The 144,179-nt window shown below is 39.4% G+C and overlaps 1 protein-coding gene and 1 pseudogene across 1 annotated transcript; both read left to right on the forward strand.

Annotated features, from left to right (window-relative positions):
- Positions 1 to 32,222: 32,222 nt before the first annotated feature.
- Positions 32,223 to 116,313, forward strand: LOC131248348 (ABC transporter A family member 8-like; annotated as a pseudogene).
- A 7,026-nt stretch (positions 116,314 to 123,339) lies between these two features.
- LOC131253746 (uncharacterized) lies at positions 123,340 to 133,460 on the forward strand. The gene is made up of 3 exons (XM_058254887.1): positions 123,340 to 123,732; positions 132,572 to 132,780; positions 133,036 to 133,460. Exons 1-3 carry the CDS (start codon positions 123,355 to 123,357, stop codon positions 133,037 to 133,039), a joined length of 591 nt encoding a protein of 196 aa, XP_058110870.1. The 5' UTR covers positions 123,340 to 123,354; the 3' UTR covers positions 133,040 to 133,460.
- Positions 133,461 to 144,179: the final 10,719 nt, after the last annotated feature.

A 144,179-nucleotide genomic window follows, 5' to 3' on the forward strand; every position in this document is an offset into this window, starting at 1 on the left:
TAGTGGTGACTTGTTCATGGAAAAAGTGGCTTTGAGATATGGATATCTAGACCATCCAAATAATGGGTCTTGTTGTAGATTGTTTATATTTATAATTTTCTTATGTAATAGTATCTTAACCATCAAGTAACTTGAACCCTTAATTGTACGGCTCTGAAGACAGTTTATTTTATAAATTATGGAAAACACACATTTTTCATATTTGAATCTTTTATCACATTTCAGAAGAGGAATTTCCAAATCCCTCTTTCGACCGCCGTTTTCTTCCTCTCCATTCCCTCTTTCGAGCACCCTCTTCATCGCCGATCGAGATTGAGCTATGAGCCTTTCGAGCGCCCTCTTCCTCACCAGTCACCGTGCAGAACCATCTCAAATAGGTGAGCATTCTCATGACTACACTCTACATTTCTGTTTCTTCGATCATCAGTTTTTTTGCATAGAAGATGGTGCACGTTTCATTTTAAGGCAACGTTTCATCAACACCTGGCCCATCTAATGAGGTCCCTAGTTTCTTCGATCTTATCAGTTTTGTTGCATAGAAGATGGTGCACGCCATTTATTTGATGTCTAGTGTAACGCCCTGAAAATCGGGGGTCGAGTAAAAGTCTAACTCCCGAGTTTCAACGCATCACTTATGCAACATATTTAATGATGATTAAATGTTGTCTGTATTAGTGTATAAACATGAATAAGATTAAGCCAAAACTGCAAAACATAATCCAGGGACAGTTGTAATACGTGAGCGGAAGACTGAAACAAATATATATAAGTTTACAAATCAGTATAAGTCCCCAAAATATGTGTGCGTTGCTAGGTCAATATTTACATGTATTGTTTCAAAATGTAAAATATCAGAATGTAACAGTCCACTACAAGTATAACCCTGAAGCCCCCGTCGATCAGAGCGGTCTATGTAAACCCGCCTGAATACTGCATATATGAGAATGCCTCCTCATCATCCTCAAAGTCCGGCTCCGCATCGCATGTTACGCCATCATCTGAACCTGCAATAGGGTCCGGTTGGTGTTCAAGACATCGTTCCGTAACGTGGGAGTGAGTGATCAACTCAGTGGAACAATAAAGCAAAGGTTAACATGTTATCAATTCAGTCAAGCAGTAATGATAAAGCAATACAATCGAACATCCCTACATACTCTGATTAATGCACGATGGTATGAATCAATGATGTATGCCCTCGCCTGCACTCCCTCAGCGATCTTCATCTAACGGTCACACATGTCAGTCACTTTCTCGTGCTCTCTACACATCGCCAAACAGCACATGCAATGTGGTGCATGAATGTGATTACCAAGTTCTTATTAGTCCTTTTTATACAGTAGGATTGGGAAGCTAAGGTACCTCCCTTATATCATTTCCCAAACAATGATCCATTCTAGGGTCGTCAATCCTAGTAATTCTCATACGATGTTGTGGTTCTAGGTCACTGTAAAGGGCTCATCACCTTATCAGTGCAGGCCTAGTGTACTCCTGTTGCTACATAAGGGCTCGTTGCCTCTACGCAGTCTTAGCGTACGCTCGAGGTCACTACAAAGGGCTCGTCACCTTATCAGTGTAGGCCGACAGCTCGAATACAGTGTCCCATATCACCGTATTCGGCTCACGAGTCTGGGTTGCTCACTGGTCACTACGGGGAGGCTTGTCACCCCAGCGTAGGCCGACAGCTCGACCACGGTGTCCCATACCACCATGCCCGGCTCATGAGTCTTAGCGGATCGAGGTACCAAGGTTTAAAGGGTTTTCACTGGTGAGTTTGGTACCTTAGATTCAAGCAGTAGCGTCCATACATGGTGAACATACATTGGGTTACTTGACGAGCTCGAATAGTACGAGCGCACGTTGAATTGACCGACATGAAGTGCGTAAGCACTCTGGGTGGCCTAACCACTGCTGACAACCAAGGTACGACTCGGGTTCATCGAACACGTCCTATGTGGCGAGACAACCTCAGCCACCTATTCAGTGCCTGTTACCGATTGCCTGGACTATTCCGTAGTCCCAGACACATTCAATTATAACAGATAATTATACAGGCTAATCAAAACAGTAATGGATCAACAATTTCAATCATACAAGCATGTGAGCATTTGATGGATTTCAACTTAAACATGAATTTACACATATGCAGTGTCTAAGTAAAACAGACAAAGAATGTAAGTTGCATGGAGGAAATCATACACATCGTTAAGATAGTTGAGAATCTCTTCTCAACGCCCATATAAAGTACAATATATCACACACTTGTTCATTTAGACATTTCTACAAACACTTAGACTACATATTCCAACATACATGACGTATGTTGGTTATAGTATGTATTAGGGCAAATCCTTTCATCAAGGAGTTGTTACACATACAACTAGTATAAACATATGACAATTTATCATAGCAAACATACGTTCAAATTCCATACGTATACAATACTTTCTACATATACGTGAAATACACTAAACTCAATATAGTTCATATATATCAGAAACAGGAAATAAACATCGCATTTAGCATGTGAAATAACACCCACATCAGTAATAAACCATTAACCGGCATTGAAAGCCTTGAAAACCATAACCTATATGTTTATAGTTCGCACCTTTCGCCGGTAGACTCGTAACGAACTCAGTTTTAAAGTCAAGTCTTTGTCTACGGCAGATTGGCAACCTATAGCATAAATTAGGTTAGCTATTTCATAACTTACACTATCTGAAACCCTAAAATAAATTAGGGTTAGGCTTTCTTACCCAAGTACGGAGTCGGAATCGCCTGATTTGCGATACAAAGGGGGTGGCTAAATGCGTGGAGTAACGGGATCGAATCCCAGGAAGAACTTCCAACTCACTCTCTCACTTCCTGTCTTTTCCTTTCTCTTTTCTCTTCTCTCTCTCCTAGGGTTTTCTCAAATTCGTATGGGGTGAGAGAGAGAGGGTTTAAGGTCCTTATATAGGCTTAGGTTTGATGGAAATGACCCTAGGGCCAAGGTATACTTAGGTTATATCCAAATAGTGATTGTTCCGGTCCAACGGAGCACTTATAGTGGCCCCTTTTCTACGTGCAGTCGGACTTAAGCTCCCTGACCATGGATCTAGGTCAGGCTGAGTTTTCGTTCCGATCGGATTTACAGATCAACCGTGGCAGACCAGTTTCAGTTTAACGGTCACGGTCACTTGATCAAGGTCACAAGTACACCGACGTGTGTGGGACATTTCTCCTGATCCAAGGGTATATTTGGGTCAGATTCTGATGGTCTGAATCCTTATATTTGGCCCGCAAGCGACACGACTCAAATTACTTAAATTCAAATTTTTATTTCTAAATATTTTCACATTTTTCACACTCTTCGCTCCAGGCTCAAGTTGTGCATTTCTAGACACAGTTAAGACTTGATTTTCAAAGTGGTTGTCAAGTTTAGTAATGCGGTCATATCCGTATAGTTTCAAGGTAATCGGACTTTCGACGTGCGGTCCAGGTCCGATACGAAGTTTCAAGATGCTCCCGAGAGCAACTGGGTTTAAAGACGGATTCTAGATTTCAGGGTAATGTAGCGTCAATGATTCTGCACGTTTTGGGTCTTGCAGATCATATTTAAAGTGATTAGTGTTAATTTCACAAGCACTCTAGTTCAGCACTTGCTAACTTTAACCTACTTTCCTAAAGGGTCCTGGGTGATTTCTGCCTGAGGTGGTACTCAGGTCATTGTACGGATTTTTTCGAGACGTTACATCTGGCCTCAACAAGATTTGTGTTTAATCCCTATGAATGATATTATCAAAATTTTATTTTTTGGAGAGATATTTTTTGAAATGCTTCCTTCAGATTTAAAAATGGTGTAGGATTCAAGTTCTTCTTTCAAATGAGCTCTTGAAATGATTAGATTCAAAAGTGGAGTTTTTTTCCCTGCAAAGTTTGAGAGATTTCATATGTACGTTGCAAAGTTCCTTTGAATCACTTTCTAGAACTGAAAATGGCGTACAATCCCTTGAATTGATCTTGGAGGTTCTGTTTTGCAGGAATCTGAGAGAATTGCATCTTTTATGTTGGAAATCTCTTTGAACTGATTATTCCTGAGTGGAAAATGGTGCAGAATTCAACATCTTCCATCAAGAGAGCTCCTGAATTGATTAGCTCTAGAGAAGGGCAGATTTTACCTTTTTGTTCTTACCAGTAATCTAAGAGATTCTCATGTCCCTGACAAATATTGCCGAGTTTTTTTAAAATCTTGCAATTTTTGTGAAATATTAATTAAAAAAATTGTTATCATGTCATTATCATGAGAAACCAAAATCTCAGCAGTTTTTAATTATCTGTTAATTTATACTGAATTTATTATGATATTAAATGGAATTATTTGAATTTTTTTTTTCAAATAATCATTACATACATACATATAAATAAAATGATATGTTAATTTATCATAAATATTTTAAAATTTTATGTTTTAAGTGAGATTTTCCCAATAAATACATTGAGAAAAACTTCAAAAATCTGAAAATCCCTTAAGAAATTCCTAACCGAAAAATAGGTGAGAATGAGATTTGTCACTGTGTTTTACATATGTGATGTTAAAAATTCTTTTGAATTGTTCCTAATGGTTTAAATGGTGAAGAATTTGTGTTCTTTTAAAAGAGTGCTTGAATGATTAGCTTTCAAGATGGAATCTGAGAGATTTCTGGTGATGCTACAAATTTCTTGAAATAGCTTCGTTTGGAGCTGAAAATGATGTAGAGTTTGACTCCTCTTTCAAGTGCTCTAAGAACGATACATCCAAACTACGACATCTTTGCCTCACTGAATTCGAAGAACTTTCATTGTAAAATTAGATTATTTTTTTTTGAATCACTTCTTCGGGAAGTGAAAATGGTCTATAATTCAACATATGCTTCCCTCTAGAGTCTCGCATATATCTGAAATTAGTTTGTTGTGGTGTCTGAAATTATTTTATTGTGGAGTCTCACATTTTTATTTTTATTTTTAGTTATGGAAGGATTTTTAACAGGATTTGATTTTATTTTGGAAGAGCTGCAATGAGGTAGATAGCTTGATTTATTTGGGGTTCTTTCTTTTTGTTTTCAATAGAGGTAGAAGCTGAAGTTGTCAGGGCTTTTGAGGGTTAAGGATAAGTAATAACCAAGGCTAGCATTTAGTTTGGGGCTTTGTTGCTTTCGAGGATTTTACATGATCATAGCATTTTTTATTTTTTATTTTTTTTCCATAGAATACCTTTTCACCAAATTTTATACGAACTGCTATTCTACTTTTATTAAGTAGTTTTTGTTGCCTTTCAATTCTAGATATGATTTCTTGTTGAAGTTTATTATATATGTCATTTTAGTTGATTCTTTTCACCTAGTTTTGTCATTGCTTGAGGAATTTCTATTTTGTCTAAAAGAAACTACTAATGTCCATCTTCTCGGCACCATGTCCATCTTCCAAAGCTGCCAGTCTTCCTTCTTCACATGGGTATTTACACTACCTTTTTTGTCAGGCATAATTCCAGCTGAGACATCGACCACCTTCCCTAGGAAATCAGGCAGCTCTACCACCTCTCCATGCATGTCAATTTCATCAGAGGATCTGTAGAAAACACTGTAAAAATGTCATTCATCAAGCTAGAGACTGCATTGTAGTTGGCATGTCCTACACCTAATCCTAATCTCAACTCCCTAACCTAAACCTAAACTTAAACTTGAAAACCCAAACCTAAACCCGATCCCGAACCCGAACCCGATTTCCTAAACCTAAACATTAACCTATTCTCAATTCCCTAAACCTATAGCTTATAACCTAAACCTAAACCTAAACCTAAACCTTAACCTAAACCTATAACCTATAACCTAAACCTAAACCTAAAACCTAAATGTATTCTCAAATCCCTAAACCTAAACCTACACCTAATCCTAATCTCAACTCCCTAACCTAAACCAAAAACTAAACTTGAAAACCCAAACCTAAACTCGATCTCGAACCCAAACCCGATTTCCTAAACCTAAACCTTAACCTATTCTCAATTCCCTAAACCTTAACCTATAACCTAACCTAAACCTAAACCTATAACCTACGCTTATAACATAAACCTATAACCTAAACCTAAGCCTAAAACCTAAACCTAAACCTAAAACCGAAATGTATTCTCAAATCCTTAAACCTAAACCTACACCTAATCCTAATCTCAACTCCCTAACCTAAACTCAAACCTAAACTTGAAAACCCAAACCTAAACCCGATCTCGAACCTGAACCCGATTTTCTAAACCTAAACCTTAACCTATTCTCAATTCCCTAAACCTATAGCTTATAACCTAAACTTAAACTTAAACCTAAACATATACCCTATAACCAAAACCTAAACCTAAAACCTAATGTATTCTTAAATCCCTAAACCTAAAACTACACCTAATCCTAATCTCAACTCCCTAACCTAAACCTAACCCTAAACTTGAAAACCCAAACCTAAACCTGATCCCGAATCCGAACCCGATTTCCTAAACCTAAACCTTAACTTATTCTCAATTTCCTAAACCTATAGCTTATAACCTAAACCTAAACTTTAACCTAAACTTAAACCTAAACCTATAACCTATAACCTAAACCTAAACCTAAAACCTAAATGTATTCTCAAATCCCTAAACCTGAACTTACACCTAATCCTAATATCAACTCCCTAACCTAAACCTAAACCTAAACTTGAAAACCGAAACCTAAACCTGATCCCGAACCCGAACCCGATTTCCTAAACCTAAACCTTAACCTATTCTCAATTTCCTAAACTTATAGCTTATAACCTAAACCTAACCCTAAACCTAAACCTAAACCTAAACCTATAACCTATAACCTAAACCTAAACCTAAAACCTAATGTATTCTCAAATCCCTAAACCTAAACCTATACCTAATCCTAATCTCAACTCCCTAACCTAAACCTAAACCTAAACTTGAAAACCCAAACCTAAACCCGAACCCGATTTCCTAAACCTAAACCTTAACCTATTCTCAATTCCCTAAACCTAAACCTAAACCTAAACCTAAAACCTAAACCTAACCCTATAACCTATAAACTAAACCTACACTTAATCCTAAATGTATTCTCAAATCCCTAAACCTAAACCTACACCTAATCCTAATCTCAACTCCCTAACCTAAATCTAAACTTGAAAACCCAAACCTAAACCCGATCCCGAACCCAAACCCGATTTCCTAAACCTAAACCTTAACCTATTCTCAATTCCCTAAACCTATAGCTTATAACCTAAACCTAAACCTAAACCTAAACCTAAACCTATAACCTATAACCTAAACCTAAACCTAAACCTAATGTATTCTCAAATCCCTAAACCTAAACCTACACCTAATCCTAATCTCAACTCCTTAACCTAAACCTAAACCTAAACTTGAAAACCCAAACCTAAACCCGATCCCGAACCCAAACCCGATTTCCTAAACTAAACCTTAACCTATTCTCAATTCCCTAAACCTTACTATAACCTTAACCTAAACCTTAAACCTAAACCTATTCTTATATTCTGGCACGATCATAAACCTAAAACTGAAATGTATTCTCAAATCCCTAAACCTAAACCTATACCTAATCCTAATCTCAACTCCCTAACCTAAACCTAAACCTAAACTTGAAAACCCAAACCTAAACCCGAACCCGATTTCCTAAACCTAAACTTTAACCTATTCTCAATTCCCTAAACCTAAACCTAAACCTAAACCTATAACCTATAACCTAAACCTAAACATAAACCTAAATGTATTCTCAAATCCCTAAACCTAAACCTGAACCTAATACTAATCTCAACTCCCTAACCTAAATCTAAACTTGAAAACCCAAACCTAAACCCGATCTCGAAACCGAACCCGACTTCCTAAACCTAAACCTTAACCTATTCTCAATTCTCTAAACCTATAGCTTATAACCTAAACCTAAACCTAAACCTATAACCTATAACCTAAACCTAAACCTAAACCTAATGTATTCTTAAATCCCTAAACCTAAACCTACACCTAATCCTAATCTCAACTCCCTAACCTAAACCTAAACCTAAACTTGAAAACCCAAACCTAAACCCGATCCCGAACCCGAACCCGGTTTCCTAAACCTAAACCTTAACCTATTCTCAATTCCCTAAACCTATAGCTTATAACCTAAACCTAAACCTTAACCTAAACCTAAACCTATAACCTATAACCTAAACCTAAACCTATAACCTAAATGTATTCTCAAATCCCTAAACCTAAACCTACACCTACACCTATTCCTAATCTCAACTCCCTAACCTAAACCTAAACCTAAACTTGAAAACCTAAACCTAAACCCGATTCCGAATCCGAACCCGATTTCCTAAACCTAAACATTAACCTATTCTCAATTCCCTAAACCTATAGCTTATAACCTAAACCTAAACTTAAACGTAAACCTGAATCTAAACCTATAACCTATAACCTAAACCTAAACCTAAAACCTAAATGTATTCTCAAATCTCTAAACCTAAACCTACACCTAATCCTAATCTCAACTCCCTAACCTAAACCTAAACCTAAACTTGAAAACCCAAACTTAAACCCGATCCCGAACCCGAACCCGATTGCTGTAATAATGTAACCCAATCACATGGCAAGAAATAAAAATATATCCCTTTTAACACATGACCCTTTTTACAAAGCTTTAATTTTTATTATTTTTTCTATTAACTTGAATTGAAACACTTTTTTGCATTATTTGCTTGCATTATTTTTATTTTAATGATCAGTTTTATTTTAAAAAAGTGCCCACTTTTTTGAAAAAAGTTTATGCAATTCTTCATGATTCTGAATTATAATGTTTTGTTGGTTTAATATTTTTTTAGATGAAAGACAGAAAATTGTTGCTGATTTATTTATTTATTTATTTATGATGTTAAACTTATATGTATTTATGCATGGATGAATGTAATGTGGATAAGATTGTTTGTGTTTGGATAGATGTAGTTTATGTTTGGATGAATGTAGTTTATGTTGGATTTACGTAGTTTGGGTTTAGATGGATGTGAATGTGAATATGATGAAATATATTATATAATAGGTGTATATCAGGAAGAATACGATGAAATATATTGTAACAGGTGTATATTAACCCTCTCAAATTTGAAAATGTGCTTTGAAGGCTCATAAGGGACGGTCCATGACAGTTCTTTTTAAGGACGGTCCATGGCCGTCCTTTGAAGTCTCATGAGAGACGGTCCATGACAGTCCTTTTTAAGGACGATCCATGGCAGTCCTTTGAATGCTCATAAGAGACGGTCCATGACAGTCCTGTTAAAGGACGGTCCATGGCCGTCCTTTGAAGGCTCATAAGAGAAGGTCTATGATGGTCCTTAAGGACGGTCCATGGCCGTCCTTTGAAGGCTCATCAGAGATGGTCCATGACCGTCCTTTTTTCGTCAATAAGAATGATAGTTTTCGACTATCCTTTAAGTAATACGACACATCAAAATTTGACGGCCCATGCGACAGTCCATGACCATCCTTTTTGGTCATTTGAGATGGTTTTGGATCGTCCTTTTTTCGCTGTTTTGGCATAGTGTTGGAGGAGTCCATAATTGTTATTTCAGAGGACATAGCAGATGAACTTATACCTGTGCGAGACATTCACGCATTGACTCTACCAAACATTCATCACGATCAAATGAGTCCTGGGGAAGAAGTGGATTTGGAAAGACAAGTAGATGAGCCTAGGACCCCTATAGATTGCATACCCATGTCAGTGTTCCATAGGCTTTCTGAGTCTACACATGCATCTACACAATGTATACATGACTTGCATGTGGAGATTAGAAAAAGAATCAATATAAGTATTGGAACATACAAAATGATTGCTGACTCACACCATAGGTTTAAAAAGTTTGTTTTGGATGATGAAGTCGTGATTAGAATACGTTTAAAAAGGTTTCCACAGAGAACCAAAAAAAAATTAGAAGCCCATAATGCTAGACCATATAAAACCTTGAAAAGACTGGGTTCGAATGCTTACTTGATAGTTCTTATACCTAACATTGGTATCAGTTTCAAATTTAATGTGGAAGATCTTATACCATTTCATGGACTTTGCCTTAACCCTTACATGAACTTTGATGCTGATGCCTTTGACCTATCCTATTACCCATGAACATTACCTGACCATTCTTCTCAACATTTACCACCCGTACCATCCATACCTACGAGAAGAAAGGAGAAAGATGATACCTTAGATGAAGAAGTGGTTTCCACACAATATGGAAGTTACCAGGAGTACCTTGTCAAGTGGAAGGGCAAACCAAAGTCATACAATATATGGATTACAGAGGAAAAGCTTCAACGACGAGACCCGGATCTCCTTGAGCATCACCGCAGCATTATTTCATTAGAGGCGAAATATCATCAACCGAGGGAAATTGATGAGGACATCTGAGCACTATACCAGAAGAGGAGGGCTGAGCCAATCTCCTTATAGTTAGACGGCCATTACATGGGGCCCACTTGCCCAATTCCTAGCTACGTTGAAGACTCCATGTACATGTTCATGCATCTTTGAAGACCCTACACCAGGAAGATGCACGCGGGCTTCATATAGGAGCTTGATAAACACATCGGACCATTGGATTAGGTAGACACAATGATCAGACCATTAGATCATCATCATCGGACATTTTGATCGTAAACTCGTATGGGTCACGAAATAGTTTAGTTGTTTAGATTATTTACATGTTTTATTATTTTTGGTATACCTTATATTTGTGTTGAGATTAGGGTCTTAGGAACAACTTTTAATTTATTAAATGTCTTTATGTTGAGAATCTTATCTGAGAGCATCGTTTTGTAAAAAGTCTTTTCTGAGACTATAAAAGAGAAAGATGGGTGTGTGAATCCCTAATGCCATTATTTTGAAAAAAAAAAAAGCTTTGTGTTTTCTTTTCTTCATGTGTTTTGAAAAATACTTGATGCAGGACAATTAACCACTTATTCCAAAATTTCAAACTGATAGAGTATGATGAATTAATCTATTTATCTCATATCTTAGGCCCAACATCTCATGGGTTAGGACCTCAGCTGAACCCCCTTATAAGCCCCAAATCACATGGGTACCACCTCACTTGAGCTACCCGTGTAACACCCCGAACATTTCAATACTCAAGTATTGGAAGTTCTTGAGTGTTACAATGAAATTTAACTTATTATGTACATGTGTACGATACCAATCTAATTATCATAAACTTACATCCATTCTCCAACACGAATCTGACCGTTGGGAATAATCTCCATTCATAGATCAAGCCATCTAACCGTTGATTTTGAGATAGGATCATTATATACCCAAGTATTTTCAATTGTCCATCATAACCAACCGTTCAATCAACTATTCACCATTAGATAAAGATATTTGACCGTCCACTCTGAGTTTGGAACACCTGATCATAGTAAACTATCTACTCGATCTCAACATCCACTTGTGCACATATCAACTTGAGATTCTGATCCGTTTATCTTGTTCATCACCTATGAATATGCTTAACACACCATCAAAACTACAATCTGAGAAACTTACACATGTGAACAAGTTACTTGAATCTAACGGTTTACATGTTCTACCTCTTGATCATTCTAAAAATCCACTTGTGATCATCCAGTTACAAAACTGACCATACACTCACTTACATACATGATCAAAGTACTAACTATCAAGTTTTTCTATTTTTAATGTGTTATCTGATCATCCATTATGTTGGTTGATATATGTACATTCTCTTAATTAATTTGGTGAATAATTCTTTATTCATAATAATTTTGATATAAGTTCTTTTGTAAAAATTACTTAGAAACGTGACTATAAGCATGTAGAACCATTATATTTCCCAAAACTCTCATATCAACAATAATTACGAAAATGCCATTAACCTAGACCCCTGAATTTTAGATTACATGGTTCCCATGATCCATTTGATGTAAAATTTTATACCATGCATATGTATCATAAATTAACCATATATGTTAAATTTTGGCCCTTAGATCATTGTAAAAGTGACCCGATTGACAAATCAGCCTCTTAACTATTAATTTTTGTGTCCATCGAGTGAAGAAACCTTATGGGTCATCGTAGTAGGATATTTTCGTTCATATGAACGACTTGGATTGCCCATAATATGGACCAAGTATGAAATATGAAGACCTCACTTTGGTAGGTTTTTCCTTAGACACGAAGTTATCCTTTCGAGGCCTACCAACTCCTTATAAATCTGAGTGAAGGATACCTCATTTTAACACTAAGGTCTTGGTATCGATTCCCTAGTGGGGGTGGCTAATAGTGAAGTGTGAACTGACAGTGGGGTGTACTAACAAGCTACAAAAAAAAAACTCCTTATAAATCTGGATCTTCCGATTCAACTACTTCCTTCTATTCATCGCAACTCAAATTTAGACTACACTTTGGTCTCATATGACTACGAGATTATACAAAATTTAGGCCTTAATCTATGATCCTACACTGTTGAAGGTTGAAGTCAGTTCCTTCCTTTTGGTACAAAAGATGAAATTTTAGATTTAAGTTTCTTCTACCATCGATCAACCACCAAATTTTATCCGACTATTTGCCTATCCTGACTACACATTTTCCCCCAAACTAGGTCCTAATTATTAAGTGTGGACCTTTAATTAAGATCAAGTTCCTTTTACCACCCGTTAGGAGAATTTTCAAGATAGACCAATCTAATTTCAGATCACCAAGAAAATCATATACCCCGGCTCTATTCAATGACCTTAATACAATGGATGAATTAGATTTAAAGAAAAATTGTCAAAAAAGGAAAAATTAGAGAAACCCAATCCAAGTGGGATGTGAAACACACCCCTCTCACACGCCCACTCCTTTTAAAAAGGGGTGTGCGTTCCCCTCTCCTCTCACACGCCCAATCTCCTAATGCCCAAGGAGAGAGAGAGAGAGAGAGAGAGAGAGAGAAGAAAAAAAAGAAAGGGAGAGAGAAAGAAAGAGAAGGAGAAGCCTAGATGCCCTCTTACATCTCCACATATATGGTGTCTCCTTCTTGCTCAAGTGATGTCGTGATTTATGTGGAAGCTTTTCATGTAGAAGCTTTCCTACATGGATATCTATCTAGGATTTGGATATAAGGCTAAGGTGAGGGATTCTTTTAACCTTACCTTGATTTAAGATGATATAATTTATCCAGCCTCTTACGTGCTTTCATGTTACTATGATTCTCTCCTTGCAATTGTTTAATTTGCCACATACAATTATTTACCCATTAGGAATTATGATATGATATTAATACGAGTGATCTTTATTATTTTATGTGAGGCGATGGATACAAGCCTTGCCCTTGCCTTTACCAATTTTGTTGAGTTAACCATTGCTACTCTGCTCCTTGTTGAGTTACCCATTGTTACTCTCCTCCTTGTTGAGTTAACCATTGCTACTCTCCTCTTTGTTGAGTTAGCCATCGTTACTCTCCTCTTTGTTGAGTTAGATATCGCTACTCTCCTCCTTATTTGTTAGCTTGGCGCTATCTACCTTTATGACTTGGGCATGTGTCTTAAAATTCTAAAACTCTCATGATTCAATTTATATTTCTTTGATGCAAGTGATGTGTTATAGGTATCATAACTAGTGATTTAAATATGTATCGTGGATATAATGCGCTCTAGGTAGAGACCCTCTTGGTTGGCGCATAATTCTTTGGGTTTGGGTAGTGGTGCACAAATCGATGTAAGTAATTCATAATGCATGTTACATCACTTTCGGGATTGGATGTCGCAAAAAGTCACTCCATGAAAAAATTGTTTCATGTAATTCATTTGACTCATGTGTTGTGCCCCCTTGAGGTGTTCACGTAAATCTACGGTGGCGTTGACACACTAGCAAATCTCCGTAGTTATGGGATGTAGGGCAAGTCGGGTTTTCTATGAATTATATTCCACATTGTGATGATCACTATGTATGATGAGCCGCACATACTTTCTTAAGCATACATTTATACATACATACATATATAAATGTATATTGATTGCGTATATTGATACCTCTCGTAGTGGAGTACGAGACGTATCAAAACTCTTACATTACTTTTATGAATCTTTTGAATTATTATTAATCTTAAAGGATAACCATCATTATGAGTAGGGCATTGACCCTTTCCAACTGTACAAATAATGCAGGTGATGTACAAATTGAAGACTTAGAGGATCATCTCCCTTTGGAAGATTATACCGAATGAATAAAAAGATAGTTTTATGATTTTGTTTATATTTCCGCTGCAAACTCGATAATGTAAAAAGCTCCCATTCTGAGAGCATTAGACGTTTTGAATTTACACTTTACTTTTATGGAATAATAAATAAGGTTGATTTCACTTTCGTGAATGGTTACCTTCGTGAATGTAACTGAATGTGATATAGCTTTTTCTAAATGAAAAAAAAGGTGCGATTTTTAAAGCATATAATTCATTCAATTATTAACACTCAGTTTTCTCAGGCATGAGTATAAACTCTGGCCGTGAAAATTCAGGATGTTACAATCCGCCTCACATGAGTGGGGCTCGCCTCATACGAGCCACTTGCCTCACACGGGCCACCCACGCCGAGTGTGCCCCTGCATTCCACAAGCAACCTCACTCGAGCCCGGTGTGAAAATGCCCCTGCATTACCTTGTTTCTCGGCGGTCGAGCATTAATCACAACCTAAGCCTTGTTTTGATCAACTTCAATCCCTCTTTGGTGTATGAGGAATCCTAAGAAATTACCAGCCGAGATCCCCAAAAGTACATTTCAAGGTGTTCATCTTCAATTTATGGAGCTTCATTCACTCAAAGGACTTGCGCAAGTGGGCTCGATGGTCCATTGCATCGGTCGATTTGACTACTATATCGTCCACATAGACTTCCATGAAATGGTTGATCACATCAGGGAAAATAGCATTCATTGCCCTTTAGTATGTGGCCCCCTGCATCCTTTAATCCAAAAGGCATCACTACCCAGCAATAAGTTCCTAATGGTCATCGACACCTAAATGCCGTCTTCTGCACATTGTCTAATGCAATGTAGATTTGGTTATATCTGGAATACCCCATCCATAAAGGATACAATCTTATGTCTAGCGGCCCGATCAATGAGTTAATCGGCCATCGACATGGGATATTCATCCTTTGGTGTAGCCAGGTTTAAATTTCTAAAGTCAATACATACCCTTAACACTCTTTTTCATCACCGGGACCACATTTGACATTCATTGCGCATATTTGATCGGTCTGATGAAACCGACCTTCAGGAATCGCTCGATCTCTTCTTTGATCTTAAGGGTAACCTCAAATGTCATCCTCCTAGGCGGATGTTTGTACAACTGATAACCTTCTTTTATGGGTAATCTGTACTCAACCAAGGATCAATCAAGCCCTGACATTTCATGGTAATCCCACGTGAAGTACTCGACGAACTCCAAGAGTAATTTCACTATTTGCTCATTCTCAGAAGGTTGTAACAAATCACTTATGAACGTTGATTTTGGATACTATTCCGTACCCAGATTTATCTCGACTAGTGGATCTTAGACTTGTGGTTAAGAATCTTCCCTTCCTTTTGACACTTCTTCAAATTCAATATAGTCTCCCTCGACCGATTCTTCCAACTCGGCCAAATTCACGAAACAGCCTTCATCAGCTTTCCCTAAACTTTCTTCAAACCTTTTTATTCTGTCTATGAAGTCGGCCCAATTTTCTTCATTCTTTGGTATCCTGATTATGGGAACTCTTTAATGGTGCAGTGGGCGGCCGCCCGATATAGGACGATGTCCTATGGCAAGACATCATTGGTTCGGGTGATGTCCGGAATAGCCTGCACAATACTATCTAGATTCTTTTTCACTGTAATCCCAGTAGGGCAGCCGAACTTATTTCTCCTGATGAATCTGATAGGTCACACTTTTTCACTATAGTAATAAGCCTCATTGGCATTCAATGTAGTAAAAAAGGGGTTTATTGTCGGCTAGGACTAGCTTGACTTTGTTTTGGTTCCAAAAAATCACAAATTGGTGAAGAGAAGATGGGATGCATGCAAATGAGTGGAGCCAATCTCTCCCTAATAGTGAATTATAGCTTTACGAGGTGTCCACCATGAAAAATAGTGTCAGGACTGTTTTGGTGCCCACGGTTAGATCGATCGACAAGATGTCGTGCGTGTTCTTAGCATGGCTAACAAAATTGCTAATAGTCACGTCTGATTAGATCAGATCAGCTGTGGTCTTTCCTAACTTGGCCATCATTCTCCATAACAACAAGCTCATTAGAGCCCCATTATCCACCAGAATTCTGGTGACAGGGCATCCATCGAGATGAGCAAATATGTACAAGGGCTTGTGGTGTTGTGTCATGTCTTGGGTGGGCTTATCAATAATACCCTTTCAGATCCATCCCCAACCGTTGCGGTAACCGTGTTGACATGTGGTGATTTGTTAACCTTAGGTACACTTTTATCACTCTCTTTAAATGGGAAAGAGGCGTGTTGTATGATTACTGGAGGAGCATATTCTTCCATGTCATTGGCCATCCCGTTCGGCTGAGTGGGCCTAGCCTGAAAGTTAGATGGCAACGTAAATACCATATTGCAATGAAATGCTACTGGTGGCAACGACTTGAACACAATTTCATTACATGAATTTTGCCCCCCTAGTGTTTCAAATCCAATCCTCTCGATCTGATTAGAATATTCATCAAGCGCGAGTCCAGCTGACAGATCAACGGACGAGGAGATCTTCAGTGTGTCGGTGGTCGATGAGAGTTCATTGGTTATCCATTCCCTTGTTGGGAAATAGTCTTCACTAAGGTAATCTGACAAATTACCGTAGCTATCTTCCTCTTTAAGATCCCCCGACCGACCCATGTCTTCAAGAGCATCTAAACCCTCCTATACTGTAGTTGGTAGCACTGTTTCAATCGTGTTTACTGCTAATTGTTCATCGGGAACAAGGATCTTCTAAAAAGGACGGGGCATTTTAGCTTCTAGTCGGGGAAGTGTCCTTTCCCCTTCTGTTTTCCTTTTAGCGGTAACTCGCTATCTTTGCCAATGGCACTTCTAGGTCCTTGTCAAAGCTTCCAATATTGTTGAAAACTTTGGGTGAGTGACTCATCTTTGTATCCCTTCATATGTATTAAGGAGTTTTGTAACAACCCTAAATTTTGCTGCATTAAAAAAATTAGACTAAATATTTAAAGATTTTATTTTTAAATAAAAAATAAAAACAAGTCAATAGTTGAGTTAGTAGAAACAGTCTTAATAGAGAGAGATTTAAGGATCGATTCTTGAAGTAGTAATAATAAATTTTTTTTTATCAAATGTCATAAAAAAATTCAAATTCAAGATAAGGGAGGATATGCTCATTATATCTTATCAAGAGAAGTTTCGTTAAAAAGAGATACGGAGAGGTTTCTGTTTAATAGAAGGAAAAAAAAAAGGATGCCCTATAGAAAAATGAAGAGGAGATTATAAGAAGGCTTGATCAGGTAAGTGTCAATTTTTAGATTTTTTTTTTAATTTTTTACTATGTTGTTAATTTCTTCCTGATCTACACAATGGATGGTGTGGATCATTCGCACGAATATTGTATAGGTGTGTGGCGAAAATTTTAATAAAATGATGCTTTTATGATTTCAGATCTGGTTAGTAGTATTTTATGAATAAATTGAATGGATGGAATTTGATTTTGTTAAGATAGATCTGAATGGGTCATTTTATCCTAAGCACCAAAAGATAACAGTGCCTTGAATTTCAGATCGATCTGACCGTCAAATGGGCCACACTTTGTACTTGAATTTCGAGGCGTAATAGAATGGTATCAGAGAGAGGTCTTTTCTAAAACCAATATTGACCTGTAAGTTATGTACCCCACTAAATTTCATAAATTGTAGACCATTGAAATTAGAAACATTTCATTACGATTTCCCTTTTGATTGATGTATGGATTGATGAACATAGAGACTCATTTAAGTTCTTAGTAATTTTTGTTGAATGTAGAAATAAGAATTTAGATTCCTTATACTCTTATTTGAATATAATTTAGATTAAGATAGATTAATATAACAAGAATGAATTTTAAAGATATTTAATCCTCAAAATTCTGCTAGATAACAATGGACAGCAAGAATTACCCAACTTATAAATTTCATAACTATAAAAGTACTACTCCGATTGAGGCGATTCAAAAGCCTGATTGAAGATAGAAAAGTCTAAATTAAGATAAAAATAATAAAAAAAAAATTGAATCTCATATTCACTATATTGATCCGGTGAGTTAGTATAGTTGGTCATAAATCATCAAATTCTGGACAGGTCTGACTGCAGGAATTAAAAAATAAATTGTAGTAGGAATTTTTAACTAATATTTCACAGAGACATAGTAAACTTATAATAAGATATCTAGAAAAATTTTGAACACAATTTGAAATTTTAAAATATAATAAACTTTGATAGAAACAATAGTCATCAAACCGAAAATCAATCTGCCCATACTGGCTTTCTATAGATTTAACTAACAGAATTTTTCATTTTAATCATTGCCTTTGGTTTAATAAATATTTTATTTGAAGTAATTTATTTAAAGAAAAAAATATATTAAGTATAAAATAAAATAAAATAAAATAAACTATAATCTCTACTAAATTTTAAAATTTCTTCTTATAAGATCATAAGTTCATACTTGGTGAAAAAATAAAATAAAATTTGCCCCATATATTTTGTTAAATAATGGAAATCACTTGATTTGAGAAACTTATAACTCATTAAGTATGAGTCCAATTAAGGTGATTCAAAGGCCACATCGTAGATTGATAAATCGAGTTCAAAAGAAAATAATTAAGAAACTAGAAATTTAAAATTTTTTAAAATTAAATTTAATTTTTAACTGAAAAAAAAGTCATTTATTTTTAAACAACCCTCACTGTCTGAATTTTTAAATCTTCTATAAACCTTAGTTTTTGATAAAATTTTACATACTTATAAATTCACTACCAAAAAAAAAAAAATAACAACTAAAAGACCAATCTAGTGTCTAAAACCATCAATAACATAAGCGTGACCAACGCTATTAAAACCAGAAAATTTTGAGATGTTAGTTTCTAAATCTCGAGGATGTGATTTTATTTTAAGGGGGGTAGAATGTAACAACCCTAAATTTTGGTGCATTAAAAAAATTAAAATAAATATTTAAAATTTTTATTTTTAAATAAAAAATAAAAACAAGTCAATAGTTGAGTTGGTAGAGATATTCTTAAGTGAGAGCGATGTTTATGGATCAATTCTTGAAGTACTAATAATAAATTTTTTTTTATCAAATGTCATAAAAAAATTCAAATTCAAGATAAGGGAGGATGTGCTCATCCTATCTTATTAAGAGAAGTTTCTTTAAAAAGGGATATGAGGTTTCTATTTAATAGAAAAAAATAGGAAGCCCTACCGAAAAATGGAGAAGAGATTCTAAGAAGGCTTGATCAGGTAAGTGTCAAACTTTAGATCTTTTTAATTTTTTACTATGTTGTTAATTTCTTTCCAATCTATACAATGGATGGTGTGAATCATCCACACGATCATTGTATAGGTGTGTAGAGAAAATTTTAATAAAGTGATGCTTTTATGATTTTAGATCTGGTTAGTAATATTTTAGGAATAAATTGAATGGATGGAATCTGATTGTATTAAGATAGATCTGAATGGGTCATTTGATCCTAAGTACTAAAAGATAACAATGCCTTGAATTTCAGATCGATTTGACCGTCAGATGGGCCACACTCTGTACTCAAATTTCAGGGCGTGACAAGTTTGACCATCCTTGGCAAAGGTGGACCCCACCGTGAACGACTATTGGAGGCCGAGTGCGGCAGCTAGTGGCGGTCGGGATCGTTATTGTGATCTTCCCTTCCTTTCTTGGGAGTCTCCTGATCGGAACGCAATCTCCCGAACGCACAGTTTTCCGATTGGAGGACCTTGGTGTCTTCTTCTGATAGCGATTAACTGATCATCTTGAGGACGAGGAACCCACTGGCGTCCTTGCGCAAGTCGGCCAGGCATTCTTCGTTAACCATCAATGTTGAGATTAATCTTTGGTTGTGGCTGGTTCCTGAGATTGGTGGTGACCATGTTCACCTCAATATTGGTTGGGAATGGGTCAGTGTCGATCAACATCGCTTGTTCACCCTTTTTAGAGAATCAATAGCCCACGGTCGATGTGGTCCTGAATGACTTTCCTAAACATAACACACTTGTTAGTTGAGTGGGATCGAGTTCTATGCCGCTTATAGTATTCGAACTTTTATAATTCGTCGGCCTAAGGTATCTTATGATTTATATGAAATTTAATAAATTTTTTGTTCAACAAAATATCAAATATCTCCTTGGCTCAGGTTATATCAAAGGTGTACACCTTCTAAGCTTTTGTGCAGTCGCGGCAGTCAACTTCGCTTTAACCAATGCTGAACATACCAATGGCTTCTTGGCTACTACTTCCGGAATTACAATTTCACAGTTAGGGTCGTTGTAATACGTCCCCAACGACGAGTTCTTTTACCGAGCCCCTTCTTGCAGGAACTCCTTGTAACAAGAGACCTTTTTAGTTAGGTCATATAAAACAATATACTTCGTACCTATGAATTTCTTACGGAGATTATACTCCAGTTCTTCTTTTGCCAGTTGCACAAATTTGGCCTTGGTCATGACCACTTAATAGTGGCTTTTCGCTTACTTAAACTTTGTAATATAACTTTCGCATGATTCGCCAGGCAACTGTCGGAATCGCGCAAGATAGACCATGGTGATTTCTATGTTTCTAGAAAGGAACTAAGTATGGAATTTCTCTTCCAATTCTTACTAAGTATGTACTAAGTCTGGCAACAAGTTTGAATACCAAGTGAAGGCCATTGCGATCAATGAGTGACCGAAAAACTATAACTTATAGTGATCGTTGTTGGCTAGCTCAACACACTGCATTGTGAATTGGTTGACGTGTTCAATAGTCGAATGACCGAGCTTAGCTAAGAACAAGGCAAAATCTGGTCGATAATTTCTCAGCAATGGATGTTTTCGATCTACCCACTCGGGTATAGTTTGTGATACACGGGGATAGCATTGTGGCCAAGCACTTGGCAAGTAAATTCTTAAACAATTTGTACTATCTGGCCAAGGTCCACCCACTGAGGCTCTAAGGTCGGTGGGTGATCTAGACCAAACCAGTTAAGATTATCTTAGAATTTAAGGCCCTATTGTGGATTGAACCCGCTTGGCGGTCCATGATTCCTATTTTCAGGTACAAAATTGTAATGCCCCGAATTTTCATGGCCCGAATATATATTCGTGCTCGAGAATTTCGGGTGTTAATAATGTAAAAATTAGATGCTTCAAAATCGCACCTTGTTTTTTTTAATTATTTATATCACATCCAATTACATTTACGAAGGTAAACATTCATGAGAGTAAAATCAACTATATTTATTATTAGAGTAAAAAAGCGTTCGACTAACCTTCAAACACCCTCTCAATGGATGCTTATTACATCATATTAAAGTAAACAGTGAAAAACATATAAATAACTAAATTTCAGAGCAATTCTTCTTCTTTATTCAAATGTATCTTCCATAGAATGATTATCGTCCGTATCGTCAACCTGTAATTCACATGCAACATCTGTATGTTTGGAGAGGGTCAATGCCCCTACTCATAGTGATGGTTATTTATTAAGTTTAATAATAATTTAAGATATTCATAAGAATAATACAAGGTTTCTGATACGTCTCGTATTCCACCACTATGAGTGGTAACAGTACGTGCAATCAATATATATATGAATGCATGCCTAACAAAGTGTGTGTGGTCCATCATATGTAGTGATCATCACAATGTGGAATATAATTTATAAAAAACCTAAATCGCCCCGTATTCTCACACTACGGATATTCACCGGTATATCCAACACTACCATGGATTTATGTGAACACCTCAAGATGGCACAACTCACGGATTGGACGTAGTGATCATCACAATGTGAAATATAATTTATAAAAAACTCGGCTCACCCCGTATTCTCACACTACGGAGATTTATCGGTATGTCTAACACTACCGTGGATTTACTTGAACACCTCAAGATAGCACAACACACAGATCGGATGAATTACGTGACATGGTTTGTTCATAAAGTGACTATTCGTGACATCCAATCCCGGAAGTAATGTAACATGCATTGTGGATTACTTACATCGATTTGTGCATCACTACCAAAATTTATGGAATTACGCGTCAACCAAGTGGGTCACTATCCAAAGCACATTATGTTCATGATAAAATATATGAATCACTAGATGTGAGACCTCTAATACATCACTTGTATTAATGGAAAAATAAATCGAATCATGAGAGTTTTGAAATTCCAAGACACATGCCCAAGCCATAAAGGGATGTAGCACAAGGCTAACCTAATAAAGGAGAAAAGTAGCATTAAGTTATCTCAATAAAGGAAAAGAGTAGCAAATAAGTTAATTCAATAAGATTAAGGGGAGTGGAGCAAAAGCCCAACTCAATATATAGTGGAAGCACGCATCACTCTCAAAATTGGCAAAGGGCAAGGCTTGTATCCATCACCCCACATAAATTCATAAAAATCACTCATAATTAAAATCAAACCTTAACCATAATTCTCAAAAGGATAAATAATTGATCATGGTAAATCAATCAATTGCATGAAAAATCACAGTAATTTGAAAGTATGCAAAAATAAGATAAATCATATCAACTTAAATTAGTGTAAGCTTTAAAGAAATATCTCACCTTAGCCTTAAATCTAAACCCTAAATCTCAATATAGGAAAGCTTTTATATGAACTACAACATCGCTTAAGCACACATGTGGAGAAGGAATAGCATGATAGGCACATGTCTACGCTTCTTCTTCTCCTTCTCCTTCTCTTTCTCTTTCTCTTTCTCTTTCTATTTCTATTTCTCTCTCTCTCTCTCTCTCTCTCTCCTCCTTGGACGTTGGGAGTATTAGTATGTGAGTGAAGAAGGGCACGCACACCCCTTTTATAAAAGGAGTGGGAGTGTGAGAGGGGGTGTGTCACATCCCATTTGGATTGGGTTTCTCCAATTTGATGTTTTCAAGCGATCTTTCTTTAAATCTAATTCATCTAGTGTGTTGAGGTCATCAAATAGAGTCAAGGTATATAATTCTCTTCGTGATTCAAAATTTATATTGGCCTATCTTAAAAATTTTCCTAACGGGTGCCAAAACGAACTTGATCTCAATTAACGGTCCACACTTAATGATCAGGGCCTAATTTTGGAAGAAATGTGTAGTCAGGATAGACAAATGGTTAGACAAAAGTCGGTGGTTGATCAACGGTAAAGCCTAAATATGAAATTTCATCTTTTGCACCAAAAGGAAGGAATTGGAGTCACGGTGGTCATCATTCATCGGTGTAGGATCATAAATTGGGGTCTAAATTTTGTATGAGTTATATGAGACTAAAATGTGGTTCAAATTTGAGTTGCGATTGATGGTGCAAAGTAGGTCAATGGGAGGCTCCAAATTTAGAAAGAGTTGGTAAGCGTAAAATGGATAACTTCGCGGGTAAGGAAAAGCATACCAAGGTGGGGTTCTCATATTTCAAACTTGGTATATATGATGAAAAATCTAAGTCATTCATACGAAGAAAAATATCCTACTATAACTACCCACGGGCTTTCTTCACTCGATGGACACCAAAATCAACAGTTAAGGGGCCAATTTGTCAATTGGGCCATTTTTACAGTGATCTAAGGGCTAAAATTTGATGTGTGTAGTTAATTTATGATAAATAGGCATAGTATAAAATTTCACATGAAACAAATCATGAGAACCATGTGATCTAGAATTCAAGGGTATAGGTTAATGACATTAAGTATTTACAATTTTTTCATCTTTTATTTCTCCAACTTTCACTGTCCATAATGTCTCCAAATGCATTGAAATTTAACAAAAAAAATTTATTTTTTATTCTCTTTCCATCGCCTCATTTTGGGCCTTGATTGCTTGCAGATAGGGGTGTACACGAACCAAGCTAGCTCGGTTGGCTCGCTCGACTTGACTCGAAAAAGCTCGAATCGACTCGACTCGAACCTAAGTTTGAACCCAGTCAAGCTGATTTTTGGAGCTCGAAAACAAGTTCGAGCTTGCCCCAGCTTGAACTTAGCTCAACTCGGTTTGACTCGACTCGACTTGGTGAAGGGGTATATATACCTTGTTTTTTTAAAAACACCCTACTATTCTAACCCATTTCCCTTGCCCACACGACCGGTGCCCTTAAACCCTAACCCATTTCCATTGCTACCCGACGTCCCTAATTTCTACTACTTCTCCTTTTCCTCCCTCTCTCTCTCTCTCTCTCTGGTCTCTCCCTCCTCTCTGGCTCGCCCTGTCTGGCTTGCCCCTAATCTTCTTTTTGAGTTTTGATTTCCTAGACAATGGATGGAGAGAGAGAGAGAGAGAGAGAGAGAGACCTGCTGGAAACGAAGGGGATTTCTCCCAGTGAGATTTACAGATGGAAGTGTCATATCCGAGAGGTAAAAGACCGTTGGTGACGATCCTTCTGCAATCGTCTTTCCGCTTACAGATCTTATTCTTCTCAATGATCTTCGCAGCATCAGCTAGAAGATTCCGCTCTAAAACGCTCATGCAATGAACCAAGCTTTGCAAGATCAAGAGGGAAATTTAAAAAAGTTTTCAATTTCTTGTTATAACAGAAATCGATGGATACTAGGATTCGAGGATTTCAACAATCTTGATCGAACTCAACTTGAAAGCTTGAAGCTGGCTCGAACTGGTCCGATTATTGACCAGGCCGGGCCGAGCTGGAGATATTGGATCGGTCACTGAGTCGAGCCGAGTTCGAGCTGGGTGTTCCTGGTGACCGAGCTGAGCTGAGCTAAGGCCAGCTTGACTCGGTTCGACTTGATGTACACCCCTACTTATAGATGACCAAGATGCCTTTTTAATGGGCTATACCGCCCCAAGGTCTAAATCAACGCTTTCATATATCTAATAGAGAAGTTAGTCAGTAATTATGGCATATACCTTATGATCTTTGAACTGAGCTATTCATTCTAATATTTAAGTGGCCTGTTTGGCTGATCCAAATATGATGGATGGTCAGATGATATGTTAAAAATAGGAAAACTTGATGGTTAGTACTCTGATCATGTATATAGGTGGTTGTATGGTTGGTTTTGTAAACGGATGAACAGAAGTGGGTTTTTTGAGCAATCAAGAGGTAGAACATGTATATTGTTAGATTCAAGTAACTTGTTCACGTGTGTAAGTTTCTCAGATTGTAGTTCTGATGATGGGTTAAGCGAATTTATAGGTGGTGAACAAGATAAACGAATCAGAATCTCAATTTGATATGTTTACAAGCATATGCAGATATTAAGTAGTGAGTTTACTATGAGCGGGTGGTTCAAACTCAAAGTGGACAGTCAAATATCTTTACCTATCAATGGATAGTTGATTGAACGGTTGGTTATGATGGACAAGTGGGAATACTTGGACATATGATGATCTTGTCTTAAAATCAACAGTCGGATGACTTGATCTATGGATGAAGATCATTCTCAACGATCAGATTCATATTGGAGAATAGATGTAAAGTTAGGATAGCTAAATTGGTATCGTACACATGTACATACTAAGTTCAACATCACGGTAACACTCGAGAATTTTCAATACTCGGGTATTAAAAAGTTCAAGGTGTTACAAAAATTTCTGACTTCCCGCTCAGGCCACCTAACTTTCATAAGAGGTGGCGCATTCCTTACTTTCGGGGCAGGAACTGAAGATGGGTTATGTTGTAGAGACGACATAGGTGGTAATGGAACCTCGTTGCCGACCAAACTTCCATCGACATTATGTTCTGTTGCCAATGGTGTTCGTTCCATTATTAAAGCCATTAATTGTTGCATGGGCTTCAGTCTGGCAAGCCATGTAGCGATTAGTGCTCTCGACTTGAATACAGAATTGTTCCTGTTGGGCCTTTTCATATTCTTACACCATCTGAATGTTCATCTGAACATCTCGGAGTACAATGGATACCTCGTCCGAGAGCATGGTTCGAGATGTGGATGGTCCTTCTGGGTCTCCGGTCGGGTTATTATTCAGATTTAATGCCTCAAGGGGTGCAAGAACCGACACATCCTCTCCTAAAGGTGGTGCAGTCTGTGTTGAGGGCTTAACCTGACAATACGAGCACTCATTCTATGCATTTTTGACAATATCACACCGGTAATCTAGAAATAGTGTCCCATTGGGCATGCCAGAAAATTGTTCAATGTTGTTTCTACCTTGATGCACCGACATGCCAGGATTGGAATTGTGGCTCCAATTCGAACCGAACAATAATGACCCCGAGGACCAAGGTAGGCAGACACGTAGTGTATGACCGAGATCTGAAGAGATCGGTTGCCTATTTAGCCACTCGCTCAATGTGTAAATTGGATCAGGCGATATTCAAAGGGTGGGGTTCATCCTATAATGATGGGTTGCACCTTTACCTTCGATACGAAAGGACTTTTCAATATGGATAAAATGAAAATAAGAAGGAGATCCTTACAGTCGATCGCGAAAAACAATTGAAAGATGCTTCTCAGATGGATGAGTTGAGTCTAGCGTACGAGCATTGTAAGACCCGTGTCCTAATCCGTACCGTTCTGTTGGCTTCCGCGGTTCTTCCGGTCAAATTTCGGCAACCTTCACACCATATCCGACGTTTGCACGCGATCTTAAGCCAGGTCCCTCACACCGACATCGGCTCGATCCGAAACCTATGTCTTGGCGACTGCGTCGTCGCCGCGGTTCTAACGCCGCGACTCGCGCACCGAACCGATACCCTGGCAAGAAGATGTCGATCTGCGTTTCTTCCGAAGAAACACCGCGTGTTACGGATTTCGAGAAAATCTCTACACAATTAGTCCCATCAATCAACCATAAATGCAATCATACTTCAAGTACTTCAACCCATTCCCTCCTTTTTCAAAAGTCTACCCTCTTTCCACCTCACCACTCCTCTTTTTCCAAATTTCAACCTCAACCATACTACTTTTACAAATTTTCAACCCAACCCATCACCCATCACACCTCACCCATCCATATCACCTCTCTCTCTCTCTCTCTCTCTCTCTCTCTCTCTCATTTCTCAAATCTCCAAGCAACCCAAGCCTCACACGTCCAAGCTTCCCTCTCCCTCCCAAGTGTGGTCCACCTTCTCATCTCCCATCTACACCCTCTCATCTCTCATCCACACCATTAATCCCCCATCATCCACCATCCAAGGCATAGGCAAGGAGCATTTGAGGCCAAGGGAGCAAGGAGGAGGCTTAAAGGTGGGTGATCCACCGTTGAATCTTGATCTTTAGGGCCCACTTGTTGTGGGACCCATTTTGATGTATGTGTTGTATCAATGGAGGGCCCATAGTGGCGGGGTCCCTCCTCTCTATCTCACCGTATGTTTCTCTCTCTCTTTCGTTGTGATGGTGTGGATCCCACCAATATGTGTTACATCTACCCCGTCCATCTACATCAGATGGTGTGGCCCACTCTATTACAGGTGATGATCCACACCATCCACTGTTTGGATGGGCCCAATGCTTTATATATATATATGTTATATTTTATATAATATAATATGTATAATATATATAATATAATATATGTATTATATGTATATATTTGGTGAGCCACGTCCATGTGGGACCCACCACAATGTACGTGTTTATCCACACCGTCCAGCGTCACTGGACGCTGGACGGGCGTGGCCAACTTGGAGTGTGTATACTAACAGTGGTGTATACTCACAAGCAAACAAAAACGTTAAAAAGGGGGCCTTTTGGAGTAGGCTGCCCATGCAGGCCCCACCTTGATGTATGGGACTTATCCACACCGTCTATTCCGTTACCCAGTTCATTTCATCCGTTGAACCAAAAATTTAGACTAATCTGATAATCAAGCGGGCCATACCAAAGGAAATAGCGGTATTGCCATTAAAATACCTCCCTGATGCTCCTGTATATCAAAAACCACCCAATATTGGACTCGATGGGATTATATCGAGCCACAGGGACCAATGGCTGGGATGGATTCGTCTGTAGTGGGCCTCATCTATCAAAAACCATCAAAACATTGGTTTTAAAAAAATAATTTGGAATCACATCTGCTGCTGCCGCTGTCAGAGGACAGGCGGATGGACCGAGCAGGCCCTCACAGCCCAACTGTGGGCCCCACCTTGATGCTTTTCGACCATCAACGCCATGCATTTGATGGGTCCCCTCGGACCAGCCGTCCACCCCAAAAATCAGCCATAAACGGAACTCAGGCGGGCCATACCATCTAAAATCATGTGAAGACATGCCTAAAACATATAAAATCATTTGGTGGGGCCTACCTGAGTTTTGGATGTCACTGAAACTTGGTATGGACCGTCAGTCAGGTGGGACTCACACAATGAATGGGCTGGATTTATGAACCACATTTCGGTGGGCCCCACATCCACCCCAGGTCCTGGTGACCTTATAAACAGGTTGGACGTCAAATGAACATCACGGTGGGCTCCCTGCCCACGTAGGTTACATGACAAATAAACATTACGGTGGACCCCTCCCTGACTGCATGGCCCTGTGAACGGGTTGGGTGCACCTAAACATCCCAGTGGGCCCTTGGTCCACACACACCCTATCAACAGGATGTATGGAAAATAAATAGCAGTGGGCCCATTTTGGACGGAAAATAAATATTACAGTGGGCCCTATCCAGGCTCACATGACCTTATGAAGAGATTGGATGATAAATAAATATTTTAGTGGGCCCTACCCTGGTCCACATGACCTTATGAACAGTTGGTTGGAAAATAAACATTATGTTAGGCCCTAGGTTGCTTGGAAAATAAACACTACTGTGGGCCCCGGTCTGAATGACCTTAACAATGGGTTGGATGGGAAATAAACATTATGGTAGGCCCCTCATGGGACCCACTTATGTATGTGTTGTAAACCATACCCTCCATTAGAGTGGGCTCCATCATGATGCATGTGTTTCATCCAACTGTCCAACTATTTTGGAGATAATTTAAGGCCCATTTTATGAGGCCCATTGTGATGTATGTAAGGCCCATGTGACTAGGCCCATGTGGATGCATTTGTGGCCCGTCATTGAGGCCTACCTTAACATATGTATACAAGACCCATGTATGAGGCCCATTTGATGTATTAGAGGCCCAATGGGATGTACATGAGGCCCATTCCATGATTTATGTGTTGACCCTTATAGCGGCAGTGCCTTGGGAGCAATGATGGTTTGATGTCCACATTGTAAGGTTAATATTGGTTAAATGTCCGCATTACGACTCTCCCTAAGGCCCATTAATAGGCCCATGTCTGTAGTATATAGGCCGTCTAGGCCCATCTTCATGTTGATCAGAGCCCATCACCACATAACATGTATAGCATAGATCCATGATTCATGATCATACACATCATATGTATGCCTGATATAAGAAGTGACTGATCATAACATATGCCTTCGGGCAGATCGTTATGGGCTCCCTGATAGGCGGAGTCGCCCCACATGAGTGCTCGGTACGCGCGGGATTGTTGCATGTTTGGTAGTGTGATTCATGCACTTGCATCTGTGTGATCATGATTATTGTATGCCCTAGCAACATCAGGGCCATAGCTTCCACAGACACATCGTGGGAGGTTGAGTTAGATACCGAAAATGTTTGGTTCTAGCATACGGGCGCCATAGATGTCCTTGGGTGAAAATTTCTAAACCCGATGGTACCAGAGGATGACTCCAATGTCGAGACCGAGTGGATATATGAGCGCACGAGGGCCAAATACTAGGAGGCCGCATCTCCCACTGTGTCGTGATCGGTTGGAAAGGAGTGTGGCCTTACTCGCCCGAGGGTAGGGGGCAATACTAGGCTGAGTTTGACCAGCTCGTGAATGGGTCCACTATCGACGTGCCGGATAGGTATTGGCAGACTATTGGCCAGGCGGATAGTGAGGTTTCTTACGCTCACTTGGATTGTGCGGCTAGGAGAGCGATAGTGCCATTTGGAGTGTATTGAACCCCGGTGATTATCCAGAATGAGAACTGTATTGATACATGATGAGGATTGACATGCTTGAGTTGCATCTCGCATCGCATGGCTGTGTTATGGCCGATATCATTCATATCTTGCACCGTATAGCCTTGGTACGGCTGATTGCATTCATGTGCTCATCACCATGATTTCGCATTACTCTTACCTTGCATTTTGAATATGCTTATATTGGGCACATACTTACACCACCCTTTAAGCTTTCTATAAGCTTATGCACGATTGATGCGTGCAGGTGACGCCAGGACGCAGTCGCAGCCATAGTCTCACCGTAGTTGGACCGTGCAGAATAGCTTTAGAGCTTCTATCTTTTGCACTACATTATATTTTCCCTTTCTGTCGCATTGTACTAAAAAGTTTTTGATCATAGTGAATTTTGTGGTGTTCTTGTGGTTATTGTTTGTGGGTTATGCTTTTGTTATGCTCATTATGAATCAGACTGATGATTTGAAACCCTCCTTGTAGTATCCCAGGATCGGAACCTGGTGAATGGGTGCCGGGATCCGAGAATGGGGTTCTACGGAGGCTGTCGGCGCCGGATTCGGCGATCGGAAATTTTGTGAGCCCGGTTTTCGAGTTCGGGGCGTGACAAGCATAGACTCGAATTATAGCTAAAATTATCGTTTAATTTGGTTACCACTACGAATTACACTAAGGAATTTATATCGGTAAGCTCAAAAATTAAAGATTACTCTAAGGAAATGTAATTTACTTAATAAAGAAAGTAAACAATTACACTAAGGAATGTAAATTGACAAGATAATTTGAAAGATAGATTTAGTTTATTTGGGTTGGTGTGAGACGTCTTTTCTTGTTGAATTCCTCTTCTATTTATAGCTTTGATCTAGCAATTCTGGATCCTTCCCACATTCTGTTGGTTACTATAACTGCTCCCCACTACTTAGCTTCTAGATACTTCCCATGTTCTGCTTCCTTTGCTTCTTCTTTCGCCACCTATCTTGTAATCACTCGAGCTCGACCGCCTTTCTCTCGGCCGCTCTAGTAACACACGGCAATGCCTAATATGTCCTAGCTCCACTTATTGAGAAATCTCCTCCGTATATATCTGCAAATCTCTGGGCACTCCATACTCATCCGTACAAATCACACGTAATCCCCTCTAATTGGTTATGGTAAGGTACCACCGTAATGGGGACGAACATGGACCTCATGTGAAAATCACCTTAATTGGAAAATACGTGTCCAATTAACACACCATTCCTGGTTGAAATTGTTGCCAAGATCTACAGCAAGTTCAAGCTCAATTCTAACAATAAAGAGAACAAAAATAGAGTTTTGATTACACATGAACATCACGGGTAGGCCCCACCTATAGGAGATGAGTTATTTGGTTGGGTGTGACTATCTACACGTGCACACAGAAACTATACGCATGGCGTTTGTCTGTCAAATTAAACAATCAAATAATGGACCCCACTAAAACCATGATCCCAAGTGGCATCTAACCAACTGTTGAAATAGAAGATATTGTGTAGTCCATATTCAACAATAACATTTAAATCAGGGAATACAATCAAATAATCATTCTAAGTTTGATCTTATCTTTCATCTAAACTCAGACACTCTACTTGAACTATTTAATTAGAGGTAAATGCATGCCACGCTTGGTATTCACTATGGTTCACTTTTGGACAGTTAAATGGTGTCCAAATAATATGATTCTAAAGTCATTTAAAAGTTCATCAAATTACCTTTTCAATGAGTACAAGATCACTAAAATTAGACATGTAATGAGGGAGTTATGGTCATTTTCATCAGATCGATGGCTTGCATTGAATATCAGTGATCCATAGAGATCTTGATGAACTTTGTGTTGTTGATGTCTTAAAGATGTCAATAACAGGGGTCTTTCAATGGCATCAATGGACCTCTCGATGCTAACGATGCCATTGACATATGCTCAATCCCATCGAGAAAATCTAGAAAATCCATGTTGGTTGTTAGAATGTTTTGGTGTTGCTACTCGATGGGCGAAATTAGAAAACATCTATGCGAAGAAGTCTCTTTAAAAAATGTTTGTATCTGAAGCTAAGTTATTCAATCTGAAGATGACAGAGGCGGCTGATGTTGTGGCCCATATAAATAACTTCAATAGGCTTATTTTCAAGCTATTAGATGTGGAGGAAACGATGAAAGATGAAGATGAAACATATATACTATTGAACTCTCTTCCAGCATCATATGAGTCATTCAAAGACTCTTTGTGCACCAGTAGAACGACCATTAGCATTGATACCGCTATCTCATCCCTACAGTCGAAGGTGATGAGAAAGAAAAACAATGACATGGGTGCTTCTATAGATACACTAGTTACAAGGGGGAGAAATTCTGAGCCGGACAGTGGATCTTCACGATCAAGGTCCAAATCTAAGGGCAAGGGCAAAAGAAAGTTGAAGTCCTGGAATTGTGGCATGATCGGGCATATGAAGAAGGATTGTAAGAATCTTAAGTCGAGAAAGGAGAATTCAGAGAGTTCTTCCATGGAGGACAATACTACAGAATCCAGTGAGGAGATGAATGGTAGTGACGTGCTGACTGCATTACAATTCTGGTATTCTGATGGAGAATGGATTTTGGATACGAGGGCTTCGTACCACATGACCCCTTATAGGAGTTGGTTCACCAGTTACAATGAGAGAGATGGTACCTAGGTGTTTATGGGCAATGACATTGCCTGTAACGTGTTTAGTGTTGGATCAGTATGCATCAAGATATTTGATGGCATGGAGCATATCTTGACCAAAGTAAGATATGTTCCTAAGTTGAGAAAGAGCCTGATATCTCTAGGTGCACTCGAGGCACTACGGTGCAAATTCATTGGGTTTGATCGTATCCTTAAAGTTTCAACGAGAGCGCTCATGGTCATGAAGGCGCAGAGGAATGAAAACATTTATAAGTTGATTGGGAGTACTTCTGGTGAAGCTGCAATGTTTGTAGTGGATTCCATGTTTGCACGTATGTGGCATGCGCGCTTGGGCCACATAAGCGAGTGGGTGATGGAGGTACTTTCTGACCGTTGTTTAATATCAGCTTTTAAAAGTTTTAATTTTAGTATATTCGAGCATTGTATATATGGTAAACATTTGAGGTTGTCTTTTAAATATGGAAAACATGTTTGTAAGGGGGTTATAGATTATGTGCATTCTGATGTATGGGGGTCATCGCTCGTGGTTTTTAGTAGAAGGTTGTCAGGGTTTATCACATTCATTGACAACTATTCCAGAAAAGTGTGGGTTTATTTTATGAAAAATAAATCCAACGTTTTCACTAACTTCAAACAGTGGAAGGCGATGGTGGAAAAATAGTTAGGGTGAAAGGTGAAAGTGTTGAATATAGATAACGGTAGAGAATTCACTTCTGAGAAATTCAATCGGTATTGTAAAGATGAAGGGATCGTGAGGCACAATACAATGCGTCACACACCAGAGCAGAATGGTGTAGCTGAGCGGATGAATTAAACTCTTTTAGAGAGGGCCCCATGTATGATCAGTAATATTGAGTTTTGTGATGCCCCGTCACTATTGCACATGTGGGTAGGCACATGTGGGCGGACACTGATGTGGGCGGGGCCTAAGAGCCTGAGCGATCTACCAGTGGTTGGCAGGCTACTGTGTAGGCAGTAGGAGGTTGAACTTGTCTCACATCGAAAGCGCTGTCCAAAGTAATGGTGGTTATATGAGTGGTTCGAACCTTCCTTATACGAGGCCTTTTTGGAGAAATCCTGAGAACAAAACCATGCGGGTTGTGCCCAGAGCGGACAATATTGTACAATATTGGTCGGGCCGTTATAAATGGTATTAGAGCCGAGGACGGCTCTGCCCTCGATGAGGGATATTGTGACACCCCGTCACTGTTGCATATATGGGCGGGGCATAAGGGCTTGGTGAGCTACTAGTGGTTGGCCAGCTACTGTGCTGGCAGGTTACTATATATGCAGTGGAAGGTTGAACTTCTCCCACATCGGAAGCGCTGTCCAAAGTAATGGTGGTTATATGTGTGGTTCGGACCTTCCTTGTACAAGGCATTTTGGGGGAAACCCTGAGAACAAAACTGTGCGGGCTGTGCCTAGAGTGGACAATATCGTACAATGTCGGTCGGGCCGTTACAGGTTTGGCAAGTAAATGTGGACTAAGGCCATTAACATAACTTGTTACTTGCTGAATCGGTCCCCTTCTACGGCTATTGATTGTAAAATTTCATAAGAAATGTAGAGTGTAGACACCCCACCCCAGGCTGATAAGCTGATTGAGTTTGAACTGATGAGGGTCAATCAAATCCCCAATCTTAAACCTTAACCCTAGAATCCTAAACCCCAGGAACCCCAATCTTAAACCCTAAACTCAACCCATTCAACCCAGTAAACCTAGTCAGCCTAACCCTAAACCCCAGGAACCTGAAACCCTAGAGGCTTAAGTCAGCTCAGCTAGTCAACTCACCTAATTAACTCACTAAGTCAACTCACTCGGTCAGCCTAACCCAATCAAACGACCCAGTCAACTCACCTAGTTAAGCCCCAAATCAAGCCCAATTGGAGAAATATGTAAAACCTCGAAGCAACAACCTTCACAGTAGAGCCTCCACATGCTTGGAGGAGGTTGCCTACCAAAGTAGTGAGTCCAAGTGGGGATTGATGGCAACCAGTTTATACCTCCCATGGCTCTCCTCCTCTTTGGGGTGGCATCCCTCAAGTATGTGAAAATTTTCTTTTTCAGACCCTAAGTGTGCGGTTGAGGTGTATTTACTCTAATACCCATCTTCTTACCCAAAATTACCATTTTACTACCTCATCCAACCCATTAGATGATGCCATGTGAAAATCTCAAATCCTAACCCTTAATCACCTTTTACCCTTAGGATCACTAGGAATTATAAGAAAAACTAGGTTTGGAGGCTATAAATAGCCCCCTCCCTTTCTCATTTCAAGGACTCATCCACTCCCATTTTCAACCATCCCCCCTCACCCAAGGAATCCCCTTCCATTCCTCCACTAAGGAGAGTCAGAGTGAGAATGAAGAGAGTCAATCCCTGGTTTAGCCTAGCCTAACCAAAGTCCAAGCCTCCTAAGCCACATAAGTTCAAATCTGAGCCACTCGATCTTGCCTTGCGACACTATCATTCATCCAACCATTTAACTTCAACTAATTTCATTAAATCAGAGCATTAACATCATGTAATATTCATTTCCTTCTCAACTCCCTTGCTCCACATATACATCGATATTACATTGCATTTCATTATTTTCCCGTATTTAACTGGTGGGCTTATGCTCTATGGCTTACCGATATAATCAGAGCAGGTTCGCCAAAAACCTTAACCAGTTAGCCATCATTTTGTCATTGCATTCCATCATTTTCCCATATTTGATTGGCGGGCATATGCTTTGCGGCTTACCGATATAATCGGAGCAGGTCAACCAGAAACCTTAGCCAGTTAGCCGTTGTTTTATCATAAGCATCAATATATCATCAAGCATCCCATACATATATACTTTGCACCCTGCATTCGATCGTTTCGAACGTATGCTTTATGGCCTGCAAATATAATTGGATCCTACCCATCAGAAATTTAGATCGATCAATTACCATTGATACTGCATCGCATTACATTTTCTACACATGAGAACAAGTCCTATTCCTCAGAAATTAGACCGTAGACCTGTACGGACAGAGTGGGTGCCTAACACCCTCTCTATAACCGCGGTCCCTTACTCGAAATCTCTGGAACAAAAACTCATGAGCCATCTTAGGGTCAAGGATCTTTGGATTCACAATCTTAAGCATTTTTACATCGTTTAACCAACTGTAGGATCGTAATAATTGGTTAGTGGTGACTTTGGTCAAATATAATACCCTTTTACCCCAAACGAAAGCCCTCGAGCAAGGCAACCATTAGAAAGAAAAGTCAATCTCCCGTCCCCTCGGGAAATTCGCCCTTCAGCATTCATAGAATGGTGATTCTACTGGGGATAAATTAGCCACACTAGTTACAACCCGACTTGAAAAACAAAACCTTACAAATTCCTGAGGAATACCAGTTCTCGCACATTTGCATTTGCATATGCATCTGCATCAACATTCATACTAAAAAGAACATAAAAAATTTACGCCACCACGAGTCAGGCATCCTCGAAAAAGTCTCCCTTATCGTAGTATAATCTGCACCAGATCACAAACATCAATAGATCACCATGAGGAAGCCATTCAACCCTTCCATGCTCTCAATCTCGCAGAAGCTCAGCCTGCACAGTTACAGTAGGCAGAAGTCACACCAATGGCTTACATCCAAGAATTGGCACAAGGTGTAAAAGCAATGCAAGACATGTTCTGGCAATTCATACAGGCACAAGCCGCCGCAACCAACAACCAAGTTTGTCTAGTTCAAAAACAAAAACAATCATCTCATGGGTTTCTTCCAGCCTCCAATTCAAATCAAGCACAACTGTCAGACTACGCACAAGACCATCGACACCAGCCAACGCAACCCTCGACCATGGGGCACTTCTTTCAATACCCTCATGTAGCTAGGAGTTAATTTTAAATCGATCCTGCAAACAGGATCTCCAGTTAATTTTAAGACAATTTCATAGATGGGGCTTCCAATCTATTTCGAACACATCCCATAGCCAGGATTTTCAATCAGTTTCAAATTGATCCTGCAAACAAGATCCCCAATCAATTTCAGGACAGCTTCGCAGTTAAGGCTTCCAATCAATTTGCAACTCAATTTCAAACCGATCCTGCAAACAAGGCTCCAGTTAATTTTCAGTTCAGTTTCAAAACTGATCCTGCAAATAGGGTCTCCAATCAATTTCCAACACAGTTTCAAACTGATCATGCAAATAGGGTCTTCAATCAATTTCCAGCATAATTTCAAACCAATCCTACAAACAAGGTCTCCATTCAATTCTAGTTCAGTTTCAAACCAATCCTACAAACATGGTCTTTAGTCAATTTCTAGCACATCTTGCAACAGGGATTTCAAATTAATTTCAAGCAGCAGCTTCCCCGACAGGAAGCCTAGAGCAGCACTGGCGAATACCCATAAAGGGGATTAGTGTCAAGCCCAGCTCAACCAGCGGAATGTGGCGAATACCCAACGTGGGGTGTCACTTCCCATCATCTCAGCCTCCCCCGACTGGGAGTGCTTTTCAATTTTAATTTCCCACAATGGGAACACGACTACATTTCAATAAGATCCCCCTCACGGGAGCCATAGGATCAAGGAAATTGATCATTATTCCGAAGAAGCAGAATAGGCCTTGTAGCGAGAGACATCGGCCCCTCAAACGAGTTGTACAAAAATAGAGGAGTTGTGAGAGCAACTTTGTAACACCCCGATTTTCGTAACCCAAATATACTAGTCATTTTTCAAAATCCCGAGTGTTAACCTTAAGATTTAAAGTCTAAATTTAAACAATCTTGTCAATATTCAAAATTAGCAACATTTACTAGCGGAGTAAACTATGTATTGAGTAAAAATTTTCCATTCATAATAAAAATTCAAATGTAGTGCCTATACAGAACTTAAACAACCCAAATACTAGAAGTATGCTAAATGGAAATCTACCAACTAATGATGAAGCTCAACATGCTCCACTGGAATCTCATCTAGTTTCCCAACTACTCGACCCTTTCTAACAACCAGGTAAACAATGACGGCTTGCTCTACACCTGCATCAACTGATATGTTTTAATAGAGTCAATGACTAATGCAGTGAGGAATACCCTCTAAGATTACAAATCCAATATTCATAATCAGTATAGTTTGCAAGACATAGAAAGAGATATACTCAGCAATGAAATTCTAACTCATGATCATATACACAAGAATATAGCGAACCGCCATAATTCCATTATTAATAAAATGTACAAGGAACGATAATACAAATGAACACATCAAAATAATCAGATAATCAACACATGAACTTCTACTTCACCCATAAATCACGTTGTATATGAACTCCGCAAGTTGACTAAAAAAATCAACAAGTGAACTTCCGCTTCACCTAAAAATTATATGGAACTCTGCAAGGTAACTAGAAAATCAATAAATGAACTTCAACTTCACCTAAAAATCATATGGAACTATGCACGGTAGCTAGAAAATCAACAAATGAACTTCAGCTTCACTCAAAAATCACAATACAAGTGAAATCCACAAGATGAATAGAAAATCGACACGCGAACTTTGGCGTCACTCGAAAATCATAAAGAACTCCGCATAATAACCTAAAAATCAACAAGTTTACAACAAATAAACCATCAAAGTTGTAAAAGGGCAAATATTCCATCAAAGCCGCATAGGTCAAATAATCCATTAAAGGATGCGATAAAATGGATTATCCCCAAAAGCCACATAGGAGCAAATGATCCATAAGATGGTAAGTCCACAACAAATTTCATTTAATCCATCAGACAGAAATGTCCACTAGTTTGAGGACCTCAAAAATATCATCAAGTAATCACAAGTGGCAAACATCTAATTGATTAATCAATCTTCAACTTGAAATAACGTGTAGCAATCAAATCGTTCATGCTTACTATAATTAAAGAGGCATGTCAATCATTCAATTCACGAGTTAATTTCACAGAGTACTAGCATATTCGAGTAGTGAAACTAAGAGATTAATTAAGAAGCTTAAGAGGTTCCAAATACAAAATAATATATGTCATTTATAGTAAGATTAACGAACTTAAGTGGAAAGCTTAAAGGGAGAAACCTCACATTGGGTGTGGATTTTCTTCTTGCTTAACTTGAGATCACTGCAGAATCAAAGCACCCAATTTTACTACTTTGAATAGCTTAAATGTGCTCCCAATCTTGATCCAATTGAACACCATTATATAGACATGAATGTTTCTCTTCAGGGAAAGATCAAACCCTATGTTAACCAATCAAATATGAAATTCGAAAACTCTATATTAACTATTGCTTAAGCTCAAATTAGCATTCCAAATTGAGAAGTAAAGGCTAGTTCACCTTGAATTCGACTTAACTCGATAGGACTCAGTTTGACTTAACGTGATTCCAACCAGATCTTGAGCACAGTGGTGAATCGATGAGAACTTGAATGTCATGGACCAATAACTATAAAGATGGGCTAAATCGAGTAAACTCAGATCAACCATGACCTTGGACACAATGGACTCAATTAAGTCAACTTGGTAACGACCCAATAACACCCACTTTCTCTTATTCGATCTTCCACCTTCTATTCTTCTCCTTTCCTTTCTTCCTCTTCTCGAATTTAGGTCCAAGATTCAGATTAACTCAACTGAACTATTGAACTAGACAAAATGAGGCCTTGTACAACCAGCTTGTGACAAGTTGCTAACAAGCTACCTTAGTGAGTTTCGTTGACCTACTCTCATTTTGAAATATGATGATATTCAATCTATCCCAACAATTAACGGTTAGTCCCAAGCTACTTACTCGCCGAGTCATAGTCGAGTGAAGAGTAACCTAGGTGTCGTCCGTCGAATTCGAACCTAGCAAACCACTTGCCAGAGTGAGTCAATCTCTATTATCATGAATGTTAAACAAATAGTTAAGTTAAGATTAATTAGGTTCGAATCCTTATTTGAGATGTGAGAAATTTAAGAGATGTGAGAAATTTAAAACATCCAGGTGCATATATATCCTTTGGGTTACAGCAAGTCTAAACTTAGATTTAGATACCATGTTTGCACGACTCAAATATTAAGGTGAGTTAATTTTTTGGGCTCTTATCTAAAGATGGAAGTAGAACTAATCTATTCTTATTAATTTTAGTATTGATAGGGAATTGGTATCCCTAAATCTCCCTAGATGAGTTTACATTTAATTAACTTGTGTCCCAATTTTAGTAGAACTTGGTTCTGAACTAAAAGTCATCCTTAAATAGGGTCACAATCAAGAAGAACAAGTTTCCCTTATGAGAATAGAGACTCTCTAATTTATTCCAAGATTTTTGAATATTTCAACGAAATTCTGACATACTGTGAAATCTCCACTAGTTGCATAAAGAAGACAAATCAGAAAATTTTGAAAAATTTTCAATAGATCACTTAAATCTTCATAAACCTACATCTAAAATTTCATCTCAATTAGGTTTGTATAAATTTCTATAAAAATCTAATAGTAGAAAAAATCAGTGGAAATTGCTGCTGAACAGCAATATTTTATTCATCTCACAAGGGTGAAACATCCCCCAAACCTTGGAATCTTGCCTTGTGAATTTTTATGGAGTGTCAAGAATAATTTAGGGGCTTAAGTTCCAAATTTTGAATAAAATGAACATATGGATCAGAAATTAAAATTCTGGAATTGACGGGCTGTCAATATAAAATAATTTTTGGAATTTAAAACCTTTCATCTAAAGGATGACACCAAAACTTAGGTTCAATGGGGAATGGATAATTTGGCCTATCCTTTATGAAACCTAGGATACTTTTATTGTGAAAATGAAAATTTTTATCATATTCCCCAAGGATTTAGAATGATCGGTGAAATTGCGATAATGACCGCTTTAGTTGAAGTAGGAATAGGTCAAGATGTCCTAGAGGGGGGGTGAATAGGACTTTTATAAAATTTTACGACAATTGAAAATCCTATTACCGTTATCTTGATCTAATATGTAAATGTCAAGATATCATCAATTTAACTCTAATAGTTTCCAAACCAATTAGAGGATCCAATCACAAGACTAAGTAGAACCTAAACAGTGTGTGTGTGTGTGTGTGTGTGTGTGTATCCTTAGTCTGAGATGGCTTAAATGAGTGACTGTGTGTGGAAAGTGATACTTATCAGTTCTAAACAATCATGTAATCATGCATCATGTGAACATCCAAAGTAAACACAAAAAAGTAAAATGCAAATAACAATCCCAAACATAGTCGTTTATACTAGTTCGGCTACTTCCCTACTCTACTCCCGGCAGATGCACTCAACCCTTGAGTGTACCGGATTTCACTAACAAAGGTTTTAAATCAGGTTCATCTCTAATCGTCACAACCCACACAAGGTCGACTCTAGGACCTACACAAGGAACCTAGACATGCCTTCACGAGACACAAGTTTATGCTCCACATAGGAGCAACGGTCAACACCCAGCACCCAGGTTTTATGCCCTACATAAGAACAAAGGATCCACACAAGGAACCTAGGGTTTTAGGACACATAGGCTAAGGATCCACATAAAGAACCTAGAGTTTATGTCCTACACAAGAGCAAAGGTCAACATACAGCACCTAAGTTTTAGGTCACACAGGCCAAGGACCTACACTAAGGACCTAAGTTTATGTTCACTAAGAGCAAGGGTCAACACACAGCACCCACATGTATTCTCCTGTTGAAGGCCTCTTATGAGGACTTAAAAGGGGTGAGAATCACCTGTGACTCAATCTTACACAAAGGAATGATCAGCAAGATCTCTGAACTCTAATTACTTACAGATAAGTAGACGAGCCCCATTAAGTACGTTGATGAAGATCTCCTCCTTGATAATGAAAGATCTTCAACTCCCTTGATCCGCAACACTTATGATGCTTCAATGTAAGGCAACAGGTTGGGTCAAGGTTATGTTGGAATCCTACTCTATTAAATATTTTTCTATTTTAGAGACAGAGTTATTCTAAGTATTTAAGCATTCAAGATATCCCAGCTCAATGATTTGCCATTAAGGTGGTAGCTAGATGATCCTTGAATGCGAAAGTTCATTCCCCAATCCACTCTATTGAATATTAATGATGAGGGTGGGTTGGAGGATGAACTCCTATGAGAAAAAGTGCTTAGGGTAAATAGTATGCAGGACTCTCTCAAGGCTCTTTATTTTTCTCATTACAGCAACCAATAACAGGCTTTCCTTAAATAGGCAAAGAGATCCAATGGTAATAAAATAGTCAGATTTTTTATAGAGTTCGATATTATCGAGCTATCTTCGATATCATCGAACGTATACTTTCGAAGACATCGAGGGATGGATCGATGATATGAACTCTTCTGACAATCACTGATGAATCTCTTATACACAGGTCGATCATATCGAACATGCTTTGATGTCATTATATTTCGAACTCCTATTTCATCGACCCATGATTCAATTCCTCAACAATGAAAAACAAGAGAGCAGGCTAAGAATTGGGACAGCAGGCTTCGATATTATCGATCTTCCCACGATGTCATCAGATTTCAAATGTTGATGATATCGATACTTGTTTCGATTCATCGATCTTTTATAGAAGATTTTCCTATAAGCTCGCTGGACACTCCATTGTCCAAATTTGATGATAATGACCAAGATTCGATATGATCGATATTTGAATATCGATATTATCGAAGGAACCTCGATTCCTCGAATCATTTAAAGAGAATTTTCCTAAAAAGCTTGCTAGACAGTTTGGTCCGAAATCGATAACATCGAAGGTCCATCGATATCACTGGAGTTTGAATTCCGAGGATATCGAGGCTTCCTTCGAGTCATCGATAAATGTATGATTTGCCTTAGAAGCGTGTTAGACACAAACAGACCAGAATTCGATTATATCGAGTCGTCTCGATGATCTCGAAATTGAATGCCGATGATATCGATTGTTCCATCGATTCATCGATAATTTTATCCAAAGATCAAGTTGGTTGCTGGACACAAGTAGTCCTCAATTCGATGATATCGATTGTATTCCGAGGACATCGATAATTGGTGTTCGATCTCATCGAGGTGGGCTTGATATATTGATAAAATCTGAAAACTTAGAGATTTTTCTGATTTTCAAAACACTTTAAACCTTATGTTATTCTATCCATTTTTAAGGATTTTATGTACCTGGGGGTTTTGGGACATGGGATGTGAGGCTAAGTTTACCTTTGAAAAGTTTGGAGCACACATCCAGTTGAGGCAAACGCTCAAATGATCTTCTTATAGGGCTACTGACTCAACACTCACGCTAATTAACAAACCAATGCACTTTCAATTGGGACCATGTGTAAGCCCCATATCCTAGACCGTACCGTTCCATAGGCTTTCGCGGTCTTCCCGGTCGAATTCCGGCAACCTTCGACCCTTAATCAGTATTTGCGCGCGACCTGGATTCTCATGCCGTCAACCCGAGTCGACTCAACCCAGGACTTATACCTTAGCGACCGCGTCGTCGCCGCGGTTCCGATGCCGCGACTTGCGCGCCGAGGCGATACCCTGGTTGGGAGTTGTGGGCCAGCGTTCGGTGTAAGAAAACGCCGCGCGTGCGAATACTGAGAGAATCTCTACGAGGTGTCACATCAATCCCATCATGTCAAGTACACATCAACTTTCACCCTTTCCCAAGCAACCCCCAAAGTCAAAAAGCTCTTACACAACCCATGCTTTTCTTACACCATTAGCCAAAAAAGTCAAAAAAATTCTTACACCCCCATCCCTCTCTCCCATCCATCACTCCATCACCCATCATTCCCTCTCTCTCTCTCTCCCTTACAAGTCTCTCTCTCTTTTCAACTCTCCCTTAAGCAAAAAAAAAATCCCATACGTAAGACCTCTCCAAGCCCTCCCATGGTGAGAAAATGCATGTGTGGCCCACCTTTCTATCCCTAGATCTCTCATCTCAACCATCCATTTTTCATCTTCCTCCATCAAAGAGGAGCACAGGGAGCTAAGGAAGCCAAGGGAGCAAGAAGATCAAGTGGTGGGTGTTTTGATAGGATAGTTTTTTATGCTTTTAAGATGGGCCAAGTAAGGCCAACCGATCAATGGTTTGGATCTCACTTTGGACCCTAAGATGTGGCCGATGGCCCACTTGGATCATCATGATCATTCCATGATGGGGCCATTCTCCATGGACCCCATCATGATGTTTATTTCTTGCATACTTAGGGTCATCTAGACCGTCTATCTTAGTGGAGAAGGGATCTCCACCGTTGGATTTCAATTCCATGGACCCACATGTAAAGGGGACCCACTTGATGTATGATTTAGTGCAAGGGAGGGCCCATAGTGCCGGGGTCCCTCCATCACGCGGATCTCACCCTCTATCTCTCTCTATCCCTCTCTCTTTTAATTTATTTTATTTTTCAGTTTATTTTTTTTCTTGTGATGATTATGAGGTTATGTGGCCCACTTGAATGGACCCCACCATGAGGTAGGAATTTTATCCAAACCATTTAAAAGTGGGGCCCACTTTATATGTGTAGTACCCTGCCATCCATCCCTTGGTGGCCCACCTAAGCAGGGCCCACCTCCAAGGAGTATGGAACGTCCAGCGTCCCTGGACGTTACTGGAAAGAAAACACAAATATTAGCTTTTCCCAAGCCTTGGGGTGGTCCACTCATGTAGGCCCCACCTTGATGCATGTTTTCAATCCATACCATCCATTCCCTTCCCAACCACTTTTTAAGCGTTGAGCCGAAATATGGGACCAATCAGACCTTCGGGCGGGCCATACCGTAGCAAATGGTGGTCTTCACCATTAAAACCTTCCCTATTGCTTTTATGCGTCGAAACAGGTCCAATATTGGGCTTGTTTTGCTTGCTTAGGGCCATGGAAGGCCATTGGATGGAGTGGATTGCTTGGACATGGACCCCACCAGTAGAATCCTCAAGAAAACAAAAAAATAAAAATAAATATAAATATAACACAGCAGCTACTGCTGCTGTGTCAGAAGGCAGCAGCGCTGCCTGCGCGCCAGCGCCCAGCGGACGGGCTGGCGGACGTATAGCCACCACGGCTGTAGCCGTGGACCCCACCTTGATGTTCATTTGCCATCTAATCTGTTCATAGGGTGGGCCAACCCCTGACGTGGGCCCACCCCAAAAATCAGACTGATCCAAGACTCGGGTGGCCCACATCAAAGGAAACAGTGTGAATTGGACTCTACCGTTGGAACCCTTTCTGGGCCCACAGAAGTTTGGGATCAAGGTGAAATTTGTTTTCACCCTTCATTTGGGCCCGTGTGACCTTATCAACGGTCTGGATGGATTATAAACATTATGGTGGGCCCCACATGGAGCCCACAGTGATGTAAGTGTTTTATCCCCATCGTCCGCCTGGACGGTGGAGCCCACTGTGATGCGTGCTGGGTGCGTGCGTGCTGGGTGTGTGCATGCTCTGTGTGTGTGTGTATATATATATATATATATATATTTATATGTATATAAAATATTATATTATATATAATATTATATGTGCTACATATATATTATATATTATATCATATTTAACATAATGATGGAGGGAGGCCCATCTCAATTATTTTTGGCCCTTGATTAGGGCCCACTTTGATTTACATGTAAGGCCCATGGGTCGAGGTTTATTTGATGTGTTATGGGCCCATGGGTCGAGGCCCATTTGATGTGTTAGGGGCCCATGGGTTAAGGCCCGTTAAGATGTATTAGGACCCATGGGTCGAGGCCCATTAAGATGTAATGGGGCCAACTGGCGAGGCCCATTTGATACATATAAGGCCCATGTGAGTAGGCCCATTTGATGCACGTATGGGGCCCAACTGTCGAGGCCCATTTGACACATGTAAGGCCCATAAGATTAGGCCCGTTTGATACATTCTAAGGCCCACAGGTTATAGCCCATTGCAATGTACATAAGGCCCATTGGTGGGGCCCATTGATGTGGCCCACTTAATGAATATAGGCCCATATGATACGGCCCATTTGATGTATTGAAGGCCTAATGGGATATACCAAAGGTCCATTGCAATGTGCAACCCCAACATGATTTATGACAGTCGTGCCTTGGGAGCAATGTTGGTTTGACGTCCACATTGCAAGTATAATGTTGGTTAAATGTCCGCATTATGCCTTTCCCTAGGGCCCATTGTTGGGCCCATGCATGTGATGTGTAGGCCGTCTAGGCCCATCTTCGTTATGAATATCATCTATCCCATATAACATGTTTAGTTCCATGATTCATGATCATATGCATCATACGTATGCTTGATATGAGAATTGACTGATCATAGCATATGCCTTTGGGCAGATTGTTTAGGGGCTCCCGTACAGGGGGTGTTGCCCTACATGAGCGCACGATACGCGCAGGATTGCTGTATGACTGGATAGTATGATTCATGCATTTGCATTGTGTGATATGGTTACTGTACGCCCTAGCGACATCAGGGCCGTAGCCTCCACAGACGCATCGTGGTTGGCAGGATTGGATACCAGAAATACTGTTCTACATGGGGTGCGATAGATATCCCTAGGTGAAAGTCCCTAAACCCTTATGGTACCAGGAGGTTGCTCCAACGTCTAGACCGAGTGGATGCATGAGCGCTGAGTACCGATTACCAGACGGTTGCGCTTTCCACTGTGTCGTGGTCGGTTGGAAGGGGGTGCGGCCTTACCCGCCCGAGAGTAGGAGGCAATGCTAGGCTGAGTCTGACCAGCTCGAGGAATGGGTCCGCTATTGACAAGCCGAGCCCGATATTGGCAGGCGGATAGTGAGGTCTTTTCCACTCACCTTATTGCGCGCGATGGGGCGGCAATCTGGCTTGGAGTGTACTAGACCCCGGTGATATTCCAGATTTTGAGCTGTATTGATATGTGGACTTAGATGAAGATTTGTATGCTTGAGTTGCATTTCGCATTGCATGGCCTTGGTATGGCCGACATCATTCTTGCATCGCATGGCCTTGGTACGGCCAATGGTATTCCTGACATTCATCAGCATGTTTCGCATTACTCTGATACTGCATAACTGCATTACCACCTTAAGCATACACTTTCACCACCCTCTAAGCTTTCTATAAGCTTATGCACGACCGTTGCGTGCAGGTGACGTTGGTTCACAGCAGCGTTGAGGCTTGGGCGCGTAGCTGATCTTCTTTTGGAGCTTTTAGTCTATCTTCATTGTATTTCCCTTATGCTCATTGTACTTGTAAAGTTTTTTATTATAGTGGAAGTGTGATGGAGTTTTTGGTTGTTGTTTGTGGGTTATGCCTTTGGTTATGCTTATTACTAATTGAACTGATGTTAAAAATCCTCTTTGTAACATCCCAGGATCGGAATCTGGCGAATGGGCGCTGGGAGCCGAGAATGGAGGTTCTACGGAGGCTGTCGGCGCCGGATTCGGCGATCGCGAATTTTGTGAGCCCGGTTTCCGAGTTTGGGGCGTGACACCATGTATTTACGAACCATATTCAAATAAGGAATAAACGGTTTAATCCAAATACCAAATCTCGGGTTGAGATTTTCATTTAAGGGGGGTAGATTGTAGCATCTCGATTTCCATATTGCCAATTATATGCACACCTAGACATATATATCTACCTCACAAGCAAGTGCACGGCAGCGAGCACAAGAGAAAGCTTCACCCTTCCTTTAACGGTAGTTCGAGAAAGTCTCTCACCCTCAAACCCATCTACACGACCCATCATCACATCCCAGCCGTCCGAACTCCTTACAAAATAATTCCACGTCGATAGAAAGAAGGTAGAAAAGTTACAGAATGTGAAACCCATGCACCGTTTTCACGAAAGCAAGAACCATAACCTACGGAAACTGCTGTCTCAAGAACCCACCCAAGATCAGGATCTGGACTGTTAAAATCTACCCTTTCAAGATCCAAAGCATCCAGATAATAAACCACCGGATCTAAATTGATCTGAGGAAGAAAGAAGAAGAAAATCCAAACAGCAATGCACTTGTTTTCTGTTTACGCAAACAGAGATTACATAAGGGAACACTTCTGGTTTCCTTGCTGCGCAAGCAGATCTGCACAAGGGAATTCGTAAAAGAGTCTAGAAACTCTAATACCTATAAAACCCCCTCATTCAATAATGGGAGAGGAGAAAGAGAGAAACAAGTAGGGAGGAAGAGAGGAAGAAACGAGAGGAGGAAAGAGAAAGAGAAAAAGAAGGGAAGAGAAATTCGTAGCAGAAAAAAAAAGAAGAAGAGGACGACTGCTCGAATCAAACAACTCGCTGAGTAGCAAGTTGAGATACCAGGTATGCCATGGCCAATCTCTCCCTCTTATACTTCTTTTCTCCTTCCTGTCCTAATGCTTCGATTTAGAAATCGAGCCAAGAACAGTTAGTTTAAATCGAATCTAACCATCCAAATTCTTAAATACTAGATTAAAGGCCTAATCCTTCAACGCATACCCATATTCAAGGAAGGAACAACACTAGAGGTGAAGACTCCTTAAACTTGCATTAATTTAAGTTCATGTGAATTATCTTACATTTTACATGTTTTAATGATATTATGACTCTCTCCCTACAGTAGTTAATTTACTACCAATAATTATTTATCCTTGGGAATAATGGTATGATGTTACTTATGAGTGATCTTCATTATCTTTGTGGGGCAATGGATACAAATCTTGCCATTGCCTTTACCAATCTTGTTGAGTTAGCCCTTGCTACTCTCCTTTTTGTTGAGTTAGCTATTGTCACTCTCCTCTTTGTTGAGTTAGCCATTGCTACTCTCCTATTTGTTGAGTTGGCAGTTGTCACTTTCCTCTTTGTTGAGTTAGTCATTGCTATTCTCCTCCTTATTTTGTTAGCCTTGTGCTATCTACTTTTAAGGCTTGGACATATGTCTTGGAATTCCAAAACTCCTATGATTCAGTTTACATTTTCTTTGATGCAAGTGATGTGTTAAAGGTATTGCAACTAGTGATTCAATTTCTAATCACCGACGTAATGCACTCTGGGTAAAGACCCTCTTGGTCAACACATAATTCCATGGGTTTGGGTAGTGATGCATAAATTGATGTAAGTAATTCGCAATGCGTGTTACATCACTTCAGGGATTGGATATCGCAAATAGTCGCTCCATGAACAAATTATATCACGTAATTCATCTGACTCATATGTTGTGCCACCTTTAGGTGTTCACGTAAATCCATGATAGCATTGGACATGAGCCAAGAATGGTAGTATGGGACACTATGCACGAGCTGTCAGCTTGTGCTGGGTGACAAGCCCCCCATAGTGACTTTTAAGTTTTTAAAAATTGGCTGTTTAAAATTGGAATAATAACAGTTGTGCTGATCATGCATTCATAGCATATGGGCGATGACAGGTAGCTAATTCTGAATGATGTATCACGTGTCCTTTATCGTGATATCATTTTGCTGGCTCTAAGACCACTGACAATTGAGCCAATTTTAGTGAGCTAGTCACTACGCACGTACTTGATATATTTTCCCTGTTGACTTGCTACATGCATATAATTTTCCCAAAAGCCAACTGGATGAGCATCCCCAGTTGATGTGCATTCACGCATTTATGCATTTAAATAAGATTGCATCGTGGATTATTTTATATGCTTTATTGTTTAAACTATACTTAACTAATGCGGTGGTGTGTAATCGTAAGAAAAATTTACATTGAGTTGGTCACTCATCATTTGAATATACAACCATACAGATAATGCAGGCATAGATCTGGATGATGGTGCTTATAAAGTAGACCCCGATGTTGACCCCACTAGGGTGGGAGAGGAGCTCTTTGAGGAGGAGCCTTATCAAGATGTGGCTGAACTCTATGGGCTCAACTAGTAGATCGCAGTTTATATTTCTGTTAGTTGTTTAATTAAACATTTTATGAACTTGGATTTTATACTAAGTCCCCAACTAAGTAGATGAGATTTTGATGATATTTGAAATATTATGGCATACCATGCATGGTTTTCTCTCCCCCTCACTCTGATTTTCCTAGGGTTTGCATCATACATATAGTTGCTCTCCAGATAAACACCCGGGTTTTTGAAAAGGAGTACTATACTCAGGTTTCGAAACTCAAGGCGTTACAAAGCCGCGGGCCGTAAGAAAAGAAAATAGGATATAAGGCCACCTTCCCCGTGGGAGGATCGCTTGGGAGCTCCCCTACTCGAGGAAGCCATGGCCCCACCAAGCTCGAGATCTCGAACTCCAACCAAATAGACTACAAGTCTTCCAAACACAGTAAGAAAATAAAAATCTTGGCCGAAAAGGCCACACCCTGAGAAGATGAGGAAACTGGCTTTGCCTAAGGCGAAGGGGCCTCCCTAACGCGAGGGGCCATCATCGACGATGGTCCCTCTAGAGACGAAGCTAACCGAGAGTTTGTGGTGTCATGTACAGACTCCCCTTAAAAGGCCCCCAAATTGGAGCCCCCCTTAGACTTTTTCCTAGAAGATATTTAAAAAAAGAAAGGAAAAAAAAAACCGAACTAACTTGCTATATAAGACATGCAACCAACCAACTGAACTAACTAAGAGTTACCCAAGCGAACTTCTTAAGTTATCAATACATCAATTGTAAGCAGTGCTGGTCATGAGTCGAGCTAGCTCGAAAAACTCGCTCGACTCAGCTCGAGTCAGCTCCGATTGACTAAGCTTGAATGGCCGATTCGAGCTAAGCCAAGCTAATTATTTGAAGCTCGAGTTGAGTTCAAGCCCAGTTCGACCAAAGGGCGTTTCAACTTGACTCGAACTCGAACTTGACTCGACTCGAATCTCGAACTCGGCTCAATTAATAAATATATTAAATATTAAATATTAATATATATATATATATATATATATATATTATAAGTTTTAACTTTTAAATTAAAAAAAAAAAAAAAAAAAAAACCTAGAGTCACTACGCAACTGCACATACCCCCTTTCCCTTTCCCTTTCTTCTCTTTCTCTACCCACTGCCAGCCGCACGTTCACCCGGACCACCACCACCAGTTTTCATTTTAGCTCCACAATAGTATGATTTAAATCTCTTGAGATCTACTTCTTGAGCAAGAAACCCAAGAAATCTGAGATGGGTTTTTCTCAGATTTGCTAGAGCTTTAAGGAAATCCAATAATCTTATTGGCTAGAGCTCTTTACTTGGATTTTTGATCTATGTTCTGCTCTTTTTCTTTCTAGTACTTAGAATTCTGTTGGTGGAAGAAGATCAAGAACAGATCGATTCTTACAGGTTTCTTCATCCGATTCGAAGCTTTGTTTAGTTTTTTCATCAGGTTTTGCTTTGATTCTCCTAAGATTTTTGAATTTTTCATCAATGGAGGAGGATCATGAACAAAATACATTACTCTCTCACCAAACAAGCTCAAGCTCGAGCTTGACTCAAGGTAAACTCGACTCTACTCGAACCACTAGCTCAACTCGAACTCAACTTGACAGCTTTGGCAAACAAGCCAAGCTTCAATGTTGAGCTCGAGGCTAAGTTCGAGCTCGAGCTCAAACTCGAGTACATCATGGACAAGCCGAGTCGAGCTTGGCCCACCTCGACTCAAGTTGGCTCGATGCCCACCTCTAATTGTAAGATGAGCTAACTTCGAAGGATCTGAGCTAAGGCCCAGATGCAGAGCTAGATGCATGACTCATTTGCCGAGCTGACTTAATCAACATCGGCCTAAGAAGCAGGATTTCCAGAGAGAATCCCAACCTGTGCTAAGAAAGGAAAGATTTTGCAAGGCTATATCTGAAGATTCCTGCTAGCCGAGGTTATCTCAGCTATATATTCGGAAGCATATACCCATTTAAATACGCCCCCCTTAGCATATATAGTGCATCCTACCCCCTTTCATTTGAGGGGGCCACCCCACCGCAGGACATCTCGCTGATTCAATGGTGCCATCCCTTGCCTCCCACATTCAGTAAGATAAATGGATCCGGTGTCTTTCAACAAGATACATTATCTCAGAATTCACCCTAACATCACGTAAATACACCTTTTTTTTTTTATCTTTTTATTCTTTTGTTTTTTAATGTTTTAATGTTAGCTTGTAAGTACACCCACTGTCAATTCACACGACACTGTTAGTCACTCCCACTAGAGAATCGATATCAAGACTTCAGTTTTGAAACGAAGTATCTTTCACTCAATCTACCACCCAAGTTATGGATCTGGGTGTATGTAAATACACCCATTGCTACTTAAGAAATCTACCACTTGAGCTATGGATTACATGCACCCATTGCTACTTAAGAAATCTACCACTTGAGCTCTGGATCTGGGTGTATGTAAATGCACCCATTGCTACTTAAGAAAGTGAGCACAAAAAAAATCTAACTAAAGCTTTGCTTCTACTATAAGCGCGTTCTCCTTAGGTTTCGAAGGGTCCCTGGCCATAACGGAAGGCACGCCCATATGCCTGGCCAGCTTATCCAGATTCGAGCAACAACAACCATGATTACAAATATACAATTATGGATTGAAGTAAAAATGACATTACTGTTCATTTTGTGAGTCATTATTTGAACGATTGTGATTATCCTATCACAATGATATTGGGTCCATTTACAATCCACGGTGATTCCTTCTTGGCCAATCGTCCACTTTCATCATAGGGGGAACCACTTGGTCCATGATCGGGACCATTAGATAAACAGTACCTGATCCCGACTTATCTGCCCCATTTGTGAAGTCCGAAGGTCCAAGGTACTACATGTCCTCGGCCCAGGATTATTATTATCATCATCAGGTCCCGCTCACTGTAGTCGGCAATAGGATCCTCGATCGAGGACATGTATAGAATCCTCGGGTGAAACACATGAATTCAAGTTGACCTAGGTTGAGAGATCCAGACCATCAATTTGATGACTGCACACAGATGCACCATGGCCCCATCATCTCCTGGACTGGAAGATCCTAGCCATCCAATCTTTGGGTTTGTTCAGTTGAATATGTGTTCAAGGGTTAAGATCATCCCATCAGAGAGACTTTTAGGGCACGATCCAGGTATTATGTTCGTGCCCCAGAAAAAATAAAAATAAAAAACTGATCACCTACAAGCAGCATTACCCCAACTTGTGGGATCGTACCATATATTACGCCACCACGTCCCTTGTATAGGACATCAGTACGATGAAATCAATAGGCCTCAATACTAGGATCTCTATTCTCAAAATTCAAAATGATCCGATCACAAGGTGGGCCATACATTTATATTGAGTCAGATCATCAGTCGTCCAATGATTCCAACCTTTTGGTCCATATGATAATAGAACTATCCTGATTTTTACATCATGCGATCTTCATGGTGAGGACTACTGTTTCGATGGTGCTGATGTCCTACAAAAATCCATATTATGTGAAAAATTGGTGCGGTACCAATAGTTGTGGTACCTTGACCTTAGCTGATCACATCTCAATTCTTACTCAGAAGGATCCCAGTTTAAGACTTGTAAGTTTGTTTTGCACAACTTAAAAAATGATGGAGACTCATTGACCGTACACATGCCGTACTTGAACGTCAATCCAGACCGTCTAAATCTCTGACACAACTGTGAATGGAGCATATGTAAGCTAAAGATTTCACTGAAAAGGTAACAATAACTATCTGATTTTTTCCTTCGAATTTGGACAGTTTATCACTAACATCTCTATTATAAAAATTAATTAAATGGTTAGAGTTACTTGATCCGTTTTATTTTAGAGATACACACCATCCACAACAGGACCCATAAATTGGATGGACGGTAGGGCCACATGTAAGGAGGATGAGTCATCATCATTTTTTTTAAGTTGTGAAAAACTAACATGGGAAGCTGGAAGTTTCGGTCTTTTTTCTAGATTGACCTACATCCATGTATAAATAGTAAGCTTATACAGCTCCACACTACTCATTTTCAAGTCTTTTTTCCTTCATTTGGATGGCTTCCAACAGCAGCAGTGAGCGTAGTGGGCCACCATCTTTTCTCACTCAAGCTGATGCATTGCTTAGGAAAAATCTCAGCTTTCAGGTATGCCCTTTTTTCATCTAAGTTAGATATTAGATCTCCACCGTACAAAATACAAGGTCTAATTCAAGTTGTGTTTTGTGTTTGTTACACGTCTGCATTCTCTTCTGTAATTAAAACCAATTTGATATTCTGTTGGTTATTAAGCATAAAGTGGGCCACCCATGATCAACAAAGACCAATGGATAGGTGGGGTCCACTGTAGATTGCATAACTAAAAGAACTATGTTGGTTAATGATGGCTGTGCGAATAGGGGCATGCAAAATGGGTGGTAAATTCTCAACGGTCCACATTGTGATAACAGGTGGGCCCACTTGGGCCTGGATATAAATTCTCACCATCTTAAGGCACGAAGAATTCGTACTTCATCGTGTCCCTCCGAAAGTAGGGTCGACCAGAGTTGTACGTAAAAACTGCAGTGCAAATGTAAGATTGACCTATTTCAGTCAGTCGCAGACATACTAAACATGCTCAATGATAATAGTCGGATACCATAGTGGGTGTTAACCTTACCACGTGGAGCCTACCTTGATGAATGTAGTGTATATCGATGCTGCCCATATGTTTTATTAGCTCATTTCATTACGTTATTCAAAAACTTTAAGTAGATACAAATCTCTGTCAGACCACACCACTGTAAAAATCAGTGAATGAAAATTAAATGCTATTTGTAGGCTTGATCAAGATGAAATTTCTATTTTCCCTTCATCCAGGTCTGTTTGACCTTATCAACGGGTTGGATGGCAGATAAAAATTACATATTTGCTTACAGTGGAGATTGAGAAGCTTTTAATGGCGACCATTCAATTACCGCTGTTTCCTGTGATGTGGTCCACGTGAGATTTTGATCTGCATAAATTTTGGCACCATGTCCGAAAATGGGCTGGCAAAACAGATGGACTGTGTTGATAAATAACACATTATCAAGGTGGGCCCCACGGTAAGGGTAACACCTAATCCCCTCCCCTAATCAGATGTGAGATGTCAATTCATGTTAAGTACGTCGCGAGTTAGAGTCACCACCATGCATCACCCATTTTGCGGCACACATGAAACATGGTCACTTAAGTAGAACCGTCAATGTCACGATGCTAACCTATAGAGCTCATGCTAGAAACTTAACGGATAATTCTGATCGTTCATATGCATTGTTAAAAGTGGACTGTTGAAAAGAGACTTTTCAATGGGCCACATCCAACTCCATAAATCAAGGATCAGGGTCATCCTTTAGATATGATTATTGGATCATAGGCCACTCAAATCAGCATCTATAAGATGAACGAATAGTTACGATCCATCTCCACATCTGGGTCATACAGGGCAGGGTCATACAGGGCAACCATACTAAGTAAACTCTGTGGGCCCCACAGAGATGTATGTGTCTTATCCATGCCATATATATAATTTTCCAACTCATTTCGGGGCATGATACAATTTTCAAAGCATATCCAAAGCTCAAGTGGAACACACCACAAGAAATAGTGGAAATTGAACAGATTGATCGATGCCTCAGTCATCCTAGGAACATGTTAGATGACAAATAACCATCACCGTAGGCTCTAGAAAGTCTTCAATGGTAGAAATAAATATCACCGTGGGGCATCCTAAGAAGGTTCCAATGGTGGAAATCATTATTCCTACTGTTTTTTGGGGTTTGGCCTACTTACAACTTTAGATATGCTTCAATTGTGAGCTCAACCCTAAAATAAGTTGAAAAAATTGGATGGACGGTGTGGATAAACCACATACACTCACGGTGGGACCAACAGATCGAGGTTAATCGTAATGAGCAATCCGATTTCAATGATCTGATTCTCAGGCACATTGGCCCACCTCATGCAAATATTGGATTTTTAACATGTGCGTGATTGGCACGTATGTTTGCGCGTAGATGGAAAGGGTTCTATACATCACGACGACTGGCGTCCTATTTACCTTCATGCATTTCCCGAGGTATTTTGGTCAACCAAGAGGGTGATAAGTCTACTATAATTAAAGGGCGCGGATCCCAAGGTCATTTGGTCAACTAAGAGGGTGAAAAGTCTACTATTATTAAAGGGCGTGGATCGGGTACTGCCTCACCCGGACAGGCGGGGATTGGGGACTACCCCACCGGGACCTAGCTAGATACAGGTCTTGTCAGGGCCTCTGTGGGGGCCACCATGATTTAAGTGTTTTATCCACGCCATTCATCCATTTTGAAAATTTATTTTAGATAATAGGCCAAAAAATGGAGCAGATTGAATGATTAAGTGGACCACACCACAAGAAACAGTCAGGATTGAATTTCTAGCGTTGAAAACTTCTTGATGGCCATGGACAGGTTATGTGTTTTGGATCAAGTTGATATTTATATTTTCCCTTCATCTAGGTCTACGTGATCTTATGAACAGTTTAGATGGCAATTAAACATCACGGTGGAACCAGGAAGGTCTCAACTAAAGGTAATTGTCACCACTACTTACTGTGGTGTGGTCGACTCGAGTTTTCCTCCTGCTTCCTTTTCGGATTTACATGCTAAAATGATCTTTCAAAATTAATGAATGGCTGGGATAAAACAAATAAATCACAGTGGCCCCACAGAGTTCCTGACAGGTGGTGGTGAGGGCAGTACCCAATCACCGCCGCACCGGGGGAAGCGGATAGCGTCCTACCTGCAGTCTCTAGCAAGGAACCAGATTTGTTTATCCACGCCATAATGTTTCTCTTTATCCAGCCTGTCCATCTCTTTTCTTGGATCATTTTAATATATGAGCCTAATTTGCTCAAGTGAACCACAAAACATGTTGCTCTAACATTTAATGCAATTCAAGATTCATTTAATAATGTAACGCAAGATAACTTATATTTAATCATTGTGCATTAAAGCAACCCGAGTTTACTATTTGTGGGGTCCACTTGAGCGTTGGATCTGCTTATTTTTGAGCTCATATCTTAAAATATCTGAGAAAAAAATAAAAATTCAGGAGTAGATAAATAGATACATCACGGTGGGCTCCCCACAGATCTGCCCGTTCCCGGGCGGGGGTTCGACGCAATCCGCTTCCCCTATCAGACCTAGCTGGAGACGCACGGTGCTGTCAGGAGATATGTGGGGGCCTTATGATGTATATGTCGTATCCACGCTGTCCATCCATTTTGATGGATCATTTTAGGTAATGATCCAAAAGAGTGTCAGATTGAAGGCTCAAGTGGAACATACCACACGAAGTAGTGGGGATTGAATTCGAATTCCTACCGTTGAAAACTTCCTGAGGCCCACCGTAGTGTTCGTTTACCATCCAACCTGCTCGTAAGGTCACTTAGACATATATGACGTGAAAACATAAATATCACCTTATCCAAAAGCCCTGTGCCCCTGAGAAGTTTTCTAGAGTAAGCTTTCAATCGCCACTACTTCCTGTGGTGTGGTCCACTTAAACCTTGAATCTAATTTATTTTTGGCTCATGCCCTAAAATGATATGTAAAAATATGGACGGATGGTGTGGATAAGACATGCTCATTAGGGTGGGCCCTAAAGAACTCCTGACAGAACCTTCCGTCTCTAGCCAGGTCCTGGTCGGAAACGGATTGACTACTCCCCCTGACACCAGCCCCGGAGCTGGTGGTCGGTGCTCTGTGGGCCCCACCATGATGTATGTGTTTCATCCATTCCGTTCATCCATTTTTAAATATCAATTTATGTCTTCCATCCAAAAATGATAGGGATATAAATCTCAAGTGGATCACACCACAGGAAAAAAATAGTGATTGGATATCCATCATTTAAATCCTCCTAAGGCCTGATGTACTGTTTATTTGACATCCAATCCGTTGATTAGGTCATAAAGACCCAGATAAAGAGAGAAAACAATGATCAACTTGATCCAATACTTTTATGGCCCCCAAAAAGTTTTTAACGGTCAAAGTTCATTCAACACTGTTTCCTGTAATGTGGTCTACTTGAGATTGTGATATATCTCATTTTTTGTATGTTAACATAAATTGATCTAGAAAAATATATGGACGGAATGGATGAAACACATACATCATGGTGGGGCCCACAGAGCACCGACCACCAGCTCCGGGGCTGGTGTCAGGGGGAGTAGCCAATCCGTTTCCGTCCTGGTCGGGGCTACCCAATCCGCGTCCATTAGTCTTGTAGTGGATTGCCTGTGATCCCGGGCATAGTGATATCCGTGCTCGAGGCCGTGTGGGGCCGTAGCGATGTCCGTGACAAATACACTCCGTCCATCTATTTTAAAATACCACAGTTGGGCACTATTCTAAAAATCAGGCAGATCCAAAACTCGCGTGGGCTATACCACACGAATCAGTGGGGATTGAACGTCTGGTGGTGACAGAAGTTTTGTATTAGGTTGATATTTGTTTATGCAGTTTATCGGAGTGATAATAATTTATTGAACATTTTGGATGGCATATAAACATCATAGTCAGCACCACGGAGGTTTCAACGGTGGATGTTGTTGTTCCCATTATTTATTGGTGTGGTCTAGCTGAGTTTTGGATCTGCCTGATTTTTAGCATTATGTCCTATTGTGGTCTTTCAAAACAAATGGACGGAGTGGATTTGTCACGGACATCTCTGTGGACCCCACACAGCTTCGTGCACAGGGATATCTCTCCTATCACTATAAGTTATATACTCCTAGTTGCATCGATTCACCTGGACATTCCAATCGATCGATCCGAACTGTCCATTAAGTTTATAAAACATTTTCTGGGCTACCATCCGAAAATCACACAGATGGAATGATCAATTCCATCCTTCATTTGGTTATAATTTTTTATGGCCATCCTTTTTCTTAGCCATGGATTGGATGGTTAAGACTACTTAATAAAAGTGATACTTTAGAAACATAAGCAATCCATTATAATTCCTAACAAATAGATGGATTAATATTAGACCTATTTTTGTAAAAAATGATCTTGACCGTCCACGTTTAAAGCAATTGATCGAATGGTTCATATTTTTTAGATCAATGTGATTTTTCAATGCTACCCATGAAATGTGTGTTTAGATGTGATGAACAGTCTAGATCAATATATTGAAAGTCTCACCCTTAACAGTCTGTTATGCCCCTTGTAAAGGATGTAACAACCTTGTAATAATATGTTAGAGAGTAGTTTTCATATATATTATTTTCAATGTCACGGGGCACATAAATTTTTTGAGTTTTTTTTTTCAATGATTAAAAAAAAAGAAAAAAAGATATCTAAATGGCTGGTATAAGAGCCGTAATAGCTGTTACAACCCGTATTGTAAAGGCCTGTTTGATTTTCCGACGCTCAAGTGTAATTACCATGTAAATGGGTAATAATTATTTACCTAGGTAATTACCGCATCTTTCCCAATGCAAATGTGACAACTTACTTTCTTAATACTTTAATCGAGAAATTTACAACATTAATGTGGGGCCCATCATAATGTATGTTACTTATCCACACCGCTTATTTGTTATGATAGCTGAATTTATAGCATGAGCAAAAAATTGAGGTAGATCCAAAGGTCAAGTGGACCACACCACAGGAAGCAACGGGAATCGAACGTCTATCATTAGAATCTTCTTGTGGCCCTTAGAAGTTTCGGATCAAGCTGATATTTGTGTTTTCCCCTTATCCATGCTTGTGTGACCCTATGAATGGGTTAAATGATGAAAAAACCTCGATGTGAGCCCAGTGAAGAAAATAACTTTCAATGGTAGGTGAATTAAGGCCATCGTTTCCTTTAGTGTGGGCCATTTGAGTGTTGGATCTGCCTCATTTTTTGAATCATGTTCCAAAATGTTCTAATAAAATAGATGGACGGTGTGGATATATCATATACATTATAGTGGGGTCCACATATTTAAGTCAACACTTTTGTTTTGATTTTCGAGGTGGAATTACTCTCATATTTTCAAACATGGTGAAAAAGTAATAATTACTTGTTTACCATGATTTACATGTATCATGGGGCCTATTTGGATTCGCGTATTACGGTGTATTGTATTGCATCCGTGTACTGTTCATGTATACCTTAGATGGTTTTCAGAATACATCCAAATCAACATGCCATTAATCAACATTTGGATAGGAGGTATTGTTCAGATAAGTATACAAAATCTTTCACAGATCATTATTTGGATACGACGTATTAGGCCTGCTATTGTACAATCGTATAACATACAATAGCATTTGTACGGATTGGTTATTTTTAAGTTCTCATCCATTTCATAACAGGTAGTGCCCATCGTCATGTGATATGATTAATCCTACCCGTCCAACATGTTCGTGATTGAGTAATCCTACCCCTCCATCCATAGGATTCACGTTATTAACGGTATGGAGGGCATCTAACATGGCAATATGTCCTAAAATGAAATCACAGAACAGATGGAGGAGGTTGATCTACGAAGCAACTTGATAATGGGGCCCACCTGGGTTACCAGCGCGGGAACGTCCTGTGAGAAACGTCCGAAGGAAAATATAGCGTGATTACAATCAGAAGACGCACATTCATTCCACACCAACTGTGGACCCACGATGAGGTCAATGCTCATCCACGCTGTCCATCTATTTGAGTTCCCTAACCCACCATGATCTAGGCCACCTTTGTGCCGTATAATATCATCAAAAGAAATTAATTAGAATACAAGGGGGATAAAACTTTGAAAAAATGTTAAAAAACAATAGAAATTTTTCAAATGACTTAAAATGCATATCTGATCAGAATTTCCACCCAATTTGAAAGTCACTCGAAAAGTCTATGATATGTTCCCAAAAAAAAAAAAAAAAGAATTTTTAATTATTTCCTATCTACTTTCAAACAGTCTTCCACAACTTAAAAAGAAAACGATTCAAACGGGAATCATTTTCTCTGGACAGTCACGTAAACAATGATAAAATAAACTCCCCACCAGCTGCATATAATATGAACAGACCAAGCAGCAAACCAAAAAGCGAACAATCGATGACTGGTTCATTTCCTACACCATCAGCTACCACTCTTTCACGCCTGCCATCTTCTGAACCAATGTCGCTGATTACAGTTCGCTCTATGGGTGCAACTACACACGTCCCAGTGTCCATCGTCGCAGGACGATTTGACGCACGAATAGGCCCACCTTGAGGTGTTTCATCGGCCGCTCTATCGATGACGGTGGCCTAAATGATATAGTAAACAAGTCATAATCTCTGTTAATCCCAGTACTAGTAAGATGTAATACTCAGTGCTTTAAACATGAAATCTAAAAACGTACGATAATAACAATATCAACCAACCTTGTGTTGATTTCATGAAATCATGGCATCTTCATAACTCGTGAAAGACTTGTGTTTGCACCCACTGAATCGGTGAACTTATGTATTGCAATCTTCCCATGTCTCATATATTCCGAGTTTTCTTCCCACAAACACCACGTAAAACTTCTTTTTCATCTTCCCTACAATTGGTAAACATACAGTTTTTTAGTGCAAAATATCCATGATGTCTAGCAAATATCTTGACAAATTTGAATAAGAAGCGGGCAAAATCAAAGTGCTGGTATGTTAGATTAACGAGGTCAAAAGTATATCAGTATAAAATTGATTCAAATAACTCAGATTCAGTGATATCATGTCAATATTACCTATCGAAAAATTCAATACAGGAGTGTATCAGTAATCCGGGGAATCAGAAATAGTATTTCAATAATAACCTGCCAATATTATGCAAACCAACGATTAGTATTAGTAGACAACTAAATCAATTTTACAAATCTGATAACCAAAACTTCCTGAATAGCAGAACTATATCAGTAAAAATCTGAATATAAAACAGTAAGCCAATGTTATCCATGTTGATTCAGCAGGACAAAAGTGCATCAGTACAAAATTGAATCCTGTGAAAATTATCTATCAAAAATGGTCTCAGAAGCAGAAATTCAATGTTGTTCCTATGAAGATTATCTGTCAATAAATCCCAAAACCAAAACTACATCATTCAAAAACTGAAGCAGAAACTGTAATTCAATGTCATGCTGTCAGGATTATCCAGGCCAAAAGTGTAGCATCAAGAATCTAAAACCTATAACATTATAAGCGGACATTGTAATAGTTCATTAGCCACACATAACTGCCATAAATCTATGAGCTCACATGAAACATGCATGATTTGCATGATCAATTTCTTGTATGAATTGGAACCTAGGGGACACTGTCCACCAGTTCAAGTCAAGTATGAACCAATCGACCTGTAAAAAACCTGCATCATTCTCATTAATAGCATAATCAATATATGCAGGTCAAGATTGTCATAATAGAATTGTTGATGCAATAGCAATTTAAATACCCACAGTATTAAAGTTAAATCCCCCAACCGATCCAAGTAGGGCCCGGGTAAAACAGTAACCACACCCATCTAGTAATAAAAAGTAAAGTACAAAACATCATTGTCAACATATATAATAGGTGGCCCAATTTCACTCTGCAAGGAAGGATAACTTTTTCTATCCATTCCTTTCTCCTTTCATGTCTCATCTTCATAAAATATCAAGCACTGACTAAATCGGACTGCAACACCCTTGCAACCCGAATCTGGTCCTCATCGCTAAGACCATCCACGTCTTCTAGTATCCCCAGCAGCCGCTGCACATGTGTCATGCTCTTGCCCTGCGCCATAGTTATGGTCAGGGTCTTCACAGCTTCTACCACTTCCCCCATCCTGTAACGACCTTGGAATTTTTGTGCTAATCTTTCCTTAAGTAGTTGTTTTGGGGTAATTAGTGCTTTGCTTGATTGCTTGTGAATTTCGCATCAATCACTTTAAATTGTATCTGCATGGCTCTAAACGTGCAGATTAGTGAGCGCTACGTTACTCTGAAATCTGGGATCCATCGCTAAATCCAGTTGTTCTGGGAAATTTTTGGAAGATCTGGATCGGACCTAAACCGCGCGTCGAAAGTCCGATGGCGATGATCTTAGGCTGTTGCGGTCACTGAGTTGGGCTTGGTCTTCACCTTAAAAATCAAGTCGATCTGATGTTCTGGGTCGATTTGGTTGAGTTCGGAGTGAAGAGTGTGAGAACGGTTGGAATTTAATAAGCTTTTTATGAAATCTGAGTCGTGTCGCTTGCGCGACGATTTTAAGTTATCTGACCGTTGGTTTCTGACCCAATTTCACCCTCTGATCAGGATGGTTGGCCCAGGCATATCCTAGTGCTTGTGGACCTGATCGAGATTCCGTGACCGTTGAATTGAGTGTGGTCCGCCACGGCTGATCTGAAGAGCCGGTCGGTACGAAAACTCTGCTTGACCTAGATCCATGGTCAGTGAGCTTAAGTCCGACCTTTCGTGGTTATAGGCCCACCAGAAGTGCTTCGTTGGATCGAGAAAGGCGTGCTTTGGTTATTACCTAAGTATACCTTGACCCTGGGGTTATTTCCATCATTTTAAGGCCTATATATAGTCCTTAAACCCTAGCTCTCATTTCCATACGAATTTTCTCTAACCCTAGCTTGGAGAGAGAGTGGAAAAGAGAGAGTTAGTGAGAGAGATTGGTTGGTGATTCATCTTGATTCTTCCTTGTTCTTCTTCACCTTTGAATCTTCACTTTGAATCGTTCCTCTGACGATTCTGAGTTCTTTTGGGGTAAGTTAACCTAACCCTAACCTGTGTTAGAGCTTAGATTAGACTTGGTGTTGTTGTATCTCATTTCTATCCTTATTTTAGGGTATTCTAGCGCCGTTGACGAAGACAACTCGTCTAAATCAGTTAGGCGGTTCTTTCTTCGCTTAAGGTGCGGACTTTAAGTGTATAGGTTATGGTTTTCAAGGCTTTCAATCCCAGTTAGTGATTTATTCTTGTTATGGATGAGATTTCACATGTCAAATGTTATGTTTGCATTGCTTTCCTGATATGCAGGTGCTATATTGAGATTTGTGTATTCTAAGTGTATTTATAAAGCACCGTATACGTATAAAATACGCACTTGTGCTTGCCATGATTATTGGTCATGTATGTATGCTAGATGCATGTATGACAACTCCTTGATAAAAGGAATTGTCTAAGTGCACGTATTTCAACATGCGTCATGTATGTTGTTCCATGTATGCTAAGTGTTTGTAGAAATGCATGAATGACCTAAGTGTAACTGATTACACTAGTAATGGGCGTTGAGAAGTGATTCTCAATACTCCTATTGATGCGCATGATTTTCCTTTATGCAGTTACATTCCAAGTTATTTAAATTCAAGCATCTCCTATGCTTACATTTATGTTAAGTTGATATTATTCAGATGTGTATGTAACATGATTTGAGTTATTGTTCCATTACTGTTTTACATTCCATATGAATATCTGTAGTAGTGTAGGATATTTGGGACTATGCCTTAGTCCAGGAAATCGGTAATTGACCCTATATTCGTGGTTGAGATTGCTTTCGCCACGTAGGACGTATTAGACGAACCCGAGCAGTATTAGAGTTGGCGGCAGTGGTTTGGCCACGCGGAGTGTTTGCGCACTCTATGTCGTTCAATTCAATGTGCGCTCGTGCTAGTCGAGTTCGTCAAGTAACCCGATTGTCCGATGTATGTTAACCATGTATGGACGCTACTGCTTGAATCTAGGGTACCGAACTTACCAGTGAAATCCTAATAACCATGGTACCTGATCCGCTAAGACTCGTGAGCCGGACATGGTGGTATGGGACACCGTGGTCGAGCTGTCGGCCTACGCTGGGGTGACGAGCCTCCCCGTAGTGACCAGTGAGCAACTTAACTCGTGAGCGGATTATGGTGGTATGGGACACTATATTCGTGCTGTCGGCCTACATTGATTGGTGACGAGCCCTTTGTAGTGACCTCGAGCATACCTGGATACCGCAAGGAGGTGACGAGCCGATCTGTGGTAGTAAGGGCATGGAAGGCGTGCATTGATTGGTGACGAGCCCTTTGCTATGACCTCAACTATATGATCGTATGAGATGTCTAGGATTGACGACCCTAGTATGGATCACTGTTTGGATGGTGATATGAGGAAGGTATCTTAGCTTCCCAATACTGCTGTATGTATTGGACTAATAACAACTTGGTAATCATATCCATGCACCGCATTTGCATGTGCTTTGTAGATGTGGCGCACTTTGAGGCGATGTCATGCGTAACGTAAGATGAAGACGCTGAGGGTGTACGCGTGAGGGCACGCATCATACCGCATTCATACTTGCATTAATAAGAGTTGGCCCTGGCATCTTCGTCACACTATTAAATTTGGCCAAAGAATCCTTTGTATTTTGCCTTTTTCGTGGTATAAAATTAAAAACTATCAAAGTATCTTTTAAAATCCAATAGTTTTTATTTTACCAATTAATAACCTATCCCTAAGAACTAATATTTTTTTAAGGAAATTTTTTTTTTATAAAAAAAAAAGAATCCTAGGCCTTTTTCAATCAAGGAATTTCGATCTTCCAATTTTATTAGAATTATAGGGCCATTCCTTTTTATTAAAATGCAAGAGCCGAAGGAATATTGCCTATTGATTTTTCCTCTCCAGGTAAAAAACCCAAAGATCAAAGAACCAAAGCAAAGTAAACATTCCAATAAAAGGGTGGGCTTATATTTTTTTTTGGATTTTAAGAAAAAATTTTCTTGGGCTTGTTATTTGGTTTGGTTTACAAACTAATTGGGTTTGGAAAATTAAATTGTGCTAAATTGTGTTTTTATCTTAGCCTACCCCCATTACCCCCCGTTTAGGGGAGACAAAACAGGGTAAGCCCGTGACAAAGAAATAATTCCAGCCGACCTTTCACCCGCCTTCAAAAAAAAGGGGAAATTAAAAATAAAAAAAATTTTAATAAAATTCCCATTAAAAATCAAAAAATCTTCTTATCATAAAAAATAAGATTTAAAAAAAAAACTCACAACAAAAACAAGAGCCACTCTTTCATGCCTGCCATCTTCTAAACCAATGTCGCCGATTACGGTTCGCTCTATAGGTGCAACTACACATGTCCCAGTGTCCATCGTCGCAGGACAATTTAATGCACGAATAGGCCCACCTCGAGGTGTTTCTTCAGTCGCTCTATCGATGACGATGGCCTAAATGATATAGTAAACCAGTCATAATCTCTGTTAATCCCAGTACTAGTAAGATGTAATACTCAGTGCTTTAAACATGAAATCTAAAAATGTACGATAATAACAGTATCAACCAACTTTGTGTTGATTCCATGCAATCATGGCATCTTCATAACTCGTGAAAGACTTGTGTTTGCACCCACTGAATCGGTGAACCTATGCACTGTAATCTTCCCATGTCTCATATATTCCGGGTTTTCTTTCCACAAACACCACGTAAAACTTCTTTTTCATCTTTCCTACAATTGGTAAACATACAGTTTTTCAGTGTAAAAAATCCATGATGTATAGCAAATATCTTGACAAAATTGAATAAGAAGCAGGCAAAATCAAAGTGCTAGTATGTTAGATTAACGAGGGCAAAAGTATATTAGTATAAAACTGATTCAAATAGCTCAGATTCAGTGATATCATGCCAATATTACCTATCGAAAAATTCAATACAGGAGTGTATCAGTAATCCGAGGAATCAGAAACAGTATTTCAATAATAACCTGCCAATATTATGCAAACTAACTATTAGTATTAGTAGACAACTGAATCAATTTTACAAATCTGATAACCAAAACTTCCTGAATAGCAGAATTGTATCAGTAAAAATCTGAATATAAAACAGTAAGCCAATGTTATCCATGTTGATTCAGTAGGACAAAAGTGCATCAGTACAAAATTGAATCCTGTGAAGATTATCTATTAAAAATGGTCTCAGAAGCAGAAATTCAATGTTGTTCCTGTGAAGATTATCTGTCAATAAATCCCAAAAGCAAAATTACATCATTCAAAAATTGAAGCAGAAACTGTAATTCAATGTCATGCTGTCAGGATTATCCAGGCCAGAAGTGTAGCATCAAGAATCTGAAACCTACAACATTATAAGCAGACATTGGAATAGTTCAATGGCCACACATAACTACCATAAATCTATGAGCCCACATGAAACATGCGCGATTTGCATAATCAATTTCCTGTATGAATTAGAACCTGGGGGACACTGTCCACCAATTCAAGTCAAGCATGAACCAATTGACCTGCAAAAAACCTGCATCATTCTCATTAATATCATAATCAATATATGCAGGTCAAGATTGTCATAATAGAATTGCTGATCCAACAGCAATTTAAACACCCACCGTATTAAAGCTAAATCCCCAACTGATCCAAGCAGGGCCCGGGTAAAACAGTAACCATACCCATCCAGCAAAAAAAAAGTAAAGTGCAAAACATCATTGTCAACATACGGGATTACTATTTTGGGAAGTGAAATGATGTAACTTGTACTTATAATTTTGATAAATAACACTTTTACACGATCGGGTTGTATATGTAATTCAGGGACTTACACTTGTACACATATTTCTCCTTTCATGTCCCATCTTCATAAAATATCAAGCACTAACTAAATTGGACTATAATACCCTTGCAGGCCGAATCTGGTCCTCATTGCTAAGACCATCCACATCCTCTAGTATCCCCAGCAGCCGTTGTGCCATAGTTATAGTCAGGATCTTCACAGCTTCTGCCACTTCCCCCATCCCGTCCCCTATCTGTTCGTTCGGCTTACCCTTCCTTTGACGGCTTATGTCACTCGCATCTGCGCGACTGTGACGAGATCCTGACGTCACCTCCATTGGGCTTTTATTATCTCACTTAGCCCGATTTGTTAATCCATCGCCACCGCGAGTGCGAGGAGCAGGCCTCTGATCATCCTCATCATCGGATGAGAATCGTATAGCATCAGAAGTCTCCTCATCAGAGCCGTCATCAGAATTCATTTCGTTACGGCCGCGCTGCTTCCCTAAAATTGGAGAAGAGTAAGCCGTGCTTGCAAGTGAACCGTGTGCACAGTCATTGCCGAATATAAACGCCAAGTCGTCCCATCTGTCAATGTTCTTTCCTCGCACTCGTTCAGCATAGGGGTGTGACTGTACACACAAAGATAATATATTTAACATCATATACTGAAGCAAAAAAAATTTATTAGAACTGTAAAAAATTTTACAAATCCTACCGAGATATATCCATCCCAGACATCGTCGGTAACGATAACCATCTTTTTGTTTTCATCCCACCCAAAACTAGAGGCATTGAGCAAGTCCTTGATTGCCCAATACAACCTCTTCAGGGTCCACAGGCGATTAGATATATGACGATTTTCAAGTAAAATGCCACAACTATTATGGATTTTCTTGATCATTGCCTTGTATGCCTCGGGTTTAAACCCGATATCACTCTTAAGCCCAAGATTGACTTGTTTCATCAAGGCATCTACCAACGAATTATCCATACTATTGGACCATTGTACTCTACTAATTTTACTAATACTGGATATCCTACGTCTCAGGTTAGATATATTCTTTGGTGAGGGCCCTTTCCTTGAGGGCGTAGCATTTTATTTTTTTTTTGAGTTGAGAGGGGTTGTGTTGGCGAACTTGGACTTAGGGCTAAATGACCACCCCTATTTGAAGGTGACGATTTGACGTTTTTATTCCTTAGGTCATTTGTTGTGCTTCTCAAGAAATTCATTTAACCTACAATCATAAGATATTAATAGAAATATGACAGGAGCATACAGTTGATGCATGAAAGTAATGATTCATAACAAAACATGATAAGATTACACACTATCTAATCATAGTCTCCACAAAACAATTAAATATGTGTTAAAATATTCCTGCTATAAACTTAGCAAATCAGTACATAAATAATGAATACTAAATACGTTGTCTGGTGCATGGAAGACTGTCATTTCACATTCTCTTAGCTATCTCGTCTCTCTTCCTCGTCCACTCTTCCCGACTGCAATCCGTCACCCGAGATAAAGCTCGTCCTTCCTCCATGGTAGTTATCTCTACAGGGGATGACAAAACATCCTCTGTACTGTCTCTACTGTTCTCTACTACCTCATCCAGTCTATCATCACCACTAACACAGATGAAATTATGAATGACACAATAAGTTATAACAATTTTCACATGAGTTTTAAATTTGAACTGAGGAGGAGTACATAGAATAGGAAAGCAACCTTTTAAAAGCCCAAAAGACCACTCTATGACATTTCGCAATTGGGTGTGACAATAATTGAAAAGTTCTTTTTTTATTGGCAGACTTCCTTCCAGTACGAAACTCATTCAAATGATATCGCACCCTCGATAGGGGGCCATAAACCAGAGCGAACGTACATATCCAGTATCAACGACATAATATTTTTCTACACATTGTAAGATATGTTTCAGTTATGTTTCATACATAAACTCCTATAATGTAAACAAACACCTCCTATATATAATTACCATGAGGAATAAGAAAACAGCCAGGGCGACGGGTTAATACATTTTGTAATACACAAGCATCGGATGCAAAGTCATCCCAACCAGTAAGCATGGACACAAATTTCATATCAAAAGTACATACAGCAAGAACATTTTGTGACAAAAATCCTTTCCTATTTCTGAAAGTTGAGCTTAATTCTTTTGACAAATAAGCCGGGATATGGGTGCCATTTAGGGCCCCGATGCAGTCCTACAATCAAATGTGTGCCACATGATCAGTTCATTCCTTTTACCAAAGTAAATTTTTACCAATGACATCCAACACTTGTATAATATTACCTAAAAGTATGGACTCCACAGAGAATTGTCGGATATTTCTTTGGGTGTGTGTAATCCAGAAAACTTCATATATTCTTGATATAAACCGATAATAGCATTCAACACCCTATTAAAGTGTCTTCTTACAGTCTCACCAAATCTTGTAAATCGATGACCAATCACACAATTACGTACATTATGTCCGACAGTATGTAAGAACATTACAACATTCTCTTCCATACTATACCTGTATCGGATAGGAGTTTCCGATCTCTCAACAATGAATATAATTCGAAGAAATTGTCCCTGCCCATTCTCAGCTGCGCAAGACAATCAACATCGCTTTTTCTTATTATGTCATTGACAAATCTACCCCTCTTAATGTGACAATCTTTGGGCTTTGTATTAATACAATAACGGCGATAATATTCATCAACACCCATTACACATGCAGAGGCTATAATGGCTATTAATGCAGCAGCTACTTCACTCTCAGTCCATTCATTAACAGAGGACCTTTCATCGCTATATTCGGTACTATTGGAAGCCATAAGATTATTGGAGATGAAATTTATCTGAATGGAAATTATAATCAATGATATAATTTATATTCATGTATGGAAATGATATATAACAATCATTACAGAAAAGAAGTTAAAGTATGTCATGCATCTATTTTTACAAATCCATCATAATCGACATATTTAAACTAAGAATCTCTTATTATAGTTTAATGAAGCATGAATCTCAGTTTATAGTTATTTATTCAATCATGAATATCTGTTTACAGTAATTTAAGCATACATAAATATCTGTTTACAGTTATTTATCCATACATGAATTTCGGTTTTCAGGGTCTTTAAGTATGAATCTCTGTTTACAGTTTATTCAAGTATGAATATTTGTTTACAGTTATTTAAGCTATCATGTTAATATCTGTTTATAGTTATTTAAGCATACATAAATATCTATTTATAGTTATTTAAGCATATATGAATATCTATTTACAATTATTTATTCAATTATGAATATCTGTTTATAGTAATTTAAACATACATGAATATCTATTTACAGTTATTTATCCATACATGAATTTCGATTTTCAGGGTCTTTAAGTATGAATTTCTGTTTATAGTTTATTCAAGCATGAATATTTGTTTACAGTTATTTAAGATATCATGTCAATATCTGTTTACAGTTATTTAAGCATACATGAATATATGTTTACAGTTATTTAAGCATATATGAATATTTGTTTACAGTTATTTAAACATATATGGATATCTATTTACAGTTATTTAAGTATAACATCATATTTATTTATAGTTATTTATCCATACATGAATATGTGTTTACAGTTATTTAAACATGAATCTCTATGTACAGTTTATTCAAGTATGACTATTTGTTTACAGTTATTTATGACTGCATGAATAACATGTTACTTTGTTACTATCAGCTGATCGTCATCAATTACTTGAAGCAAAGATCTACTGTCTACATGTATCTTTTAAAGTTTCTGATATACATATACTTATTTTGTTTTAGTGAAAAACTGTCAATGAACATCATACATTCTGATAAGCATGGGAATATCAAAATCAGGAATCACACACCTGTTATCTGAAAGGGAGATTGTAGAGAGATGAAAATTTATACAGATAGCTGCAAGACGTCTATTGTCTGCATTGGCGCATGATGAGTTTTAGGGGGTTAGGATTTGATTCAAAGATTAAAACATTTGATTAAGGAAATGTTAGTTAAAAATGAAGCTCTCATAGTACGCGTGCCTTGATATACAAATGTACACAATGGAGAATAAGGAAAACATATTCTCAAAGGTTGGTGATCTTAACAATCGCCCTTCCAAATCGAGTGCGACACAAAAACATAGATTGACAAATTAAGAAACAAGTGAGAGATGAGTAATACCTCTACCACTGAGCAACCTGCATGATGCACACCCTTATGATAACACGCAACTTTCCGAGGGTAAATGATATAGAAGAAGAAGAAGAACATGCCAAAGCCCTTAAATCTTCTGAGAATCTCAACCACCCAGACCCTATAGCCTACCTTCAAATAGGCGCATGCAACAGTCATATCCAATCTTCCACACTGACAGGGAGAGATTGAAAGAACACCGTGATTTGATTTACTAAGATTTACCTGATGGTGGCGTTAGTCGGCGGAATAGGGAAACCTAGAAAGAGAATAAGGATTTCCAGGATGGGGGCGTATAAACCGACCGTAAACACCCCAGCGTCATGGGACTATACAGCACTCCGGACATTGAATCTTCTGATACTTAATGGGTTCAGCATGGTTGCGATTCGAAGTTTGATATTGAGGGCAGAAATACATACCTAGATGATTAGCACACCATCGTTCGATCTGACTCACCGAACCCCAACGCCGTTCCTTCCAAGAGTTGGAGGAGAGATTCACCTATAATACGAAGGTCAGCGCTCATCCGATGAGATTTGGAGAAGGTTAATGCCTACATGCAATGGAATGGAGATGATGCAGGGCGTTGCTGGTGTAAGTTATCTCCATTCTCCTTAGATATTAAACGTTCGAAGAGATAGGCATGATGTCTAGTGAAAATACAACGCATTGAAAACACTGCACTGCACGATGCAGTGCCGTCTGAATTTACTATACCACCATTTGAAAATTTTGAGATTCTCTTGTATTCGCGCACGTGCGTACGATCGGACCCAGGTCCTAATCAAACATTGTATATTGTAAAAACTGCCCGTTAATACGAAACTATACACCCTAATACCCAAATCCAAACAAGCCCTAAAGGTAAAAGTGGTGGCTATTACAGCCACCATTACCGTTACAGAATACCTTGGTAGTTATACATGCATATATGCAATTTGGCCAAGCCGTAATGCACAATGAGTCACGATTAAGATAAAGAGAACTATTCATGTCAGGGAAGCAATGGGTCGTTGAACTTTGGCCAAGCAATCATCATAGTATTGAACCCAAATAGTAGGGACAAGCTTATAATGATGAATAGGAAGGGATCAAGCTTACCTTGGCCAACTTTATGAAGTTATTGTGTCCAATGATCTTTAAGTTATTGAAAATTAGATGCCTCAGATTTGTGCTAAAATATGAGGTTTTGATCGGTCTACAGTTTAGTTGATCGATCGAAGGATATCGAGTTAAATCAATTTTTTGGCAAAATTCTCTGGATAGTTTTTGGAGTTTTCGTTAGGTAAAAAAATGTTGGTCGATCGATTGACTCGATAGGTCGACGTGTTGCGCAGTTTACAAATTTTTGTACGAATTATTTCTATTTTCATTTTTTACTTATATAAGAGGGTGTAAACGGGATTAGGGTTAAAGCAAGTGGTGCTAAAACATTTGAGAGGGTTTTGGAGAGAGGAAAAGAGCTTAGCTTCCCAATCCTGCTGTATGAATTGGACTAATAACAACTTGGTAATCATATCCATGCACCGCATTTGCATGTGCTTTGTAGATGTGGCGCACTTTGAGGCGATGTCATGCGTAACGTAAGATGAAGACGCTGAGGGTGTACGCGTGAGGGCACGCATCATACCGCATTCATACTTGCATTAATAAGAGTACTTAGGATTTATTTAATTGTCCTGCTTTATCATTACTGTTTGATTGAACTGATAACATGTTAACCAGTGCCTTATTGTTCCACTGAGTTGATCACTCACTCCCACGTTTCTGGGGCGGTGTTGCACACCCACCAGACTCTGTCTTAGGCCCTGATGTTGCAGATGTGGATGTGACGTCTGAGGCAGAGCGGGAGCTGGATGACGACGAGGCTGCCTTCTCCTATATGCAGTTTTCAGACGGGTTCTAGTGAGCCTCGGTCTGTTGCGCGGGATCTACGGGATTACTATTTTGGGAACTGAAATGATGTAACTTGTACTTATAATTTTGATAAATAACACTTTTACACGATCTGGTTGTATATGTAATTCAGGGACTTATACTTGTACACATATTTTACTATAAGTCTTCCGCTTGCTTTATTTACTTATCCCTGAATCATATCTGCGTTTTGGCTTAATCTATCCCATGTTTATGTGCTCATACAGTCAACATACATCATTCATTAATTATGTTGCATAAGTGATGTTTTGGAACTCGGGAGCTGAGTTATGCTCGACCCCCGAATTTCAGGGCGTTACACATCCTATCCCCTATCTGTTCGCTCGGCTTACGCTTCCTTTGACGGCTTATGTCACTCGCATCTGTGCGACTGTGACGAGATCCTGACGTCGCCTCCATTAGGCTTTTGTTATATCGCTTAGCCCGATTTGTAGATCCATCGCCACTGCGAGTGCGAGGAGCAGGCCTCTGATCATCCTCATCATCAGATAAGAGTCGTACAGTATCAGAAGTCTCCTCATCAGAGCCGTCATTAGCATTCATTTTGTTACGGCCGCGCTGCTTCCCTAAAATTAGAGAAGAGTAAGCTGTGCTTGCAAATGAACCGTGTGCACAATCATTGCTGAATATAAACGCCAAGTCGTCCCATCTGTCAATGTGCTTTCCTCGCAATCGTTCAGCATAGGGGTGTGACTGTACACAAAAAGATAATATATTTAACATCATATACTGAAGCAAAAAAATTGATTAGAAGTGCAAAAAATTTCACAAATCCCACCCCGATATATCCATCCCAGACATTGTCGGTAGCGATAACCATCTTTTTGTCTTCGTCCCACCTAAAACCAGAGGCATTAAGCAGGTCCTTGATTGCCCAATACAACCTCTTTAGGGTCCACAGGTGATTAGATATATGACAATTTTCAAGTAAAATGCCACAACTATCATGGATTTCCTTTCGTTGCCTTGTATGCCTCGGGTTTAAACCCGATATCACTCTTAAGCCCAAGATTGACTTGTTCCACCAAGGCATCTACCAACGAATTATCCATACTATCAGACCATTGTACTCTACTAATTTTACTAGTACCGGCTATCCTACACCTCGGGTTAGATATACTCTTTAGTGAGGGCCCTTTCCTTGAGGGCGTAGCCTTTTTTCTTTTTTTTAGAGTTTAAGGGGTTGTGTTGGCAAACTTGGATTAGGGCTAGATGACCACCCCTATTTGAAGGTGACGATTAGACGTTTTTATTCCTTAGTTCCTTTGTTGTGCTCCTCAGGAAATTCATTTGACCTATAATCATAAGATATTAATAGAAATATGACAGGAGCATACAGTTGATGCACGAAAGTAATGATTCATAACAGAACATGATAAGATTACACGCTATTTAATCATAGTCTCCACAAAAAGACTAATTATGTGTTAAAATATTCCTGCTATAAACTTAGCAGATCAGTACATAAACAATGAATACTAAATACGTTGTCTGGTGCATGGAAGACTATCATTCCACATTCTCTCAGCTATCTCGTCTCTCTTCCTCATCCATTCTTCCCGAACGCGGTCCATCACCCGAGATAAAGCTCGTCCCTTCTCCATGGTAGTTATCTCTACAGGGGATGGCGAATCATCCTCTGTACTGTCTCCACTGTCCTCTACTACCTCATCCAGTCCGTCATCACCACTAACATGGATGAAATTATGAAGGACACAACAAGCTATAATAAATTTCACTTGAGTTTTAAACTTGAACTGAGAAGGAGTATATAGAATAGGAAAGCGGCCCTTTAAAAGCCCAAAAGACCGCTCTTTGACATTTTACAATTGGGCGTGACGATAATTGAAAAGTTCTTTTTTATTGACGGGCTTCCTTCTAGTACGAAACTCATTCAAATGATATCGCACACCTCAATAGGGGGCCATAAACCCGGGTAAATGTACATATCTAGCATTAACGACATAATATTTTCCTACATATTGCAAGATATGTTTCAGTTATGTTTCATACATAAACTTGTATAATGTAAACAAACACCCCCTATATATGATTACCATAAGGAATAAGAAAACAGCCAAGGCGACTGGTTAATGCATTTTGTAATACACGAGCATCGGATGCGGAGCCATCGCAACCAGCAAGCACGTACATAAATTTCATATCAAAAGTACATGCAACAAGAACATTTTGTGACAGAAATTCTTTCTTATTTCTGAAAGTTGAACTTGATTCTTTTGGCAAATAAGCCAGGATATGGGTGCCATCTAGGGCCCCGATGCAGTCCTACAATCAAATGTGTGACACATGATCAGTTCATTCCTTTTACCGAAGCAACATTCTTACCAATGACATCCAACACTTGTATAATATTACCTGAAAGTATAGACTCTACAAAGGATTATCGGATATTTCTTTGAGTGTGTGTAATCCAGAAAACTTCACATATTCTGGATATAGACCGATAATAGCATTCAACACCCTACTAAAGTGTTTGCTTATAATCTCACTAGATCTTGTAAATCGATGACTAATCACACGATTACGTACATTGTGTCTGACAGTATGTAAAAATATTACAACCTGCTCTTTCATACTATACCTGGTATCGGATAGGAGTTTTCGATCTCTCAACAATGAACATAATTCAAAGAAATTATCCCTGCCCATTTTCAGTTGCGCAAGACAATCAACATCGCTTTTTCTTATTATGTCAATGACAAATCTACCCCTCTCAATGTGATAATCCTTAGGCTTTGTATTAATACAGTAACGGTGATAATTTCAGCAAGCAGAGGCTGCAATGACTGTTAATGCAACAGCTACTTCACTCTCAGTCCATTCATTAACAGAGGACCTTTCATCGCTATTTTCGGCACTATCGGAAGCCATAAGATTATTGGAGATGAAATTTATCTGAATGGGAATTACAATCAATGATATAATTTATATTCATGTATAGAAATGATATGTAACAGTCATTATAGAAAAGAAGTCAAAGTATGTCATCCGTCTGCTTTTACAAATCCATCATAATCGGCATATTTAAACCAAGAATATCTGATTACAATTGAATGAAGCATGAATATTTGTTTATAGTTATTTATTCAATCATAAATATTTGTTTACAGTAATTTAAGCATACATGAATATCTGTTTATAGTTATTTATCCATACATGAATTTCAGTTTTCAGGGTCTTTAAGCATGAATCTCTATTTACAGTTTATTCAAGTATGAATATTTGTTTACAGTTATTTAAGCTTTCATGTGACTATCTGTTTACAGTTATGTAAGCATACATGAATATCTGTTTACAGTTATTTAAGCATATATGAATATCTGTTTACAGTTATTTATTCAATCATGAATATCTGTTTAGGTAATTTAAGCATACATGAATATCTGTTTACTATTATTTATCCATACATGAATTTCGGTTTTCAGGGTCTTTAAACATGAATCTCTGTTTACAGTTTATTCAAGTATGAATATTTGTTTACAGTTATTTAAGCTATCATGTCAATATCTGTTTACAGTTATTTAAGCATACATGAATATATGTTTATAATTATTTAAGCATATATGAATATTTGTTTACAGTTATTTAAGCATATATGGATATCTATTTACAGTTATTTAAGCATAACATCATATCTATTTACAGTTATTTATCCATACATGAATATGTGTTTACAGTTATTTAAACATGAATCTCTGTGTATAGTTTATTCAAGCATGACTATTTGTTTACAGTTATTTATGACGGCATGAATAACATGTTACTCTGTTACCACCAGCTGATCGTCATCGATTACTTAAAGCAAAGATCTACTGTCTACATGTATCTTTTAAAGTTTCTGATATACATATACTTATTTTGTTTTAATGAAAAGCTGTCAATGAACATCATACATTCTGATAAGCATGGGAATATCAAAATCAGGAATCACACACCTATTATCTGAAAGGAAGATTGTAGAGAGATGAAAATTTTGCACAGAGAGCTGCAAGACGTCTATTGTTTGCATCGGTGCATGATGAGTTTTAGGGGTTAGGATTTGATTCAGGGATTAAAATATTTGATTAAGGAAATGGCAGTTAAAAACGGAGCTCTTATAATATACGTGCCTTGATATACAAATGTACACAATGGTGAATAAGGAAGCATATTCTCAGAGGTTGGTGATTTTAACAATCGCCCTTCTGAATCGAGTGCGACATAAAAACATAGATTGACAAATTAAGAAACAAGTGAGAGATGAGTAATACCTCTACCACTGAGCAACCTGGATGATGCACACCTTTATGATAACACGCAACTTCCGAAGGGCAAATGATATAGAAGAAGAAGAAGAACATGCGTATTGTAAACATGCAAAGCCCTTAAATCGTCTGAGAATCTTAACCACCCAGACCCTATAGCCTACCTTTAAACAGCCGCATGCAATAGTCATATCCAATCTTCCACACTGACAGGGAGAGATTGAAAGAACACTGTGATTCGATTTACTGAGATTTACCTTATGGTGGCATTAGTCGGCGGAATAGGAAAACCTAAAAAGAGGATAAGGATTTTCAGGATGGGGGCGTATAAACCAACCGTAAACACCCTAGCGCCATAGGACTACACAGCACTCCGGACATTGAATCTTCTGATACTTAATGGGTTTAGCGTGGTTGCAATTCGAAGTTTGATATTGAGGGCAGAAATACATACCTGGACGATTGACACACCATCGTCCGATCTGACTCATCAAACCCTAACGTCATCCCTTCCAAGAGCTCGAGGAGAGATTCACTTGTAATACGAAGGTCAGCGCTCATCCGATGAGATTTGGAGAAGGTTAACGCCCACATGCAATGGAATGGAGATGAAGCAGGGTGACGCTGGTGTAGGTTATCTCCATTCTCCTTAGATATCAAACGTTCGAAGAAATAGGCATGATGTCTGGCAAAAATACAGCGCATTGAAAACACTACACTACATGATACAGTGCCATCTGAATTTACTATACCACCATTTAAAAATTTTGTGATTCTCTTGTATTCGCGCACGTGCGTACGATCGGACCCAGGTCCTAATCAAACATTGTATATTGTAAAAACTGCCCGTTAATACGATATTATACACCCTAATACGCGAATCCAAACAGGCCCTAAAGGTAAAAGTGGTGGCTATTACAGCCACCGTTACTGTTACAGAATACCTTGGTAGTTATACATGCATATATGCAATTTGGCCGAGCTGTAATGCACAATTAGTCACGATTAAGATAAAGAGAACTACTTATGTCAGGGAAGCAATGGGTCGTTAAACTTTGGCCAAGCAATCATCATAGTATTGAACCCAAATAGTAGGGACAAGATTATAATGATGAATAGGAAGGCATCAAGCTTACCTTGGCCAACTTTATGAAGTTATTGTGTCCAATGATCTTTAAGGTGTTGAAAATTGGATGCCTCAGATTTGTGCTAAAATATGAACTTTTGACCGGTCGATAGTCTAGCTGATCGATCGAAGGATATCGAGTTAAATCAATTTTTTGGCAAAATTCTCTAGATAGTTTTTGGAGTTTCCGTTAGGTCAAAAATGTTGGTCGATCGATCGACTCAACAGGTCGACGTGTTGCGCAGTTTACGCATTTTTGTACGAATTGTTTCTATTTTCATTTTTTTACTTAAATAAGAGGGTGTAAACGGGATTAGGGTTAAAGCAAGTGGTGCTAAAACATTTGAAGGGTTTTGGAGAGAGGAAAAGTTTGGAGCTTTCTCTTGGGGCTTTGATTGGTAAGATTCCATCTCTTGTAACTTAGTTTTCATAGTGCATTCTCGTTTTGTGCCATGGTTTTTTACTCAAGGATTTTTTTCACATAAATTCGGATTGTTCTCTGTTGGATTTGTTTGTGCAATTACGATTACCTTGCTTGATTCTGATCTGTGTGCTTTCGCAAGTCCCAACAAGTGGTATTAGAGATAATGTTGGGAAGCAGATCGAATATGAAAGCAAGGTATCTACGGCATCTAACATGAAGTTCGACGTAGAGAAGTATTCCGAAAAAACTAATTTTAGACTATAGAAGGTGGAGATGAAGGACATCCTAGTTCAGCAAGGATTAGAAGATGCACCATTTAGAAAGCGACTGAAAACTATGAAAGAAAAAGAATGGAACAAGTTAGATCAAAAGGCCAGTAATTTAATCCAGTTGTGTCTAATCGATGACATCCTCTACAATGTTATGAGAGAGAAGACTGCAGCAGATACATGGACAAAGTTAGAGAACATCTATACAAAGAAATCTCTTGAAAACTGTTTATATCTGAAAATACAGTCGTTCAATCTGAAGATGACTAAGAGGGCTGACGTTGAGGCCCACATCAGTAACTTCAATAGGCTCGTTTGTAAATTACTAGATGTGGATGAGACGATGAAGGATGAAGATCAAACATGTATTCTATTGAATTCTCTTCCAGAATTGTATGAGTTATTCAAAGACTCGTTATACTCCGGTAAGACAACCATTAGCATTGAGACTGTTATCTTAGCACATTGATTGAAGGTGATGAGAAAGAAAAACGGTGATGTAGGTGCTTTTATAGATGCACTGGTTACGAGGTGGAGAAATTTTGTGCAGGATAGTGGATCTTCACAATCAAGATCCAAATCCAAGGGCAAGGGTAAGGGCAAAGGAAAGTCAAAGTGGTGGAATTATGACATGTTAGGGCACATGAAGAAGGATTGCTAGAAGCCTAGTCTATGAAGGAGAAATCAGAGAATTCTTCCTAAGAGGCCAACACCGCGAAATCCAATGAGGAGGCAAGTGGTAGTGACATGCTGAACACGTCAAAATATGGGTACTTTAATGGTGAATTGATTTTGGATACGGGGGTTTCAAATCACATGACCCCCATAGGAGTTGGTTCCTCGGTTATAGTGAGTGCGATGGTGACCAGGTGTTTATGGGCAATGATAATATCTATAACGTGGTTGGTGTTGGATCAATGCGTATCAAGATGTTTCATGGCATGGAGCGTATCTTGACCGATGTGAGACATGTTCCTGAGTTGAGGAAGAGTCTGATATCTCTAGGTGCACTCGAGGCACTAGGGTGCAAATTCACTACGTTCGATCATGTCATTAAGGTTTCAAATAGGGGCACTCGTAGTCATGAAAGCATAGAGGAATGGTAACATTTACAAGTTGATAATTAAGGATTACTTTATCGGGTGGACGTCTGTAGCGGATACTATGTCTGCACGTATGTGGCGAGTGAGGTATGAAGGTACTTTCTGGCCGTTGTTTGATTCCTTTTTTTAAAAGCATTGATTTTAGTACATGCAAGCATTGTATATGTGGTAAACAGTCAATGTTATCTTTTAAGTCTAGTAAACATGCTTATAAGGGGATTCTAAATTTTGCGCATTCTGATATATGGGGTCGTTGCCTATAGTTTTTGGTGGAGGGTCGTCATGGTTCATTATGTTCATTGATAACAATTCCATAAAGGTGTGAGTTTATTTTTTGAAAAGTAAATCTAAAGTTTTCACCAATTTCAAATACGGGAAGACGATGGTGGAAAAATAAAAAGGGTGAAAGGTGAAAGTGTCGAGGACAGATAACGGTAAAGATTTCACTTCTGGGGATTTCAAATGGTTCTTTAAGGATGAAGAGATCATGAGGCACAATACGGTGTGCCACACACCAGAGCAGAATGGTGTGGCTAAGCGGATGAATCGAACTCTCTTAGAGAGGGCCCAATGCATGATAAGTAATGTTATGTTGGGTAAGGAAATGTGAACTGAGGTCATTAACACAGCTTATTACTTGGTGAATCGGTCTCCTTCTACGACTATTGATTGTAAAATTCTAGAGGAAGTGTGGAGTGGTAAGCAAGTAGACTACTCAAGGCTGCGAGTATTTGGTTACGATGCTCTCTCATGTACCATCAATTGAGAGAGATAAGTTGGATCAAAGGGCTAAAAAGTACACCTTTGTCGGGGTATGGTAATGGTGTGAAGGGCTACAGGCTATATAACCGGGTCACATGGAAAATCATCCTTAGTCGTGACATCGGATTCGACAAAGGATCCTTGTTTTGTAAGGATGAGCACAGAGTAGCAGAAAAATCAGTTACGGACATTCAGATAGACAAAGATGAGATGCAGGCTAATACTGAGACGCAAACAGAGGTACATGAGCAGGTAGAGCAGCCACCTGTGAGAAGGAATCCGCCAAGGGATTGTAAGTTACAAGTAAGATACAGGGATGACTCGAATATTGTATTTGCCTTCATTACAGATGAGAGGTATCCATCTACTTTTCAAGAGGCTCTTAATGATATAGATGCCGAAAAGTGAAAAGCGGCGATGCATAACGAGATGGACTCATTATACGAGAACAAGACATGGGAGCTGGTGGAGCTTCCCGTCGATGGTAAAATGATTAGGTGCAAGTGGATCTTCAAGAAGAAACAAGATAGTTACAAGGCAAAGTTAGTAGCGAAGGGATATACTTAGAGAAAATGTGTCGACTTCACCGAGATCTTCACACCCGTGGTGAAGCAAGTATCCATCCGATTTGTATTGGCGTTGGTTGCCCAATACAATCTCGTATTATAACATATGAATGTGAAGATTGCTTTCTTGCATGGAGAATTAGAAGAGCAAATTTACATGTACTAACCAAAAGGTTTCAAAATACAAGAGGCAGAGATCGTGAGGATTTCACTTCTAAAGATTTAAAACGGTTTTGTAAGGATGAAGGGATCGTGAGGCACAATACATTGCGCTACACACCAGAGCAGAATGGTGTAGTAGAGCGAATGAATTAAACTCTCTTAGAGAGGGCCCAATGCATGATAAGTAATGATAGGTTGGGCAAGGAAATGTGAACTGAGATCGTTAACACATCTTGTTACTTGGTGAATTAGTCCCCTTCTACAGCTATTGATTGTTTAATTCTAGAGGAAGTGTGGAGTGGTAAGCAGGTAGACTACTCGAGACTGCGAGTATTTGGTTGCGATGCTCTCTCATGTACCATCAGTTGAAAGAGAGAAGTTGGATCAAATGGCTAAAAGGTACATCTTTGTCAAGGTATGGTAATGATGTGAAGGGCTACAGGCTATATAACCGGGTCGAATGGAAAATCATCCTTAGTCATGACATCGAATTCAACGAAGGATCCTTATTCCATAAGGATGAGCACAAGGTAGCGAAAAAGTGAGTTGTGGACATTCAGAGAGACAAAGATGAAATGCAGGCTGATACTACGACGCAGACAGAGGTAAATGAGTAGGTGGAGCATCCACCTATGAGAAGGAATCCGCCAAGGGATCGTAAGTTACCAGTGAGATATAGGGATGACTCGAATGTTGTATTTTCCCTCATTATGGATGAGGGATATCCATCTACTTTTCAAGAGGCTCTTGATTAGATGCCGAAGAGTGAAAAGTGGTGATGTATGACAAGATCGACTCCTTGTACAAGAACAAGACGTGGGAGCTAGTGGAGCTTCCCTTCGGTCGTAAAGCAATGGGGTGCAAGTGGATCTTCAAGAAGAAAAAGGATAGGTACAAGGCAAGGTTGGTAGTGAAGGGATATACTTAGAGAAAGGGTGTCAACTTCACCGAGATCTTCACACCTATGGTGAAGCAAGTATCCGTCAGATTTGTATTGGCGTTAGTTGACCAATACAATCTCAGATTATAACATATGAATGTGAAGACTGTTTTCTTACATGGGAAATTAGAAGAGCAAATTTACATGAAGTAACTAGAATGTTTCAAAATACAAGAGGAAGAGAACAAGGTTTGCAGGTTGAAGAGGTCATATTGTACGGCCTGAAACAGTTGCCAAGGAAGTGGTATGAGAAATTTAATTCTTTCATGATAAGTTAGAGGTTTACCAGGAGTGAGTATGATCATTGTGTCTATTACAAAATATTGAGTGATGGGAAGTTTATTATCTTGGTCTTGTATGTTGATGGCATGCTTATCTCCAGTCATAGCATGCCTGAGATCGACATACTAAGAGCTCAGCTATCAAGGATATTTGAGATGAAAGATCTGAGAGCTGCAAAGAGGATTCCCGACATTGACATACACAGAGACAGGAAGAGGAATAGGCTATGGTTATCTTAGCCAGAATACCTTGAGATGATATTAGTGAAGAATTGGATGGACAAGGCAAAGCTGGTTAGCGTTCCCCACATAACTCATTTTAGGGTTTCTTTTGAGCAGTGTCCTAAACATATGAAGAAAAGCAAGTCATGTCTCATGTGGCTTATTCGAGCACAGTTGGCAGCTTGATATATGCCATGGTCTATACGAGACCAAATATTTTACATGCGGTGGGTTTTGTTAGCAGATACGCAAGCAACACCAGGAGGCAGTGAAATGGCTACCTCAATATATTCAAGGTACATGGGACTACGTTTTGACATTCGAAAAATCAGGAGACAAGTTAGTAGGCCATGTGGATTCAGATTGCACGAGCAGTGTAGATAATAGAAGGTTAACATATGGTTAATCATTTATATTAGTGGGTGGAGCGATCTATTGGATGTTAAAGCTTTAGTCTGTGGTGGCTCTTTCCACAACCGAAGCTGGGTATATGGCAGTGACGAAAGAATTCAAGAAAGCAGTTTAGTTGAAAGGAATGATAAATTAATTGGGGCTTCACTAAGAGGCTGTGCCGGTTAATTATGACAACGAAAGCGCGATCAATTTAGTGAAGAACTCAGTTTACCATTCTAGAACTAAACATATGTGCGTCATCATTTTATCCGACAAGTACTAGAGAAAGGTGGCACGAACTTTGAGAAGATAGACACAAGCGTGAATCTGATGGATCTGCTTACGAATGTAGTTTTTACAGAGAAGTTCAAGTTCTGTGTGACTTCTCTGAGTCTGGCAAAGATTGAGTGAGGACGAAGTGTGCACGAGAAGCGATGATTGTAAAGCTATGGTGAAGACGAAGTAGAGATGGAGGTTTGAGCGTGGCATGTTGCAATATGAAGATTAGAGTCATGGTGGAGATTGTTGAAAATCGGATGCCTCAAATATGTGCTGAAAGAGGGGCTTGCGACCAGTCGACAGTTTGGTCGACCGATCGAAGGATATCAAATTAAATCGATTTTTTGGCAAAATTCTCTGGATAGTTTTTGGTGTTTTTGACAAGTCAAAAATGTTGGTCGATAGGTCAACCAGACCAGTCAAAATCCTTCGACCAGTCAACTTGACAGGTCAACTCAATAGGTCGACGTATTGCACAGTTTGAGTGTTTTTGTGCGAATTGTTTCTATTTCTATTTTTTGCTTAAATAAGATGGTGTAAACGGGATTAGGGTTAAGGCAAGTGGTGATAAAACATTTGAGAGGGTTTTGGAGAGAGGAAAAGCTTGGGGCTTTCTCTTGGGACTTTGATCGGTAAGATTCCACCTCTTACAACTTGGTTTTTCATAGTGCATTCTGGCTTTGTGTCATGGTTTTTCCCCGGAAGGGTTTTTTCACATAAATTCAAATTGTTCTCTATTGGATTTGTTTGTGCGATTGCGATTACCTTGCTTGATTCCACTGTGTGCTTCCGCGAGTCCCAACACAAGGTGGGGCCTACATTTTCAATAGTTGGGATGTTGTATAAGCTACCTAGTGTTGATGTGAACATTCCTCACATAAACATGACAATTAATGCTTCTATTACATTTGTATATACACTAGTTTTAAGTGCTCGTTTTTAGTTCTGTTGATATGATAATTCCATATTGGTGTTTGGAAAATTTTCCAAATCCATGACAAACATTTGAATTCATGAAGTTAAATATGATCTGTTTGGCGTGTGTTTGCAGAAACGGAATGTTAAATCGACAGCCAGCCTAATCATGTTCCCTGTTCTCACCTGCATGCTGATTATCGCCTTCCAAACGGTGGTGAATTCTCAACTAAAAAACTCCGAGTACCAATGTGGATGCCAATGTGTTGATACAAATGGAAGCAGTATATCCCAGAAAACATGTGGCTTGGAGTTTTCAACTCCCACGCAAGCAATGGCCTGCCCCATATCAAGGCCGATAGAATGGCCTGCTCTATTGCAAATACCGGGCCATCAATATCGAGCCGTTCAAACGGATACCCACTTATTCACAGGCTTACCCGACAAGCATTGCTTGGAGACGCGTTCTTGCCCTGTGACATCACTCTTCACCGGACAAAACAAATCAACTGCTGAGAGTATGTTTTAAGTTCTAGTTTAACATCCCTTTACTTCTTTAGAGGATGGAAACTATCGTGCGGTTCAGGCCATACTTCTTTAAACGAGACCCATTAGCCAAGTGGGTCAGGCTTGAACTAACCCAACTCACTCATAAGAAACTTATAAATTGTAATAGAAGTGTTTATTACAATTGATAAACTGTCCCATGGTTCTGTAATCCAGACCAGTGGTCTGATGGGGCCCAACTGCCAATGGCCCACTTCCTAACACCTTGATCTTTGGTCTTTTTTTCCATTGAATGCAGATCATGGTTGTATTCTTTCTTATTTATTATCCATTTTGTAGGCCATCAACCAAAGGCTTAGGGCACCTCCATCAACCATGGCACCCATAATGTCAATGGTCTGGATCCCTAGACAGTGGGCCACACATGTAAATAAATTTGGAGATGAGGACATTACAATTTCTAATGTCTACTCATTGTTGCTTATCCATAATCTGTACTATTTGAAATGACAATTCATAAATTCAAATGTATGCAGGTTTGGTTCAAAAGGTGGTTGTCGATGAGTTTCTAGAGTATGTAGCAGATCCTTTGGACATTGCTTCGCTATCTTATATTGTATTTATCATATCCATAATTTGATTTTACTTACATGCCTTTTATTTGAATATTTCAGCTAACATGTGCAATGGCAACTAATGTTCTTCCTTCCAATTAATGTTTTTAGGGATCAAGCAGCAATCCTGGTCCAACTTTGTAGAACAAGCTTTCTTGTCGAAATCTCCACTACATGTTCTCTTACCACAATGTGTAGCCAATTTCAGCTTTATGGTTTCTCGAACTGTGGGCAGTGCTACATTTCAGCATGGTACCCATCTATATATCTTTGCTTGGGGACCATTAAAGTCCCCACCTTCGACGTTGACAATGTCCCAAAAGCTTTTAAATGATGTGTGGAACAACCCATCATTGACCCAGATTGTCTTACTTGTATAGGCCATGTTGCAAGAATCATGCTGATTGGATGATTCTAACCATATGATCAGCATTATCTGATCAATATCATGAAAAACAATAAAGATGAGGAAGAGAAAAAACAGGTTGAATCATAATGTTGAAAGTTGAAGCATCTACTCAATAGGCCCCACCATGGGTTGTTATGATTCCAACCAATGACACTAACCATCCAATCTATGGCCCATAAAAACAGATGGCCATAGCAAAATAATGGACATTCAAAGATTGGGATCATCTTGTTAGCATGAACTTTGCATCATTGCATTCCAATAGTGGTGTGGAATGAATAGACAGTCCAGATCAATGGTTGGCTGGCCCACATGTGATCTAAAAGCTTGGCGGACATTGTTATTGTTCCTATGAAGGTGGGACATGGTACCATTTCTCATCTATAAAAGAGATATATTTTAGTCAACAGTTATACAATAACATTGACATTTTCCCTTGTTTTTTGGACATAGAAATTGATTGTGTTGAAAGTTTATACATATGGCGCGACAACTCATCAAGTATTAATAAAGAACTACATCAAGGTTACCGGAGTGGAAATCCTGCTAATGAGATCCATGAAATTCTTGGTGGTATGTTTGGGGTCAATTAATCTTATGATTTTCTTTCGTTTTAGAAGCTCATGTATGGAATTCTGAGCCTTAATTTGTTGTCACAGCTTATGATTTCTTGAATTCGAATGAGAGTAATTACAATGTGAGCTTCTGGTACAACTCATATTGCGATGTTTCTACTAGCCCATGATTGTTGCGAATACCACGTTCATTAAATATGGTATGTTTCTTGTACATATTTTTAAGCAATTCATTTTCTCTTTTTATTCACGTCATATGCTTCTAACATGAAAACCACAAAATTACTGACAGTAGAGTAGTAACAAGAGAATTATATAATATAATTAGATAATTTCATCTATTTTTTTAGCTATATATAACTAATGAAACGGCTTGTGTGTTTGGTTGGAACTTTCATTTGAAAATTGAAAAAGCAAGGTTGGCCATTAATAGGAATTTTTACTTGTTCGCATCCAAAGTATAGGGTTGTGATGTAGTAATAATCTCGGTGAGAGCGAGGTCAAATCCACAAGGATTGAACCTTGTACGTAATCTAAAAGTAACTCGAACTAGAACTAGACGAAGATGTAAACTAAATCAGGAAAAATTAAGAAAATAATTGTAAATTTAATTAACTAAAATTTAAAATTTTCAAAGGCGGGAAGCTAGGGTGCCAAAGATCCACTTGTAGAGATCAGAGAGATCTATACTTGATTCACGAACACAATTAGAATCGGAGTCCTATCTTCATCCAGTTGGAAGATATTTCATTGAAAACCAATCTGAACATCCTTTGATCCAATTTTCAAGAGATGAGAGGTATGAGAATTAGAATTGATTCCATCACAAATCATGCCCAGGAGACAAAGCAAACAATAGAACTCTAACCAATCCACATCCAATCTAAGAAATTTATGAACATTAGGAAGGGTTCTGTCATCCAACCATGCCCATGAGACGATAGCAAACAATAGGGCTCCCATGTTCACAATCCCTATAATGTAAAGAACATACTCGAAGCTATCGCAGATCCATTATAATTTAAGGCACAATAAACTATTAAGAACTACGAATATTCATCATAATCAAACTATAATTAAAATCAGTTCAGTAAAGCATGAATCAAAGATATAGAACCAAACCCATCACACTACAAGCTTTACCTCTTAGCTCTAGCTAAGAGGTTTAGCTAATCAGGACCATGATTAAGCTAGATCTCTTAAAAAAACAAAAAAAAAAATAACTAAGAAGGGAAGGAAAGAAAAAACTCTAAACGCCGGCCGATCTCTATGTGATTTCTCTCTCTCTCTCTCTCTCTCTCTCTCTCTCTCTCTCTCTCTCTCTCCTTTGCCCATCTTGCCTCCACGGCTGCACCACACGTCCAAGCTTAGATAACTTCAGAGCATTAAATCCATGCTTTTAGTACCCTTTTTCAGTCCAAGCTCCTAAATACACCTTACATCACAAACACGATTAAAATAGGGCATTAAACATTATCATGTATGTAAAATAAGATAATAACTGGGGTCTAATATGTAATATTTGACCCTCAACACAATCCCCAACTAGCATTTTGCTAGTCCCGAGCAAAGTATGCAAAAACTAAGTTGAGAACTACAGGATAATTTCTATAAACTCGAATGATTTTTGAACAACAATCCAGTCAATAGAATTCTAGGATTCATGAATGTTGGGCATTACTTTCTCCTAGACTCAAGCACATGATAAACTTCATAGTCAAGTTCAAAGTATTAATCCATCGATTAGAAGAATTCTAAACATTCAGTTCCATGGGTGTATAGTGAAACCTAAACTTGTCATAATTAAAGGTTCTTTATTTTTATGATAACATTGATAATCATAAGAGCATTCAGGATAACCATAACCTAAACCAAAACTTGCCTTACAGTTCAACTTTTTATTCTTCCAGCTTTTGATTTTTCCATCGATGACTTTCATGTTATGTCAATCTTTTAAAGGTAAAGCCAAGAAGGGGAAACGAACCCTCACCGATAGGGAGCAAACCCATGGTAAAGACCATTCGCCCAACCTTTTCCGAAGACAATTGTTTTTTAGCTGGGTATTCATTCTTTTTTCTTCTTTTTTTCAATTCTTTTTATTGAACATGATGGACAAATTCCCCAAGTCAATTCCTTCCATACTTAATGATTGTCAAGTTAACAATTTAATATCAAATTAAAATCTTAATATGTAAGTGAGATGTGACATGTGAAATCATAACTCTATCAATGTTAAAAACTTCGAATCATGGAATACTAATTCGAACTTATCTGTGAAATCTAACAGGTAACTGAATCCAAGAGTCATAATTCACCAACATTAAGTATCTTATAATTCTAAATCAAGGATATCCGTCAAAATTACTTCGAATTCACAAGAATTTTCAGAAATTTTATAAAAAAATTTCACAATTTTTGCTCAAAACCAAGAAAATATTAATTAGGTGACCTAATCTCCCATCCCCAACCTAAAATTTACATTGTCCTTAATGTAAAAGAAATAAGCATGCAATGCACATGGGACAATGAAAGTAAAAGAGAAGTGATAGAAAGATAGTACCTGACGATGAAATTGAACGGCCTTTCCAAAGAGATATATCAGTGTAATAGCGGGTCAGCACAAAAGTAAAACCAACGAAAGCAACCTATCATAAAATAACTTAGAAAGCATACTAACCTAACGGCATAAAGCCGACTATCCTAGAACGGCATAAAGCAAACTACCCTAGTCCTATGAAAGCAGGGGAAAAGCTACTCAGTCATGCCGTAAGGTTCCTCGTCCGGCCAACATCGGGATAAATTTCTCAGTAGGTTTCTCAACAGGATCATCCAAAAGCCCTTTTTTGCAATAGGCTTGGATACCCTGGAGCATGAATGTCCAGAGAAATTTATGAACCTCATCAAAAATTTGTTATTGATTTGCCTGAGGTATCCAAAGTATATATGATTCACCTGTGAAAGAAAAAGTTTCAAAGTTAGTATCTCATGGTGAATCAGAGACTATAAGTAGATAAAATTCAGAAAAATTTTCCGGAAGTGATGTAATCTTAACACACTCAGAAGTTTCAGACTTCGGTTCAACTTCCAGCTCTCCCTCTTGTGATAGTAAACATTCAGAATCTATGCAGGGAAGGGTTTCAAAATAGGGGTTTTCTCAGTCAATAACAACTACCGAGGTGTTGTCATGCAGGGCATTCACTATGTCTTTTATCATGGGATCGTTTAAATTTGAAAAGTGTGCCAAGCAATCATCCAAAGAGTTGAGAAATTCAACTGAGAGTGACTCATTCTCCACATTAAAGTCTGTGATGATCTGCATAAAGATTCCATCATCTTTGAAAGTGGATGGATGCATGCTCTCTTGCTTTTGTCCTGCCAGACAGATTGAAAATCAATAGGGAAAGCATTGATGTGAACACTCTGTTCATTGAAACTACTCAGTAGAGGCATTGGATCGTCAAAAGTGTACAACTCAGATGGTGGCCTCAACTGGGTGGTTTTAAATTTCAGAGTCATATCGAGTAACTTGTCACTCTCCTGAATCATATCATCATTCAATTCAAGGAAGTGATCCAAACATGTCTTACAAGAGTTAGAAGGGTCGGTTGTAAGGGACTTATCCTCCACATTTAATTCAGGTATATCAGATGAGTGGAGTAGATCCTTATGACCGATCACTTTGTGTACTTCTTGATCATTGATCTGGACCAAACTTGAGATTGATTCCAGGAGAATTTGGGTTGTACATTCATAATCGTCATCTCAATACTCATCATCATCTAATTCCGTGCAGTGCACACTTGGGATGGGATCGCTTTCCTCACACACTATTCCTAAATTAAGTTGAGGTTCAAATAAACTAACCTCTACCTCATCATTAAAATCATGTGTGTAATGTGAGTGAAGTGTGTCACTATCATTATATTTGAAAGACACCCATGTCTCTTGATCGTTCCTTTGGACAGTCATCGAGATCAACTCATTGAGAAATTGAACCATATGCTCATTAATGGAATCCAACCCTCATTCGTAATTTCAGTTTCTTCCACAAGTGAGTTATGATCACTTTCTTCACATTGTGCTTCTAGATTGGGTTGAGGCTGGGATAACTTAGCCTCTTCCTCCTCCATAAGGTGTGACTGAATTCTTTGAATTGAGGATTTGAGCAATTCACATGATTGTATGACAATTTGATTGAACTACTCTTGTGCATTCATGAGTTTCTGAAGTGAATCCTATTTCTGATTGGGTTTCAAAGGTAAAGGATCAAAGAGAATTATCACTAGGATATGCTGCTAGTTCATCTTCCCAACATTGATGTTTCCACTGATTATAGTCATACGGATCATAGGTGGGAGAATCTGATGGTTGGTAATACATATTATCACTCATAATATAATCATGCATTGTTTTCTTTTTATCAAATGGGTGATAATAATTCTCACTCCCATAGTTATGATAACCTCAACACTCACGTACTGTCCGTGGGGTGTAATTGTTCTCCCGTATATGATCGCGTAAGGACTTGTTAACCATTGGAGCGTTATACTCTGGTTGGTTCTCGATGATTGTTTCAAAAAAATTCTAAGACATAGGTTGATTTCTATTATAATCATCATACATCCCTTCCCAGTGTCTCTTAGCTATCTCAGCATACTGATGTTTCCATTCTTACATATACATGGTGAAACCCTAACTCTGGATCTAATCCTAAGAAAAGTAAAAGAAAAGATCATACAGCAGTATGGAAAGTAAGAAAAGGGAATAAGTTAGAAAGAAGTTACCAAATTAGAAGTTCCTATGTTAAGATCCTGCAAAAGAAAACAAAAGAAATTAGTTTCTAAAGATAGAAATTCTAAAGTTAAAAAGCTTTTTAAAACAAAAATAGAAAGTTAGTTTCTAAAAAGGAAATTTTCTAAACCTAGAAATAGAAAGCTAAGTTAGTTTCTAAAAGAAAACCTAGAATTAGAAAGTTTCTAAAAATAAAATAAAGGAAAGATGAGTTAGTTTCTAAAATTAGAAAGAGTTTCTAAAAAGAAAAATAACTAACCTAATTTCTAAAAACAAAAGAGAGAAGTTTCTCAAATTAGAAAGAGTTTCTAAAAAAGGAAATAACTAACCTAGTTTCTAAAAACAAAAGATGAAAGTTTATAAAAATAAACTAGTTCGTAAAAATAGAAAAATCCTAGAATTAGAAAATTTCTAAAAAAAGAAAATAAAACCTAAAATTAGAGAGTTTCTAAAAATAATTAGAAAAGTTCTAAACCTAATAGTTAAAACGTAAGTTAATTTCTGAAAAGGAAATCCTAGAATTAAAGTTAGAAAAATAAAATCTAATCCTAAAGTTAGAAAACCCTAATCTTAACCTAATTCTAAAAGTAGTTAATCTCAGAAAAACGTAACCGTCAATCCCCAGCAACGGCACCAAAAACTTGTTCACACCCCAAGTATAGGGTTGTGATGTAGTAATAATCTCGGTAAGACTGAGGTCAAATCTATAGGGAATGAACCTTGTACATAATCTAAAAGTAACTTGAACTAAAACTAGGCGAAGATGTAAACTAAATCAGAGAAAATTAAGGGAATAATTGTGAATTTAATTAACTAAAATTTGAAAATTTCAAAGGTGGGAAACTAGGGTGCCAAGGATCCACTTGTAAAGATCAAGGAGATCTATGCTTGATTCACGAACACAACTAGAATCAGAGTCCTGTCTTCTTCTAGTTGGAAGATATTTCATTAAAAATCAATCTAAACATCCTTTGATCCAATTTTCAAGAGATGAGAGGTATGAGAATTAGAATTTATTTCATCACAAACCATGCCCATAAGACAAATCAAACAATAGAACTTTAACGAATCCACATCCAATCTAAGAAATTTATGAACATTAGGAAGGGTTCCATCATCCAACCATGCCCATGAGACGATGGTGAATAACAGGGCTCCCATGTTCACAATCCCTATAATGCAAAGAACATACCCGAAGCTATCGCAGATCTATTGTAATTTAAGTCACATTAAACCATTAAGAACTACAAATATTCCTCAAAATCAAACTATAATCAAAATCAGTTCAGTAAAGCATGAATTAAAGATATAAAACCAAACCCATCACACTACAAGCTTCACCTCTTAGCCCTAACTAAGAGGTTTAGCCAATCTAGACCATGATTAAGCTAGATCTCTTAAAAAATAAACAAATAACTAAGAAGGGAAGGAAAGAAAAACTCTAAACGCCGGCCGATCTCCATGTGATCTCTCTCTCTCTCTCTCTCTCTCTCTCTCTCTCTCTCTCTCTCTCCTTCCTTTGCCCGTCTTGCCTCCATAGTTGCACCAAACGTCCAAGCTTGGATGACTTCAGAGCATTAAATCCATGCTTTTAGTACCCTTTTTCAGTCTAGGCTCCTAAATACACCTTGCATCACAAACATGATTAAAATAAGGCGTTAAACATTATCATGTACGTAAAATCAAATAATAACTGGGGTCTAATATGCAATATTTGACCCTCAACACAACATTAGAGCTTGTCATCTATGGGGTCCTTACTCTTACTTTGATGGTAGACTCTCAGGAGTTTCAACACCTGGTTGAGAATTCGAGTACCCATAGGTTGTGAAATTCCACTACGGCGTGAGTGTGTGGTGGTGTGTGTGCGTGTGTAAAAAATTAAAAAAAAATTAAAAAAAAAACTTGTCATCTATGCCATACCATGTAGGAATGTGAAGACAAAGAATCATTGAAGGCTCTAGAAATTTCTCAAATCATGTCAATAATGCTAGGAATCTTTAAGGTCCAATGAAATTACATTTAGGTCCAATGAAATTACATTTAAGGAATATCAATTCTACCATGAGCATTCTAAAAACAATATGGTCAAAAGATTTTTCAGACCTTCAAGGACTAGTCTTGAAAACAAAGAGCAAACAATGTAGGCTAAGAGAAAACGATTCCCCTTTGGTTTTCTATGTATTTGAGACAACCCTAAAGGGTTGAATATATAGAGCTTTACAACGTCAATACAAGGTAAATGTTAAATACAGAATCATCTATCTATGGAAATTAGCTATACATCATCTATCTATAGAAATTAGCTATACAAAGCAAGTAGTCTGTCTAACATCCCCCCCTCAAAGTAATGCTGGTTATGATCAACAAGTAATAGCTTGCCAACTGGAAATGAGTGACGTACAGAAGTGAGGGACTTCGTGAGAATGTCAGCAATCTGATCATAGGATGCGACATGTGGAAGAGAAATGAGCCTAGATTGAAACTTCTCTCGGATGAAGTGACAATCAACTTCAATATGCTTTGTCCATTTATGAAAAACCGGGTTAGAGGCAATTTGAATGGCACTCAGATTATCTACATGTAGTGGAGTAGGATTCTGTAGATGAATGCCCAAGTTAGAAAGAAGTCCATGAAACCAAACAAGTTCACTATAAGCAGCTAACATCGCTCGATACTCGGCTTCCGTGCTTGATTTGGAAATAGTGGCCTGCTTCTTACACTTCTAAGAGATGAGAGAAGTGCCGAGCAAAACACAGTAGCCCGTGGTAGATTTGTGTATGAGAGTACAACCGGCCCTATCAGCATCCGAATAAGCATGAAGGTTCAGAGTGGCCGTGGAGGAGAAGAACAGTGATCGATCTAGAGTTCCACGTAGGTATCGTAAGATGCGTAGCACCGCAGTCATATGAAGAGTCTGAGGAGCATAAACAAACTGGCTGACAACTTGGACGGCGTAGAAAATATTAGGGTAAGTCATTGTTAAGTAAACTAGACTCCCAACCAAACGATGGTATAATATAGATTCTGCAAGAAGATCACCATCATCACGACCATATTGAACGTGAAGTTCTAAGGGAGTTTGAACTGTCTTCTGATCCTTAATGAGGCCAAGGCAAGAAGATCCTTGGTATATTTACGCTGGCTGACTAGGATTCCACGTTTAAAACGTGAAATTCAAGTCAAAGAAAGTATGTCAAATGTCCAAGGTCTTTCATCTTGAAGGATGATTTCAGAACTTCCTTTAATGCCGAGATACCAGTAGCATCGCTACCAATCAAAAGTAAGTTGTCAACATATACAAGAACAATGACAATTCCATGATCAGTGGTGCACAAGAATAAGGATGGATCATGACCACTTTGAGTAAAGTCAGCACCTATAACAATATCATGAAAGCATTGGAACCATGCCCGAGGGGCCTATTTGAGGCCGTATAGAGCTTTCTTGAGGCGACAAACCTTATCAGTAGGGATTAAAGATCCAGGAGGAGGTTTCAAATAAACTGTTTTATGAAGGTCGCCATAAAGAAAGTATTTTTCACATCCATCTGAGTGAGAGGCCAAGAACGAACAGATGATATTGCCAGAAGAGTGCGAACAGTTTTCATCTTGGCCACAGGAGCGAATGTCTCATCATAATCAATTCCGTGTTCCTGTTTATATCCCTAAGCGACAAGCCGTGCTTTGTATCAATCCAATGATCGGTCAGACTTGAGCTTTACAGAATAAATCTATTTACTCTCAATTAATTGTTGGTCAGTGGGTCGAGTGATAATGTCCCACATATGGTTATCATCCAATGCTTCTAGTTCTTCTGCCATAGCCTTCTTCCAACAATCATGAGTGGCTACCTGATGGTATGAAGTAGGAATAGAGACAATATCTAGAGTAGCATTCATGGTAGACATAGAGTGTATCAAGCGATCAAGCTGTCGATGTACACGAGTGGAATGACGTACCAAGGTAAGATCGTAACCGTCAATCCCCAGTAACGGCTCCAAAAACTTGTTCACTCCCCAAGTATAGGGTTGTGATGTAGTAATAAACTCGGTGAGACCGAGGTTGAATCCCAAGGGACTGATACCTGTACGTTATCTGAAACTAAGTAGAACTAGAACTAGACTAAGATGTAATCTAAATCAAATAGAATTTAAGGAATAATTGTGGAATAAATATCTAAAACTTAAACAGTTCAGGGCAGGGAAACTGGGGATTCAGAGGATCCACTTGTAGAGATCAGGGAGATCTTATGCCATCACCATGAAAATTAAACTGAACTTCTTTTTAATATAGTTTTAAAGAGATGAAAGGTATATGAATTAGAATGGATTCCATCATCAAACCATGCCCAGGAGACAAAGCAAACAACAGAATTAAACTAATTACCAACCACTCAACAATGCATGAAGGTTAGGAAGGATACTGTCATCCAACCATGCCCATGAGACGATGGTGAACAACAGGGCTTCCTGACGTCATAAATATCAAAAGGAAGGAGAAATACTCAAAGCCATCGCAGATCTATTGTAATTTCAGTCACAACAAACCATTAAAAAAAACTGAAAGTATTCCTTTTAATTGAACTAAAATCAACATCAGTCAGTCTAGCATAAATCAAAGGCATAGAGTCAGTCCCCTCACGCCACAAGCTTCCTCTCTTAGCCCTAGCTAAGAGGTTTAGCCCGCCATGATGCGGCTAACCCTTAAACAAAAAAACAAAGATAAAAAGAAAAAGAAAAAAAATACTTTACTATCTATCTCTCTCCCTGCTCCATGTCCAAGGTCCAATCCTGCCTCCTGCCGCCTCCCGTTCTCCAAGCTCCCCTTTCCTTAAGCTCTGCCGTCCTTTTCTCCCCTTATCCAGCTCTCCTAGGACGTTTTTTATAGCTGCTAGGGGCGGTGGAGAGGCTGTCGCAGTAGTTACACACGCGTAGCGAAAGCTTTTTCGCAGCAAACTTCGGTGCCTTCAAACTACCACTTTCCTCGCTCAATCTCTAAAGAAACACCATCTCTTAGGACGTTTTTGAGTGATCTACATGATGGACGGTTCATATCTGCCATATGATCAAATATGGTGGGTCACAACCGCCCGGAACTCTAGATTTCACGGACGTGCGTAAGCCTACGCATGTCCTTCGCTGACGTGATCGGTGGGCTCCACAGAGGTGTTTTCGAGAAAATCCACCCCGTCCATTAGATTGCCCTCAAAATTTCGGTAAGAAAATGATGGTTTTTAATGTCCATTGACTCAGAACAGAGAAGAAATCATTCAAAAATCAATTTGAACGTTGCAGGGCAGTCCACTTATGGCCTCTGTATCGCGCACGTGTGCTTGCATGGGTACAAAAATTCAGCATAGGTTTAAAGTATTCATGGCCCTCTACACGATGGACGGCTTGGATCATACATAAGATTACTCTGTGGGGCCCACTAGCGTCCGCAAAATGGACGCCGTCCGTCCGTTACACAGGGCCAAAACGGCAATTGGGAAGAAGACGTGGGTCAGCGCCTGCTAACCCGCCATACTCGGTTTGGTGCACGGCGGCACGTGTGTACATTATGTACACACGCTGTACATACGGGGCCCACTGTAATGTTTTTGCAAAATCCAATCCATTCATTCAATGAATCTCCCTATTTAAGGCGTTGAGACCAGATTTGAGGCAGTTCCAGATATCAGGTGGGCCCAGAATCAACGGTTTATGGGCTGATCTGTCAGTTGGGGCACTTCCATAGTGATCCGAGGGCTGAAATTTGATATGTACGGTTAATTTATGGCCCTCAGGCCATCTATGAAGTTTTGAGCCAATCAGATGGCGGGAACTATGTGATCTTGCATTCTTCACCAATTTCGGGCCTCTTTAACGTGAATAGCTTGATTTCCTCGGATCTCTGGCATGTAAATTCTTCAGTCTTGGTTCTCTGGAGTGCGTCCCTTGCTCTGGTAACTTCGGAGTGTCAAATCCACACTTTTAGTGCTATGTTTTCAGTCCACGCTCCTGATTACATCCTGCAATAAAAACACAATTAAAATATGACATTAAGCATTATCATGTATGAAAAATCAGGCAATAACTGGGGTCTAATATGTAATATTTGACCCTCAACAACATGGTCATCGTAAGTAAACCTAGAACGGACAAGGGAGTGTACTCAATGCAACAGGAATGTCAGGAAAAACAGTAAAATTAGGAGAGTTTGGTGCATGCGAAGGAGGAATAGATGAATGGAAGGCAATATGCTCAAGAAAAACAACATGTCGGGACATCCGAACACAATGAGAGACCGGATTATAGTAACGAAAACCCTTCTGAGTTTCTCCAAATCCTAAGTACATACATTTGACTGATTTTGGTGAAAGTTTGTTACGTTCACGTGATGTCAGATGAACATAGCATACACAACCAAAAACATGAAATGTGGAATATGTAGGAAGTGAACCGGTGAGAACAAAGTAGGGAGATTTACCGTTCAGAACTGTGGTTGGCATCTGGTTAATCAAGTAGACTGAATACATCGTAGCTTCCACCCAGAAGGAATGAGGGACACTTATAGTTGTCATCAGGGTATTAGTAGTTTCAACAATATGGTATTTTTTTGCTCAGCCACCCCATTATGTTGGGGAGTATCACAACAAGTGGTGTGGTGAATAATCCCATGACCCTGAAGATATGCACAAAAATTAGTTGAGAGATACTCTCCCCCTGAGTCAAAGTGGAGAGTTTGAATTTTTACTCGAAATTGAGTGTCCACCATAGAGTGAAATATCTTGAATTTTTCAAAAACCTGTGATTTAGAGTGCAGAAAGTAAATCCAGGTGTAACGTATGAAATCATCAATGAATATAACATAATATCGTAGTCTAGAGAGTGACATAATTGGTGAAGGGCCCCAGACATCCGCATGCACTAGCTTAAACATAGATGATGATTTCGTAGTACTTAGAGGAAAAGGAATATACTTACTTTTTGAAAGGCAACAAGAAGAACAAGAATAATCCAAATTACTTTTATTATAAGAAATATTCCCTAACATGCCAAAAGAAAAGATCCGAATCAAACGATCAGAACGTGGATGACCCAGGTGAAAGTGCTAGAGTTTCTACATTTTATTTCCCGAACAAATATTCGAGGAAGATGGAGAAGAAACAACAAACTGGAGTGACGGATGGGTCAAAGTCCAGCACGTACAGACATCCATGCTGCCTACCCTTCCCAAGTACCTTCCCCGTTGCCAGATCCTTCACAAAACAACAGTTTGGAAGAAATATGACTAAGTAGTTATTGGATGTAAGTTGACCAATAAAAATTAAATTTGAGGAGAGTTTAGGGACATGAAACACGTCACGAAGGGTAAACTGGCGATGGGCAGAAAGAGAGAAAGTCAATGAACCAACAGACTGAATAGGTAGTTTAGTGTCATCCGTAGTAGAAATAGCCTGATTTCCAGTGTAGGGACGAATGTCACGAAGATGTGATACATCACCAGTCATATGATTGGAAGCACCCGAATCAAAGAACCATGGAGAAGATGAGGATATACCTGACATACTGGCCGCAGAAAGGGTCTGTACGATCTGCTGGAGCATTGTAGGAGTCAAAGGTAAGGAAAGACCTTCAGTAGAAATAGTGAATGCAGTATCACCAACAGAAGGCTCGAAAGAACTGGTCGCAAAAGTAGCAGAAAGAGCACGACCATGACCACGACCTCGACCACCACGTCCACGGCCGAATGATGATGCATAGGCACGTGAACGGCAGTCCTTAATACCATGTAACGCCCTGAAAATTGGGGGTCGAGTAAAAGTCCAACTCTCGAGTTCCAACGCATCACTTATGCAACATATTTAATGATGGTTAAATGTTGTCTGTATTAGTGCATAAAAAATAAATAAGATTAAGCCAAATCAGTAAAACATAATCCAGGGACAGTTATAATATGCAAGCAGAAGACTGAAATAAATATATATAAGTTTACAAATCAGTATAAGTCCCCAAAGTATGTGTGCATTGCCCAGTTAATAATTATATGCTTGGTTTCAAAGTACAAAATGCCAAAATGTAATAGTCCACTACAAGTATAACCCTGAAGCCCCACCGATCAGAGCGGTCTATGTAAACCCGCCTGAATAGTGCATATATGAGAATGCCTCCTCATCATCCTCGAAGTCCGGCTCCGCCTTGCAGGCTGCGACATCGTTTGAACCTATAACAGGGTCTGGTTGGTGTTTAAAACACCGTCCCGTAACATGGGAGTGAGTAATCAACTCAGTGGAACAATAAAGTAAAGGTTAACATGTTATCAATTCAGTCAAGCAGTAATGATAAAGCAATACAATCGAACATCCCTAGATACTCTGATTAATGCAGGATGGTATGAATAAATGATGCATGCTCTCGCATGCACTTCCTCAGCGATCTTCATCTAACGGTCACGCATGTCAGTCACTTCCTCGTGCTCTCTGCGCATCGTCAAATAGCACATGCAATGTGGTTCATGAGCGTGATTACGAAGTTCTTATTAGTCCTTTTCATACAGCAAGATTGGGAAACTAAGGTACCTCCCTGATATCAATTCCCAAACGATGATCCAATCTAGGGTCGTCAATCCTAGTAAATCTCATATAATGTTATGGTTCTAAGTCGCTACAAAGGGCTCGTCACCTTATCAGTGCAAGCCTAGTGTACTCCTGTTACTACGTAAGGGCTCATCGCCTTTACGCAGTCTTAGCGTACGCTCGAGGTCACTACAATGGGCTTCTGGGCTCAGATCCATCTACGATTCCCACAATTTGGACAGATTGTACTGATGAATACATGGTGGATGAGATAGCCCTTTCTAGTACAATGTAACTAGCAGTTTCCTCCTAATCGTCACTATATAAACTAAAAATTGTTGTATTGACTTCATCAATATTTATTTTTTTTTGGTTTGCAGGGGTATAAAGTCGAAAAATTACTAACAGAAGAGAGTAAGAGTTATCCTATTGTCTGTCATAACCTGAAGAAGGTCTGTTTGGGAGAGGATGGAAATTCTACGAGGCATGCTGTTCAAAGTCTATCCCTTGCTGTATCACTGGGTGAATGCTTTGGTCTGCTTGGTCCCAATGGTTCTGGAAAGACAACCTTTCTCAATATGGTTAGTATCGCATGTCATTCAAATCCATGCATCATGCATTTTCTCCAATACAAACATGCATGCATATCTGAGGGCTGATCTAGTGCCTCTGGATGCATGGGAGGTATTGCACTTCCATGTCATTGTTGCTAACATGACATACGTGGACAAGATCAGCATCGTCCATTCAATAGGTCCAATAGTGAATCCTATGATTCAAGTCATTTTACCATATGATTGAATCATATGTTTAAATTATTTTCATCAGAATTCTCTTAATTGAATCCTATAAGATTTATGCAATTAGGAATTAGAGAGAAACTTGTGGGATTATTTCAAGCCTAATTGCCAATAGTTTAATCCAATACTTGTTTAATGGGTTTCAATAAAACAATTTGCAAGTTACATATGTGGTTCCTTTGGTCCTCGTTAGGGCATGTTATTGCCACAGTTAGCAAGACGGCATATAGCAAAAATACGTTACAGGAATTGTTTGTGTTTAATCCAGTTTCGATTGTCAAAAGTGTGGTAAAAGGTTACGTGAAAAAAAAAAAAAAAAGGAACACCAAAAATTAGAAGAATGAAAAGTTCAGGGAAAAGTTCAGGTTAATACAGTTTGGACTTTAAAAAAAAATAATAAATAAATAAAAATAAAAGAGAGAGAGAGAGAGAGAGAGAGAGAGAGAGAGAGAGAGAGAGAATGGTTACATACGTGCATTGTGTGTGTATTGTTGATTCGTATGCATCATCTTGATTTGGTTCTGCTTCCTCTCTTTTCTTTTTAACAATACCGAATCGGGTTCTTCTCCTACCAGTATCAAATAGAACATGCTGAACAAAATCTTCTTCCTGTAAAACCTACTCGATTTAGATCGGATCGCAACAAAATGGGATTATTATTTATTTAATGAGATGAGTCCTCCATGCTATCCTCCAGAAGCCAGTTTCGTATAACCTACTGAGTGATGGTTGAATTTCTTTGACTTACTTGCATCTTCTTTTCTTTAATGCAAGCAAGTGACGCTACACTCCATCAATGAATGCTACCACACTTTTGATGTTCCTGTCTCTATTTTTAAATGTTTAATCAAAATTATAAGTGTCTGTTTTTTTTTTCAAAAGTACAGAGCTGAAAATGGAATTTTGCTAACAGAGGTTATTGCTTCTTTTATTGCCTCAACTGAATGGTTTTCATTTGCTCTTTCTACAGTTAGTGGGCTTTATGAAACTCATCTGTTGGTTTTATTTGTTTCAGGTGACTGGGTTTCTACATCCCACATCTGGAACTGCATTTATTGATGGTATGGACATAAGATCAAATATGAATCAGATCTACACGAGAATTGGAGTTTGCCCACAACATGAGTAAGAAGGCCTCACAGCCTTTGAAGGTGAATCTCTTGAAAAAGGATTCAACTCTTAGAGAAAGAAAAACAACCAATCAAATGCTTTTATACGCAGATCCGTCAAAAACTAGAATGCCCAAATTTTTCAGATACTCAAATAAGGAAATGGGTTCCTCTGGTCTCCAAAACTATCTAGTTTTGAAGTCTATACCTGCTAGTTATTTTGCAATTTAAAAAGTGACCTTTAGTAGCTTGTCTACCAGCTCAAGTTGTGAACAGTTCAGAATTGTTCTAACAAGATCATGTCTGAGAGTTGTGGGCAATCCCCATGAGACTCCCAAATATTTATCAGTTGATGATTCTACTATTGTCTGTTATTAAAACTTAAGATGAGGCCTAAACATTTAGCACAATGTGCTACCTTCCCTTAGCCATTGCCTTGTGTATTTTTCAACTAGAACAATGAATTTGTCACAATAATGGCATTACGATATTTTATAATCTGTAAAATTACATGTCTAATCTTATTGTACATGAGTCTAATCACCCTCTCCCAAGTTGACGCGTGGTTATTATACATGCTCTACCTTTCAAGTATGTTCTTGTGACTCCTTCAAAGGATTTAGTGAAAACATGAGTTAGCTTCACTTGGCCATTACTTTTTTTTTTCCTTGCAAATCATCAAACATGAAAAAGTATTCAAGAAGTTTTCATGTACAAAGTGATAGTCTATTTTACATGTTTATTCTTTGGTGGGGATATAGGGTTACTTGAATGGTGGCCTTATTATCACAATGTTTATCCAATTGGGCAATTGGATGATTTGTTAGAATATGTAAGATCTCACTTAAAATACTCAGAGAGTTAGTAATTCCATTGACAATATGTCACGTGCAAGCTATGACTAAAATAAAACAATAATTTACTAAATAAATAGACAATTAACAATTTACAAATTATTGCTTTACATTCCTCAAGTCTAGAAAACCGGTCAAGCCACTAAAACAGATAATTGTAAGATTCCTTGAGGATATGATCTTTAGTTTGAACTATAATTGCACAAAGTGTGAAGCGAAGCAGCAATGGATTTGCGTGCAGGAGGAGGGAAGTGTCTATCTTAAAATGTTAGCACGTATAAATAAGCTATGAAGTAGGAGCAGGAGCGCGAGTCCAAAGCATGATTCAAAGCAGGAGCGGTGCCTAGTTAGAACAATCATGCAACTAAGGTTGAACATAAATAGTCAATCCTAATTTCGTGTTAAGTTATCAAAGACATTGTCCAAAACAAGAAGATGCCACGATAACACAGTAAGATCTTCAACCAAGTAACTATTTGTAACAGTAGAGGCGAAAGAGAATTCATATCTGCTGCACCAGAATGAGCAATGGCAGGTTACACTATTACTAGGCCATATTCTCAATTGTATACCACGCCCCACAACCAACTTCCATGGGGGTCCGCTCTATGGCAACACTCACTCCCAGTAGCCCTTTCCAACCGGCATCCACCAGACATGGTCTTGGCTCTAAACCAAATGTTAGGTAAACCCAAGGATGGATAGAATGCATCAATCTAGGCCTTCAAACCACTATGAATTTCTATGGGTCCCTCAGGTACCCATGGACCCAGGTACCTGTTCACTACCCTATTCTAGAAGCGTCCAATTACTCTATATATGCTGATGGGGAAATTTCTAGAACATACATTAGAAGTGAAGATCAAGTTGTGGCTACTTATGCCAAACCGACATGGAAAGAAAGATTTAGGGTTTATGGATTTGCACTCAATTTTGAGGTTGAGTTTTGAAGACTACATGAACTGAATAGAAATTTAAGTGGATGATGTTACAAAAAGTTTCAGTTCACTTGTTTTAGTCTTAAGTTGGAGCTTGATATAATATCACTTTCAAATAAATATTATTCCCTTGACTAATATTTGCATTTTAATGCAGCTTGATTTGGGAGAATCTAACTGGAAGAGAGCATTTGCTTTTCTACGGTAGACTGCAAAACCTTAAAGGCGCAGCATTAATACAGGTAAGATGGCTTGTGCTTTACTATTCTGTTTCAGATGCAGTTCTTTGTTTATCTTGAATTATCATTGTGGAGATATCAGGGAGTGTGGATGTACCAAAAAATGAGAATGACAATGAATATGTGTGGATCTGTGCACATTTTGCACAAGTGAAACTGTTTCTTGAGAAATGCAGATGGCAGGATGTGCTCAAATGCCATTGATCTGCAAAAAGCACCTGAAAAATGCGAATGTAATGTGTGACAATGGGTCAGACCTGTTATCATCGGATTCTCAATTTGCATGGTGGATGGACAGTTCAACATTTCAGTTATGCCCAGAAAATGTTCATATGATGGTCGGTTTGTCATTGTATGATTTGCACTAGCTAACTTGAAATCTAGATATGAACATTTTATCACTCCTAAGGGTGCCCAATGGGAAAAGTGCATGTGGTGAATTGATGATTGTGAAGACTACTGACTAGATGCTGTTTGACTTGGACGGACTAATATGGAAGGAATTATATGATCCCCAAGACAAGGCATATACTCGAGTTTTCAGTTTGTACAAGTGGTACCCATGATTCATTGATCCATACCATTCACACGGATAAACAAATCCTAACCACAGATTTGAAAAGCAATGCTATTTCCACACTCCCAAGAAACCTTGGGTGTATATAGGTAAGAAGCCCTAAGATAAATGTAGCAATGGTCATTTGATAGAGTGGCTAGGCTTTTCGAATTTGGGAACTTTTGGTGAGTGATCCAGCCACAATGACCCATCATATCATAGCCATGGACCCAGTTCTATAAACAGAAAACCCAGGTATGCTGATTTTACAGTGCCTCCTAAAAAGTAACCTGGAAATGAATAAGCCACCAATACTAACGGTAAACCGTATATTATAATTCTTGCTGTGATCATGAAGGACTGGACACTTCTCCTTCAAAACACGGGCTCATTGATTTGTTTCGAGCTAAACAGGCAGTGGATGAATCCCTGAAGAGTTTGAATCTTCATGAAGGCAATGTGGGTGACAAGCTTGCTGGTAAATACAGTGGCGGTATGAAGCGAAGGCTCAGTGTTGCAATTGCACTTATCGGAGACACACGAGTATGTACAATAATCAGGTATCTTATTGTGAATACTAATTCAAAAGACAGGAATCCTCACTTCCAGTGTGATGGTTTTCTGTAGGTTGTCTTTATGGATGAGCCGACTACAGGATTGGATCCAGAGTCAAGAAATAACTTGTGGCAAGCTGTTAAAATGGCAAAGGCAAACAGGGCCATTATTCTTACAAGTAAGCCAATCTTTTCTGGTTCATATGATCATAGTTGGTAGGTTCTAAAACGAGCAATGATACAGTATCGAGTGGGTCCATGTATTATTAATGTGGACTGTTGGATAAGAGCACTCCACTGTGGATTACCCATTGACCCTGATAGCATCCTTATCAGATAATCAAAACCATTCAAATGGACTATTTCTACTTCTACCATCCATTTTGCATGCTCTTAGTGGTTTGGATGTGATTACTAGTTGTGTCTATTTTTGGTCATTTGCAATCTACGGTGGATTCCTCCTATCTACTTGATCATAGATCATTATGAAAGTAAGTTGGAGAACCATGCTGCTTTCCCGTTTCATCTTTTTATTTCTTGTGAAATTGGAGCAGTTATTAGTCATCATCAATGCACTTTTTTAGGAGTAGCAGTGATTGCAAGCAACTTTTTTTCACATGAGTTTCATCGAGGCACATTGCAAACTCATACAAGGTTTGGAGGACCCATCTAGTGGGCCACACCGTATTTATGCCATGCCCGCAAATCAGACCAGTGGAATGATCCTAAGTTCTTAATCTGAAGAATAAAATACAGTGCCTGTTTTTGGTCCTTTTCGGATCAAGCAGTTAGGATACTCAATGTCCTGACTTTGAAGCATATCCCCTGCATGGTGCAGCCACTGGATGAGTAGTTTGGATCCTGTAAATGTTAGTAAGGTATCCCAACAGGAACATGTGTGCAAGAACATTTGCAAAAAATCATGGGCAACTATCATTCCTTCTTGTTTTGTATCAAATGGTTCTGTGGCAAAGTTGTGAGGATTTACCAAAACCAATGATATAGAATTGTTGTTAACTAAAATACGATGAACTCATTTTTTAGTGGCATCTAAACAGGGCCTAAATGTATCCATTTAAATGTCCATTGTGAATATGAATTATCCATGGAGAAAGCCTCTCATGCAAGCCATTTCGATGTATCATTCCAGGCATAAAAAAACATAAGTTCCTCCAATTCACAATAAAACAAAATTGGATATAAATACTTGTAATGGTGAATCATATCTTACTTACAAGATTGAAACTAGATAGTTTATGTTTTGGATTGTATGCCCATGTAAAACAATAGTATCTTCTCTTTTGGGTCTTTTCGTTTTTTTCTTTTTGAAGTTCACGTGTCCCTTTTTCAAAAGACTAATGAACTAATGAGACTGAAGATATGAAATCATCTATGATAAATTTAAATTTCTGTACTTCGTCCCATGCATCTTTTGTGCTGCATATATTGGGAAAATAATACAAGGAGATGAACTGCAGAATGCAGCAAGATTTAACTAGCCCTGTACATGCGGGCCTCGATAAAGGGGCATCAGCTGCATCACAGTAACTACTACTGTTTTTTCATAGTTTACTTAATTTGGTAAGTAGAAACATAGCTTCGCCACATTTATTTGAAAAATTCAAATAATTATGGTTTTTTTTTTTTTGGGGGGGGAAATTTAAACAACAACTCAGGGTGACTACTATTACCAAAATAGCTTTAGTTTTTCTAAAATTAATATATATCTTAAGTTAGTAGTTAGTACTATATACTGCCAAAATAACATTTTTTTTTCTTGTGCTTCTTAAGCATGAGTCCCACTAAAAAGGCTCGGCCTCCTTGCTTGTTCTATTTATTGGTTTTCTTGCCTCCTCTTGCTGACCCCGAATTGCTACAAGAAGGCTAAGATGATGACGGTTATTATTTTCTTGTCCACTCTTATGTTCTATATTTGTTTTGGTTACTCAATTTCCATCATTTCCCCAGTCCCATGCATCGCATGGAATTATTTCTTTGTATTAAACAAAACGAGAAAAGATCTAGTGCATAGGAAAAAAAAAAGTATGTATGTAAAAAACCATTTCTTCAGGATTCAATTAAAATGATGTATACGCACACCAATTAGATTAAGTCTAACTACTAGTGATGTATTTCCTGATATATTAGAAGATTTTAATGTACGATATGGATTTGGATGGCAGCACATTCCATGGAAGAAGCTGAGTTTCTTTGTGACCGTGTTTGCATTATGGTTGGTGGCAGCTTGCAATGCGTTGGCAGCTCAAAAGAGGTAGTTAGCATGACTAAACACTCACGGTGTGTTTGGATGAACTAATGAATTGAATTGCAATTATTTAATCTAACAAAGCAGAAATAACCAAATTGTGATTTGATTAGAATTCATACTGAGGGTGTGGGCTCTAAGATGCAGTTCTGTTACTTTCAAGTTGGACTTGGAAGAAATGTAATTGCGGTTTGAGAGTATGGATGCTATGAAACATCAAGAAATTTGTCACCTCCTCTTCATTCAAATGTTTGCAATTCATTTCACTAGTGCATCAAAACACTGTTTCATGAATTAAATCTATATCATTTCCTTCTTATTATACCATAGATGTAGTTGACCCTTGATCTGTTTGTGATAAGATAGTTCTCGTTGTCTATTTGTATCACATCAAAGAAAGTATTAGTCTGATTCATCAATGCTCAAAATAATTTTCAGAAAAATACAGACTCTAGTGTGATTGTGTCGAGCCATGGTCACTTGAGCTTTTTGCCAACTGCTTTCTTGATGCTGAAAACTTTTTTCGTTTTTTTTTCAAAAAGGAAGATTTCATTAAAATCTGAAGATGTACAAGTATCTCAAGGGGGCCACACAAAAAGACACAAGCCTCCCCTAACCCGAAGGGACCTAAGTATCCACAAATCTTCTACAAACAAAAACACCCCAACTGGGTGGCACCGCACCGAAACAGGCACGGAAAACTAAGAATCCCTCAGGTAGCCTAAACCCACCCTATCCAAGAATAGAAGACCTCTGGTGGTGAGGGAAAGCGAGGCTGCCGAGGGGTAGGACATGCTATCCTGGGCTACGCTGGCCCTCCTGACCAGGTCGTCTGCTACTGCATTAGCTTCTCTGGGGGTGTGGGCGATGGAAATGTCCATACGGCCCCTGAAAGCCCTCACTCGCTCAAACCAGTAGTGTGAGGACCAAGAGTGGCATGCATTCTTGGAGAGGATCTACACTATCGACTTGGAGTCGCACATCACCTCCACCTTAGTGAAACTCATCTCAGCATAAATGGTCAATCCCTCATAGATAGCACGGAATTCGGCATAGGAGCTGGAGCCCAAGCCATAGTCAGAGGAGAAACCGAAGAGGAAAAGGCCCTCGGAATTTCGCCCGAGACCCCCACCTCCTGAAGGGCCCGAGTTCCCCAACGCCGAGCCGTCGACATTTAATTTGATCCACCCCAACTGGGGCCTCTCCCATTTCACCACTATGGGGTGTTGGCTGGACTGGCGATGCGGAGCTCAGCCAGCGAGGAAGCTAGACAGCAAGGCAACACCTTCGGAAAGGGAAGAGACGCACCCACCCTCTCAATCCAGCGGTGGACCTAGAGGATGACCCTCGAAGAGCTGAAGATTGCATTATTGAAGCGGGCTCTGTTCCTCTCTGCCCAAATCTCCCTGAAAATGAATGCGGGGATGAGGGCACGCAGGGTCCGCAGACAGTTCCCTGAGTGTTGCGAGGCCCACCAAAGAGTGGCCTTGGCCAAAACTGAAAATTGGGCCGAAGAGTGCACCGCAAAAAAAGGCTGGAAATGCTCCCAAATGTGGACCGCGGAAGGGCCTGCGGAGAACAGATGGTTGATAGATTCTGAATTCGGCCGAAGAGGAGTGGGGCAGCACCAACACTTGGATGCCATTTGGACACCCTTCACTTGGGTTCGCTCATCAACTGGGACCGCCTTGTGGATAATCTTCCAAGAGAAGAACGCCAGCTTCTCTGGAATCGCTGGATGCCACACCCATTTAGCCCATTGCACCTTTGGGCTGGCTGGACGCAATAAATTCCAAGTCGAGCTAACCTGGAACTTGCCCGACGAGGAGGGGACCCGGACTCGTCTGTCCAAATCTGAGGTGCAGAAGCCCTCTTCAACCACGTGGTCCACAACCACTTGGGGAAGCAACGCACGGGCAGCGTCCCAATCAATCCAGCCGAGCGGGCCGATGAAGTCGCAGACCCTGGGGGGATGAGGGGTACCAAAGATCTATCTAAAAATTTTGCTAGCCCAGGCCCATGATCCAACGCGAGCTGGATAGCACTTCTGGGAGGAAACTACATATCTGTTTCCAAGCAGGGGAAGCGTGGGGGGCTCGGCTAGTCCCGCTGGGCTCAGTAACATCGTCATGGTACTTGGCCTTGATGTATTTCGCCCAGCTGCTATGATCTCCTCTGCAACCAACAATCTAGGCCAGCTTCATCTTGAAAGCACTCATGACGTGGGCCAGATTCTTAATGCCAAGGCCACCCTCGTCCTTGGGGTGAGACATGCGATCCCAACGCAACCAGTGGCATTTTCTGCGGTCCCCATCCCAGCCCCAAAAGAAGTTGGCGCAGGCCCTCTCCAGGTCCCCGAGCAGTAATAGGCGGATGTCAGCAGCCGCCATGATGTGGCTCGGGATACTTTGCAGCACGTGATTGATGAGGGTTGCTTGGCCAGCCTGGGAGAGAATCCTGGCCTTCCAACCAGAGATACGCTACTGGAATTTTTCAACTAGCAGTTTGAAGTGCCTCCTTAAGGGTTGTCCTTTGAAGATCGGGATGCCCACGTAGGTGAAAGGAACTGCACCACGAGTGAAGCCGAGCGCGGATTGGGCAACTCTGGTCCTGGCTTCTGATTGGGATGAAGAGAGAATAAAGAAGCTTTTTGCTGAGTTGATCTTCTGCCCAGAAGCTGACTGAAAAAGCTGGAGGAAAGCGGCGATTTTCCTTAACGTGGCCCTCCCACCATTAGCCAGCAGGAGCGTGTCATCAACAAACAACTGGTGGGAGACGCGCAGGTGTTCACACCCCAAGTGCAGAGTTGTGATGTAGTAATAAACTCAGTAAGACCGAGGTCGAATCCACAGGGACTAATACCTGTACGTTATCTGAAACCAAGTAGAACTAGAACTAGACTAAGATGTGATCTAAACCAAATAGAATTTAAGAAATAATTGTGGAATAATTATCTAACTTTAAGGAATTCGGAGGAAGGAAACTAGGGATTCAGAGGATCCACTTATAGAGATCAGGGAGATCTTATGCTTGCATCAGGAATCAGGGAAATCAAACTGAATTTACTTGATTTAGGCTTTACGAGAGTGGTATATGAATTAGAATGGATTCCATCACCAAACCATACCCAGGAGACAAAGTTAACAACAGAATGAAACTAATCACCAACCAATCAATCAACATGCTATGAAGGTTAGGAAGGGTACTATCATCCAACCATGCCCAGGAGACGATGGTGAACAACAGGGTCTCCTGACGTCATAAACATCAAAAGAGAAAAGAAATATTCAAAGTCATTGCAAACCCATTGTAATTTCAGTCACAACAGACCATTAAAGACTAAGAAAAATATTCCTTTAATAATCAACTAAATCAAATTCAGTTTATGAATTTTAAAGGCTCAAAGTAGAATCTCCCATCTCGCTTCAGGCTTCACCTCTTAGCCCTAGCTAAGAGGTTTAGCCACACATGAATGGGCTAAATCTTAAAAGAAATATAAAGGAAATGAGGAATAAAAACCAGGCTGCTTCACTCTCTCTCTCCGTTCCAGCTTCTCCTCAGCTTTTTCTTCTTTTCTTCCTTTTCTTTTCTCCACACGCTGCCAGTCCCACGGTCCAGCAGCCCTGCTCGTCCAAAGCCTCTCTCCACGTTCCCTCCTTCCAGCCAACCTCCGTTTTTCCTTACACTTTCTCTCTCTTTTTTTTATAGCACTCTCGTCGGAGCCGAATTTCCGTCCTCCATGCGGAAGTCTTACGCACAAGAGAATGTGTTGGAGTCGAAATAACACAGCTTTCGCAGCAACAGGCGGAGGACCCGCGATCAACCCGCGTTTGGCGCAATAGCCGATCTGTTTCGGCTATCTGATCCATTCGAACTTCTTGGACAGGGTCAACACCTTGTCATCATATGTCTGGATGGTCTGGATCATCGACCTGATGTTGATCAGAAACGCAGAAGGGCCCACAGCGGCCGGGTTTCCCAGACGTCCGCGAAACAGGGACCGCCTGAGAGCTCCGCTGGATCCTAACGGGGTCCTCAATCAGGCTCAGATGAGAAATCCACTCCGTCCATTTGATTCCCGGTGAAAAACAGGTTAGGAAAAGCGGATTGTAGATTAGATTCCGTGCGGGAGCTTGCGGTCAAAGGCTGCTTGACCGCTCGTGTTGGTTCAGTGCACCGCGCGTCTTCAAGTATATGGTGTACACGCACTGCAGCATAGGGTCCATTTTGATATATTCATGAAATCCGTTCCGTCCATCCATTCTGTCATATCCTATAAACCGTCCATACCAATTTTGAAGTATATCCAGATATCAAGCGGGCCCCACATAATGATTAAAGGGGCTGATCTGTCCGTTGGGCCACTTTCGGAGGCATCTGAGGGTTGAAATCCGTCATGTACGGTTAATTTGTGGTCTTCAGGCCACATATGGAGTTTCGAACTGATCGGATGGTGGGAACCCTATGATCTTGCATTCTGGACACTTTTCAGGCCACTTGAGCTTCAGTTCCTCAATTTTCTTGGATCCCTAGCATGCACATCCGTCGATCTTGGTCTCCTGGGGTCCGTCCCTTGCCTTGGTGCATTCCGAACGTTAATTCCATGCTTTTAGCATCCCGATCCAGTCCCAGCTCGCAATTCCACCTTGCAACAGAAACATGATTAAAATGAGCTATTAAACGGTGCCATGTTCATAAATCTAGGCAACAACTGGGTCTGATATGCAATATTTGACCCTCAACAGCGGGCAGGCACGGTGCATGGAGAACGGGGTGCAGTCGCCATTGATGAAGAGTTGTTGACACCCTCTGCTTAGAACCTCTAAAGTTATAATGAACAACCCCGGAGAGATCGGGTCGCCTTGGCGTAGACCTCTAGAAGACTGGAAAAATCCCACGGGTTGCCCATTGATTAGAATTGAGAACCAAGAGTTGGCCCAACAATTCTCAAGCAGATTTATCCAGCCAGGCACGAAACCGAACCGATGAAGGACTGATTTGAGGAATCGCCAGTCTAATCTGTCGTAGGCTTTCTCCATATCAAGCTTGATGAGAATGTTTCCCCCTCTTACGTTCTTGTCGATATCCTTGAAAATCTCTTGCGCTAGAGCGCAACTTTCCGTGATAATCTCCCTTGAACGAACGCTCCTTACTCAGGGGAAATGATTTTTGGAAGGACTTTGCTCAGCCTATCTGCAAGCAACTTGGAGAAAATTTTGTAAACATAGTTACATAAGCTAATGGGGCAATAATCAAAAAACTTTTTCGGGTTAACGGACTTAGGGATAAGGCAAATCAGAGTAGTAGAAAAAGCCTTGGGAAGGGGGGGTCCCTCTGAAAAATGAAAGGGCAGCCTGGACAATATCTTTCCCAATGATATCCCAACAACCTTGGAAAAAAGCACCGATGAAACCGTCAGGGCCCGGTGCCCCGTTTGGCGGAAGGCTTCTGACGGCCGAGAGGACCTCATTAGCTGAAGGCTCGCGGAGAAGCTCCCTATTATCATCAGGAGAGATGAGTGAGGGAATGCAGTTGAGGAGATCCTCATGTGCAACCGTAGGCTCAAGCCACAAGAGAGAGGAGTGAAAATCGGCAGCAGCCCTCTTGATGGAGTCATTGTCAGCTGCTTCCGAGCAATCATCTAGCTCAATGTGATGAATCATAGATTTCCTAGCTCGGTCCGAAGCCAAATTGTGGAAGAAATGCATGTTCCGATCACCCTCTTTCTTGATGCCGAAAACTAATTGTTGTTATAGACTTACATTGTTTTCATCTTTATTATATAGTACCATTGTGGAAACCACAAGCGTGTTTGTTTTTTGTTGAAATATTATGGAAATTTGTTAAGAACCTAACCCATATGCCAAAAGCCCTAGGATTGATGGAATAAAGTTAGGCTATTAAACCCTTGGGATCGTAATATTCCACCATGCTCCACAGTCGATGTCCATGGCAGCCCACTTTGTGGTGGCACTCACTCTGGCCTCTTTTCCAGGGCATGGAGGCTGCACTCTAGTTATCCAAGTAGCCCTTTCCACAGGTTGCCTCTTTCGTGACTCGAACACAGGATGGGTGTTGGCTCTGATACCAATTGTTAAGAACCTAACCAATATGCCAAAAGCCCCAAGACTGATGTAACATATAAAGTTAAGCTATTAAATGCTTGGGATCGTAACAAAAATGAACATGGAATTCACACAAAATGGATAACTGTGTGATCCATAAGGAAATCTATGCTTGCTCTATAGTGCAGTTTTCCATGGATTCATGTGGAAATGTTAAAAAATCAACAGCCAATGGTCTATTTCGTTTCAGCAATTGGAAATTAATTCATCAACTTTTGGGCTACACTGATTTCCCATTTTTGACGAATTATCTTGGAAGTAGAAAATGGATTCCACACAAATTTTCTTTTTCACAAATGCCGTCAAAGTAGGATTCTGTACATCTTTTTCATTCCAAAGGTGTTGAAAAAAAAAGGGAAAACGAGGAAAAATGTTAGGTCTTGTATACGTCGATTATCATCGTGGAATTGACTTCTAAAAGATTTTTAACAAATTTATTGTTTTCTTTTGAGTTTTTTTCCCCATTTCAAGGGATTAATCCCCATGAAATGAGCTTTGTAAGGGTTGTTTGGGTAGGGATCCCACACAATTGGGATTAAAGCTAATCCTGATCTTTGAGGTTCCCATGTAATAAAGCACAGCTATCATATTCTCTGCATGAATGCAGAATACATTCAAATCCCTTAAATACACATCCTCCTCTATCTGTTTCCTTGATTGGGGATATTATAGAATCTAATAGATAAGATATTATAGAATTTAATAGATAAGATATTATATAATCTAAAAGATAAAATCTAATAGATGTTATAATAATATAGATCCTAAATTAGAGGATCTCAAACTTGTATATATGTGTATGGTAGAATACAGAAAATTCATGCAAGTTTTCCACATTTTACAAACTTTGTTATGGTATTATAGCCATCCGGCCTCCTATAGAACGATCCCCTTTTTTCTCTATTTTTTTTCTTCCTTCTACTGCAATGGTGTCGACTGACTCCTCTCTCTCTAACTCAGCCTCTTCCAACAAGAATCAAACTCTCTGTCAGAATACTTTTTTTTAAAAGAAAATCATCCATTGATAATCATCAACAAAGTTACAGGAAAAGGCTTTCGGGCCCATTGATTTCCCGGGGAAGAAGAGAAATGGAGAAATGACCCACTACCATTTCAACTCTCCTGTTGTCAGGCCCACTACCATTCACCTCATTCTCAGCCTAGCAACATCTCAAGGATGGCCTATACGCCAACTAAATGTCAAGAACGCCTTCTTACATGGCGACTTGACTGAGGTTGTTTACATGAGCCAGCCCTAAGGATTTGTGGACAGAGACCACCCTCATCATGTTTGCAAGTTACAAAAGGCTCTATATGCCTTAAACAGGCTCCATGGGCTTGGTTTCACAAGTTAAGCTCGGCTCTCATCAAGCATGGTTTTTCTCCGAGTGCTACAGAATCCTTTATGTTCGTCTATCATACCGGGCCCTATCTCACAATCTTTCTCATCTATGTAGATGATATCTTGGTAACAGGTACCAATTCCGATCATATTTCGCACATTATCACTCTCTTGTCTCAAGAATTTGATCTTAAAAATCTTGGACCACTCAACTTTGTCCTTGGAATTCAAGCTCAATATTCTTCCGAAGGTCTATTTCTTAGTCAGTAGAAGTACATTTTAGATCTTCTCTCCAAGGAAAAAATGTTGGAAGCAAAGCCTTGTTCCACTCCATTGTCCACCACTACATCTTTTGGGATTATATGGATGCTCAATCAAACTGAATTGAATAATTCAATTTAGTAAAAAGTACACAAATGTGGGCTGGCCCCAGTCCATTCATAGTGAGGTGCAGCTCCTCCAACTGCAAATCACTATCATTTCAAGTCCAACTTGAAATTTGCAGATTTGCATTCACATGTTTGGTTACAATTTCAAATTAAATTGGTGCCACCCCTACTTTGGCCATTTCCAAGTGATTTGAATGAATTGCAGCTCAGTTCCATGATTCCCACAAAACACCTTTATGTAGACTTTAAGATCTTTTTCTGTGTGTCACAGCTTAAAACAAGATATGGAGGATCATATGTATTGACTATCTCAACAAATCCCAATCACAAGAAGGATGTCGAAGACATGGTAAGCGGCCTCTCTACGAATTCGGTGAAGATTTATAATGTCGCAGGGACATGGAAATTCCATCTACCTAAGCAAGACATAAGAATTTCCGACGTATTTCAAGCCATCAAAAACTTTAAGAGACACGTCAGGATTGACGCATTCCGCCTAACTGATGCCACATTGGAGGATATCTTCACCAAAGTAGTGCATGATACGTCGTAAAAATAAACCCACCTGATTTGATATGTAACATGTTCTTTCCAAAAATCAAAATGTCAGCATTTCGACATGATGAAGAAAAAGCATAAATGCAATTTTTTAGCTCCTGGTCTACCCAATCAGGTCCATGCCTCAAACTGTTGATGGGCCCACTCAACACCAATCTGATCAAGATCAGATGTGGATAAATAAATGTACGCTGAAGATCTGAGGCATATATAGACCAAAATATTCAATGTATGAATATACACCTAGCACGCATATTATGTATATCGAATTGGGTTTTTTTTTCCTTCCCCATGTTATAATACAGATTGAAGAACTCTAATGTGAACATTGGATGTAGACTGTTGCATTGGCTGTCACATTGGTTGTTACATTTGAGGTGGGCAATAGAAAATGAATCACTTAAAGATAGGCGCCTCTAGGATACAATAAGCCTCTTCTCCAAGACCGGAGAAATGTGAGTTTCAGCCAGCAAAACCGAAAAACCGCACCCGGAACACACTTTTACAACATACAACCTGACTTCTGTGCTGTTATAATTTACCTCCTGAAAACTGTTTGTAATTTACTGCCTGAAAATTATTTACAGTTTAGCGCCTGAAAACTTTATCTTTCCCAAAACGAAAATGGTGAAGAAGAAGAAGATGGAGAGGAGATTGTTGGAAATTGTTAATTGGGATTGACCCAAAGATGGGTTTATATAGAATCACAAGAGATGCTTAAGGCCCTTTTCATGAAAAGACATCTTCTTCCATGGTGTCTTTTCATCAATGGCATCCCTCCATTTCAAAGCTGAGACTCTAATCTTAAATATGTACGATGTGAAAAAAAATTCATCGACCGTCTTTCCAACAATGGCATCCCTCCATTTTTTAAAGATGCTCCATTTTCCAAGAGGCATCACCATTCACACCAACAATCACTAAAGCCACAACCCTTCCTTTCTCAAAATTAAAATTTCTTATTTTGAAAAAACTCAACGTTGGTTGCATTGCACAATGCTCTGATACAAGTTGTAATCTGTCAAAGAATATTTATGTAAGAGAGGATGTCTAACAGGAGTGTAGTTTTCTCTATGAGACTGCTCTCTCTCTCTCTCTCTCTCTCTCTCTCTCTCTCTCTCTCTCTCTCTCTCTCTCTCTCTCTCTCTCTGCTTAGATAAATAACAATGTTGGTTCGGAAACTCGGATCTGACTCAGCTTTTTGAAATGGTTTGAGACGCTGATTTTGTTAATTTAGTGAAAATAGAAATGATTGTCATTTAAGGAGGGTGTTTGGATGGAGGAAAACAAAAATGTGTATACAGAAATGTAACCTGGAATTGTCGTGAAATGGTAAAACATGATTCTTCTTTTGTTGTTTTTTTGGATTGGATTCTTGTTTTACATGGATTCCATGTACGGCCACCTCGTGTGTCTTTTGTGCTTTATAAATCGATTTAACATTTTTTTTTTTTCTCTCTAGTGGATAAGTTTTCCATGGAAACTGTTATCATTTCCAGAAGCCGTTGCTATTAACCAAAAGCATATAAGTATATATGGGTAGTGATCCAAATTGTACGTATGGTGGGCCCCACCATGTGTGGACCACATGTGAAAATCACCTTAATTGGAGAATTCGTGTCCAATCAACACACCGTTCCTGGTTGAAATTGTTGCCAAGGTCTACGGTGCGTTCAAGCTCAATTCTAAGTTTCTATCAATAAAGAGAACTGAAATAGAGTTTTGATTACACATGAAGATCACGGGTGGGCCCCGTATATAGGAGATGAGTTATTTGGTAGGGTGTGATTATCCATACACGTGCACACAGAAACTATACACGTGGTGTTTGTCTGTCTGATTAAACAATCAAATAGTGGACCCCACTAAAACCGTGATCCTAAGTGGACATCTAACCAACGGTTGAAATGGAAGATATTATGCGGTCCATATTCAACAAAAGCATTTAAATAACGGAATATGGTCAAATAATCCCTTCGGAGTTTGATCTAATCGTCCATCTAAACTCAGACACGCTATTTGAACTGTTTAATTAGAGGTAAATGCATGCTACACTTATATCCACTGTGATCCACTTTTGGGCAGTTAAATAGTGTCTAAATAATATGATTTCAATATCATACAACGAATGAGTTATGGCTATTTTTTTAGATTGACGGCCTACAATAAGTATCAGCAATTCATATTGATCGTAATGAACTTTGGACCCATTTTTTGATAATTAAATGGTGTCCAAATAATATGATTCTAAAGACATTTAAAAGTTCATCAAATTAACTTTCCAATGACTATAAGATTACCCAAATCAAACATGTAACAATTGAGTTATGGCCATTTCGTAAGATCGACGGTCCACAGTGAATATCGGTTATTCACAATGATCTTGAAGAACTTTGGGCCCACTTTTGGACAACTAAATGGTGTCCAAATGAGATAATTCCAAATCCATTTGAAAGTTCATGAAATTAATTTTCTAACGAGTATAAGATCACCTAAATTGCATATGTAATGAGGGAGTTATGACCATTTTCGTCAGATCGATGGTCCATAGTGAATATTTGCGATCCACGGTGAAAATATCAGCGGTTCACAATGAATATCAACGGTCCACTCTTAATATCAGTGGTTCATAGTGAATACCAGTAGTCCAATCTTAATATCGTGGCACACGGTGAATATCGATGATCTATACTAAATCTTGGCGATCAACAGTAAAAATATGGGCGATCTACAGTGAATATGGGTGATTTACAGTAAATATGGATGATATACAGTACAACATTCATCCATTTTAACATTTATCACATTCATGCATTATAACATTATTTCATTATAAAATTCATGTATTACAACAAACATTCTATTACTACAAAATTCATCTATTACAATCTTTCCATTATAAAAATTCATTTATTCTTTCACAAACTCTCACAATTCATATTAAATTTATATATATATATATATATATATATATATATATATATATATATATATATATATATATATATATATATATATAGGAAATGGTACTATGAGGTCGAATGAAGGGAGCTAAAAACACACATCTTCTCCCCCAGTGGAAAAAATCAAAGAAGAAGAAAACAATCAAATAGCCCTCATGCGAAAGGCCCCACATTTTCAACATATCCATATCTTATGTGGGGCTTATTGGGTTGTCTTTGAGCAAATCTATCACATCCATATGTAGAGGGTTTTAATTTTATGTCATTGGCCCAAGTTTGAGGGCAAAACTCATTACAAGTGGACCACATATGAGAAAATAGTTCAGAATTAAATCATAATGTTAGTGTAGTTGTGGGCCACAAATAGCTTCAAATATAAAACTGGAAAAATCCTTCCATTGGTTTACGATTGTTTGATTAAAATGAACAGATCATATCGGTCAATGGATGGGCCAAATTTCAGTTTTGAGTAGGCTCACATCCTTTTAAAATGACCTCTCTTTTTGAGACAAGAACCTCGTACAAGGTGCGCCTGTGGCATGGGATATTTTTGCCCATCAAAACATGGAAAAGTGAATTCAAGGCTATAAATTTTTAAGTACAATGATCATGGGCTCCTGCCATGACCACATCAAAGTAGGGGGCAATTTGACCAAGACAAAAAATGTCATGCCCTAAAATTTGGATACAAAGTATGCACTCTCAGACCTGAGTTACGACACATGACTTGTACACCATTTGTACCAAGATCATTCATTCGTACAAGTTTCCAAATTCAAACCTTCAGCAAAACATCTCACATTCATTTATTTCAATCACATACACATATATCCACCATCACGAACATTTATGGGCATTTAATCCACATATTGATAACGTTCACAAAAGTTAAGCATAGTACCACAACCCACCCATTTAGGGCTATATTAAACCATTTACTAACAATAGCTTTAACTATTTATAATTTTTAGTTACTCAACTTAAAATTTATTCAAAGACACAATTAAAGGAATAACATGAGTTAATTTTAGTGATTTAACATATTCAACTTGTTTTCATCGGGATAGGGCCATAGCCCTTGTGAATTGTCCACTAGTTCATCTTTCTGCCTTGAAACTTGAGCAGTTGTTTCATGATCCACTAAATTTGTACGATTTTTCCAGGCCCTGTGAGTGAACCCATCATGGTTTATGCTCATCATAATTAAAATAAAAATGCATGAATGTCATGAAATGCATGGATGCGTGAATGCGTCAAGTGGGTTGATCAGTCCACTTGCTTGAATTGGATCCCATTAACCTATATTTGCTCCTTTTTGGGGTAGGCTTCCACTATCTTGGTAAACTTCTACATATTGTGAGCATCCAGGGATGCCCCTAGGTCATCTAGGGAATACCCCCAGGTATTCAACGCAGTTATGCGAAGCATGACATGGATGCATGAGAATGATTTATGCATCATGTTAACAATTGTCACATATATAGCAACATATGTCATTTTAATTTTAAGCAAACAAGAATTCAATACAAGAAATCAAAATCAGCGAAAACAATCAGATTACTAATTTTATCACAGTGGAGAGGAAATATGTTGGGATCACTCACTTGAAATCAGGTGATGTAGATTCCGATATGTTACCTCAATATCATTCAGCTAGCAATTACATAATTACATAGCTCGATTAATTTCCTATGTGCATCTTTCTAACTTATTTGATCAATTCACCTTTGGTTAATAAATTCTAAATTCAGACAGCTTACACAAAGAATTCAACAGTTAAATTCTGAATTCTCTTAAATTGCATACTTATATTTAATCATCTTATCATGTGGAGTCCACTTGATCAACCAAGCGATCTGATTGTCCTGTTATTTTTAAATGATCAATGATTGTCATTAATTTAACTCACAAAATTTTAAAAAATCGAAAATTTTAACTTTTTAACTTTTCTTATTTTAAATGATCCACTGATCATATATAACAAATCTAAGTCATCCATTAACATCACAAAAGGTCAAACTAAGAATGGGTCAATAGATCGATTAGATCCAGACCATTTATGTTTCAAAAAAAAAAAACTTGTTCAAAGTATAATAAATACGATCTTAACCTTTCATCCTTATGGTCCATCAAACAGTTAGATCCACCCATATTCTCTGGATAATAATTTAGATCTATTTCAGAATGAGCATACGTAATGAGGATTTGATCGGATCTGTCCGATCACCATTTTAGAATCTAAAGTATAAATGAGTTTTATGGTTAAATCTGATAAAAATGGTCCATCCACTGATTAGATTGATCTAAAATTTAAGACATTGATATCTTTTGGCGCTTAGGATTAAATGACCTGTTCATATCTATCTTAACATAGTCGAATGCAAGCAATTAAATTTATTCCTAAAATATTATTGCCTTGCATAGATTCGGGAAGAAATTAATAAAATAACATTAAAAAAAATTTTAAAAAAAAATCGAGGGATTATGAGTAGCAAGAATCAATCCCTCAACCAAGAGTGTGTCCACCAACTCAGCTATTGATTTATTTTTATTTATAATTAAAAATAAAAATATTTAACTATTTATTTTAGTTTTAAGTGCACTAAAATTTAAGGGTATTATAAAAAAAACCCATGGGTTATTTAATACTATGGCTGCCTACAATGCTTGATACACAGGCACTCAAAAATTACGCGGCACATATTATCTCAAATTAAATCTACTAAAGATTGTGGAACCCACGATTGCCAAGTTACAGATTACATAACCAACCAGATCATTTGAATGATCCTAACCTGTGAGTCACTTGTTTTTTGAAATGGGACCAAGGAAGATTTTCAGTTTAACCATCAAAAGTGTCCACCAATCTGATAGTCAGACAATCAGACAAGCTTAATTTTCAATTATGATACATCTAAACTGGGTTTTGTAATTTTACTTAATATTCTTGTATGCCCTGGCATGAAATTTCAAAGTAATTTCTAACTGCTTGCGTATCATCCATCACACAGGCTAGAGTATCAAAGTTTTTCTTGTATTTTTTTATTTTTATTTCGTGTGAATGGTAAACCCAGAGTTGTACATGAGTTGATCTGAGTCGAGCTCGACTCGGCTTGGCCACTAGCTGACCCTACCTTGAACTCGGCTCGATCCTGGAACCCGACTAGCCAACTCGACTAGCAGCTCCGCTAGTTCAAGCCGAGTTTGAGCATGTGCGATATTTTTTCAACACATGAAGTGCATCTTTAATTTCTCACAGTATACAATACGGCGGCAGTTATTTTTGTTATTTCATCAAACACTCACTAGGCAGCATCAAAATCAAGATATGAGAGTAGTTTCATCATTTAATGTTTTTTTTTTAGTGATTTGTTTTATATCCATACCTTTCTCGCCACTCGCCGATCCTGTGAAGAATGTATGCACCCGAAACAACATTTTGTTGAGTCATTTCATCAGACACTTGATGAGCGACATCAATATCAAAATAACCGAGTCAGTTCAATCTGAGTTCGATTCGAGTCAAGGTTTGATTCAAGTTGATTTGAGCTCAGCCAACCTCAAACTCGAGCTCCAAAAATCAGCTCGACTTGGCTCGAACTCAATTTCGAACCGAGTCGAATTGATCTTTTTCAAACGAGTTAACCAAGTTTGTTTACAACTCCAGGTAAACCCAAGGTTGGGCGGCCGGCTCGTTAGCAGAGCTGGTAGAGACGGTAATAGTATGTATGAGGTTGGTTGCATCTTGTACCAATGGTGAGATCGTCCAAAAGTGGGCCCCATTTATACAGATCATCCATACATTGCAGCTGTTCGCGTAGTATTAGTATGCTACCCTCCCACCCAAACCATACAAATCACATTCGCCGATATATTTTTGATTAATCGAACCTTCTCCCTTATCAAGGGAATGTTTTTTCTGATTTTCGAACGGTTGGGATTGTTAGAAGGTGGGCCATGTTTACAGTGGCCCTGTGCATGCAAACGGATTCTCATTTTCTGCCGGAGTGCCAATGTTTTATTTTATTCCTATTAATAAAATTCCATGAATTGTCGTTCTCCGGCAAAAGGAGAGAATGGAGGAAAGCGAGAAGGAGAAAGAGAACGTAGTAAACGAGATCGAGGCCTGCAGCGATCCGTCTGTTGGAAGTACCGGCGACGAATCTCAACCAAACCCTAAACCTAGATCTGTCAAGATCATAGCCCCAGAGATCGAGATCCATCTCTTCCGCTGCGGCAAAGGTCCGATCGATGTTTTTAAATCGAGGCTCGGAGGGTGGGATCAGGATCAGCTGGAAGTCCATGACATTCTGGAAAAGTACGGTTTCAAATCCATCTTCGCGTTCAATCCCATCTCGGGAAGAGGTGTTTCGATCCGTTTCAACCCCCGGAATGGAAGATCGTTGCTTCCGTACAGGGACGGATCTGTAATTTACATTGACGGAGAGCCAAAGGTAAATTAATTTCTTGATTTCTCTACTCTTCTTTCTCTTTTTTCACAGAATTTTGTTTCTATTGTAATCTATATTTTATTCTCTCTCTCTCTCTCTCTCTCTCTCTCTCTCTCTCTCTCTTCCTTTATTTTTATTTTTATTTTTATTTTGCTGTTTGAATTAATGGGATGATTCTCTCTCTCTCTCTCTCTCTCTCTCTCTGTCTCTCTCTCTCTCTCTCTCTCTCTCTCTCTCTCTCTCTCTCTCTCTTGCTGTTTGAATTAATGGGATGAAATTATATATAGATGTAGGAGTTGAAATTTGATGAAATCTGTTTGATATTTGGAAATTGGAATTGAAGTAATAGCTTGGGAAATTATTTGGAAATTTGGAGATTTAATGTTGTCCACTAGTAAGTTTTGGCTAGACTCCTATCTTAGTTTTGAACTATTTAAAAGATGGTGGTGACTCTTCAAATGTACACGTTGTTTTGGTCCAGGCCGTCCAACTCTCTGACCCAGCGGTGGATGGAGCATAACCAAAAAATTGCACTGAGAAGATAAGATTAACCATCCGATTTTCCCTTTTGACTTAGTATGGACCACTCACCATTTTACCTTTAACGATCCATTTGATAGCGCCATTAACTGGGTGGTTAGGATTGCTTGATCAGTATGATTTTAGAGATATGCTCTATCCACAATGGGTACCACAATCAAGGTATTTAATAATTGTAATGGTGGCAAAATGGCAACCACCTTTACCGTTATGATGTTAAATTAGTTTTTAAAATTTCTATGTATAACCTTTTTTTTGAAACTTGTTTTAGTTCTACATCAGAAGTAGAGTAGAGTTGAAATGTGGTTAAAATAGGACCTTTCCTATGTACCTATTGCTTAAGATATCACTGTGTAAATGTTGGTCCAACAAGGTGTGAAGCACTGAGAGCAGGTGAGTTGTAGGGCTGCTTGGGCGCATTGTGGCGCTTTAGTGATGCACTTGGCACTTGGGGACATGCACGTCCCGGGGGTCGGGCTGGGCTATTGGGCCTCTATCATGACCCAACTTTTTTTTTAGATGGACTTATTTGTTGGGCCTCAAGCCCAATGAGGTGGATGACTAGTCATAAAGTTTCCAAGCCCACCTGGTGAGTCGAAAAGTCTCTTGACCCAGAAGCATCCTGCATATTGCCCTGTATTGGGACTATGCATTTTATTACCTGCATAGTTAATATCCTTCTATAAGAGAAGATGGAGATAGGTATTGGAACCACTAACCTATATCGGCTTTGTAACAGCCGTTACGAGCCATTTTTTTCCAGTAACGGTCTTTATGGCCCTATAACACATAATGGTTCTTGCATCGCATGTGAGTGTTAGGGGCGTGCAACCCCTAGTGGGGTCTACCCACTCGTGGCAAAGTAGAGGGCTGTCAGTCCACCTCTCACCTCTTTCCCTCCTATTGAGAGAGAGAGAGAGAGAGAGAGAGAGAGAGAGAGAGAGAGAGAGGGTGCGTGTGTGCGCAAAAAAGGAGGAAGAGAAGAGGAGAAGGGGTTGGGCTGGCATGCGTGCTTGAATGATAATGTGTTCACTGGCTACCATCATTGTCATCGAACCACGTGAGTGAATTGGCTTGTCTTCTTGTTGTGTGATTGATTTAAGTGAGCCGCCGTTTTCATGTTTTGGCTCCCCGAATCGATTGTTGTGTAATTGTGTCACTCAAAATAACCTGGAATATAATGTGACATATTGTTAACATGCGCTCGACAGTGAGGAGGATGAGTCACCTCCATTTTTAGATGTGCTAAAGTAGCGTAACAATTAATAGACCTTAAAAAAAAAACATAGCAATTAATTGTTTGTTTGCTAATGATAGTGTATTAGCAATGTTTTAAAATCTGGGCCAGACTTGTTTATGTCAGCGGTTTAGCCCCGAATCTCGCCAATCCAATGTTCACTTGAGTAAATTTATAAAATGGAGTTGATCATGGGAGAAAAATATTTGTAGTAAAATGATTAGGATCATGATTTCTGAAACAGGAGGTCATCGAATCGAGTCTACTAAGCATGAATGACTTGTATATCTAAATTTTAAAAAGGAGACAGTCAACTAGTACCCCTGCCCCAATATGTAACCTAGTTGCTTAGACTAGATGAACTAGATGGCCCAAATAGATTATTCCCACATTGTGCCTCCAAGTGACCTCACCTGTTATAATGTGTAGTTTCAGTCCAAACTAGTTTCATCTGCTGGTCTGTCCAGGTTTTAAGATAATGGTAATTTGGTGTTGAAACTGAGGCTGGCGATGTTGGATTTGGTTTTGAAACACGGCAGATTATAAGATTTTCTAAAACTAGTTCATTAATTTGTCTAGGATATCTGTTTAGATCATCCCATGCTCCTTAAAAACAGAAAAAATCTATTTCCACATATACTTTATGTATATGACTGTTGATCGTTGTTGATGTTGATCTCCGAATGCAGGAAGTCTCTCCTAGATCTATCCTAGATGAGGAAAGTAGAGAGCTCACATCAGAATCCTAGTAAGAGCTAGATCTGACGTGAGCCGTCACATGTAATGAGTGGACATGATGAAGAGTGTGGGCGTGGCCCAATTCTCCTTTCCTCTCTTCACTTCTCTACCTCTTTTGGCTCAAAGTGGAGACGTCGCAAGGGGCAGAAGGTGGGGATGTCGAAGCCCTCTCTCCTCTTCCTCTAGGATAGGACCTTATATAGGAGATAGGGTTTCAGGAAGACGCACATAGTATGGTGCTCCGCAACCCTACATATATTTGTGTACCCTAATGTGAAGGATGTTTGTTAACGTTACTAATCCATGCACCCCAATCGTTCAAAATCCTTAACTATACGTGGTCACCATTCCTAGGCAAGTCATATGCTACCGAAGTATGGATCAAAACTGGTCTCAACCATTGGATTCCATCAAGCACAATTTAGAGCAAATCAACAGTTACAAACAAAAGTTAACGATTGAACAAAAAATCAAGGTTAACCAATTAGAAGCCTCAGAGGTGTCGGCCAGGCTCTAGACACTTATGGACAATCCAAACCTTAAGATCAACCAGGTTTGGGGTCTCAAAAGTGTATACTAGGTCTATCTTGCCAATGAACACCCAAGGCAAACAGATAACATGTTCATGTAGTGAATCTGCAATATATCATATAATCATATGCTCAACCACAAGGCACGTGCTTGGACTGTCTTATTTGCCCTCCTACATTGAGTCTTGCTTCTAAGGAATATGACCAAAACATTTTCCGATGTTTGTAAGGCTGTAGAGGGCAACTCGAACCACATCCATGAGATTAAAAATGCTAGGTCAAATTGACATGGCGGACACCAATGTATGCACAATAAGAGTCTAAGCTATCAAAACCATTAGATCGGGCTTCACACTACGCTATCTGAACTGTTGGATGCAAAGCTCACATCACCATTGCGCTACACGTCAAGTGTTAGCCCAATCTGATCTCAAACAAATGAGATCCATTTAATACACGATCAATGGTCCATATTAATCTAGGACATATCTATATCACTAAGGTCAGATCCACACCATCCATTCTCTTCATCATGTTGACCTACACGTCCACATGAAATTTAAGGTCAATCGGACCTAAAACGAGCAAGATAGGGCCTGATCAAGTTTTGACTCATCATAGTCATCCAATTGCGCAATATCTAGAGGTGTACACGAACCGAGCTAGCTCAGTTGGCTCACTCGACTCGACTCGACTTGAAAAAGCTCGACTTGACTCGATTCGAAGCTGAGTTCGAACTGCGTTGAGCTGATTTTTGGAGCTCGACAACGAGTTCGAGCTTGCCCCAGCTCGACTCGACTCGGATCGAATCCAGCTCGAACTCGGCTTGACTCGGTTTGACTCGGCTTGAGTCGACTCGGTGCAGGGGTATTTATACCCTTATAAAAATAAAATAAAAAACCCTACACCTTTTACCTTTACTCATTTTCCCTTACCCGCACGGCCGCACAAACCCTGACCCCTTTCCCTTACCCGGCGCCCCTAAACCCTAATCGAGCTCGAGCGCCCCTCTCTCTCTCTCTCTCTCTCTCTCTCTCTCTCTCTAGTCCCTTCCTCCTCTTTCAGGCGCTCACCTTGCCCTGTCTGGCGCCCCTTGCTCGACTATGCTGCGGGCCTGCGGCCACTGCCCTGTCCGGTCGCCCGTTCGACTGTCTGGTGCCCCCCTGCTTGACTGTGCTGTGGCAACTGCCCTGTCTGGTCACCACATCAACTATCTGGCGGTCCTTTCCCTGCCCGGTTGCCCCTGCCCCTGCTCGACTGTGCTATCATTTACAAAGTCTGAATGAGATACTTCCGAAGGTAGCCTTACCACTCATAAGTTTGAAAAAGAGAAGCTAAAGGAGTGGTATACAAGGCTTATAATCGTTGATGAGCAACCATTTAAAATGATAGAGAGTAAAGTATTCATGGGATACAGTAAATTCCTTGATCCTCAAGTTGAAAAGGTCTCCCGTATTACTGTGAAGAGGGAGTACATGAAGATGTACGCAAGTGAGAAAATGAAGTTGAAAGGGGCACCAGACAGTCGATGTGGCGACCGGACAGGGCAGTTGCTGCAGCATAGTTGAGCAGGGGGTGCCGGACAGTCGAACAGGCGATCGGACAGGGAAATGGCCGCAGGCCAGCTGCACAGTCGAGCAAGGGGTGCCGGACAGGGTGAGGTGAACGCCTGAGAGAGGAGGGAGAGACTATAGAGAGAGAGGAAGACTGGAAGAGGGGAGCTCGAGCTCGGGTTAGGGTTTAGGGGCGCCGGGTAAGGGAAATAGATTAGGGTTCGTGCGGCCGTGCGAGTAAGGGAAAAGGCGTAAAGGTGAAAGGTGTAGGTTTTGTTTTCTTTTTTTTTTTAAGGGTATATATACCCCTGCACCAAGTCGAGTCGAGTGAGCCAACCGAGCTAGCTCGGTTCTTGGACACCTCTATCGATCATACCCCGACTTGAATAGGCTTGTAATTGCACTAGTTACATTAAATTCTCATCACTTGAGGATGTGTGGATGGAGAGGCTCTTATTGATCATGCTTTAACTCTCTTTACGAGGCTATTACATTGCCACTAAAGTAGGTGTAGCTGGGTGTCTTTATCAGAGTCTCTGAAGTACGCACGATCATACATGGGATCCATTAAGTTTACTCGAGACATAAATATGTGGTTGATCTTAAGGTTTAGACTGCTCATCAAGTGTATAAAGTCAACCGGTAAATCTGAGGTTTCCAATTGGTTAATCGTCGGTTTTCAACTGTTAACTTTTTCTTTTAACTGTTGATTTATTTTAAATTATGTTTAATGGAAATCCAATTGTTGAGATCTAATTTAATCTATACCTTGGGTGGTATGGGAATTGCCCAAGGATGGTGACCACAGATACTAGAGGGATTTGAACAATTTGGTTACATAGATTGAGTAGATTAACAGACATCTTTCATGGTAGGGTAAACAAATGTTCGTAGGGTGCCGGAACACCATATGGTGTACATCCTCGTGAAACCCTAGCTCCTCATATATAAGGTCCTATCCTAGAGGGAGAGGAGCGAGAGTTTGGACCTCACCACCTTCCCTGTTGGGACGTCTCCACTTTGAGCTTAAAAGAGAGAAAATTGAAGAGAGAGGAGAACTTGGCCACGTCCACACACTCTGTTGTCTCTATGGACTACACATCATACATCCCACATGTGTGGTCCATCTTAAGATGACGTAGGTTAAATCTGGCTCCTATCAGGATTTTGACGGAAGTTCTCTACCATTCTTATTTATGATAGATTTGGGAGAGACTCCTTGCATTGGGAGATTGACAGCGGCAATGATCAATGGCGATATACATTAAAGTATATTTAGAAATAGATATTTTATTTTTATTTTTAGGAACGTAGGCTGATCTAGATGGAGATCCTGTAGTCTTAATGAACTTGGTTTTAGAAAATCTTAAATTCATTTGTGTTTCAAAACCAAAACCAGCAAGTGCTCTAGCATAGTACTCAGCCCATCATTATTAAATAAGTTGATCAGTGCTAGGATGGATAGACCAGCCAAATGCTTAGCAATCAAAGGTTAATAAGTTGGGCCATGCTGGGGCAGATGCAACAACCAAATACTTAGCTCACCAGGGTATCCCAAATCGGTTACGTTTCGACCGTAACGGCCGATATGTAACAGTAACGACATCAACCGTTACGCGATTCGGCCCCGAAACGGGGCACCTCTGTTTTTTGGGTTCGTAACGGCTATTACGGTACCGTAACAAACGTTACGGTCCATAACCCTAAAGAAAAATGAAAAAAAAAAATACCTTTTTTTTCCTTTTCTTCTTCTTCTTTTTCTTATCATGGGGCTGTGGTGCTGCTATGGTTGCTGCTGTGGCAGCAGCAGTTGCTGCCCTTCTTCTCTCTCTCTCTCTCTCTCTCTCTCTCTCTCTCTCTCTCTCTCTCTCTCGGTTCGGTCCCCTCTTCTTTCCCTCTTTTCTTTTCATTTCCCTCTCTCTTCTTTTCTTTTTCCACAAAAAATAAATGGAATGGGGTGGCTGTTTCACAGCCACACAGTTTTTTTTTTAATTTTATTTAATAATCTGCAGTGCACGCTGCATACTGCACACTCACTATTTTATTACGTGGGGTGGGGCCCACCTTGATTTATGTATGGTAAATCCGTGCCATCCATAATTTTTCAAGTTCATTTTAAAGCGTGATCCTTGAAATGAAGGGATCAAAATCTCAATTGGACCACGCAGTTGGGATTGAATGCCCACCGTTAAAATCTTCTTAAGGCCCATTTTGTGATCCACCTAAGATTTGGATCAGCCTCATTTTTTGGTCCATGCCCTGAAATAAGTGGGCAAAAAGGATGGACCACATGGATATACAAAAAATGCATTGAGGTGGGCCCCACTTTTAAAGGCATGCTCACTAGTGGTCCACTGAAGATTTAAATCTACCTGAATTTTTGGACCATGCCTTAAAATGAGTTGGCAAAATGGATTGATGGCATGAATATACAAATATATCGAGGTGGCCCGCCTGGCCCACTAGTGGTCCACCTAAGATCTGGATTTACCTTTTTTTTTTTTTGCCAATACCCTTAAATGAGTTGACAAAACGGATGGATGACATGTATATATAATACATAATCGAGTGAACCCCACGTACATGGCCCTAAAAATTTATACATGAGGTATATATCAACTCAAAATTAACCAATTAAATTTTGGGACCATTGTTGCTAAGTCACAATCCCAAAATTAAATTGTTTGAACAATTTTCACTATTAGTTTGCAGACACTTGTTTTTTGAAATAGGACCATTTGATATTTTTCATTTTTCATTGTCCAATAAATGTCCACCAATCCATTAGTGGGATAAGTGCCAATAGATTGCATTAATTTGAGGCTAGTTTAGGGCATCAAACGGTCCCCTAATCAGCTCCGAATTGACAATACTATTTACCCCAATTTAATTTAAATTTTTTTTTTAAAGATCTATTGAGGAAAATGATATCAAATTGTTAGGTATATGAATTACATAATAGGATACAAAAGTCCCTAAATCTATATATTCAATTGAAATGTATGTGAGTCACGAAGTATGCAATGCACTGGCACAATAAATAAAAGGAAAACTTGAAAATATAAGATGTTTTGGTATTACATTCATTATATATATATATATATATATATATATATAGAGCTAGAAAACTAAATATAAACAGTTTGCAGTTAATTCTAGGTTTTCAGGTTCATAAATCCATCAGACAGCCCGATATAGCATTCTCACCAAAGAGTGGACCGTTACACCACCATAAACATGTTCCAAATTATAAATGAATGCATATTTGGAATGCTTAGAATATTCCAGATTTAATCCATATTTTTTCAGATTTTTTTGCCATTTTTTTTTTTTTTGTTGCACCGTTATAGGCCGTTACGCCCCCGTATCCCCGTTACGCCCCCGTATCCGTATCTGTATCCGTATCGGTGGGCACCGTTACACCAACCGATACTGATACAGAATACTTTGCAGCTCACTTATGTTAAAACTGGGGCTGATGCTGGGGCAGGCACAACCCAGGCCCTTGGGGCTCATCCCAGAGCTGACCCAAACTGGGGCAGTGCACTAGCAATGTTCATTGTTAAATAAGTTGGTCAGGGCCAGGTCGGGGAGACCATCCGAATACTCAGCCATCAAAGTTAAATAAGTTGGGCCATGCTGGATGAGACACACCAGCCAAATACTTAGTCCATCGATGTTAAATAAATTGGCTGGCCGTACTTGTTGCGCCTTTAACCAATGCAAGTCCAGATCCAGCCCAATTAGTTATTGGGTTTGAAAGTCAGGCCCTTGAGGCTCCCCCCTTCCCCTTTTGTTGACCAATGATGGGTGGCTGTCGTTCGAACTTGGGGACTGCCCAGTTTTCCTTTTTTGGCACAGAATTGGGGCAATTTTTTGCTGGTTACAGCATGGCTTGTGATAGTTGATAATTTGAGTTTTGATATTGTTGCATCGTTTAAGATTTAATATCTCTTATCCTTTAACATTTTAAAGAAAAATAAGGGATTGTTATTATATTGCTTTAACTTTGGCAGCTTGCTACTAAAATCTTTGAGGCTATCTACAAGGATTTTGAGATGTTCCCTTTTCCATTCACACAGTTCTTTTGTCCAAAATCTGAATGTGCAAATTTATTTTTATTGGTTATACCTTGATATGTGGGTTCAGCACATTTTAAATAACTTGAGCTTTCTTTTCATTTCTTTTTTCTAAGGTCAACAGAACTGTATCTCTCTCAATGTGTTGCATTCCTTTGGTTGCAGGATTCCATGATCAAACCCATAACAAAGATCCTGCTCGGCACAGCAGTGTTAGCACTTTTGTTGGCAGTGTTTCTGAGGGAAACTCCAGAATGGTTGAAGACCTCAAACTTCCTAGGAGGAAACTTCCCCCCTTGGATTATTGCTTGCATAGTCATTCTTTTCACTCGGCTAAGGAAGAGAACTAGGGATGCATTCAAAAAGTTTGGTTGGTGAGTAAATGCCATCTTTAACTGCTGTTAGTACTTTCACTTCTTCTTTTTTCAGTGACCATGGTTACTTGTTTAATGCTTGCTAAAGTTGCAAGCTGTAGTTTGAGAATTGCATGCCTAGTAGAGCTGAACAACCGAAAATGCTAGTCTGTAAAATGTTTTTTCCTGGGAATGAATTTACTGCTTTCTAGACATTATGGGATGACAAAGATGTCATCGAATCTATTTAATCATGGGAAGTGGTTGGACCCGCAGGTAAGCTTACAATGATGACATAGCAGCCTGGCCTAATTTCATGGTTAAAGGATCTCCCAACGTATCAGCATATGTTCAGTGCAGTTGACCAACGAGCCCACTTTATCTATTGCTACTCCTAATCCGATGTCACACGTCCATCATTTCCATGCCCTCATGACATGGACTTGCCATTTTGGAATTATTTCATAGAAAATAAGAGAATTGTAAAGATTTCTAAAACATTTTGGAGTTCTCTAGTCTTTTGTGTGTGTGTGTGTGTGTGTGTAATAGATTAATGTAAAGAATTCTAGAAACTTTTCGGAGTCTTCTTAGCTGTTGGATGATTGTTTTGTATATCATCTTAGCAATTTATATAAAGAGATCAGAAACCATATAGTTCTATATGGATCCTCATTTATAAAGCATTCAAGAAAGTTCCCTCTTGTACTAAGCACAATACGATACAAGTTCTTGTCTTCCACTTTTTATTATGCTCTATCATTTATTCTAGTACTTGCTCTATCATTTATAAGGGCCTGTTTGATTTACCGTACTTACCAGGTATCAGAATAAAATAGGTAACCATTTTTTTTCAACATGTTTGAAAAATAAGTCATCATTTTTTTCAACATATGTTTGAAAGAGGGGGAATTTCACCTTGAAAATGTTGCTTCCAAGCCAAAATCCGTGGGCCCTACCAAAATGTATGATTTTTCAGATCATTTTAGGGCATTAGCCCACCACTTTATAGAAAATGGAGGGGATTGAACGCCTACCATTGAAAACTTCTTGGGGGCTACAGAAGTTTTGGATCAAGCTGATATTTGTGTTTGCCCTTCATCCATGTCTGTGCAAACTTATAAATAGGTTGTATCTCAAAGAAATATCATGGTGGGCTCTATGTTAGTTTCAATGGCAGACGTCCCCACTATCTCCCGTGTGTGGTCCACTTGAGCTTTGGATCTGCCTCATTTTTGGGCTCATGCCCTAAAATTATCTGGTTAAATGAATGGACGGCATGGATAAATCACAAACACAAACGGTGGGGCCTGCAGAGTTTTGGCACGTAACCTTGGACAGCCTAGTTTTCGAGTGAGAAAGAAACCCAAAACTGAGTTGATGTCAACATCTTACCTGTGAAATTGCCATTGTAATTAATAAATACTGAATACGGTCAAATTACTTAGTAAATGCAGTAAATCAAATGCACCCTAAGTGCTGCATTGTTTATGCTTGGGAAGTGCTAGCTAGAGGTGGGCACGGGACGGCTCGACCCGGCTTTCTTGACTTGTCCGACTCGTTTAGATCCGACTCGACTCGAGCCAAATGGGTGAGGTGGTCTAAACCGAGTAGGTTCCACCCAATCCGAACTCAGACCGAGTCAAATTCGAGTTACCTATTAACTTGATCCGGTTAGACTCAACTCGATTGGGGTTTGGATATATATATATATATATATATATATATATATGGAAAAGGTATTATGAGCTCGACCTCGTGAGGTCGAGCTGTGTGGGCCCCACCGTGATGCGTGTCGACCATCAACACCGTGCATTTGATGGGTCCCCTCTAAATTATGGGATATCCCAAAAATCAGCCGTATACGGAACTCAGGTGGGCCATACCATCTAAAATCATGTGAAGATACCGTTAAAACATATAAAAGCACTCGGTGGGGCCCACCTGAGCTTTTAATGCTGCTGAAACTTGGTCTAAACCCTCATCCAAGTGGGACACACATAATGGATGGGCTGGATTTGCAAACCACATCTCGGTGGGCCCAAAAAATTGATTATGAATGTTTTAATGGTGCATGGCCTCTCCCTTGATTTTTGAGACCTAGGCCCAGGATGGAATGGTGCATCTGACTGATGGGGTAGATGTTCGAAATGCATCACGGTGTGGCCCACACAGCTCGACCTCATGGGACGGACTTGTGAGGTCGAGCGCATAGTACCTTTTCCTATATATATATATATATATATATAACCTAATTTCTATCATCTTTGGCCCTACCCTGACCCAATCCCAAACCCTCCCTCATCCTCCTCATCTTCGATCCAAGCCCGGCAATCACCCACCACCATCACCCCCCTCGTCTCTCTTCTCTCCACTCTCTTGGTCTCTCCCTCCCTCATCTCTCAATCGGGCTCGGTGCCAACTCAACCCAACTCGGTACTTCTAACTGGATCGGACGGTCTGGTCCGGATCAGTCCAGGCCAGACAGGACTCGGTATCGAGTCGGATCGAGTTCAGATCAGGCCTATTTCAAAACCGGATAGAGTGGAGTCAGCCCTAACTCGGTCCGACTCGACTGGATGCCCAGCTCTAGCGCTAGCCATCGATGCTCTGCAATCGGGACCATTCATATGAGGTCCTTGAGCATAGCCAGAAAACCTCACGGATGAGAAGATCTGCCCAATTAATTTGAATGACTGACCATTTTCTTTTAATTGTCGCTGGTGGCCACCAATGGATGGTTAGGATTATCTGATCAGTGTGATCTGGTGGGCCAGATGTGCCCCAAGAAATGTTCTGTTAAAAGTTCGACCAGCGGTCCCCATTCAATATACTTGTGTGGCCCATCAGATGAGCTGGTCCGCTAGATTTCTAGCTCTGGGAATGAACGTGGCGGGTCCACCTAATGAGAGACTCAGATCTTGCATGTTGGCAGATGAAGGCTGAGAACGCACACGGTGGGAGTGGAACTGCACTTTGGTAGTGCAAGGGTGAAAAGGTCAAAGTAGCCATCCACTTCTTGAACATCATAGCCGCTCATTAGATGGGCCACATTAATATGTTGTGTCCTGGAAGTTATGCCAGTCGGATCACAAGATGGGCACACTTCTACCTTGCATTTGACGTCTACCTGCAAGAAGGAAAAATATGTTGTAGAATTTCTAATACTAATTAAAGGTTTAAGGACTGTCCACCAAATCAACTTGGGCTCTAGTTGTAGGATTCATCTGCACCCTTGATTCTCGTTGGTGTAGTGGACAGTATAAACACGTGGGGCCATGGTTCATTGACGCAGCCGTTGATCTGATGGACCCTATTTATATGGGGCTGCCCAGAAATTCTTCCATAATTTAGAATGTTTTAGCCATCTGATTTATGGCCTTTTCTCCAAACCGTCTATGCAGTTTTTCACTCGAGCCTACATTTTTAGGTACTGATCCGAAAGGTTGACACCTTATAGTACGTGAAATTTTTTTTTGGCATCTTCACTCCGCAGTGGCCCACCACACCAATAGTTTTGATTAGGATTGTATAAAGTGTGAGAAATACGTCCCGTCCATATATTTCGCCGGCTCATGTTAAGATGTGAGCTGAAAAATGAAATAGATTCAAAACTCCTACGACAGGACTGAAAAATGAGGTAGATCCAAAACTTGAGCCATGAAAAGACAAAAAAAGTGGATATGCAAATGCCTACGGTTGAAATCTTCCAACGGCTCATCGAGATGTTTACATGCCGTCCAAAACATTAACAAGATCATTCTTGATGGGATAACCGAAAACACAAAAATATTAGATTGATCCAAAAATTTTGTGGCTCCACTAAGGTTTCAATGTTCAATGTTCATCGTTTCTAGTTGTGTAGTCCATTTGAATTTTGAATCTGCCTCATTTTTAGGCTCATGTATTAATATGATATATTATGGGTAAAAATGGATTGACCGGATAAATAGACTCGAAGACTATGGATTGCTTGAGGGTTGGAAAATCACAGACCTCGGGCTCGGGTACTAACCTCAGCCTTGAGTACCAACCTCGATCAAAGAACTAGACCTCAGTTACCAACTTTGGAGGTCGGCGTCGAATATCGACCTTCGCCTCGGAACCAACTTTGGAGGTCGGCCTCAGATATTGACCACCACCTCGGAATCAAATATACTTGCAGAATCTCTTACCCAAAACCCCTTAAGATTACTAGACCCAAATTCCTAGCCTAACTTTGGCATTGGAGGGTCCTATACTCTAGCCAGGTCTCTTTTATTTTCTTCCTATATAAGTATTCGAATGTCAGAAAAGAGTAGACTAGCTTCTGATCACAGGAGCTTTCAACATGATCTATAAAAGAAATGAATGGAGTGGATTTCTCACAAACATCACGGTGGCCCCGTCTAGCTTCTGACCACAGGAACTTTCAATCCGCGCCCCAACTCAAGGCCCCACGTGTAGGAATACTATTGTTAATTTAACCTCAAATGAGACCCAAGTGGGTCTTTTTCCATTGAAGATGCTTGGAGTTGGGACCATGGAGGTGCTATGGATGAGGGGGAAAAAACATTATACTCTGGTGGAGCATGATGATATATACAGATGCACTAACAAATTGTATAGGTAGGATACATGTGACTCAAATCCAACCGTCAAAATTTTGGGACCCACGTAGAATTTCACAAACCAACGCTTACACTAAAATAATGGTCAGAATGGACAGTATTCAACGGTCCAATTCAAGTGATACATGTCCATTAGTTAATGGTTAGGATCTTTCAATCAATCTGATTTTGAGGTTTTGATCTATCTACAGTGGAACCCACGATTTGGACGTTTTGGTTGTTGTACAATTTGTAAGTGCATGGGTATACCTGATTCACATTAGTTAAGGGCCCTATCTGCAGGGGCACGTGGCTTGTTGATGTTTTAACCTTTTTAGATGTGATCTTCCATTCACCTTCCTTTTTTCGATCCTAACAAAATTTATTTATCAATTTAGACTTTTACCTGTACATACAACCCAATGCATATAAAAATATCCTTACTTTTTTCAGTTGTTTTTATCTGAAAATTAAGAGTATTTTTGTCCAAAATCTTCTTTCCCTATCTGAAAAATCTATTTTCATAACATAAATTTTCTTCAGTTCAGAAAAAAAAATTAAAAAATGTATTAAAAAACAAGCGTCAACGGTACTAATTTTTTCTTTTAAGATTTGAGGAGTTATTTGATGCCCTGGTGAAGTGTGGTGCTCCGTACACATGCACAAGAAAACTGCAAACGTGGCATATAGTACTTCAAATTAAGCAGTCTAAATAGTCAAATACATAGTAGATGCAGCCTAGATCCAAAATGAAATTGATCAGGAGATCCTGGCCTCAGATTAATGGACATTCATTTCTTGATTTTGGACCATTAATCATTTTCCATTTAACCGATCGGTCAATTAGATTCATAAGCTCAGTGATTCTTTTGGGTTATGTCCCATCTATGGCACGGTTTGATTTGAGAGACGTACATGCCACGTGTAAAATTTATGTTTCCATGATTATGGAGGAGCAATCTGCTAGAGTATCATAGTTTCTCTCTTAGATTTCTGTGAAAGTTCTCACAAATCCAATGACAGGAGGCACCCATGTGATGTGCTTCCTGGCCGTTGATTTTGTTTCGAATGTCACTTATGGCCATGCATTGAATTTTCTAATAAGTTTGATTGTTGAAAGATAAATCAATATTTGTGACTGGGCCTCACATTCAGGCAGACCCGATTTTACCCATCACCCCATCACATGTAATGTTGGGAGATGGCTCTAATGGGAAGCGGAGTCTGGCCCGCCCTTCTCTAGCAAGGAACAGACAAATCTGTATGGGGAGCCACCATGGTTTATCTGTTTATCCACACCATCTATCCCTTCTCTCAGATCATTTTAAAGTATGAGCCCAAAAATGAGGCAGATCCAACAGTCAAGTAAATCACAACAAATAATAAGCCGAGGTTGCATTAAATGCAAGAGTCAACTCTGGTGTGGTCCACTTGATCTTTGGGTCTGACTTCTATTTTGTCTCATAACGTAAAATGGTTTGAGAGAAGGGATGGATGGCATGGATAAACAGATACATCATGATGGGCCCACATTTATGCTGCTGTTTGCTGTACTCATTATCCATGGCTTATACCCCCTGATCTCTCCGTTGAAACTATCCTAGCCCCTTAATGAATGATATTCAATATTAACTATCAAAGATCAGATGGGTAATATATAAGCAAAGATGTCAAATTTATATTAATTTTAAACATTTTATGAATAAAATTATCTCTAATGCAAAACCATGATTATCTTCTTCGCTACACGAAAATACACACTAATACAAAAGAAAGCCCAATAAAAATTATCAACCATAAGGAAAGAGAACATTAACATGTTATGATACCCTTAGATCCGGTGAACTGGGCTTCAATGACAAAATGATTTTCTTCAACACTAAGTCTATATAAAGAAGAGAGAGAAGTGTCTTAAACCAAACCTCTACAAATATTTAAGTTATAATAGTAATAAGGCTACAAATATTTAAGTTATAATAGTAATAAGGTGTACTAAATTATTACACTCTCTTATAAAGGTGTATACGAACAGAGCTAGCTCGGTTAGCTCACTCCACTGGACTCGAAAAAGCTCGATTCGACTTGGTTTGAAGCTGAGTTTGAGCTGATTTTTTGAGCTCGATCGAAAATGAGTTCGAGCTACCCCAGCTCGACTCGACTCGATTCGGATCGAACCCAGCTCGAATCAAACTCGGATCGAACTAGTTCGGTGACTCGATTACTTTGATATTGATATTGCTCACCAAATGTTTGATGAAATGACTTAAAGAAGTATGGCAACGAAGGTATGTACATGAAACCAACACCCTTTTTTTTCTTGATTTTTATGTTGCTTAGAAGGTGTTTGATAAAATACCTGTAAAACCATTGCTAATGTCTCAAATACAGTGAGATTTTGAAGGTGTGATTAAGGTGTTTGTGAAAATGCTGCAATGGCGAACTCGGCTCGATCTGGCCCGAACTGCTAACCGAACCGAGCCGAGCTAGCCAGTCAGGCTTGAGGACCAAGCCGAGCCGAGTTCAAGCTGAGGTCTACTAGTGGCCGAGCCGAGTCGAGCTGGCCTCAACTCGATGTACGCCCCTACTCTCTCATAATAATAAAATTCAATTTACACTACCTAATTAGGTAGATTCAGTGTGAAGTATCTGAGACTATAATCTTTTATGAGAGAATAACATCGTGCAAAACTCACAGGTGAATTAAAATCGAATCATTCCAATCTTCAACTGCTTGTACTAGACCATTAATTTGATCATCTTCAATCAGGCATGTTTAATTCCACCTATACAAACATATAAATCCCAATGCTCCTATCATAACAAACATTTATTTACTTTTAAGATTATATAATCTATCAAACTTTATCAATTAAAATTCATTGAAAATAATAACATATAACTAAAAAAATTTAAAAATAGTTTACAATAAAATCTAAGGTCCATTCAATCAAGTGTCCAAACAGAACATAAATCAACAATATATAGGTCGGCGAATGTTATAATTTCCATCTTATAATTACTTTATTGTTAATTTGAATTATTGATATATATTACATTCTCTCCCTTTATTCTAATAAGGTTTCTCTCCAACAATATTTCCTGGTGGAGAGTACAAACATAGAGTGAAAGTACCATCCTGACCACACAAATTCTGGGCGCACCCTAACTCTAGGGACCGGTTCCACACAACCTGAGTGTACAAACCACAAAGGTGTTTTGGTGTACACGAGTTTTTGGCATGGTTGTAATACTTCTTCTGCAACACCCACGAGTCGACTGCTTGTTGTGGACTCACATGGTCACTGTTCCACGCTTGATTGAACCCAAACTCGTTCTCGATATGTGTTGGGTCCGTGAATTTGCAAGCCTTCCGTACTAGATGGCCCACCTTCCAGGCCATTTTTTGGTCCCAATGAAGTGGGCCCACGCCAACTTCAGCTCTAGCTTGGTTGTGGGCGGCGAGGAAATCTGCAGCTGCATCTAGGCGGTTTGGTTGGTTGTGGTCTGCGCCGAGGAATGGGCTAGTGCAGATGGTTAGACTGACCCAAGCCAGCAGGACTTTGGTTAGTGTGGGTTGCATGGAAAGAGCCATTTCAAATGAGTTGGGTTTGGGTGCATATTTTCAAGTTTGAAGAGGGTCTTATTTTATAGGCATGCTGGGAGGGGAGTGGGAGTTACAAGGTCATATTGCATCAGAAAGTTGTATCCTGATGTGCTGGGTTGTGTAATTGCAGCCCATTTTTATGATCCAAACCGTTGATTTGATAGAACGCGTTATGGATGGGGGATAGCCTAAATTTTCTTTTAAGTTAGAAGAAATTTACGTATTGAGAAATGGCCTATGAGTGGACGGTTGAGAAAGAAATCGTATATTGTAGGATCTTTTTTTTTTTATAGAGACGTGCTCTTATAGTGCTCCTAGATGTACCTGGCCACTTGGAAAGGTCAAATAATCGATCTGAACCGTCTATTAAGTCCTGAATACATATTATGGGGTACTATGTAAAAATCACGCTGATCAGATCATCCAATCCATCCCTGATTTGTACTTATTTTTTTAGCCATCCTTTTCCTGGGCCATGTATGGGACGGTCAGGATTGCCTAACAAAAGTGACTCTTTAGAGTCAGGTGCTGGGCTTGGGAGTTGTGTGACACATCAGGGTGGACCCCACCTTGTGAAATCTATGATTTATTTCCCATTTATTATTTTTTTTGGGCTGATCTAGACAGCAACATGTTGCTGTCCAGATTGCTGGAATTTTTTTAATGCTGTAATGTATGGGTTGTAGGCCTTGTTTGTGGTCTCCTTTTTCCTGATTTCTTAGACTTCTCTTTGAGGTGTGGACCCCACCTAAAAGTATGTTAAACCTCACCTTCAAATGTCCCTATTTGATCACCCAAAAGGGTGGGCCAAGGAGGGTGGACGGTCCAGATTTTTCTGGACTGTCCAGCTACACTGTTTGCTGGAAACTCATAAATATCAGCCTGATTTTGAAATGGTGGGCCACCTTTGTGGACCCCACCTTACTGTATACTTGTATAAGAAGGTTGGTCTTACATTTTTTCAAATTTACATAGACCTGGGCCCACTCAAATGGGGTGCTAAAGTCAGGGGCAGCAGCATTGCTGCAGCAGGAAAATAAAAATCTGGACCTTGCTGTCCATAAATTGCATGAGTTAAATAAAATATTTCTACTATCCCAAAAATCCTAAATTTTTGTAGGGAGGTGTCCCACCTATGGTAGGACCTATCCACATAATTTCAGGGCCAAGGAATCCTATTTGGGCATCCAAAAGGGGGGGCCAACATACTGGACTGCCAGAAATTTCTGTTGTGCAGTCCAGCAGCATAGTCCCATAAAAATAATATTAAAAAAATAATTTCTAAGAAGGTGGGCCATATTTCTGGATGCCAACTTGTTTTAGGCTTGATGAGGGACCTTGGGTCCAAATTTCAGGAATTTTGGAGGCCCAGAACCCACCCATTGGATGGCCCAAATTCAGGACAGTTATATTCCAGCAATATTTCACCCTGGATAGATTGTATTATTTAAATTAATTTAAATACTTTTGAGTATCTTAAAATTATAAAAATTTACAGAGAGGTGGTCCACCTATGGTGGGACTCACCTACAAATTTTTGGGGCCAATGGAGCCCTGTGTACACCGTGACAAGTGCTGGAATGGCTCACCACGTTCAGGTGTCCCGATTCACCAGATTTTCTTGATGGTCTGTATTATTTAAATTAATTAAAATACTTCTGACCGTCCAAAAATCACAAAATTTTGAGGATTCGTGGTCCACCTATGGGAGGACCATCTTGTAAATTTTCATGGCCATCGGGCCCCTGTACTGATCGTGGTGTGGCCTGCAAACTTGGGTCAGTTTTGGGCCAGATACTCAGGCCCATAGGACTACCCATCACGGGACGCCCCTACCTTGGGCTGTTGTTGGGCCTGTATTCCAGTGGCATGGCCCACTTCTAATATGTGTTGTGCATTCCCCTCTCATCCGGTGGGACTCACTGTGATATGTGTGGGTCATCATGGGCTAGTAACCCATCTGAATTACATAAATTTCTAGATTCCAGCAGGCCCAGGAAGTGGGTGGGCTGAAATTCCAGTAAGGGGCCCAAATTTGCTCCATAGTTGATTGTTTTGGAGCTGTTGTGGCCCACTAGATTTAAGGGAGTATTGCACACACTCCTTGCCTTATTTCCTTAGATATTTTTGGGCGTAATTAGTGGCTCTTAAGGCTCACCTTTATGGTGATGTTAGGGGTTAGCCTTAACCAGATTTTTGGTAGCTTATAGGCCCAATGGGCTGGAAACCTATTTCTTGAGCCCAAGATCGTGTAGGGCCTGACCTTATTGTTTCACGGGCCTAACAAGCCGTCTACAGGCTGACCGTGTGTATTTATTAGCCGTGATGCCCTCATGAAATGCTTAATTATGGGCTGACTTGCGGGGCCCATATAAATGTATATTGTGGAGGGCCTTGTCAAGTCTTTGGGCTGATGTCGCAAGGCCCACACTGTCAGTATAGGCCTTGCCTATGTGTATTCTTGGATTTATGGGCTGCCCTCAAGCCCACCATAATGTATGAATTGGATGACTTTTGTTTTGGGCCATTTCTTTAGGGCCCATTATGTGATATAGTATATGCATGTTTGTGTTAGCAAGTAGGCCTTGTGGACTCAGTTCTTTTGGATAGGCCCATTGATCTTGAGCCTATACTCTCCTATCTATTGTGATGGGCTTAGGGGCAATGATACACAAGAAGTCGGGCCCTTGGCTGCCCATTAAACTGACCCTGTACTTAGGCCAAAAGTGAGGCCCAACTCACTTGTGTAAAATGTGAAACTTGCCCATGTAAATGAATTACTAGGCTGCCCATGAAGCCCACCACAATATGTAGAATTATGACATTTGTGGTTGGGCCCAAACCTTACTTAAGGGCCCACTATATGGCTTATGATTTGGGCTTGGTGTATGGCCTACTAGTCCACACATTGCTTAGGCCTTAGATCTTTCATTATATGGGTAGTGGTGAGCTACCTCTTGGAAACCAGTTGAGGTTGGATGTCCTCCTGGGTGATCCTAAGGTAAGCTCATAGGTTTCTCTATGGGTGGTTAAAGGCCCACCATAGACCTTAGGCTATTTATTTAAGGCTCAATGTGCATGTATGTGGAACCTACCTTAATGCATGTTTGGTCCAGGCCGTCCAAGCCTTGGATCGCCCGATTGTGGAAGCACTCTCTGCCTTGGGTTGCTGCTGGACTCACAATCTAGTAGCAAGCCCACTTGATCTTTTCATGATATATACACATTCT

The sequence above is a fragment of the Magnolia sinica genome, chromosome 1 (genome assembly GCF_029962835.1).
Source record: "Magnolia sinica isolate HGM2019 chromosome 1, MsV1, whole genome shotgun sequence".
In the NCBI taxonomy this organism is placed as follows: domain Eukaryota; kingdom Viridiplantae; phylum Streptophyta; class Magnoliopsida; order Magnoliales; family Magnoliaceae; genus Magnolia; species Magnolia sinica.

What these genes read in the sequence shown, in the direction of transcription:
- LOC131253746 (XM_058254887.1), top strand. Translation starts at nt 123,355, where the DNA reads ATGGAGGAAAGCGAGAAGGAGAAAGAGAACGTAGTAAACGAGATCGAG. An exon ending in ACATTGACGGAGAGCCAAAG is followed by an intron (nt 123,733 to 132,571) that starts GTAAATTAATTT and finishes CTTTGGTTGCAG; the next exon opens with GATTCCATGATCAAACCCAT.